The 110,589-nt window shown below is 41.3% G+C and overlaps 9 protein-coding genes across 10 annotated transcripts; 4 read left to right on the forward strand and 5 right to left on the reverse strand.

Moving 5' to 3' along the window:
• Window positions 1–22,078: 22,078 nt before the first annotated feature.
• LOC145398596 (kynurenine/alpha-aminoadipate aminotransferase, mitochondrial-like) lies at window positions 22,079–35,062 on the reverse strand. The gene is made up of 10 exons (XM_080271403.1): window positions 34,996–35,062; window positions 33,065–33,233; window positions 30,616–30,805; window positions 29,426–29,545; window positions 27,677–27,823; window positions 26,151–26,333; window positions 25,243–25,369; window positions 24,271–24,320; window positions 23,263–23,421; window positions 22,079–22,272 (listed from the first exon to the last, which is right to left on the reverse strand). Exons 1-10 carry the CDS (start codon window positions 35,060–35,062, stop codon window positions 22,210–22,212), a joined length of 1,275 nt encoding a protein of 424 aa, XP_080127529.1. The 3' UTR covers window positions 22,079–22,209.
• Window positions 35,063–42,514: 7,452 nt separating this feature from the next.
• On the reverse strand, window positions 42,515–46,208 carry LOC145398597 (ATPase inhibitor mai-2, mitochondrial-like). Its single transcript, XM_080271404.1, has 4 exons — window positions 46,109–46,208; window positions 44,412–44,550; window positions 43,361–43,509; window positions 42,515–42,809 (listed from the first exon to the last, which is right to left on the reverse strand). The coding sequence occupies exons 1-4, from the start codon at window positions 46,165–46,167 to the stop codon at window positions 42,773–42,775; spliced, it is 384 nt and encodes a 127-aa protein (XP_080127530.1). The 5' UTR covers window positions 46,168–46,208; the 3' UTR covers window positions 42,515–42,772.
• A 4,422-nt stretch (window positions 46,209–50,630) lies between these two features.
• Window positions 50,631–60,549, reverse strand: LOC145398598 (kynurenine/alpha-aminoadipate aminotransferase, mitochondrial-like). The gene is made up of 11 exons (XM_080271405.1): window positions 60,493–60,549; window positions 59,643–59,710; window positions 58,393–58,561; window positions 57,803–57,992; window positions 56,690–56,821; window positions 55,389–55,538; window positions 53,996–54,175; window positions 52,883–53,009; window positions 52,411–52,460; window positions 52,022–52,180; window positions 50,631–50,811 (listed from the first exon to the last, which is right to left on the reverse strand). The coding sequence occupies exons 2-11, from the start codon at window positions 59,707–59,709 to the stop codon at window positions 50,764–50,766; spliced, it is 1,272 nt and encodes a 423-aa protein (XP_080127531.1). The 5' UTR covers window position 59,710; window positions 60,493–60,549; the 3' UTR covers window positions 50,631–50,763.
• Window positions 60,550–61,157: 608 nt separating this feature from the next.
• Blos2 (biogenesis of lysosome-related organelles complex 1 subunit 2) lies at window positions 61,158–63,356 on the forward strand. Its single transcript, XM_080271406.1, has 3 exons — window positions 61,158–61,238; window positions 61,680–61,931; window positions 63,087–63,356. The coding sequence occupies exons 2-3, from the start codon at window positions 61,695–61,697 to the stop codon at window positions 63,354–63,356; spliced, it is 507 nt and encodes a 168-aa protein (XP_080127532.1). The 5' UTR covers window positions 61,158–61,238; window positions 61,680–61,694.
• A 7,773-nt stretch (window positions 63,357–71,129) lies between these two features.
• Window positions 71,130–75,094, forward strand: LOC145398601 (ATPase inhibitor mai-2, mitochondrial-like). 2 transcript variants are annotated; one of them, XM_080271408.1, is made up of 4 exons: window positions 71,130–71,192; window positions 71,830–71,968; window positions 73,800–73,892; window positions 74,768–74,900. In XM_080271408.1, exons 1-3 carry the CDS (start codon window positions 71,143–71,145, stop codon window positions 73,872–73,874), a joined length of 264 nt encoding a protein of 87 aa, XP_080127534.1. In that variant the 5' UTR covers window positions 71,130–71,142; the 3' UTR covers window positions 73,875–73,892; window positions 74,768–74,900. The 2 variants fall into 2 exon arrangements, with proteins under 2 accessions (XP_080127534.1, XP_080127533.1); XM_080271407.1 differs by lacking the exon at window positions 73,800–73,892 and having other exon boundaries at window positions 74,768–75,094.
• Window positions 75,095–77,618: 2,524 nt separating this feature from the next.
• LOC145398602 (large ribosomal subunit protein eL34-like) lies at window positions 77,619–81,530 on the reverse strand. The gene is made up of 4 exons (XM_080271409.1): window positions 81,473–81,530; window positions 81,089–81,156; window positions 79,538–79,735; window positions 77,619–77,713 (listed from the first exon to the last, which is right to left on the reverse strand). The coding sequence occupies exons 2-4, from the start codon at window positions 81,148–81,150 to the stop codon at window positions 77,632–77,634; spliced, it is 342 nt and encodes a 113-aa protein (XP_080127535.1). The 5' UTR covers window positions 81,151–81,156; window positions 81,473–81,530; the 3' UTR covers window positions 77,619–77,631.
• A 189-nt stretch (window positions 81,531–81,719) lies between these two features.
• Window positions 81,720–87,732, forward strand: LOC145398603 (alpha-ketoglutarate-dependent dioxygenase alkB homolog 4). Its single transcript, XM_080271411.1, has 5 exons — window positions 81,720–81,733; window positions 83,597–83,761; window positions 85,136–85,236; window positions 85,843–85,957; window positions 86,780–87,732. The coding sequence occupies exons 2-5, from the start codon at window positions 83,654–83,656 to the stop codon at window positions 87,545–87,547; spliced, it is 1,092 nt and encodes a 363-aa protein (XP_080127537.1). The 5' UTR covers window positions 81,720–81,733; window positions 83,597–83,653; the 3' UTR covers window positions 87,548–87,732.
• Window positions 87,733–88,371: 639 nt separating this feature from the next.
• LOC145398749 (transmembrane protein 256 homolog) lies at window positions 88,372–93,215 on the reverse strand. The gene is made up of 4 exons (XM_080271547.1): window positions 93,047–93,215; window positions 92,547–92,688; window positions 92,075–92,193; window positions 88,372–91,298 (listed from the first exon to the last, which is right to left on the reverse strand). Exons 1-4 carry the CDS (start codon window positions 93,143–93,145, stop codon window positions 91,155–91,157), a joined length of 504 nt encoding a protein of 167 aa, XP_080127673.1. The 5' UTR covers window positions 93,146–93,215; the 3' UTR covers window positions 88,372–91,154.
• A 568-nt stretch (window positions 93,216–93,783) lies between these two features.
• On the forward strand, window positions 93,784–110,370 carry LOC145398748 (leucine-rich repeat-containing protein 40-like). The gene is made up of 14 exons (XM_080271546.1): window positions 93,784–93,824; window positions 97,616–97,737; window positions 98,429–98,597; window positions 99,188–99,414; window positions 99,941–100,137; window positions 100,554–100,757; window positions 101,344–101,467; window positions 101,773–101,945; window positions 102,688–102,830; window positions 103,694–103,851; window positions 108,043–108,244; window positions 108,646–108,834; window positions 109,234–109,419; window positions 110,217–110,370. Exons 2-14 carry the CDS (start codon window positions 97,662–97,664, stop codon window positions 110,323–110,325), a joined length of 2,157 nt encoding a protein of 718 aa, XP_080127672.1. The 5' UTR covers window positions 93,784–93,824; window positions 97,616–97,661; the 3' UTR covers window positions 110,326–110,370.
• The last annotated feature ends 219 nt before the right edge of the window (window positions 110,371–110,589 follow it).

Consider the following 110,589-nt stretch of genomic DNA (forward strand, 5'->3'; position numbering starts at 1 on the left):
TAATTACAGGTTCTTAGAAACAATCGAAGTAAATGAAGTCAATTGCGTATACTCTCTTCACTTAAACTTGACCTAAAATTGCCATCTCTCCAACTTGAATTCTGCGTTGCAGGAACATACTGGCACTAGAATATGATGCTAGTCACAAAGAAGTGCTATGGAAGGAGGCCCAGTTATGGTATTATCTTTTTCTGCCCTCAGCTACATGAAGTAAGCTGCACAAGGACGAAAATCTGGGCCAAGTTAAGGTGAAAAGAGTACAGCATCCTCCATCACAAAAGGACAAAAACATGAGCCAAGTTAAAATGAAATGCGTATTACGGTACCCTCCATCACTTCTACTCCAGTAACAATGAATCTAAAGCAATAAAAAATGACGCTAAAATATACCAAAGGACGAAAATTTAGGCCAAGTTATGATGATGATTTCTGTTTGAAGTATGAATCTCTATCACATCCACAACAGTAACGATAAAATGTATGCTGTACAAGGACGAAAATCTGGGCCAAGTTAAGGTGAAAGGTGTAAACAGTTCTCCATCACATCCACTAAAATAACAGTAACACTAAAATACAATGTACCAAATGACGAAAATCTGGGTGAGGTTGAGGTGAAAAGAGTATTGCATTCTCGATCACATCCATCACAGTAACAAAAGAATACCTTGTCAAATTTACTACCGCACCAAAAACAATGAAATAATGCTCTTATCTAATCCACTGCAATAATTAACGAAATAATGGGGCATAATTCATTATTTATTATTACAGATTGCAATACCTATTACTAACGAGGGTTGTGTAAGGATGCAATGTTGACAACAGAGGTGATACAGTAAATTTATTATCAGTCACCATCAATAAAATCATCATCATAATCATTAGTATTGTATTATTATTTTCAACAACCTCATCATCACCATCATCATAACCTTATTTCTCAACAGTACTAAACTGAGGGTAATCCAAATGCACTGCTGAAAGAGAATTGAGAGAAATACATCACTATTATCGTCATCATCATCATCACCACCATCATAACCCTAGATGAATGAGTATGAGTGTGAATGTGCTTGTGTCAATATGTATGCACGTATGTATGTATGTACTGCATCTATGTCGAGTTTCCACAATTAAACAAACAAATCAGTAACACACTCACTCGCATCTCATTTCCTTTTACAACCACATTCAAAACTCTCCTTCCCTCCACCCCTTTCTTCCCTCCATGTCACTCCTCCTCCGTCCCTCCCTCTCTCCATCAAGATTCCTCCTTCTCTCTACCTCCTTGTCACATTTGATCCTTTCCTTTAATATATTTTCCTCTCTCCTTTCCTTCACTTTATCCTCTCTCTCTCTCTCTCTCTCTCTCTCCATACCCCACCACACACCTTCCCTCCCTTCTCCAGCAGTCAGGCAATCTCCCTCCATCTATCTGCACCATATCTCCTCCATCTCTCCCCCCCTCGATGAGGTGAGAGTGGGTGAGTGACATCACCAGCAGTACACCATGACGACATAACACGCACACCACATACATACATACATACACATACATACATACACACATACATACATACATACAAACCCAGACATAGCACATACAATTATACAGTACACCGCACACACTCACACAGTACACTGCAGTAAGAATGAGGAGAGAGAGAGAGAGAGAGAGAGAGAGAGAGAGAGAGAGAATGAGCTTAAAGAGAGGGAAAGTAGTACTGTGATATGAAACAGAACGATTACCAGGGCTATGAAAGAGGGGTTAAGAGGGGAGTGAGAGTGAGTGGGGCAGGCCAGGGAGAATATGGGGTGAGGAGGGGGAGAGGAAGAGGGGAAAAAAGAGGGGAAAAAAGTGTAAGAAGAGGAAGGGGGAAATACACTAAGATATTAACCCCCCCTTTCCACACACACACACACACACACACACACACACACACACACACACACACACTGAGGCATTGATAAAGCTGACTGAGCCGACCCCTCAACACACGAAATGTCGCCAGGCAGAGTGGAAAAGGAGTGTGTGTGTGTGTGTGTGTGTGTGTGTGTGTGTGTGTGTGTGTGTGTGTGTGTGTGTGTGTGTGTGTGTGTGTGTGTGTGTGTGTGTGTGTGTGTGTGTGTGTGTGTGTGTGTGTGTGTGTGTGTGTGTCCCTCCCCTTCTCTCTCTCTCTCTCTCTCTCTCTCTCTCTCTCTCTCCACACACACAATTTCCACTCCAACATGCACTGATAAACTACAAAACAAGCCTGGGTGAATTGCTACTCTGCCACAACTCCTTCACTACAGCCACAAATAATACTTTCCCACCCCAGCCCCGGGACATCGACTTTCTTCCTATTATAAAAAAATGCTGGGGAGCAGTATTTTACCAACAAAGAGGCTCTCTCTATATATATATTGGGAATGTAAGTAGTACGATACAGTGTACAGTACAGTGGTCCTTGTAACAGACATCAACCAAGGTCTTGCTACACCCTTGTTATGATCACCCAGCCACATCACATTACACCACCTGTTGGTCTATTAAACAAACCATCTACTAACCACGCATCAGTACCATCCTATGAATATAAACGTTAAATAATGGTAATAACAAAATAAGTCAATAACATGTCCCCTACTGGAGCAGGAATCGACATAAAACCCCGAAGTCCCAAGTTTATTCACGTCTCCACCTCCCTCAACTAAACGTGAACCCGGTGGACTGCGTCACTGCAGGCCAAAGCTGACCCTTAACCGCTCCACACCATCCTCATCTCGGGGGAGGGAATGAGGAATGAGGGACATTTATATAACCAAACAGTTCCAACGACCGTTTTACATGTGCCACCACGCGAAGGCGTCCCTCTCCAGCAACCCTTCCCCCTAAATACACACACACACACACACACACACACATACACACACACACACACACACAAAATCGCAAGTTAAACAAACTAAAAGGCAATTTGTGTGTGTGTGTGTGTGTGTGTGTGTGTGTGTGTGTGTGTGTGTGTGTGTGTGTGTGAGAGAGAGAGAGAGAGAGAGAGAGAATGGGCGAGGCGGCTTGAAGGGCGGATGACAGTGAGGGTTGCAAGAGGGCTGGAGCAACACATCAACCAGCGCACCATAACTCCTGTTGCAGACCCAAAAATGAAGGGGGGGTTGCAACAGTAGCGGGGGGGAGGGGAGAGAGGAGTGGTTGTTGTTGTTGTTGGTGGTGGTGGTGGTGGTGGTGGTGGTGGTGGTGATGATGATGATGATGTACAGAAAATAATAATAATAATAATAATAATAATTTCCTGGGAACCATTACCACCTGGCAGCCAAGGTGTTATAAGCTGAACAAAATCAACTGGAAACCCCCCTCCCCCCAAAAAAGGCGCACTCGTGCTGAAGGGGTTGATGGCGAGAGAGAAAGGGTGGTGGTGAGCGAGAAGTGGGGGGGATGGAGGAGGGGGCGGGAGGGAAAATAGGGGATGAGAAGGGGAGGGAGATGAAGAGGGGGGAAGGAGTAAAGGGGAAGGGGAGCGGGAAAGGTAAGGGGGAGGGACGAAGGGATGGGAAAGGATAGGAGGGGAAAGGAGGATGGCATGGGATGGAACCGAAGGAAGAGGAAAGGGAGAATAAGGGGATGGGAAGGGGGATGGGGATGGGTAGGGGGAAGGGGAGGGGGAGAGGGAAGGGGAGGGGAGGGTGGGGGAGTTGGTTGACATTTCATAATTCAGTGTCCGTGAAGCATCTTGCGAGATTAACAACTTCCCCCCCCCTCCTCTCTCTCTCTCTCTCGCTAAGATACCCGGTACGTCAAATAAGCGGCAAAAGGACGAATATCTGGGCCAAGTTAAGGTGAAAGCACTACAGAAATGCTCTCTACTCCCCATCCCATCATCCTACCCATCTCCACCTCACTTCTTATATTTCCCCTCACTCCACTACTCTTCCCCTCACTCTCCCCATCTCCACTCACTTCCAATCCAACCCTCTTCACCCTAACATCTGCCTCTCTCTCTCTCTACCACTACTACTACTACTCTACTACTACTACTACTAATTCCTACTGCAGCCTCCCCCCTCACCCTCCCTCCATCTCATATTGCACCACCCCCTCCCTCCCCCCAACTCTCATGAACCACCTCAACCGAACACAATTATCTCAAATCTCTCCAAACCTTCTCTCCTCCCTCCCTACCTACGTCCCCCTCCCTCCCTCCCTCCCTCCCTCCCTCCCTCCCTACGTCCCCCCCCCTCCATCTCCGCAAACTTTTTCCTGATTCCTTCCTTTCTCCCTTCCTACCTCTTTCTCCACCTCTCCAAACTTTCCTCCCTCCTCCCCGTCTTTCTTCCCAGTCCCCCTCCAAATCTTTTCTCATCCCTTTTCTCCCTCCCCACCTTCTCCCCTCCCTCCCTCCAAACCTTTTCTCCTCCCTCCAAACCTTCTCTCCTCCCGCCCTCCAAACCTCTTCTCCCACCCCTCCAACCAAATCTTATCTCTTCCCTCCAAACCTTCTCTCCTTCCTCCCTCTCTCCCTCCAGAACTCCTCCTCCCTCTAAACCTTCTTTCCTTTTCATCCTCCCTCCCTCCAAACCTTACCTCCTTCCTCCTTCCCTCCCTCCAACACTCCTCTCCTGCCTCCCTCCAAACCTTACCTCCTTCCTCCCTCCCTCCAAACCTTACCTCCTTCCTCCCTCCCTCCAAACCTTACCTCCTTCCTCCCTCCCTCCAAACCTTACCTCCTTCCTCCCTCCCTCGAAACCTTACCTCCTTCCTCCCTCCCTCCCTGCACGTCATTCCAGCATTTAGGTCAAGACTGCCCCAGCCTGTCACGTTTGGTCTGAAAACATGCATACGTGAGCTATAAGAGGTTCTCACTGAGGGGGAACGTATGACTTGGAAAATGAAATAGTCTGTTCACTTTAACTTGGAATAAAACTAACATCTCCCCTTCAATGCTCAGGTACAGATTAATACTAGAACACTGCGCTAGTCACGAAGAAGTGCTATGGAAAGGATGGTGAACCGCGGTATTGTTTTTCTTTTGTCACTGAGATGGAACAAGAGATTAACAGCACTAAATATAAATCTAGTCACGAAGAAGTGCGCTGGAGAGAGAGAGAGAGAGAGAGAGAGAGAGAGAGAGAGAGAGAGAGAGAGAGAGAGAGAGGGTTGTGGTGAAAGAGTATGTCACGGCTCTACAGTGGACACGCTCTCCCTCCGCGCGCGCACGCACACACACACACACACACACACACACACACACACACACACACACACACAAGATCAATCATAAACGACCTCCAACCACTCCCACGACGATGCTTCTACTGGATTAGTCATGTGTGTGTGTGTGTGTGTGTGTGTGTGTGTGTGTGTGTGTGTGTGTGTGTGTGTGTGTGTGTGTGTGTGTGAGAAATAGTATACACAAGGTAGAAGTAATATCCAGTAATATCCTTCTCTGTCGCACTGAGATACAGAGGGAATATGAGGTGAGTCACTGTGCTCCCTTTGGACTGTGAATATGTCAGACTTGCAAAAATTACTGTAATTTTTTTTCCCCTGTGATCTATGTCTATCGATCTATTTATACAGGTGTAAGGTGTGAATGCGACTATATTATTTCTATCTATCTATATAAGCATGTATGTATGTATGTATGTATGTGTGTATGTATGTATGTATGTATGTATGTGTGTATGTATGTATGTATGTATGTGTGTATGTATGTATCACCTACACACTATGCCTCCATCACACAAGCCTGACATGACCCACCTGCAATTAATGTACTTTCTATCGACATATTGTGAAATCAGAGTACCTCACACACACAAACACACACACACACAACATCCACGCAGCCTACCTGTACAGTACTATACTTCCTGATGCCCCTCTCTCTCTCTCTCTCTCTCTCTCTCTCAGCTTAAAAAGAGAGACGGGGAGGGGGAGAAAGTGTGTAATTGAGTAAGTAGCCATGCAAGCAAGTGGATGAGTGTGAGAAAGTGAGCGAGGAAGTGCGTTCAAGAATACATGTGCACACGGAAGAAATAACATGGCCTTAGGATAGAGCTGTTGTTGCAGTGTGTTGAGGGAAAGGATGTTGGAGGCTAGCATACTAATCACAGACATATAGCCAGGTTGAGTATGCCGGAAATAAGGTAGATATATTGTAGATAAAGTAGATATAATGTTGATATGATTTAGTATACAAGTAGATAAGGGAATGGATGTTACACTAGCATACTAAACACTAACAGAGAAAAAATTAACAACAAGCATATACTCTTTTTTTACTATAATTTGGCCTAAAATTGCCATCTCTCCGTTTTGAAATCAGAGTTGTAATAATAGAGTAGCAATAGAATATGGTGCTAGTCACGAAGCAGTGCTATGGAGAGGATGCAGAGCCGCACTTTTGTCCTATTCTACCCCTGAGCCACGTGAAATAAGATGAATAAGGACGAAAATCTGATCCAAGCTAAGGTAATAGTAGTATCTGGTAGCAGTAGTAGTAGTAATAGTAGTGGAAGTAGTAGTAGTAGTAGTAGTTTTAATCCCAGCCTCATCTGAATGTGAACCCAGTGGACTGCAGGCTAGAGTTGTCCTCCTCCTGCAGCCCCCCATCCTCCTCTAGGGGAACAGGAAGGTAGCTGAGGGACGCTTGAACAACCAGGCAGTGGAGCTGCCCAGTTATATCAGCGCCACCATATAAAGGCGTCCCTCTCCATCACGTCAAAGCTAAGGTGATAAGAGAATAGTGAAATGTGTGTGTGTGTGTGTGTGTGTGTGTGTGTGTGTGTGTGTGTGTGTGTGTGTGTGTGTGTGTGTGTGTGTGTGTAGTTTATAACGTGTAATGAAGCTGAAAGTGATGTGTGTAGACAGAAGAAAATATGGTACCTTATTAGAGGTGAAGAGATGGGTGTTTGTGTGACTGAGGGTGATGATGTATGGACGGGAAATGAGGGGCGGATAAATACACTGGTAGACAGACAGACATAGATATACAGACTAATAGATACATGGATACAGAGATGTGGATAATCAGATACCAGTAAACAAAGATTTACATAGATCCAGAGAGAGAGAGAGAGAGAGAGAGAGAGAGAATCAGCGATTGCTCATGATGCAAACGGTGGGGAATGAGAAAGGAAAATACACGAGTGGCGTGTGTGTATGTGTGTGTGTGTGTGTGTGTGTGTGTGTGTGTGTGTGTGTGTGTGTGTGTGTGTGTACCGTGTCCAAGAATATAAAAAACTACGATATCTGGTGCAGAACGTACACAAACAACCTACAAACACACAAAACCAAACACCCTACGTAAAAAAACACAAGCAAACAGCATCTCAAAACACTTCTCGTAAATAACCGTGTCCAACAATAACAGAAAATGATAACCACACACACACACACACACACACACACACACACACACACACACACACACACACACACAGCTTAAGTACGAAAAAACACATCCAAGAGGCTCTCCAAACACCACATGCAACTTACCGCACGCAACACCACACCAGCAATCAGTGTGTGGCGTGGTGTGGGAACGAGGAGCAGTGAGAGAGAGCGATGCAGGGTAACACAAGGATGCGGGGAGCTTGTAACGCTAGGGATCGAGTTGTGGGCATGACGGGTGGGTGTGGGTATGGACGGGCGAACACACAGACACACGCAGAGTACACAATGGGCGGGAAACAGCGAGAACGGGCGGGATATGGTGAAATGAGGCGAGTATTTGCACCTGTATCAGTCCACTGGGCGGGAAACAGCGAGAACGGGCGAGAAATGCAGAAAAATTGCTAGTTTCTGTATCTGTATCAGACCTATGGGCGGAAATGGAAAGACAAGGTTAGTACAATTATCTATCGGTCTAAAGGACGGGAAACAGGAAGATAAGGATAATATTTATACCTCAGTCCACTGGGCGCGAAACGGAGAGGTGAGGCTACTATCTATCAGTCTACTGGGCGCGAAACAGGGCGACAGGGCTAGTACTTGTGTGTGTATGAATCCACTGGACGGGAAACGTAACGAATGGACGGAAAGAGAAGAGATAAGGCAAGTTTCTTATATGTATCACACTACTGGGCGGAAACAGCAAGATCAAAATACTTGAGACAGGAGCGAGGCAGTGGGATAAGTATGAGGAGATAAAAAAACTAAACAGATATAGACAGGAAAATAAACGAGACGACAGGTAATGAGGGAGATAAAAACTGAACAGACAGATAAGTAATAAACGGGGAGATAACGAATAATGAGGAAATACAAAGCCAGAGAGAGGTTGACAAGAGCGAGACAAGGTTAGATATGGAGATACACAGCTGGATACAAGTAGAGAGGAGATTAATAGGTAGACAGCCGGTAATGAGAAGATAAAAAAGCGGGACAGTAAAAGACAGAAGCGATAAACAATGAGATAAGTAGAGAAAATACAAAGCAAGATAGTAAGTAATGTGAGGAGATAAAACGCTGGATACAGATAAGCACGATAAACTCAGAGATAAGACAGAAGATGCGAGAGCAAGTACTGAGCACACACACACACACACACACACACACACACACACACACACACACACACACAGGGGTAGACAGACGCGAAATACGGAGGCAACAAGCAATGGGAAGCGATAAAAAGATATAAACGGATAAGTAGAAAGAAAGCAAGACAAATATAGGAGAGATAAACAGTGAGATGAAAAGAAAGGAGACGGGATAAAAGGCCGGAGAGAGATTGAAGAGATAGAGAGGCGAGACACGGCGAGATAACGAGCAACGAGACGGAACACTTCTCTGTAGGACGGAGGGAGCACAAAGACAGAACACCTTTCACAACGCGCACCTGCACCACACTGAGACGCAGAGCAACAATCACCCCGACACACACACGCACACACACACACACACACACACACACACGTTTGCCCTCTAAGCACGTATGCTATGGTAAATTTGTGCATGTCTGTGATGGCAAAAGATGTTTATAAATGAACCACACACACACACACACACACACACACACACACACACACACACACACACACACACACACATACATTCACACACACACACAAAATAACCACATCAGCACACACACACACACACACACACACACACACACACACACACACACACACACACAAAATAACCACATCAGCACACACACGCACACGTTTAGCCGTCTCAGCATGGATGTTATCTTTGTGTACATGAACAAAGGCACTGCGCAAAACAGCTCGCGCACACACACACACACACACACACACACACACGACTGACATTCTTTTATCTTCTGAGGTATACTATAGTTCGTTATGTTTCATCTGGCAAAGATCCGTAACTACTTTCAGCTCAGTTGATGGTCAGATGTAGTCAGACGGGTGTAAATTTTGATAGTAACCAAGGGGACTCATCTCCACCCCATATCTAGTACGGTACTCAAGGAATTACACGCAACCAAGACTTAGCAATCGAGTTGTGGGAGAGGCCCAATTTTGTCATATGAAGAAAATAAAGACTAAAATACTAATACTAAGGCGCCCGTCTAAGCAGCGGCACGGCAGCTGCAGAACACCACTCCCTTAATTAAAACCTCAAAGGGGTTAACACCCTGGCCTCGTTAACTACACAGGATGCCAAGACCTTGAACACAGGAAAGGGGGAAACTGTTGTATGCAGCACCACTGTCCTCTCAGCCTGGCCTTCATGCACCACGAACTCTTTTAAAGCCTTCAACGTGTCCATTTATTTTTACAGCAAAGCACAACAAAGCAAACTGATAAATTGTAAGAGTTCAAACTGAGGAGTCTGAAAACTGTAGAAAAATACTAACTGTAAGACTGGGATTTGTAGGAGATTGGACACTGTAGGGCTGGAAATTGGCGTGTGTGTGTGTGTGTGTGTGTGTGTGTGTGTGTGTGTGTGTGTGTGTGTGTGTGTGTGTGTGTGTGTGTGTGTGTGTGTGTGTGTGTGTGTGTGTGTCCATAATCATCACCCCAAACACCTGTATCCTCCCCCTGATTCATACACGTAAACACACCTGTGAAATACCAAGGTGTTCTGGATTAAACTTATAAATTAATAAAACTGGATAATGACATTACAGTATGTGAAGGTAATTACACTAAATTGAGTGGCGGTAATAATGTGTGTGTGTGTGTGTGTGTGTGTGTGTGTGTGTGTGTGTGTGAGAGAGAGAGAGAGAGAGAGAGAGAGAGAGATTTTCGTCCTGAGAGAGAGAGAGAGAGAGAGAGAGAGAGAGAGAGATTTTCGTCCTGAGAGAGAGAGAGAGAGAGAGAGAGAGAGAGAGAGAGAGAGAGAGAGAGAGAGAGAGAGAGAGAGAGAGAGATTTTCGTCCTTTTGCAGCCTTTCTCGTAAACTAGTGGTAGAAGAGAGCAATACTATGGCTGTACATCCTTTTCATAGCACTTCTTCGTGACTAGCACCACATTCCTGTGATAATCTCTTAAGATAGCTCAGAATTCATGATGGACAAACGGCAAATTTAGATCTAGGTACAGCAAACATAGTTATACCTGACAATTAATAATTTACGTGAGGTGAAGGATACTGGCAGATTTAATAATGAGAATTTTCCCTTGAATAAAATAAAAAATGGAATATACGAAAAAAATGTTTCTCCACATATCTTTTAGAATTTCATGCTGCTTTGCACTGCCTTCATGCCTTTAATACATCCAACTCATGCCTCCCTACAGTTTGAGTATTGTGGTTTAAAACTGGCAGCCACCATGACAAAAATCGAAAGCTGTTTAGAACACTGACAGAGTTGATGTTAGTGTGATGGCTGACAAATGTGAAAGTGATGGAGTGGGAAATATAGGAGTGATGAGGTAGGGAATGTTAAAGAAATGCAGCAACGTCACCAACCTCCAAAAGTAACTGAGTAACGTAATTAACCTCCCAAAAGTAATGGAGTAACGTAATCAACCTTCAAAAGTAATGGAGTCACGTAATCAACGTCCAAAATTAACGAAAGCCTCCAAAAGTAATGGAGTAATTAAACTCCAAAAGTGATATGTAACGTAATCAACCTCCAAACGTAATGAAGTAATATAATCAACCTCCAAGAGTAATCGAAGAATACCGTAACCCGATTTCCGCTGAAGGCCGAATATATTACCATGGTAACCGGAAGTCTACAGTTACCCGAATTCAATCACCAGTGAAGTATTACGAAGACGGACGGAACAATCTGAGATACTTCGTTCTCCGTCAATCATTTTCTTAGATCTGAACATTGAGAAGGAGGGAACCTGAGGGGAGAGGGATGGGGAGTGAATGAGAGGAAGAAAGGAGAGAGTGATGAAGTAATGTGAGGAGGAAAGGAGAGGAAGAAGAGAGGTAGGTGTGGAGAAAGGGAAGAGAGGAAGCAGGAGGAAGGTAAAGAGGAAGAGTGGAAGGAAGGAAGGTATAAGAAAGAAATTAAGTAGGGAAGAGAGGGAGGAGGAGGAAGAGGGGAGAGGAAAGAGGGATGCGAGAGAACAAGGAAAGGAAAACTTGGACAAGTGGATGAAGGAAGGAAAGAATGAGTGAATGGCGGGGAACAAGGGAAGGAAGGGATAAAAGCAAGGCAGGGAAAAGGGAAAAAAAGACTGGCAATAAAAAGAACAAGGCTTGATATAATCAATAAATCGCTTGGGAAGACGTGCTACGGAGCTTCTGTACCACCTACAACACGGGCCTACCTTAAAGGAATACCGGTACTTGTATCATTATTGCAAACTAACACCCTCCCCCCCACCCACAACCAATCACATAAGGACCTTGTTACGGTTGTGTGTGTGTGTGTGTGTGTGTGGCTTTGCAAGCAATAAATATCTTCTGATACGGTACAAAGAAAAAAAAATCCTGACCTCAGCTCATCAACAGCAATTTAAATCAACAGAAAAAGGCGCAGTAATATATATATATATATATATATATATATATATAATATATATATATATATATATATATATATATATAATAGTGGGCAATAACAAAGGTACCGTAAAAAAAGAAAAAAAGAAAAGCACTAAACTAGGTGATGATAAATAAAATATATACGGTAAAAATACACACTTTTAATAGTAAGGAAATACCAATAAAAAATAAACAATAAATAAAAAAGGCTACCAGTAACCAACCATCCATCCATCTATCAGCCAATCCTACGTTGCCCCATGAGGAGCGTAGGAGCCCGGGGCTAGGCAAGTTGGTCCTGACATTTAAGATGAGAATGACCAGCCTCACTCATCCCTGAGCGGCATTACATGAGCAATAACCCCAACCATCCCTTGAATAAAAACCTTCACTGGCTCAATCCGATTGGAGCGCCGTAATTACCCACTAAACCACCAGGCACCATAATCTGGTTATATGGTTACCACCCAGCGTAGTAAATGGTTTCCTGGTGTACAGGAAACCATTTGGCTTGTCACTCTGTGTAGAGTCACCCATAGGCAGAAGGAAGAGGAAAGAATGAGGGAAAGAAAGACAAAAGAGGGAGTGTATGGTCACCCGAAGGCAGAACGACGAGGAAAGACTGAAGGAAAGAAAGACAGAAGAGGAAGGAATCAAGTAACAATACCGAGAAATTTGATTTAAAAAAAAAAAAAAAGTGAAATATGAGAGAGAGAGAGAGACAGAGAGAAAGAGAGAGAGAAGCTATCCCACTAAAATACTAAATCATCTTAAAGCAACAGCCCCAATGTCTTAGCCTATCCTTATAAGAGCTATTGACAGTACAGTAAGACATACAACCTTCACCTACCCTGACCTTACCACCACAACTACCACCGCCACCAGTACTACCACAACTACAACTTCTGTAATTTCTAAAGTAACAGCCACAATCACAAACCACTGCTACATTCTCAAATACACTTCACAATCACAACTACCAATCACCACACCCACTACTACCACAATTACAACCACCACACAACTACAGCTACAACAATAATGACAAATACTTTCAAGCAGAAAATGTTTCTGACTGTTTCAGAATGCACGGTCTCATTAAGCTGAATTTATGGGTGACACTATCCCATTATCTTGTGGGATGATGATGATGGTGATGATGGTAAACATAACATGAATAACAATAATAATAAACATAACATGAATAACAATAATGATAATAAACATAACATCAATAATATTTTCATAAAATAATAATAATAATGGTATTAAATACAAAGGACACAGGAGAAACATACTTCCTTGTATAACTTTTCCTATCTTCCCTTTCTCCCCATGTCTCCTATATAATGTAACCCCCCCCACCCCCCACCCATCCCAAAAAAAAGCAAAAGTCAAGGTTACTTTAGTTTAAATGTGTGTGTGTGTGTGTGTGTGTGTGTGTGTGTGTGTGTGTGTGTGTGTGTGTGTGTGTGATGGGAGTGAAGGTCATTGGAAGGATGAAGAATGGACTAAAAACAATGTTCTAAAGTTGACTCCTTGTAAATAACGGACCTACACCAAAGACAGCAACAATGTCCCCACCATCCCCTTAGTGAAAGGGTTAGGAAGAAACATGCAGGCAGAGTTAAGAGGACTAGTATTGTTTAGTATAGTGATAAGCCTAACACCTGGGTCAATTAAAAGGGTGCCCTAGCAACTCTTTCTTTCCACTGTATTTCTTTCTCTGGTAGGTTAATATATTCTTGAATTCTGTACTAAATAAAATCTATGGTGATGAAATGGAGGAGAATATGCTGTAAACATCATACAAAAGAGTAACAAGCTGTGAAATGCAAAATACTGTAAATCACTAAGGAAGAGTTCTAGAAAGCCTCCGAAGTTGATGAGAATACATCAATAACTATAGTCGTGGCGTGCATCTGAAAGTGTCATTATCGTTCCCAGGCAACCTACCAGTCAACAGTGCGTCCGATTTTGTATTATATTATACACGAATACCGGTATATTATACACAAGTATTAATATACAGAAATCACATGCGTATCATATACAAATTGGAGGCACTGTTGACAGGTAGGTTGCCAGGGCATGATAATGACACCTTCAGACTTGCACTCTGCCCCTCCCCCCCTTTTTTTTATAGGGAAACAGCTGATAATTTGAAGGATCCGTGACCTAAACAGTACAGAGATCACAGCTTTTCAGCTTTACTGCACCATCAGATTAATGTGTCTACTTGGCCTGATGGATGGGGGTTAAGCAACAACTTTAGTTTTGCTGGGTAAAGATTTAAGAGTCCAACCATCGATACACTGATCAAACTTGCATGATCCTCTTACTAGACTCCGTGTTTACTTATTAGGCATTTTAATTAGCAACAGACAAGTAGTGGATGGATGGTTAACATCAACCCTAGGAGGTACTGCATACTGAAGTCTATAAGAGTGAAGTGTGGCTACATGCTTGCACACTAGCCATCAATCATCACATATATGCAGGAACATTTCCAAATGTTTCCCCTAATGCTGGGAAGCACTGAGTTAGTTTATGCACCAGGTTTACTTTATCAGTAACAGAAGCATTAGATGTACCATGGCCAACCCCCAAAAGGGAGTTCCTAAAAAGGATGTACTGTATGGGATCATTTTTATGTACAATATGTATGGTATGTATGTACAGTAAAATAATTAGCAATAAGATACAAGTAAATCATTTTATAAAATTCTATAAAAGAAATGTAATTTGGTTTTGTTGGTTTTGTTTTTATCAATATAGCAGATACCGTACTCATTTTGGCAAAAATCTGACTTTATTACAATAATGTATTTCTTCCTTTATAAGATACAATCTACAGTACCGGTACTTATCACGGTAAAAAGACCTGAAAGTTGTAGAAATCAGTAATTCAGATGTTAATTATAGAACTGCATCAAATTTACACACAAACAAAGTATAATGGGACCTAATCTATTCGTGAAGGCAACATTTACTAGTCCAAAGACAGGATCAATTTGGCAGTAATTTTCATAGAATTCTGATATCAATAAGGAATTACACTGGTGAGACTTAACCCTAGTCATTAGATTTTCTGATGCAATATTACTTATTAAGTGGCAATCATGTGTTTGATACTTTCAGGGCTACGTAATTCTTCTGAAGAAATGGTAGGACTATTTATTACAAACAATTATTATTGTTACTCAATTGCCCAGGGCTAGGCTACTCAGTCCCAACACTTAAGGCCAGTGTGGCCAATTGCACTTACCCAAGAGTGACCATGAAACCCCAACCATTCCTTGGATGCGAACCCCTAAAAGCCCCATCTGATTGGACTGCCATAACACACTAGGCCATCAGGCATGTCCATACCCAGCTCACAGCTAACATACCACACCACACCAAACCTCACAATAAACTCACTACCAGCTATATATATAGAATTCATGCCACAGTTTTCAAAGTTATTACCATTTCAACAGGCTTAGCACTACGTTAACTAAACAGAAATTACCTACAAATAACAATCGTTCTAATGATCAATGCTAAAGGAGGCATTGGTAAGTCATGAGCATAAAATATAAAGGAAAATGGGGGCTTTTAATCAACAGCACTTAACAGACGTTCATTATAGGCAACACGGTAATTTAACATTTAAATCAAAAGGTTGTGGGTGTATTTATTAGAGGGCACTTAAATTAACAAAGCGTTAAGGGTAGAGCATTGGGGAATAATAGCTAAAAGAAGCAATGAAATCTGAAAGCTGAGGGGGGAATTGTAATATCGTTAAAAATCTCACGGGGCAATGTCACTTAATGCATACTTACAACCCAGATGATGATGCTCAAATTACCCGATGAGTTACATATATTCTTATTTTCTCTCTTCAGCTTCGGTGAATGTCAGTCAATACGTGCCTTTGCGAAATTTTTTACGTATCCAGCAACACACATCACCGGTAGCAACTGATAAACAACTTCTAAACTTTAACCAAGCGACTTGGCTCTTCAAAATTTCGGTAAAGAAGGGACTCCAGCCACAAATTTGTGCAGCATTACATTATTTTAGTATCCAAATAATTTGTTAAATACAGGTGAATGAACTAATAATCACATCAAACGAAATGAAACAAGGTAAGAAAGCCGTCCTATATTTATCCGAGTTTGAGAAGTACCGACAGTGCAAGCTTCTTTGACAACTCTCAATAATCAACTGCTTTGTACATTCTTCATATTCGGCTTGTCTACAATCAAGACGTTGGTAAAAAAATAAATAAATACTACAACAAAAGAGATCATAAAGCATAAATCAGTAACTCGTTTTATAATATGCCCTAAACACCAACGACGCATTAATAATGATAACGGACACGTGCCACTTATTCGGTAACTGAACTTATATTACAATGGCATGGTATTGATTGTTGAATGGGTATGCAGAGTACGTATACAACAAAAGAAGGTGGTGGGTCTTGCCACACACCTTCTTCAGCAAATACAATCATTAGTTACAAATTCGTAGGTCTTATTACTGGCGACCATCATCCACTCACTTCATTTAGTGCTGCCTACTTCTTCCTTCACTATTATCATGCATTTTCTGTCTGCCCTCCTCTCTCCACATTTCTCCCAACTTTCCTGTTACTTTTTATTACTCATCTTTCCTTTTCACGTGTACTTACAGTGAGTAACAAGCCAAATGGTTTCCTCTAGCCAGAAAGCCATTTACAATGTTGGGTGGTAACCACATATCCAGCCCATACATGTTCCATACGTGTCAGGAAGTGGGTTGGTGCCCCTTCCCATAAAACAGTTATCTCAAAGAACAACAGCCACCCCTTACAGGATTATGGAGTCTGGCTATACACAGATAACTTACCCATATGAGTACTGATTAGCTACATTCTGCCCTGACCGTTTTACTTCATCCAGACCCAAATACTATCACCAAAATCAATCAATCTTTCTCTCATACACATTAGAGACCGTCTTTTTCTATATGGTGTCTAATGCATACAATTATCACCCTATTCTCTCTCATACACAACACTTTTTCCTCTACAGTTTCTAATACTTCATAATCTCTCTCTCTTATTCCCATTACACATTTCCAAAGTTTTCTTTTTACAAAATCTATGACCATCATCATGGTAGGGAGCATAGTGACCTTGGTGAGGTGCTGTTTACCACAAGGGAGCATCAGATCCCCACACACTGTATGCAGTGTAATGTACAGCTGCCTCAAGGAGTTCCTATCCCTCCTGTCAAAATGTGGCAATGTTGCAGTAGTTGCATAAATATCTATGAATGTATGGGCATTCATACTATACTGAAAGTCATGAGTGGTGGTTATGTATGCCAGACATCACAATGACTGGCAACAGGGGAGTAATTAAAACATCATAAGCATTTATATATTTTTATTTTGGCCCTCATTTATAAGTTTATTGGTATTCTGTATTAACATACACATACTAAATGTTTCTGGTGATATTTTAATCACTCCCCTATCTACATATTGCCAGCCATTATGACGTCTGGCATACATACTCACCACTCACACCCATCGTTACAGTACAAATGCCCGTTCATTCACAGATATTTACCCTAATACTGTGATGCTGCCACATCTTGACAGTAAGTAACACAGGGGATATAGGAACTCCTTGAGGCAACTGTACCTGTAGGAAGATGCAGTTGTTTACCAGTGGTCACCAACCTTGCCTGGCCAGACTGGAGTTAAGCAATAACAACACAGACATCTCTACATGCTTTGCAACCTCCAAATCCTTAGCTTTACATGCAGTAGACAAGAATAAGGAAAGTTGAATGTTTAACCTTTTCAATCCAATGATGTATTTCTCATTGTGTTCCTGCTATCTCCAGACAGTCTTATTCAGCTTTGGAGAAACTTACTGAACTGATGAGGATGGATACATCCAAAAATTGTCCCATCATTATAAGAAGTCTTCCTAAAACTCAGTAAGATCATCTGGAAGTGGCATGAATAAATAAACACATAATACATGTTGCCAGCCTGAACAGCTTAATCCCTATCTGAAGGGGTCTCTCATGAGTTAATAAAAGTCTCTGGCATTAAAAAGAATAAAATTTCAAAATATGCCCAAAGGTTGAAGGTACAAAATTGCTTAAACACTGCTATGCCCTAATCTAGAGCAGGAGATGGTCACGTAAGTGTGCTGGCACTGTCATACAAAAGTCCCTCAACTACCTCTCAATCCCCCAATAGCAAGATGGTGAAATGCAGAAGGACAACCAAAGTCTACTGTTCACCAGATTTGTGTCCAGATGAGTCTGGGGCTACAGTAACACCAATGTCCTCTTCAAATTGTCTACAAGATAATATGAAGATGGCTGATGAATGGTATGAACTACAAGCACAGCTATGTACTCAAATGTAGTTCACCTACTATGATGCAACTGGCATAGTGATAGCTTGTCATTTTCTACCTATGTGCATAATGTACATCACAGATCTGTGCATATTTGGCCTCTGGTATTTGTGAATTTCAACATACAATCATTTCAAGTTACAACACAGATATCTCAAGTTCAACTGTGAGATAATGCTGATTTCATGGGTCAGGGTGAGCATGTGGATATTGCCAGGCATGAAAAGATTGAACTTGCTGGTGAGTCTCTTGAGTGTGTGGAATAGTTTTGTTGTTTGGGAGACAAGTTATGTGTTGGAGGTTGGGCTTTCTGTGGCTAGAAAGAGTGAGGAGTAGTTGGAAGAAGTTCAGGGAGCTGTTGCCTCTCGTGACACTGACAGGGTTCTCCCTCCATACTGTGGGATCTTTGTATGCAGCATGTGTAAGGAGTATAATGATGTATGGAAGTGAGACCTGAGCAGTAAAGGAAGAGGATATTTGCAGGCTCAAATGTACAGAAATGGCAATGATTAGGTGGATATGCAATGCGTCCATGAGTGCAAGGCCTGGGAGGGGGGGGGGAGGCCTAGGTTTACGATGGACGAGTTGAGAGGAAGGATGGAACTGGAGTGTATTGGTGTTGTGATGACAAGAGGTACAATGAGATGGTTTGGGTATGTGGAGATGATGGGGAATTATAATTTGGTGCAGAAAGTGAGAAGTGTTAATGTTGGGGGTAGGGTAGGGTAGTGAGAGGTAGACCGAAAAAGACCTGGGAAGAGGTCACTGAGTGTGACCTCAGGGTTAAGGAACTAAACAGGGAAGCTGCCAGAGACTGAGCAGCATGGACAGCCATTATTAGGTACAAAGACTGACGCGTGCAAGCATGTTGGAGCCTACAAAAACGAAATAATTTCAAGTTACAAACTCTTGGTCTCAGTAAAGTTCATGAGTAAGGAAGCAGCTGCACCTGTGATGTCTATTGCAGCAGGATTGTTTCGATGGTGATCATTTATTGTAAAAGTAAAAATATATTACCAATGCAAACATACCAGTAAAAGAATAATAAACATAAACTCACTCGATGTAGTGCTGCTCTTGGGTGTCTGCCCTTTCCTCTCCATCCTTCTTTCCTTCCATTCTCTTCTGTCTTTCTTTCCTTCATTCTTTCCTTGTCCTTTTCCCTATGGGTGACTTTACACTCCCTCTTCTGTCTTTCTTTCCTTCATTCTTTCCACTTCCTTCAGCCTGTGGGTGACTCTGCACTGAGTGACACGACAAATGGTTTCCTGTGCACCAGGAAACCATTTACTATGCTGGGTGGTAACCATATAACCAAATTTTGGCGTCTTGTGGTTTAGTGGGTAATTATTGCGCTGCAATCGGATTGAGCTGGTGAAGGTTTATATCCAAGGAGTGGTTGGGGTTGATTGCTCATGTAATGCCACTCAGGGATGAGTGAGGCTGGTCACTCTCATCTTAAATGTCGGGACCAACTGCCTAGCCCTGGGATCCTACGCTCCTCAAGGGGCAATGTAGGATTGGATGATGGATGGATGGATGGAAAAATAACATACCAAAAAATAAATCAATACATATGAAAACATTCCCCCCTAAAAAAAATATTTGTACAGTACTGTACTGATTTCAAACAAACTACTACAATAAAATTCAATACATCTGTCTACCTATAAAAAATATCACACACATTTATCATCATAGGCAGATCCAGGGGAAGTTCCCATACTGCTCAGGCAACATCCCCAATCTATGACACTGAAGATTAGTACTGTAGACAGTACTCAACATACTCTGACTGCATCTCTTACTTACTACTATGTTTATTTTTCCCACACAAATGTGATACAGACCATATTTGGTTAATAAACATTACTTTGTTGGCTAAGAGAAAGGACATGTCAAACCCTCATTACTCTAGAGTGATATAGGCAACACCTCATATATATTCCTGAACCTGTCCCTGATCACAGCAAATCACAATATCACCATCAGTCATCACCATCCTCTTACAATTTTATGCCACACACTCACTTCTTGGTGAAGCTACATCATTTCCATGGCTACTTCCTTGGACTCAATGATGCATTTTTGAAGTTTATTCCAGCTGCTTCCTGGCAGATTTATTAAGTTACTGAAGGGGTTAATGATGACTATATCTAACCCTTCTGGTTCATCATTTCGAAAAGCCTATCCTTAGGTAAACAAAATCATCTGAGAAAAAAAAAAATTACTGTGATGAAAATTAAAAACATACTCACTACACTCCTTTTACTCTAATTTGGCTTAAAATTGCTCTCTCTCCATCCTGAACGCTGATCTGTAACAATACTTTAACACAACAGTATGATGCTGGTCAAGAAGAAGTGTTATGGAGAGAATGTTGAGCCACAGCAGTGCTTTTTTATGCCACTGAGCTACATGAAATGAATACAAAAGGACAAAAATCTGAACCAAGTTTATGTAGAAGAACTGTAACATGATGCTAGTAAAGAAGAAATGTTACTCAAAGGATGTAGGCCATAGAAAGTCTTCTTATACCACTGAGGTACATCAAATGAACACAAAATGATAAGAATCTTGGCTAAGTTAAAGTGAACGAACTGTAGTGCATGTAGGCCTTGGCGATTTCACTACGGTACAAGTATAAGCGAGAGAGAATGTGTCTATGGTGAATGTGCTCTTCTTAGAAAAATAAAAAAATAAGAAAATATATCTTTAAAAATTCAACAACAGTATATTAGATTTAACTCCTGTAACCAAGTGAGGTACAAGGTCATCCATAAATAGCTCTTCACAACAAACTCACTTTGTGGTACCGCATGTGCATTAACTTCCTCACCTCCAGTTGCATAGGTACTCATACACCTTTCACTTGCATTATCAAAGTTGCATATAACTTGGAAGGTGTTTGGCATCATATAACTCTGCATCATCATCATCTCCACCTGGCTGGGTTAAGTATTCATGCTGGGAAGTGTGACCTTATGACTCCTTATTGGCTGGAAGGAATCTTTCTGGTATTCTGGGGAAGAACAGCCCATGACTCCAGTCGCATATCTCTGATAAACCTTGTACTTATGCCATTCAGTTTTTTTCTGAAGGGTATCACCAGCTGGTTTTATTAGGAGAATTCAGCATGATCCACACCCCCTTCAATAATACACAAACTTTATCTGGTCTTTGATGACTCTGAGGCCAGTGCCAGCACCTCACCACACTGTGGCTATTCTCTGCCATGCCTTCCATACACCCTGTTTGACAACAAAGGCAGTATAATCATTGGTGGTGTGACCTCGCGGAGCAAAGAATTCTGCATCATAGGCACCAGGCGAGCTCCTGTCAGAACACTTACCCACCCAATACTGTCTATAAGCACAGTAGGGGTGGTATAGTCCAGGCATATGACATGTGAGGGTAGTTGTGCATTGGTAATCCTTGCCACATGGTCTTCCACCAACTTTCCCAGATCCTTGTATGTATATGTCCAGCTGCAAAGTGTACCTGGAGAGTGTGTCCACCAGACCCGAGACATTTACCAAAAACCGCCTAGATTGTATATCCACTATTATTCCATTAAAATACAATCTCTTTTTTGCTGACATCAGAGATATGAGTCAATGTCTTTGAATTACAGATGAAACAGTTGTAATCTGCTGTTCACTCAATATTCAAGTCCCCAGAATCCTGGCTCCACCCGATAGGTGAAAAAAAAAAAAAAATCCACATGAAGCTTCACATTCAACTATCTATATAATCCCCTTTAAGTTACGGGAATAACAAAATAATAATCTGTATTATCCCCTTTAAGTTATAAGAATAACAAAATAATTATCATAGCAATTAACTATCTCTTAATGTACAGTACTTTCTAGTCCTGATTATTTTGCAAGTCAATTTCCTTCCTTATAAGTCCTGCTAAATTCTCCATTCCCTGAAAAAAAGAAGGAGACAAGTTAATAATGCATCATCCTTTCCATGAAAGCATTACACAGGTACAACATTTTTACAATTTTAGTGACAGTTTCTCTCATCATCATCATCATCATCCGGACCTCCTTTCCCACCCTAGGGCAAGGTGAGGACTAATACCATCCAGACAGCCCAAATTTGCCCAATCCAATGGGCCACACTTCCATTCACTCACCATTCAAGCCCCCAGAATCCTGACTCTATCTGATATGCCAAAACATTCACCACATTTTGTAGCTTTACATAAACGTATCCAATAGAGCCAATCAGGACGCTGTCACATTAGAAAGGGGTGCCAAATCCCTGCTCATGCACTTCTCACAATACTCATCCAGCCAGCTCAAACTCTTGTCAGTCCCCTAGCCTCATAGACTTCCAAACCTCTCTTCCTCAAACACTCATTCACCATATCCCTCCACCTTCTCCTTGGTCTACCTCGCCTCCTCCCTCCTTCAAATTCGCTCAGATATACCTTTTTCACCACCCTTCTCTCAACTGAACAATATCACTAGGTGTCAGCCTAAGTAAAATTCCTGGGTGCATGAATACCTGAGCAAGAGTTGCTTGAGATTTCTGAAGACTATGACTGCCAGGATTTCTCTCAGGTAAACACTGTCTTCAAGTATTTCCAAAGTAAAATACCAGAGAACAGCACCATAACTACAAGGGCCTGAAGGGGCCATGGTGCCACCAGTCAGACCCTTGACCTCCCTCACTTAAAAATTAGCAAATGTGTACACACTGTGCAGCACTGTGCCTTACGTTCGTCTGGACTCTTTTTCAGGATTCCATTTCTCATCAGCATGGAGAAGAAGTTGATATCAGCAACAAATTAATTTAACATAATAGAGGGATTAGTGTCCCCCACCCCAAATATGGAGACCTGGCTGCACTACTGCTTAAGTGCACCAAGCATAATGTTAAAAGGCAATATTCCATCCTTCCAGCTTACCCTCATCATCTGCTCTGGTGTGACACAGGAGAATGCTGCCCTCATGTACTGGTTGGGTTTGCTTGAGTCCACTGAGAACTCTCGCCCAGGAATGAGTAAAATATTGTGAGTTACCCCCCGTTCCATTAACATGTCAGTCGTGTCTTTAACACCAATCACCTGTAGGTAAAACACACACGTAAGTTGTCATCATCTCATGCAATCCTCTTCTGCCCCATCTGGAACATACAGGGCCAGGGTTTGCTACAGTACTCCATCCTGACAATATATCATTGAATTGGAGTGACATTATGTTTTAGTTTATTCCTCTGCTAAGTCAACCTCTCCAGTTCAGAATTCTAACCTAAGAAAATAAACTGTCAAGAGATGGCAAGAATTTAATGAGAAAGGTATTTTTAGACTCAAAGGATTAAAGTGAGGATATCAGCTGCTCATCCCTGAGTGGCATAATGTGAGCAATAAACCCCAATCACCTTTGGGATGTAAACCCTTATGGACCATATATTGTTGGAATGCCTTGAACCACTACACCACCATGTATTCCAGAAAGTATAGGTAAAGATAACACCAAAACAATCTGTGTCATTAAAACATCTCATACAGCATACATGAAGATAACACTAAAACTCTGTCCAATAACATCTCATAGCGCATCAGTAAACAATAATACTCTATCTGCCAACAATACATCCAATGTAATCATATTAAAGCAATCATGCATCTTCATAAGGAATTCCCATACTGAAACTGGCCATGATACAGCTGATGCTTTTTATGAACTGGGAGCTAAACCAAGTGCAAAACCAGCTAATTACTTCAAAGCAATTGCTGGAAACTGTTGAGAAAAAAAATCTAAGATGTGTAATAAGGCTTGGAACAATATGTTAAGTCTCCAGCTTAGACTTGGATTTTGTTTACTTGTGGCTGAATTTCCTTCCTATGAGTGACGATTAACAAAAAACCTGAATTCTAAAAACAGGGTGAAGCTGATGAAAGTCTGTACTGTACCTTCAGCCACAAGAAAATCCCCCCTTTGGGTATGGCCCATTCACACAGACCTGAAAAGTAACATACATATGAGTAAAGGTATATCTAAAAGCCAACAGTAGTAAATACTGTAACAATGAATCATCATCATCATCATCCAGACCTCCTTTCCCACTCTAGGGCAGGGTGAGGAGTAGCAATGTCCAGACAGGCCAAATCTGCCCAGTCCAATGGGCCACACTTCCATTCGCTTTACATTCAAGTCCTAGAATCCTGGGTCTATCTGAAATGTCAAAAACATTCACCACCATTCAATACTGAATACCATTAGGTAAAGTAACTGACAATCAGTGTTTGTTTTGTGCATGAAACAATGTTATGTGGAGAGAAAGAAGAATGGGAGATTGACTAGAAAAGTGTATATCACTGAGGTGGTGAGGGAAAATGGGTGGGGGGAGAGAGGGAAATAAAGACTGAGAGGAAGAGGGAGGAATGCAGTGGAGAAATATATGGATGAGAGTGGTGTCAAGGAAAGGCAGCCTGATGGCAGAGGAAGGTGAAAGAGGTAATCTATTTGAGGCCAACCCATGTGAGAATAAGGTCACATCCACACAAAACGTCTGCTGGCATGGACAGAAGTTCTACATCACTGCATCCTATAGAAGTTCTTGATTGCACCTGCCTCTGTCAAGTAGGACTAATTGTTTGGGTTAAAGTGATGCAGAACTCCTGCTCAAACCAGCAAGCACTTAGTGTGAACAAAACTCCTGCTCAAACCAGCAAGCACTTAGTGTGAACAAAACTCCTGCTCAAACCAGCAAGCACTTAGTGTGAACAAAACTCCTGCTCAAACCAGCAAGCACTTAGTGTGAACAAAACTCCTGCTCAAACCAGCAAGCACTTAGTGTGAACACAGTCAAAGGCATCTGGTATGAAACAGTCAGTAAAAGAAAGTGCCAGAGGCTGAAATCCCACAAAGAGATAGCAATATACCAGTAAGGTGCGTGGAGGCGGCCAAGACCATAGCGTCCCTCTGGCTCCTATAGAATTTGCGCAGCTTGGCCGTGTGTCGCTTCAACCCCTCCTCACCCCACTCCTTTAACAGCTCACTCACCAGCACCTGCAGTGTTTACCCAGTCTTTATCAATCTGTGGCATTCCTTCAAAACATCACGCTCTTGGCAATACCTCATGCTTGTCATCATAACTACAAAATGATACTGAGACGTAGCATGCAGAATAAGCTGCTGGTGAAGAGGTGTTGGGGAATCTCCAAAGTCACTCATTACACCTTAACATTATATTTTATTTATACTGTAGTAATACTGGTTTAGTCTGCATTAATAACATGCAAGAAGATACTGAGGTATAGTGTATAGAATAAATTGCTAAAAAAAGAGGAGTTATAAAATTTAGTCACTTAGAATATGACCTTAGGAGACAAGTAACAATGTAGCCTGTGAAAGCTTTGGCCTGCTAAGGAAGGACATTTGTAGACTGGAGCTAACTGGGAGGACTCCAACTGTACCACTGGTTGTTGATGATGATGATGATGATGATTTTAATGATAATGATAATAATGATAATGATAATAATACTAATGATAATAATACTAATGATGATGATAATGATAATAAGGATAATGATAATGATATTACTGATAATGATGATTAATGATGATGATGATGGATGATTTATGATGATGATGATGAAAATGCTGCTGCTAATGATGATGATTAAAATGCTGTTGCTAATGATAATGATGAAAATGCTGCTGTTGCTGATGAAAGTGCTGATGCTAATCATGATGATGAAAGTGCTGATGATAAAAATGCTGTCCCTAATGATGAATGATGATAATGACAATGTAACTTATATTTATGCTGATGATGATAAACTGACCTGGGAGAGCATGGGTCCACAAATGATGCTGGAATGCATCTGGGTAAGTATGGCATCAGTGAGAGGCTTGGGTCCAGTGACATACGCCACTCGCAGGCCAGCGCTGATGATCTTGGAAAAGGAGTCGAACCTCAAAACACGCCCATCAACATCAAGACTCAGGAAGGATGGTGGTAGATTATCCTGGAATTGGAGTCAGGATTCCAGTGGCTTGAATGAAGAGTGAATGAATATTTATATGTGCCCCATATCACTGGACATACTAGTAATCCATTACCAGATGCTTTAAAGCCATAAGGGGTGGATACAAACAAATTGCCTCCATGTTATGAAGTCCTCTGCCATTTATCTGCCCTCCCTGCAACTCTCACTCCCCTCTCTTGTATATATCTCCACTCAGTCCCTTTATCTCATCCATGGCCTCCCTCTCCTTCTCTCTCTCTCCACCTCCCTCACATACACTCTTCAAGTCAGTCTCTCATTCTCCATCATCTCTTCACGGCCATGCTATAGGATTTAACGAATGCTAAATCTAACCCTTCCAGTACTGAAATCTATCCCAAGCTGAAGAAAATCATCTGGATATTAAAAATGTGTCTGAGTGGTTCAGGTAACTTGAAGGAGATGAACCAAAGTATTCAACTACCAACATCCAGGCACACAATAAATGATGGTGGATCATCTTGGAATAATGATTTAGTACCAGCAGTTCATTTCCTGATTATATGACTGACTGTGTATCCTGACAGTATTCATACATTTGGTCTCTTACTAACTCATGTATGTGAAAAGAAATGGCCGAACACATCTATTATTAACCCTCACAATACTACTTGAAACAATACACATCCAACTGCAGCAGAGGACTGAGTGACTCCCCCCCCCCCCCACATGTCTCTCACACAGCAAGAGCCCCTTTCCCATTCCACCCACCCAACCACATCCCCATCTCCCATCACATAACCATACCCCCAACCACCATTCTCCACCCCCCATCTCCCCAGCCTGGCTCATCTCTCTCTCAAACAAGGGCTATATAACTGGATGAGTAATGCATTGAATGGTAGCCAGCAGGTGAGATGCAAATTGCAGGTCTGATTCTTAAAGGGTAAACATGACCTCCTTGTCATTTGAAAAACACTGATTCAACACACTTTCTGATCATCATACTGCAAGTCATCCTCAAAGATTAAATGTGCAATAGCATACATCTCTCTCTCTCTGTCCCTCTCTTGTATTCTATATATATCTTCATCATATGCTTACCCACAGATTTATAGCAAGATGCTATAAACAAACAGCCTCCACGTCACCCTGTCCTTGCCATCAGGTTGCCCTCCTTCCAACTCACACCACATCCATCCCATCACTCTGCCTCATTCTCAGTCCCTCCTACCTTCTCTCCTTCCTTCACATGCACACACACTCTCCTACTCAATCTCTCATCATTCATTCTTTCCATATGGACAAACTAGCTACCTCACAGTACTTCTGACTTTCTCTCATCACACCATATCCTACATTACCTCATCATCATACTGTAAATGATAATAAGCATCGTCCTCAAGTACGATGATGTCAAACTCATGTGCGATGGCGTAGATTTGAGAGCGGCGTTTGTGGCTCATGGTGGTGCCAGTGGGGTTACATGCACTGGGCACAACATACATCGCCTGCAGTAACAGATACATGTCAATAAGTTTACATCCTTAAGTCAATAATACTAATCCAGTCTCACCAAAAACATTATGCCAAATTAAGACAATAAAAGAAGATAACGGAAGAATAAATTAGAAATAAGGAAAGAAGAGGACAAGGAGTGTTTCACAGTGCACGACATCATCATCATCTAATCCTATGCTGCCCCATGAAGAGTGTAGGAGCCTGGGGCTAGGCAATTTGGTCCTGACATTTAAGATGAGAGTGACCAACCTCACTCATCCCTGAGTGACATTACGTGAGCAATAAACCCCAACCACCCCTTGGATATAAACCTGGACTGGCTCAATCTGACTGGAGTGCCTTAATTGCCCATTACACCACCAGGTGCCGTGAATCTGGTTATACGGTTACCGCCCAGCATAGCAAATGGTTTCCTGGTATACAGGACACCATTTGGCTCGTCATTCAAGTGTAGAGTCACCCATAGGCAGAAGAAGAGGAAAGAACGAAGGAAAGAAATACAGAAGAGAGAGTGTAAAGTCACCCATACGCAGGAGGAGGAGGAGGAGAAAAGAATGAAGTAAGTAAAGACAAAAGCGGAAGGAAGAAAGAGAGGAAAGGGCTGTCACCCCAGGTCAGCACTACAGCAAGTCAGAGGATGGTGAAGGACATATATGGGCATAATGTAGCATGATGGCAATTCTGTCATAACTATCCCCTGTCTAGGGATTCCTAAAGGAAGCAAAGTATCAGATACTCATGAAGACAATGGCAATAATTATAAAGACAGGATTTTTTTCATGCAAAAAGAAAGACCCCAAAGGTGACAGTCTGCAAACCCTGTTCTTTCTAATGAATCATGAATGGTTTAATGAAACATATATTTTCAGGGACCAACAAAGAATGCAAATGGGAGAACACCCTAACACAAAATATTATGCATTCAAACAACCAAGGTGATGTAAAGAAATGTGTTGCACAGAGTCAATAATGAATGCCAGTATCTTAATGCAGGCTAAAGCATATATACTCCTTACACTGGATAGAAGCAATGTTAATATGAACTTTAAAATAAAGCTACTGAATTTTTATCAGATATCAGACACTCATTACGCTTTCTTTCAAAAGCTCAAAATATGAAACACAACTTCTCATGACAAGTATTTCAATATCATTACAGTCTAGTAAAACAAATAACTATACAACCATCACCCTTATAAGTGCTCCTGGGAAGCTTTATATGATTCATGATGATACTAATCTGCACTGAAGATCCCAGTATAATAATGATTCATTGTTTTATGATGCTTTTTTTACAGTCTTTTTTCCTGTATGACCATGGCAAATTATACAAACTTACCCACAGCATTAACAACTAATATCAGAGTGATATCCATTTTAGTTCATTCTTGCCAATGTCAGACAAATTTATTCTGCTCAGAAGGGCCCATAGTACTGCAGGGGCTAATGAAGGTTACATTTAACCCTTCCAGTCAAAATAAGTCTATCTTAAAAGTAAGAAAATTGTCAGGAGGTGGCATGAATAAAAAAGAAAAAAGATATCCTAAGCTTCAAAGGATTAGTTTCCCCGCCACTACTACTACTATTACCACCTTCGGCACTCCCCCCTGGCCAGAGGTGATGGCTCTGTTGAGTGTGGCCCTGAGGTGGTCTGGACACATGCCCTCCTCATCATTCTCTATTGCCAGGTATTGCAGGTCCATCCCACTCAGCTGCAAACACAGATTATGAAGTATAACTCACTGGGAAAAAAGATACGTGGAATACTGAGCTGTTGTCTATTGTTTCAAGACATCTTCAGCGTAGTATATGCGTGAGGGAAAAAAAGAAGCTTATATAGTCTGTTCATTTTTTATCTGACAAGACTGGGCCACTTCAATATTAACTAATTCATTTGAATGACGTAACTGTGTAGACATTTTGTTACAGCTACCATCAGACAATTTTACCATCTTAAAATCTGGAAAGACTTCAACTGGAGGAATAAGAACTGAAACAAGGGATTAGAATGCAGTGCCAGTCACAAAGAAGTGCTGTGGAGAGGATGCAGAGCAATTATACTATCATTAGCTACACTAAATGAAATAAGTTACTAAAGGATGAAAATCTGGGCCAAGTAAAAGTGAAAGAACAATAGTTTGCAACACTCCTAACACCCACTGCCTGTGTTCAAAGCAGCCTTGTACAGGTACTGTACAGCCATAACTTTGTATACACTTCTCAGTTGACTGTGGCAATAGAAGGTGTTAAACTAGTCATTAAAAAGTAGAAGACAGGAACTCTCAGTCATCTGAGAAGGAATGAGAAATATGAAGGGCATGACAATACAGGGAGAGAAGTGTCGAAGTTTTAATCATGGCTGTACCTATGGCACAGTGGGAGGTGAGCCTGAAGCAAAAACTTTATTTCTTCTCTAATTTACATTCTGAAAGAGTTAAAAGTGTCTTGCCCTTGATACTCCCACTTATCTTTATTTGAGCAACTGGGTTTCACTGATGATGATGATGACTTAAAATCTGTGACAAATATAATGTTGTATTTTGTGACAAATGATTAATCTTTAAAGCCTGTCCATATTTTACACTGTATTATACTGTATTCTGGCTGATGCCACACTGTTATTATTGCTAAGTACAATATCCTTGGAAGTGGAGGGAATATTTTATCAGGAATACAGTACAGTAGCTTGGCCTTGCGTCCTTGTAAATTTAATGGGATTTATGAACCTAGGAGTAACACCTTATCATTACTGGAAGTAGTTAGTGACGAGACAAGGTCTCACCATACAAAGTACATCGGAGTAGCAAGGTTCTGGCAGCACCACATAATCTCCTGGGTTGAGCAGCACGTGTAGCGCTGAACACACACCATGCTGCGCCCCCACAGTCACTACCAAGTCACATTCTGACCAGCGGGGTGGGGCATGATCCCTCTCTACCATGGTCTTCAGCTGGCTCACAAGGGGCAGGTAACTGATGATAATACGGGTATATGGAATCAAACACAAAATATTTTCATCATCATCATTACTCTCTGACCAGTATGGTTGGGGTGGGGGGTTTCAATCTCTCTCTATCATGGCCTTCAGTTGTCTCACAGGGGTCTGCTAACTTAAGACAAAATTTGGACTCAAACAGGGTACAGTATAACGTGTTTTGTGTTTCATTAAAAAGCAGTTCTCATTATACTGTATATCAATAATGTACAATACTGCCATGTTTAAGATATTTACACCTCAGAAGAAGGGGAGACCAAGGATGAGATGGAGGGATGGAATGAAGAGACATATGAGAAAGGGAAGTGCAAGTTGGAGGGATGGAAGCCAAATGGTGGAGGACAGGGTGATGAGAAGGCAATATGTTTCTGGTCACTCCTTAAGGGATTAAGGCATCTGGCAATAAATAGAGAGATAATAAAGCTGCTGACACTCTCAGGCTCCAATGCATTATGCCTGGATGAATAATATAATTTGTCATTAGATGGAATAGAGTAAAAAAAGCTGTCCCATTCATGAGGAGGTTAATCAACACAAACACTTTTTATATAACAAGTCACTGTTTATTATTTTGTAATTAGGACGTGCCACAAAGGATCAAGGTTGATAGAACTCACAAAACTATTTACCGGTATCTAAATATATCAGTTATTTAACAGTTTATGGGCTTCAGATTTATAAACAAGCACATACATTGACAGTTAACTGCTGCCTAGAATATGGTTTTTAAATAGGAGGGAAAAATGTTTCCTCCAGCAACACAACCCTCATTTACATAAATCTTTGCTTAACATGATATAAACAGTATGTAGTTTTTGGGAATAGTCACAAAAACAGCATAACTTCTTCCACATATAATTCACACATATATAAATGGGAGTATGGATTGGATATAGGCTATGTGCAGGAGTAGGTGAGAATGAGAGGGCAAAAGATGGAGTGTGTACAGTTGTGAGTAAAAGATGGAAGAAGAACATAAGAGAGTATGGATCAGTTGGGTCAAGGATTGTGTGGGTAAGATTGAAAGTTGGAATACAAATGTGGGCGATTGTGTGCATGTATGCGCCAACGCAAGATCGTGCAAGCAGAGTGAGAGAAGAGTTCTGGACAAATGTGGAAGTGTGCATGGAAAAGTTTGGAAGGAATGAGAGAGTGTTTTTGATCGGTGAAATGAATGGTAAAGTAGGGAATGTGAAGGTGCATGGAATAGTTGGTGAGTGGGGTGTGCCTGCTGAGATAGATGAGAATGGTAGTGTGTTAGTGGACATTTGTGCTGGGAGAGGGTTGGTGATAGTCAATACCCTCTTCAGGTATAAAATGATCCACATGTATACATGTACAGCGAGGTTGGATGGTGAGGAATTAGAAAATGTGAGTACGTTTAAGTACCTGGGTAGTGTGATGAGTAAGGATGGAAGTTTGGAGGGTGAAGTGCTTGACAGGGTACAGCAGGAAGAAAGGTTGCTGGTTCCTTGAAAGCAATGATAAGAAACAGAGAAGTGAACATGGAAGTGAAAAAGTTACTTCATGACAGTATTGTGATACCAACTCTAACGTATGGAAGTGAAGCTTGGACGTTGTTGGAAGGGCACAAGTCAAGAGTGAGAGCAGTGGAAATGAGTTATTTAAGAGGAGCCTGTGGAGTCACATGGAGAGACAGGCTGACAAAGGAGGATATAACGGAATGTTGTGGTGTGGATATGGATGTGATAGGAAGTGTTAGGAGGAATACACTGAGGTGGATTGGCCATGTGGAGAGGATGGAGGGTGAAAAACTGACAAAGAGAGTGTATGTGAGTGGGTGGAGGGGGAAAGAGGGAGGGGGAGGCCGAGGATAAGGTGGAGGGATGGGGTGGAGAGGTATATGAGAGAGGGGGGTGTGAGATGGGAGCAGGGCAGTGAAATGGCGGGGGACAGGGCGACGTGGAGGCGAATTGTTTGTGGCCACCTCGAACGGGATTGAGGCGTCTGGCAAAAGGTAGATATATAGATAACTTCCTCCATATACAACTTCTTCAATACAATTGGTGGGGCAATGTTGGGAAAACTGGCGATTCACCTTTTTACTGGCAGGAAAGGGATCGAATTATTTCAAAGGAGCATGTGGAGAGAGACAGAAATAAGGAAGTGAAGGAGCACTGTGGCACTGATGTCGATGTAACAAAGTATTATGAGAAATAATCTGAAATGGACAATCACTGGCTTGTGCATGTGTGTGTGTGATCAGATCACTAACCCTGGTGAAGGTCCGTACTGAAGGGCAGCTTTAAGGGGGTCCTCCGTGATGTGAAGGGTGGCACCATCATCAAGCTCTACCTTCACATCCTTGAATGGGAATCTGTCTGGGTTGGGCATCCCTGATGCCAGCCACACAAGGGATGGGGATGAGTTGACCAAGAATTTTCCTGGTGAAAAATGTATTTTGTTAATGTGAAAGTATCTTATTCTAAAATAATACTTAATAACAATAATAATAATAATAAAAAGAAAAAATAATAATAATACTATATTAATAATTTGGTGGAAGGTGGGGGCACTCATCATCCACTCACTTGAAGTAGAGCTGCTTTGGGTATCTGCCCTTTCCTCTCTTCCTTCTTTCCACATCTGTCTTTCTTTCCCTCATTCTTTTCTCGTTCTTCTGGCAATGGGTGACTTTACACTCCCTCTTCTGTCTTTCCTTCATTCTTTCCTCTTCCTTCTGCCTATGGGTGACTCTACATTAAGTGACAAGCCAAAAGGCCATTTACTAAGCTGGGTGGTAACCATATAACCAAATTATGGCACCTTGCAATTTAGTGAGTAATTAAGGCGCTCCAATCAGATTGAGCTGGTGCAGGTTTCTATCCAGGAGGTGGTTGGGCTTTAGTGCTCACATAGTGCCACTCAGGTTTGAGTGAGGGTGGTCACTCTTATATTTAATGTCAGGGCCAACTTGCCTAACACCGAGCTCATATGCTCCTCATGGGGCAACATAGGATTGGATGATGAATAGATGGATGGATAATAATTCATTCTTTCATTCATTCATTCATCATCTAATCCACTATTGCCCCATGAAGAGCATAGAAGCCCGGGGTTTGGCAAACTGGTCCTGACATTTAAGATGAGAGTGACCAGCCTCACTCATCCTTGAGTGGCATTATGTGAGCAATAAACCCTAGCCACCCCTTGGATATAATCCTGCACCGGCTCAATCTGACTGAAGCGCCTTAACTGCCCACTAAACCATCAGATGCCATAAATAATAATAATAATAGTCTATCTATCTATCTATCTATTGCCAGACACCTCAATCCCGTACGGGGTGGCCACAAATAAATTGCCTCCACGTCGCCCTGTCCCCCGCCATTTCACTGCCCTGCTCCCAACTCACACCCCCCTCTCTCATAATACATAAAAATATCACCATTATTAGAGATGGGATCTCTCTTAAGTTTACAAACTACTGCATAACAAGTAGATACCAGTAAAAATACCGGTAGAGTACAAACAAATCCCAAAATTACATAAAATATATATATATATATATATATATATATATATATATATATCCCTAATCCAATCCAACTGCCACACCTACATCCACATCAGCAGACTGAGCCTCCCTGCAACACAAGATACTGCACTGTGAGTTTTTTCTGGAGCACTCACTGTAGCACCCTGTACTCTTATTCACTGCTTTTAATCTAACTTGGCCTACATTTTCATCCTTTTGCAACTTATTTCGTATAACTCAATGGCAGAAAATGACAATGTTACACCTCTATATATTTTCCATATCAATTCTTTGTGACTAGCATATTATTTTAGTGAATCTGTTGTAACAACAGAAAAATTCACCATCATATTCTTGTAGTAGTAACAGTAGTAGTACTGTATTGGAATTAGATGTAGTAGTAGTATAGTTCAGGATTAGTATTGGCAAATGAAGTGGTAGTAGTAGTCACAGATTCATCTGAAATAAAAACCCAGTGGATTGCAGATTGAAGTTATGCTCCTTCTGCAGTCCACTATCCTCATTTTGGGAGATAAGCAGCAAGTTGAGAGACATTTGTATAACCAGGTAGAGACATCCAGTTATATAAGTGCCAACACATGAAGGAGTCTCTCTCCAGCACCATCATGATATTAAAGTTGCTGACAAGGATGAGGATACTGGCTTACTCATTTCGCTGATTCCTGATGGCTTCTTTTTGGCTGCTGTTGCCGATATGAACTTTGAATAATCCATCCTGAAAAAGGAAAGAGGAGTATGGAAGATTGCAAGACCCACAGATGGATTAGTTTACTAAGTATACCAGGTGCAAGGCAGGGTACTTATAGACAGGGTGTGAAACATAAATGAAGACAATATAGGTGAGGAACAGGGTGGATGCAGAAAGAGTAGGAGATGTAGACCAGATGTTTACCATAAGGTTCTTCATAAAGAAGTACACTGCCAAGTATAACAAGATGTATGTTGCATTTATTGACTTTGAGAAGGCTTACAACAAGGTAGATTGGAAAGGATAATGGAATGTGTCATGCATATATGGCATAATAGTGTACAGAGTTGGTCTAGGTCAACAAAATCCTTTTATGGGGGCTGTATCACATGCATGAAGTTGGTGAAAAAGCTGTCATCCAATTAGCATTAATGAAGATGAAATACAGGGATGTGTTATGTCATCTTACATGGTCAATGAATATATGGATGGGGCAGTCGATGAGATGAAAATGATGACAGCAGGTATAGCAGCAAAACTGAAGTTAAATGGCAATGCATGATTCTTATAACATGCTTGTATGCTGATGATGCTGTTCTGATGCCAGCAAGTGAGTGACTTGCAAAAGGTAGTGAATGAGTTAGGAGTCTACACAAGAAAATTACAACTGTCAAGAAAATGGTAAAGTATGTGAAATTAAAGAGCATGACAACTGACTACAGACAGAGCAAATGGTGCAGATTACGGTAATTCATTAATGATACCCAACTTCTGTGGATGTATCAAGGGTTTGGATCAAAGGACGTTGCTTACGGTTCAGTTTGATCTTGCTTGAGATTATCATGCAAAACCTGCTTAGCCAATGTACTATCAATTAATTTTTACCATCAAAACCACATAGTTCTACACTTCGTAAACAATATTCTAATAATCCAACCTACATTCTTAAGGAAATATACAATACTGTACTGTCAATCCAAACAGTCTAAGCTTAAGGAAAAAAAAAAAAAAAAAAAAAACGCGAAAACATTTCACTTTGTGGGGTCCAAAAGAACTTCGGCGATGCTTAACTTCTACGTATTCAGAAGTGGAAACTATTTTTGCCTCGAATTATGTACAGCATTATGTAGGAGCTTTAGTTTTTTCCCTGAAAGAAGTTGGTGTTGGTAAAATTTTACCAACAAGATTAATAGTTACCCAAATAACTATCCGTGTGCGATAACCGTAGCCTATGAACACCATCGCTTCACTGCCAGAGTGCCAGTCGCTGACTGCTTCAAGTGCCACATGTGCCCGATCATCCATTTACGTTACAATGGACAAAATATAATAGGCGATTTTTCTGTCCCTTATACTTTTGCAGATTTCACAATACTAAAATCTAGTTTGTCTAAAAATTATCTTTTTGACATTTTGCAAGAGTTTTCATGCACAAAATTATTTTGGCCATATGTACTACTACTTCTTCTGGGCCACGGTCGAGAACACGATTTTAGGCCAATATGAAATATTTATTAGGGGAGAGGAGAGATGGTTCGGACAGTGGAACAGTTCCGACAGTGCATTTCCTGAGAAACGTATGGGACCTTGGGCCGTGTGATCTTGCATAAAAGTGGGAGAGTTTGTTTACTTCGGCCTCACGGAACCTCCAAGCTAGAAACCCCTCACTTTTTGCTGCAGGTCAGATTTTGTTTCTTTGCATCTCTTATGTAATAATTTGGGTGTATATCTTAAGCTCTACGTTTATGAATATGCCAATCATTGAACTGTGCATTATCAGGATGAATCTGTGTTGCATGTATAACATATTGCTGTGAAAAACGAATGTTAAACTTTCTCGTGTGAAACTTGAGAGTACCTGTCAATTAATTACATAGATTCTGAATGATTCGGACAGTTAAGGAGGGGGATGGTTGGAACAGTCTGAACTAACCCTCCACTACTACCAAGTCATGACCTTATCAAATGATAACGCTACTTTCGATCATTTATATTTGAATACATAGTGAAACCCTTCTTCATAGTTATCAGGGAATATATATTTATAGCTTTGTTTATTTAACCTGTTTCTCAAAGTGTAAGAAGATGGAAGGGGTATCAGCTTCTATTTCAGTTTTGCAGGCTGCAATATGCGCTAAAAGTGTTAAGTTAGTTTAAAATAAGGCACAAAGTGAAAAGTGAAGTCAAATATTCCAGAGAGAGGGGGGGGGGGCTAATTATGCATTATTTTGAAGCAGAAAGTAAGAGGTTCAGTCAGTTATTAGTAAATCTGGTGAAGGTTATTTCAGTTATAAAGTATTAGTTTTTTAAAACAAATATAAAGTGGTTCATTTAGATTCTTTAGTTTAATATTGTACTTTAGGAAAATGAAATGTCTGAATTAATAAATGTTTGGTTTTATCCAATCCAACTCACAATTTTAAGACTATGCTGAGTAATACCTATGGCCGAACCAACATATAAGAAACATTAGTATATGGAGTTACACGAAAAGGTGCTGTGGGACGAGTACAACCGTAGTATTCTTTATGCCATTAACCTACGTTAGATGCAAAAGGATTACAGACTTCTCCCAGACTCTCCCCGCCCCCCAAGCCCCTCAAACCTGCAGCCAGGCCAAGGCCGCCTCCTCTCAGCTCGCTACTGATAAACATAAGGACTGGCCGGACTTTGCATTAAGATTGGTGTCCTTTAAATCCTTTTGCACTCAACAATGCAATGAACACCCGAAATACACTGACTAGCAACAATATTAACCCATTAACTCTCAGGGTACCTGCGCGAGGGGCTGTATTGAAAGGGTACTAACGTGCACTGCCCTCCGCCTGTCGGCTCATAGTCAGGAAATTCATAAGTCCCTGGCCCGGGGTTCCTTTCTTTGCCATCCATCCATCCATCATCCAATCCTACATTGCCCCATGAGGAGCGCAGGAGCCCGGGGCTAGGCAGTTGGTCCAGACATTTAAAATGAGTGACCAGCCTCACTTATCCCTGAGTGGCATTACATGAGCAATCAACCCCAACCACCCCTTTGAGATAAATCTTCACCGGCTTGATCCGACTAGAACACAATAATTACCCACGAAACCACCAGGCGCCAAAATTTGGTTATATGGTTACCACCCAACTTAGTAAATGGTTTCCTGGTGTACAGGAAACCATTTGGCTTGTCACTCAGTGCAGAGTCACCCACAGGCAGAAGGGAGAGGAAAGAATGAAGGAAATAAAGAAGAGGGGGTGTTAAGTCACCCGTAGGCAGAAGGACAAGGAAAGAATCTATCTATCTATCTATATACCTAGGCTGCTTCCCCCAAGGAAAGGGAAAGAATGAAGGAAAGAAAGAAGAGGATTGAAGGAAAGAAGGAAGGAGGGGAAATGGCAGACACCCGACAGGAGCACTTCATCGAGTGGATGATGAACGTCCCCACCTACCATTATAACTTCGGAAAATGCCCAGTTCAGTCCTATACTGAGGACACTGGACGCAAATGGGTTAAGTTACAGGGACAAAAAAAAAAGAAAAAAAAAGTAAAGCATCAATCGTCTATTTGGTGCTGGAGAGATTCCTTCACGTGGTGGAAGCAGTGTGACCAAGCGGCTCCACTGCCAAATGTTCAATTCCCTTCCCATCACCCTCAAAGGTGGTACTGCAAGATAAATGGTGCAGCAATTTAAGCCTTCAGTCCACTGGGTTCATGTTTATACAATAAAAAAATAAAAATCTGGGCAAAGTTGAGGAGAAAGTATTACCTCTCATCTCACCTTGTAAAAGGAAAAAAAAAGTTACTAAACTCCAAACTCGAGAGTTTTAAGTTAGTTTCGATCCAAGTAACAATATTCAACAACGTCCGATAGCCTCTCCGTTAGTATCTATTCTAGACTTCAAGATCCGTTGAATTTAAGGAAAATTTGAGTGAAAATCTAACCAGTACTTAAGGTGAAGTTGAAGTTAATTTTAGGTAATGGAAAGAAGTAAAGAATTCACAGGAATTTATTCAAAGCTGTGGCATATTACTTTGATACTAGTGTTATGTCGAGCCCAAGGCAGGGAAAGTTCTGCATTTGTTGTCCTACGGGTTCTGTGCTGAACCTTCTAGTCTTGCTGGTGCCGAGAGACTCCTTCACACGTTGGCCCCAACACTACCGAACTGCTTCACTGCTCCGGTTACAAGACTTTCCTTAGAAGACTTCCGCCTGCTTTCCACTAGGTTCACGTCCGTATGAGGCTGGGACCACAGGCAACCTTTAGTTCTGCAATGTAAAGTATTCCTGGTCAGTTCGAGACTGGTGGGTGCTTAGAGGAGGTAGACTAGTAGGTGCTGGGGGGGACGGGGTAGGAGGGTGAGGGTAAGAGTTTCAAGTTTACCTTCCGTGACTGAGGAGGGATACCTGTGTACTATGTACTAATATTACGCTAACACTGGTGTACAGATACCGGTATAGTTTTTGGGTTTTTTATTTTGTTACATTTTTTTGGTGCTTACGCTTTTACTTTTATTTTTACCTTTTTTTTGCTTATTTTTTGTTCCTGTTACTGTTATTCCACCGGACCACCAGTACACTTTAAGTTACTTTCACTACATCTCAGGTATTCCATACTTTTACTCTCCTGACTATCATGCACAAACACAAGGAGCCAGATCGAGTGATTCAGCCTCCTGGAGTAATATTTACAGGAAAGGCTCGATATGGGAAGCTACTATACTTTTATTCCTACAGATACGCTCGTCAGTTTATCTGCCAAGTCACTTATTTGTAATATTTGCAGGAATAGCTGTATAGGAAGCTTACTACACTTTCATTTGCGCAAATATAGTGAAGAGTTATCGCATCTGATTTTTCTCCAACCTTCATTACCACAACTAGTAACGAGGCGAGCAAGATAACATTCTACAACCTTCACTACCACTAAACTAGTCGAGAGATGAGTATGCAAGCATTTTCCGACCTTCACTAAACGTAAACTATTAGCGAGGAGAGTATGCAACTATCCTAATCTACACTAAATGTGAACTAGTAGTGATGAGAGTAGGCAAACAAGCTCGTGCCCACCTTCATCGCTACTCTATCCTTAATCTATTCACTCGAGGAATGTTCTTATAATCATCTCAAGCCAACCTCAAAGTAGCTCTCGAGTCATTACACGACTGCCCGGTGCCAGGGTGCGTCCACACTGATTAACTGAACTGAATAAATATCACCAGCAACAAACATGGATAGATACTGGACTTACCTAGGTTCAAATTCTGGACCTTCAGCTACTGCTTTCTTTCAAATTTGTGAGTAGTTGACCAGAAAGTGAATCCTTCAGCCTTTCAAACCATTTTAAACAAACCTGCACATCGGACTAACTTTTAGTCTCAGTTCAGACGTCAGTGCATACCTACCCTGACAAAGGTGTGACCGGTCTCAAGCAGTCATTAAGCACTAACTTAAATGCTATTCAAGGCACTAACCATTGGCCGGACCGCACCAGACTTGTCAAAATGGTCTAACTACCGGGGATCAACGGCAAACAACCGGACCGCACCCAAATAGACAGTACCTCGACTTACCTGCACCAGTCTAGACAAAACCAATGGCCGCGCAAACCGAGTCATATATTGCCGACACCTACTACCTAGACGGGTTCGGTGATACTAAAACTACGAGACCTTATAGGAAAAATAAAACCTAAATAGATAAAGACTTGTTACCGAGCAGTTATTAAGCACCAACTTACGAGCTAAGTAAGGCCCTAACCACTGGCCAGACCGCACCTGACATGCCAAAATGGTTCAGCTTTCGGAGATGAACGGCTAACAACCGCACAACACCCGACTAACATGCACCACCTCGACTAGCAGCGCCTGTCTATACAAAACCAGTGGCCAGACTCATCAGTGTGAACATCCATCAGCACCTACTACCTAATCGGGTTCGGTGGCACTAAAACTAAGTACTAAAAATAAAAGGACTAGATTAAACCTAAGACTAAATCACCGTGTAAACAAGTTGTCATTAAGTAGTAAATTACAAGCTAAATAATGGCCCTAACCATTGGCCGTACCGCACCAGACCTGTCAAAGTGGTCCAGGTATCGGGGATCAACGGCAAGAGACCGGATCGCACCCAAATAACAAGCACCACCTCGACTACCTGCACCGGTCTAGACAAATCCAATGGCCGGACTTTATCACCAGGGGTCCACCTTGGCACCTACTACCTAGACGGGCTCGGTGAGACTAAAGCTACAAGAAGTAATAAGACAACTATATACAATACAAAATGAATTGCACGTAAAGCTGAATTGCACGTAAAGCTGAATTGCACGTAAAGCTGAATTGCACGTAAAGCTGAATTGCACGTAAAGCTGAATTGCACGTAAAGCTGAATTGCACGTAAAGCTGAATTGCACCCCTCCAGAGCAACAGGAAAGCAATCTTGAATTTCTAGCAAAGTGAAGAATATAGAAAACTATTGTAGATATACGAAAACCATCACAACGAGTTACTAAAAAGATTAAATTACTACATAAACTTAACATTTGAGAAAGTCTAAATCCAATTTTTGAAAAGCCTATACTTGACCCCATCAGCACCCACCATACATCCAAAACGCTAAATGGCCCACACAACCAAAAAACAGCCACTTCCAATCTCAGAGAAGGCTGGACTTGCACTGCCTCCTTTCTCTCCTTCACCCTTCACCTCACCTCAGTTCCGAGCTTCGAAACTCACGTAACCGAAGCCTTACAAGATTTTGTTATTTTTTTGTCAGATTGTTTTCATCTGCCGGGACTGGACCTCTGAGCTACGGACAATGGGTTGGAAATGGAAAAAAAAAAAATCTCCGCCAGGTTAAAATGAATGAAGTGTTGATTCTTCTTCCTTCCTTTCATCACTGTTTAATGGTTTTTATTGCGCGCGCGCGCGTGCGTGTGTGTGTGTGTGTGTGTGTAATATTATTTGCTACAGTAACAGAAAATACAAAGATGTAATATGCTAAACAAGTCTGTAAGGAGCTATGGAGCTTCTAACACCTATAGGGCGTTTATTCCAACCTGACAAAGATCCCTTGATCCTTTTAGTTCAATTGATGGCCAGATGAGCTCAAACTGGAGGGACGATTTGACTAGTAACCAAGGAGACTCAGTCCTGCATCATACATAACTAAGGCTCATTGAATTTCATGCAACCACGACTGAGTATTGAAGTTCTGCTGGCCCAGGCCCCTCAGATGAAAACAGACCAGTCTCTCTCTCTCTCACACACACACACACACACACACACAAAAGAAGAAAAGACTGACCAGAGAGAGAAAGAGAGAGAGAGAGAGACTTGTACTGTTCTAGGAAAGGGACATATTGGAGTGCCAATCTGACGAGTAACCAAGGAGATTCACTCCTACCTCATATGAGAACAGCCTAATACTACGAGAAGGGGAACAAACACCATATATTTATAGATTTTTTTATTTTATTAGGCATCAAAGAAAAATATCCATAAATTATACTAAAAAATAGAAAAATCAGATCCATATACTGTACCGAAACTGCTACAAAGATACAACAACATTCTCGGTCACACTTGGCCATATTACAGTTTTACATATATTCTCCTTTTACACAATGCTGGCAAAGGACTGTGGGCGAACTTTTGCTCATGCCAGTACAAGAGGGTAAAAAAAGGGCGTCGTGTGCAGACCAGACCGCCCAGGAAGAGGTGCTGAGGAACGTTCTGGCATGTCTCACTCACTCAGTCCGAATCGCTATAATTGCCAGTCATCTTATCCCTGTGAAACAAAAGGATAAACATCATAAATATACATGTACACGCAGCGCCAGTCAAGAGGAAGTGCAAATAAAGGATGATAAGTACTGTACACTCGATTCACCTTAACTTGGCTTAAAATTGACGTATCTCCATCGCTAGTTAAGAAGAAGTGGAAGTAAAGCTATGGAGCTTCTTAACTTGGCCTAAAATTGACGTATGTCCATTGCTGGCCACGAAGAAGTGGAAATAAAGGACCTTAACTATAATCTCTCCACTTTAAAGTGTCCTAAAATTTACGTATCTCAAGCCTGAATTCTAAGCTAAACATGACATTGACACAGGTACAGACTAAATCGCCAAGAAAGAGGTGCTAAGAGGAAGAAATTGAACCTAAGATTAAAGAAATTTAGAAGATACAAACAAGAGAATGCTTAAGATGTAACTTGCAAAATAAATAGCTAAGGAAGGTGCTAAAAAGCAAAAGATGCAAAGGTGAAACTTGCGAAATAAATTCCTAAGGAAAAGTGCTAAGGAGAAAAAGAACCTAAGACGGGGGAAAACTGACAGCACCTGGCTTCGACGTTTCGGATGTTCATTTCGAGGTCGTCAAGAATTCGGTGGTGTCGCTTGATCGCCTCCCGGTGGGCCTCCAGCTGAGCCTTGTGGAACTCGACCTCCTCCTCTATCCCTGCCCTCATCTTCTCCAGCTGACGGTGTTGCTGGAATAGGTGGTGATGATGATGATGATGATGATAACAGCATTGATGATGATGATGATAACAATAACTAATAATAATAATAATAATAATGTAAAACTAACGGGAGGCAAGGGAGAGGGGGAGGTAAGGAAATGGGCGTAGTGAGCAGAGGAGTGGGTGGGATGGGCTGGAATCATTGTGGGGGATGGGGAGGGGCCACGAGATTATACCTAGAGAAAAGTATTGTTGTAGAATACTCTTTTTACTCCAACTTGGCCTACAGTTACCATCCCCTCATCTTGAAGGCTGAGCTGAAGCAATAGATTAACACGAACATGATGCTAGTCACGAAAAATTGCAATGGAGTGTACGTAGAGCCACAAGTTTTCATTTCTGTCGCTAAGCCGTGTGAAATAAACTACAAAAGGACCAAAATCTAGGCCAAGTTAGTGTAAAAGGACTATAGAACATGGTGCATGTCACGAAGAAGTGGCATGGAAGGGATGTAAAGCCATAATACTGTCTTTTTCTGCCACTGAAATACGTGAAATAAGCTGCAAAAGACAAAAATCCCGACCAAGTCAAGGTAAAAGAAATCTAGAACTGTTCCGAGCACAAGTCAGTTGCAGTCACATCTGTGTAGGAAACTCCCTTAATCCAAGTGTTCAGTAAAGACCATATGAACACCACCTTTCCTATAAATTAACTCTTACTTTTAATGATATATAGGATTTAATTACATAGAAGAAGGGGAATTATTGGTTTGATTCTGTGTATGTTATGGTTAGGTTTCACACACACACACACACACACACACACACACACACACACACACACACACCTCTCGAAGAAACGACTGTCCAGAGAGAGAGAGAGAGAAAGAGAGAGAGTCTGTTCCATTAGGCGAAAACAAGGGGACTCACCAGTTTCCTAAAGTACTGCTCCTCCAAGGCGGCCTCCCTCTTGCCCAGCGATCCCCCAGCATCTCTTACTGCGCCCCCAGTACCCCCGCCCTGACCTGACCCCGACCCTGCTTCTCCCGTACTCATCACACGGCACAACCTGGAGAGAGAGAGGGAGAGAGAGAGAGAGAGAGAGAGAGAGAGAGAGAGAGAGAGAGAGAGATTTAGCCTTATTTATCTCTCCTAGTGACTCCTCACCACCACTACCTCCACCCTGACCCGACCCCGACCCTGCATCTCCCGTACTAAACATACGACACTACCTGCAGGCCCTGCAGGTAGTGTCGTATGCCTACAGTGTAGGCAGTAGAGCTTAAAGACTATAAACACTTATCCTTGGTAGGGCTAACTTTATCTCTCTACCTCTATCTCTTTCTCTTGCCCAGTAACCCCCCCCCCCCCAAGCATATCTAATAACGCCCTCAGTACCCTCAACCTGACCACGCCCACTTTTTTTTTTTTTTTTTTTATCTCTTGTACTCATCACACGACACAACTTGTAGTAAGAACGCAGAGTTGGCTTTATCTCTCTTTTATCCTGCATCACAACCTGCAAAAATGGGAAAAAGCGAGCTATTTTAATTTCTTTCTTCACTGACATCCAGCCTGCCCCTACTCAGACCCTGCATCTCATCACACGGCATAACCTGCACACACACACACACACACGCACACACACAGTCTGCTTGGGATGTAGTGTTTGTCTGTATATATTTTGAGCGTGTGTTTGCAAAGTGGTGCGTCTGCGTATGCATGCATGTTGTATGTATTCATGTATCATGTCTGTATGTACACAGACCCAAGTGTGTGTGGATGCACTGTGTGTGTGTGGGTGTGTGTGGACCGGTTCCCAAGGTCACTCATGTTACCACCACAGTCACGTCTCACCACAAGTCATACAGATGCCACTTCAGCAAAATGGAAACATCTGTCTACAGAAAAATTAATAGTGTCATTCCACCTCTTAAGTTAGTTATGACCTGGCTATCTTTGAGATCATAGACAATACTTCTATGGTACTGTGATTCTTAAGATTTTCCATTTCTCACAAGTCTCTGGACCTGTGTTGGCAAAGCGTTTTCATCTGACATCTAGGCACTCGACTCACCAAAACACTCATTATCCACGCAAAATAAACACACAACGCTTTTACGTGCTTGCTCATGCACCTGATACGACAACCAAACGGTAAAAAAGTCAAAACTGAGAGTTGTGTCTATGATTTTAAGAAATCAGCTTTATCTGCGGAAACAGCATATCACAATCAGGGTCCAGAGGTATTCTCTGGACCATGATCATAATATTATTTCATTTTTTGTGTACCTGATCCTAACTAGAAGTGGGAATGCGTTACTTTTTCTATAATATCAATTTAAAAGCCAGCTGCGTAACACTCACGGATAGCAGGCTCCGTAGCATCCTATCTTCTACTCCTTATTTTGCATATAGCACCTTAATTTGCATGCTATTTAATTGGTTTTAATATCAACACACTGTGGCTCAGTAACGTAAAGGGGTGAAAAAAAAAAAAAAAAGAGGTACAAAGCAAAACAGCTGACAGGAGCACTACCCAAGTCTAGACCGGACATCAATCAAATATACGTGCTGAATCATAGTCCACAGTATTAAAGAGTATAACGAACACAGTTAATAATTACGTGGCCATGGCGGGGCGAAGTGGCAGCCGTGACGTGGAATAAAATGCCATAATAACCATATGTGTCTAGTCACATTGATATCACACCACCACGCCACCTCTACGTCTCTCGATGAACTGCATGACCTCTCTCTCTCTCTCCCGCTCAAGTCACCAATTTATAGTCGTCATTTTTGTTTTCCTTAATCCCTTCAGTCCAAGGTCTATTTCTATTTATGAATTTATTATTATTATTATTTTTAATCGTAGGCGGGGGCATCCATCTTCCACTCTCTGTGTAGTGCTGACTACAGTTGTGACAAACCAAATAGTTTCTGTCTTTTAGGAATCAGTTTACTATAACCATAAAAACACATGACGCCTGTTGATCTACTGGAGAAAGGTGCTCCAACCAGATGGGGTCCTAAAAGGTGTCCCTACATTCGAGGAGTAGTTGGGGTCTTTTGATGACATAATGCCACTCAGGAAATCAAGACTGGTCACCCTCGCCTTAAATGTCGCAAATGTGTTGCCAAGCCCCGGGTTCCTATACTTCTCCTGGGGCACTGCAGGATTAATATATTCTTGCCAACCTCAGAACCAGATACCCTTTCAAAATCACTGCCTCAAGAAACACTAGTTCTCTCTCCCTCTCTCCTTTGACTTGACAGCTTATCAGCCAAGCCAAGCACCCATCTTCACCAGGTATACTTGGCCTTGTTTGCCCCGACCACCACCATTATACAACAGTATTCTCCTACCAGTACCATTCACTAGTGATGGAGAAGAGATGCCTTCAAGTGGTGACACTAATGTAACTGGGTGGCTCCACTGCCTGGTTATATAAACATTACTCATCTTAATCCCCATCCCCCATAAGGGGGAGGGTGGGCCACAGAAGGGCTGCTTTAAGCCTGCAGTCCATTGGGTTCACATTAAGATGAGCTGCCTAAACCACTAGCCAATCTACAATACCAATATTTGGAAGGCATATTTCACAAGGCAGACAAATGAGGAAGTTTGGGAAGGTTGTGGTGTTGGTGTGGGTGTGCTGGAAAGTGTTAGAAGTACCATGAGTCGGTTTGGCCATGTTAAGAGTGAATGCAGATTGAGACTGACTATGAGAGTGTATGTGAAGCAGAGGGGGGAAGAAAGGAAAGGGGAAATCAAGGATGAGATGAAGAGGTGTGAAGGTGATGTGAGTTGGAGGGAGAAGACAGTCTTGTGCTTGAATAGGCAAAACGGAGGTGATTTGTTATGTAGCCACCCCTTTGTATTTAAGACATCAGTTTATAGATAGATATTCTCCCTGTCATACCCCACATTCAGATTCATCCCATCCCATCCCATTCAATCCAATCCAGTCCCTTCTGCCTAGCCTACAAGATAGATAGATAGATAGATGGATGGATGGATGAATGAATGGATGGATGGATGGTTTGACAGATGGATGGATAGATGGGTGGATGGATGGATGGATAAATGAATAGATGAATGGATAGTTGAGTGGAAGGATGGATAGACAGACTGACAGATATATGGATGGATGAATGGATGGATGGATGGGTGGATGAATGGATGGATGGATGGGTGGATGAATGGATGGATGGATGGGTGGATGAATGGATGGGTGGGTGGATGGATGGATGGATGGGCGGGTGGGTGGATGGATGGGTGGATAGATGGATGGATGGATGGATGGGTCGATGGATGGATGGAGATAGGTACAGAGACAGATTGATGGATGGAAGGATCTGAATATGAATAAATGGCAAAATTACTATGCTCCACACCATCTGACCTGTCTCTAGAGCCACACCCTCTCAGCTATCATCCAAGACCCATGGAATGTCAGTTTGAAAATTGCAAATAAGTATAAACATACTGGTTAACATGAATCATCTTATCAATTGGAAGAACTGTGCATGGCCAAGAGATGGCTGTTGGGAGAAGGGTGTGAACCTACAGACAAGTTGGCTAGCAAGGTGTATAGAAGAGAATCTTAGTAAACCTGAATGGTAAACCTGAAATTGCTTGAATGGATAGAAACAGACCTGAATTAACCTGACTGGCTTAATGAGACTACTGATGTCCGTATCATAATCGTTCATGTGATGAACAGGGTTAGACTGAGATTGTTTGGGCAAGTGGAGAAGATGGAGGATGACAATTGGGTGCAGAAGTTGAAAGGTGTGGACACTGATAGTAAGGTTGCAAGAGGCAGTCCGAAAAAGATTTGGGACGAGATCATACACTGCGACCTCAGGGACATGGGACTGAACAGAGAGGCTGCTAGAAATTGAACAGTGTGGAAAGCCACCATTAAGTGACCAAGGTCAATGCATATAAGCATACTGGAGCCTTTATAAATAAAACAAAAATGATACAATGTATCACCTCAAGTGAATAAACAAAACTCAATTATAACTCCCAACTCAATATCCTTTATAACCCTTTCATACAGAATATCATAACAAAATATACAAGGCACATTCTATCACAATAATTTAAAAATCATACCTATGGCATCATACCTTGAACTATGCCTAGCAAGAAGACATTGGTAACTGTTACTTATGGCATCTATGCCATCAACTGTGACACAAAATTAAATTATTTATTTTCCAAGTAACTATGGAGGTTTACTTACCTCATAATTAAGTCATCAACATCATCATCATCATCCGGACCTCCTTTCCCACCCTAGGGCAGGGTGAGGAGTAACAATGTCCAGACAGCCCAAATTTGCCAAATCCAATCGGCCATGCTTCCATTCACTCATCATTCAAGCCCCTGGAATCCAGGCTCTGTCGGATATGCCAAAGACATTCACCACATTCTGTAGCTTCACATAAATGTATCCGAGAGACTCCAGGAATTTCATGCAACCACAACATAATAAACGTGTTGTGTGTGGCCCAGTTCCATTAGATGAAAATAAACTGGATATAGAAAGTCACACTGCTTCAAATGGATGTGATCCATAAGCACCGAGTCCAGGGATTTGTTGGGGTATAGTGCTCACGGTATACTAAGCTACTTTCAACGTAGCTTGGGCCAGGTTTTTGTCCTGTTGGGCCTTATTTCACATATCTCAGTGACACAGAAAAGACAGTGCAATGACTACATTCTTTCCATAATGTTTCTTCATGACTTACATCATATTCTAGTGTTAATCTACTGTTACAGCATTCAAGATGGCATCATGGCAATTTCAGCCCAGGTTACAATGAAAAGAGTATAATCAGGAACAGATGACTGATTACTCCTGTCTTAAACACCTGGACAACAGTGGCTTAGCTCCAAGTCCTTATACTCCTTATTTTGGGGGACATGCAACATTGGATGATGGATGGCAAGGGCAACAGTCAATCCTATTTTACCCCTCTTGAGGTGTAGGGACCCAATGCAAGGCTTCCAGTCCAGTGTAGTCAGGGGTTGATGACCAGTGTACTTCGCTTGAAGGCATTACATGATCAAAATACTTCCAGTCACCGAATACATGTGTCCTTGATGTTTTATATGGATTTTAATGTTATGTGACCATTATTATCTGTTTTAATTATAATACTGTTAAGTAGTATGTATATGTATGTACATATTTTAACTCTGTTCTGTTATTACTCCAGTTGTATGCTGGCAATGACCTCTGCTGTTACTCTCCCTTGATTTTTTTAATATAATAAATTAATCAACCTACTAGGGATCAAACCTATACAAGGCCATCACTCTAACTGATGCATGCTAATCACTAGACTACCAGGCACCCTAAGTAGCTCACATCAGTAATATATACACCTAAACTTAGACTATAATGGTTCTTCCAGGCAAGGAGAAGTACTGACATATTCCCTGACCTTTTGGCAGTTCAAAATACAACACAGTGCTCTTGTTCCCTCATCATATTAACTTACTATAAAAGACTCCCAGCAACAAGGGAGTAAATAAGTACCAATAACACACAACACAACCAACTGGGGGCGCTCTCACCATCCACTCACTCGATGCAGAGCTGCTTTGGGTGTCTGCCCTTTCCTCCCTTCCCTCCTCTTCTGTCTTTCTTTCCTTCATTCTTTCCACTTCCTTCTGCCCATGGGTGACTCTACACTGAGTGACAAGCCAAATGGCTTCCTGTACACCAGGAAACCATTTACTATGCTAGGTGGTAACCATAACACCAAATTATGGCACCTGGTGTTTTAGTAGATAAGTAAAGCTCTCTAATTGGATTCTGTGCAGGTTTACATCCAAGATGTGGTTGGGGTTTACTGCTCACATAATGCCACTCAGGGATGAGTGAGGCTGGTCACTTTCATCTTAAATGTCAGGACCAACTTGCTAACCATGCTCCTATGCTCCTCATGGGGTAATGTAGGATTGGGTGATGGATGGATGGATTGGACAGCTGGTCTACTGGCTAAAACATTACTTATCATCCTTCCACCCTCTTTCCCACCCGAGGAAGGAGTGAGGTAGGGTCCAGAAAGCAAGGAAAGTGTTTAAAAAAAAAAAAAAAAAAAAAAAAAAAAAAAAAAATGAATCAACAGCATGCCTAGTGAAGTGGGCCACACACTCATTCACCCATCATTCAAGCCTCATTCTCTCTTAGTATCTCTCAGTAATTCCCATCAAAGCTGCCAGCTCTTGCATCTAGGAGGTAAAGTTGGAATTTGTTGGCTAACGTTGCATCTCTTCATGAATCAGCTCAGCCAGATTTTTGAATCCCTGAAACAAATGAAAACCTGTTATCCTCTTTTCTCTCCAACACTGGCCTAAAATTGCCATCTCCCCATCTTCACTGCTCAGCTGCACCAACAAATAAACATTAGAATATGGTAATAGTCATGATGAGTGCCATGGAATGGATGTAGAGCTGTCGCACTGTCTTATTCTGCCACTGACCTAAGTGAAATAAGCTCCAAAGGGATGATAATCTGGGCCCAATTAATGTAAAGGAAGTATAGTGGAAGTCATCTGTTATTTTTACATAAAGTCACGAATAATTTAAAAATTACAAGAGGTTAATACACTGGGCCCTCCATAGTCACAAGTGATGCTTTAGAAATCTGGTCATGAATGGTGAAAATCCACAAATAACTGGCAACCCTTAAAACCCCCCGTGAAGTCATATTTCAACTATGTCTATCTGTCTATTGCCAGATGCCTTAATCCCATAAGGGGTGGCCTCCACATCCCCATGTCCTCTGTCACTTGGCTATCCTCTCTCCAACTCACCCCCCCTTCATATCTCTGCTCTATCCCTCCATCTCATCCTTGATCTCCTCTTCCCTTCCACCTCACTCACATACAATCTTCTAGTCAGTCTCTCATTTTCCATCCTCCTCACATGTGACTGCCGAAAAATTCTTTCCCGTGTCCCAAAACATCATCAGTCATTAGAATATACTGTACTGTATTTACTCTAAATGTATTGTGAGATGGGGTGGAGAGGTATATGAGAGAGGGGGGTGTGAGTTGGAAGCAGGGTAGTGAAATGGCGGGGGACAGGGCGACTTGGAGGCGATTTGTTTGTGGCCACCCCAAACGGGATTGAGGCGTCTGGCAATAGATAGATAAATAGTATTGTGAGATGGTTTAATAATGGCTGCTAAACCATTTTAAATGCAATTAATAGTAAACATGTGCATTCTGAAATGGATTTTTGATTTTGATAATGGAACTCTATGTTTCTAGCTGAGAGTGTGTCGGGTTTACTGCTCACATAATGCCGCTATGGAGCTAGCAAAGTTGGCCACTCTTGCCTTAAATGTCGGGACTGAGTAGCCTAGCCCCAGGCCCATACGCTACTGTTTATATGGGGCAAAGTGAGACTGGATGATGGATGGATGATTAACTGAGGCTGCAAAAAGTCAACTCGTGAATATGGAGGGTCAACTAATTCCTTAACACCTGCCATTACAAAACAGGAACTTACCGTGTCCATCTGGTCTGGTGTGACGATGGAAAAGGCAGCTCTCATGTAGTTGCAAGGCTTACTGCTGTCACACATGAATGCCCTGCCAGGGACCAAAACGATGTTCTTTTTCAACGCTCGTTTAAGAATCATATCCCACGTATCGGGCACATTGGGCAGCTAGAAATAAAAAAATAAGAGAAATGCCTTAGTTGTTGTTGTGGCACCATAAGCAAATAAATGAAGTGCTGTAATTGTTATTGTGGTCCCAGATTCATCTGAGGCCCTAGGCAGACATGTAGGAGGACTGCTGGGCCTCAGGGAATGAAGTATCAAGTCAATGGCCAAAGTTGGAAACATAAAAATAAAGATAAATAGGGTGGTGACGAGAGATCAGGACACAAACTCACCTTTAGCCACAAAAACATTCCTCCGGTGGGAACTGCCCACTCACACAGACCTGGACAGGCAAATAATACTGTATTAGTAACCATAATAATACTGAACAATCTTTTCCTATACATTCCACACAGCTACGGTAAAGCAATATGGTATCAGTCTTGGCTAGTAAATAAATACTTGTACTGAATAGGTGCACATCATCATCATCACCATTCCAATACCAAGTACAACTTATATTACACTATAGCACATTTGTTTCAACCTGATAAAGATCCCTAATCATTTTCAACTCCTCAGCATTTTTGGGGGGGAGACAGTGTGGGCACTGGAGATGTCTGCACAACCAATCAGTAAAGCTGCCCAATTATAATGGTGCCACCACAAGGAGGTGTCCCCTTTCAGTAGTAATGAAGAAGTTAAATTTCTAAATGGAGCTATAAGTGAAGCCAAGTCTCTAATAATATCACGTGTGGCACTAACCTGTAAGGTGTTTCTCTGCTGCAGCCACCATGGCATTTCTCTGCTTCAGGTAGAACTCCTGCACAGAGTGAGTGTGATTGAAGAACCCCTCCTCTCCCCAAGTCTTTAGCAGCTCGCTTACCAACACCTACAAGCATGCACAAAATATCTTACTATCACACTCACTATTTCTACCACATTTATCACATTATTTCTACCATAACTCCCACACTACTGTATTTCCACCACAACTACCACAAGTATCATCATTCTAATTTAATCTAAAAATGACACCATGTTTCCTCTTCTGGAATCCCTTTATTGGGGGGTTGGTGATGATACACCTGATGTTTTCTAAGGACTGGAAACTAACCCAAGTGACAAAACAAGCTAATTATTTCCCAACTGTTGCTGGAAGCTGCAGGGAGAAAAAATATTTGAGATGTGTAATAAGATCTGTAGCAATATAATCCTCAGCTTGGACTCTGACTCTACATATCATCATCAACAAAATATTCATGCAGCTACAGTTATGACAGAGCAACACAAACATCTTGTTACCACTGCCATTACCACAGCTACCATACTACTGCACCACACCCACAACTACCAAGTTATTTCTACCACACTGTTTTTTCTACCATCACTACTACATTATTTCTAACAATTTCTACCATCACTACTACATTATTTCTATGACACTTTCTACCATCACTACTCCATTATTTCTACCACAATTACCACATAATTTCTATTATAATACCACCCTATTAGTATCACACCCAAGAAACCAGTTACAATGCTTGGTGGTAACCATATAACAGTAACGAGATAATTGGGTGATATGGGTGGAGTTGCAAACATGGTGTCCATCCAGGAGCCAAACATCCACACACTTCCCTGAGCCTCGCCGTGGTGAGGCACCGTCCACTGCACAGGACACACCACAGGGACGGTTGCTTGCCTGCAGTTGATGAGTCTGCCCAGCCAGACAGACTGGAGTTACGCAACAACAACAAACAACTATCATACGTATCATACTATTTCTACCACAACTGCCATACCCTACACTACCACTACCCTTGAGATGTTGTATAGTAGCAGTAGTCACAGAATACATGCACAGCCACTCACCTGTGAGACTGATGGTGCATGAAGGATGGATACTTGCATGTGCAGCAGGACCCTCTGGATGAGTGGTTTGGGGCCTGTCACATAGCCAACCCTTATGCCAGAACTCAGCACTTTGGAGAATGAGTCAAACCTTAATACTCGCCCTTCAATATCCATACTCAGAAAGCTTGGTGGGAAGTCCTGGAAATCAAAGGAACTTAATTTAAACTGACTAATCTAACCTAACCTAATCTAACATACCCTAAACTACCCTCACCTCAGCACTTGCCCTTCAGCTTCCAATCTCATGAACCTTGGTTGGAAGTTCTGGAAAACCAGAACTTAATTTAAACTCTAACCTAATGTAAACTCACCTAACCTCAGCATTCACCCTTCAGTGTCTATAATGAGGAAGCTTAGTGATATGTCCTACAATATACCAGTATGGTAACTTCTCATTTGAAGCTGCTTCATAAGTTCCTCTTTGCTATTAAGTCAACAGTAATCTAAACTGTCTTTTGATATTGCTTTTAGGTATTAAGGATGCAGTAAATTACTATCTATCTATCTATGGCAAGATGCAATAATCCCATGAGGAGTGATGATTTGTATTTGAGTTGGCTGTTTTACAGGGAAGGGCACTATTGTAACCTTCCACCAACATGCCTGTTGACAGGTAGGGAACACATATGGGTTGGTTACCATATATGGTTGCCACCCAGCACTGTAAATGGTTTCCTGGCTAACATGAAACCAGTAGGCTTGTCATTCAATGTAAAGCCACCTGAAAGAAGAGTAATAAAAAGTGCCGAGAAAGATAGGAGAAATAGGCAGAAAAGTGGGCTGACACAGAAAAAGAGTGATAAAGGTGAAGGAAGACGTAGGCAGCACTACATCAAGTGTGTGTATGATGGTCGCCACCCTCTACCATCACAGTAAATTATTGTCTCAACATATATAATTTTTATGTTGCCTTCTCACATTTATTTTTGCTATTAAGTTTACAGTAATTTACTGTCGCACAATATACCATTTCAAGGTGCCTACTGATGCTTCTTTTCCTCGTAAAACCCAGTAAATTTCAACAACTGTACCTAACAATTTTTGTCCCAGTGTAGAGCCACAGTCAGATGATATATGAAGCAAGAACTGAAGTAAGGAGAGTAGAGCATTTCTCATAAAGATTACTTGGTAGACTGCAGGTTGAAGTTACCCTTCTCTGGCAGTCAACTATCCTCCTCTCTGGGGATAGAGAAGGAGATGAGGGATGTTTGTAAACCTGGGCAGCTCTACCACCACATATGACATCCCTTTCCAGCACCACACTGGATGGGCTGGGTTGAGTTAGGTTAGGTTAGGTTTGGTTAGATTAGATTAGGTTAGGTTCTCTTCAATTCAGTCATATCATGTTTACCTTCATATCTCCAAACTGCACAAAGTAATATGGATCATCTTCTAATATGATGAGGTTGTAATCTGATGCAATTCTGTAAATCTCTCGCCGCCTTTCCTCCGTCAGGGACACACCAGTGGGGTTGCATGCATTGGGGTTGATATATAAGACCTGCAATAAGAGAATATACAATGTAAATATCAGTTTGTATACATCAGGGATACACCAGTATCTGGAATAATAATTTCATTCACTTTGTTTATAAGGCTTCAACATATGCACGCATCGACCTGGATCATGTAATGGTGGCTCTCTATGCTGCTTGATTTCAAGTGGTCTCTCTATTCAGTCCCTTAACTACTCTATGATCTCATCCCAAGTCTCTTCTGGTCTACCTCTAGCAATTTTATTCTTAACATTCATATCTCTCACTCTCTGCACCCAGCTGTCATCTTCCATCTTCTCCACATGCCCAAACCAACTCAATTTACCCTCTGCTTCACCTCTTTAACATACTCAGTACTAATACAAAGTATAAACTAAATATCAGTATTTATATTTCACTATCATCCTGGCCTGTAAATCTATCTATCTATCTATTACCAGACACCTTAATCCCGTTTGGGGTGGCCACAAACAAATCGCCTCCAAGTCGTCCTGTCCCCCGCCATTTCACTCCCCTGCTCCCAACTCACACCCCCCTCTCCCATATACCTCTCCACCCCATCCCTCCATCTCATCCTCAGCCTCCCCCTCCTGTAAACACTGTCAAAATTTTTCTCCTGTGTCCAAATACAATTTAAATATGAGTTCCCTCATCCTAAACCCTTTCAAATCAATTAAATTTTTTATTTCATTGTTCCTGTCTGTACATGATTCTGTTCAAGTTAGGAAGGGCTTGCAGTAAGGGAGGGGTCCACTGAGGCTGTTCCTTACCCCTCCAGTTATGGATCATCTACTAAGATCTGAATATAATCATCTTAAGGATGAAACAACAATCATGTCACTGCAGTGACGGGGTTCATGAGTAAGTAATCCATACCTTAGGTACATTATCAGTAGTGTCTTTCATATCCTAGGAGGTAGGTATTTAAGTAAGTAGGTAAGTAAGAAAGTATGTAAGTAGGTAAGTATGAAAGCAGTAAATAAGCGATCCGTACCTTTACCACATCACCATAAGGGTCCATCGTATCTTGGCAGGTATGTATGCATGCAGGTAGGCAGGGAAGTAGGCAGGTAAGTAGGTAGGTACATAAGCAAACAGGCAGGTAGGCAAGCAGCTTAGGTAGGTAGGAAAGCAGTAGGTAATAAGTGATTCATACCTTAGGCACATTACCATCAGAGTCCTTCACATCTTCTGGTCTCCACTGAGCCAGAGCCTCACGCAGCGCCTCTGGACGCATACCCTCATGGTCACTGCTCACTGTCAGGTAGCATGGCTTGTATGGGTTCAACTGAAAACATCATCATTTATCATCATCATCACCAGCACTGTAGGTATCATCATTACCATCACCACCATCATCATCATCATCATTATCACCATCATTATCATTGTCATTATCAACATCATCACCAATGCCACCATCATAAAAGTTCATTGTTTTTTCTACAGTCTCTACTTCACACTTATGGTATGTCTGTTGCTTTCCTCCCTGATGCATTAGGCTATATCAAAGGGAATCATCTGTGGGCACAGGAACACATCAAGCAACTCTCAGCTTTGTAACACTAGTCAGCAGAGGAAAGCGAGGAACAGAAGCGGTGATATATTAGGTCTATATTTGTCACTGGGCGTACAAAAAGAAGCCATTCCGACAAAAATATCCAAATACACTTCTCATTCAACACCAGGGCAAATAAAACTGCTGTATAAAGTAGGCTTAGCACACCTAATCCCTCGGAGGGAGAACTTGCAAGAGAGGTAATATGATCTTTTCGTGATAAATCCCAAGTGAATGAAAGGCTGAGCATCATACCATAACATATTCTGTATTTCTTTCCTGCAGTTTCTGAGAGTTTTATGCAGTTTTGGAGAGACTTTCTGGGATTGAAGGGGAAAGATATATTCCTATGTTGGGAGATTCATTTGGAAGTAGCAAGAATAAATTACAAAGAATAAATTATTGTGTAATATGGAGTTGATTTGTTTGTGGCCACCCCTCTGGGATTAAAGTGTTTGTAGATAACTGCATATAAACTGACAAGAGAGACAGGTAGATAGCTCAACACACAGACGGACAGTTCGACAGAAAGAGATACAGTAGATAGATACTGTATATGCTGTACAAACAGACGAAAATAGGTAGACAGACTGACAGACAAACAGATCAATAAACAGACAGACAGCCATACAGATAACCAGACAGACAGACACAGAACTATATTGACTTCTGTCACAGCTGATGGCATCTGAAAATAAATGAGAATCTTACAATAGAAAGAGTGCCAGTGTAGCATGGTTCTTGGGTCACGAAATAGTCCCCAGGGTTGATCATCATCTCTATGGCTTTACACAAACCATCCTGGCTGCCAGCGGTCACTATAAGCTCAGTGTCAGACCAGCAGGGGGGTGAGTGGAGCTTCTGCGTCAGGTCCTTCAGCTGCTTCACTAATGGTGGGTATCTGTGGTAATAAGGATGCACTGTTAGGCTGTTTATCCTTTCTGCTGGTCTGTCCATTAATTCTTAGTCAATCTGCCAATCTACCAATTATATCCATTTATCTTTTATCTATCTACTCACTCACCTATCTACCAGGTATTTAATGTATCTACTTGTAGGAATAGAAACACATCTAGAGTTATAACATGTGGAAACATTAGTACAGTACTCCCTTTATTGACTTTTTTTTTTTTTTTTTTTTTTTTTTTTTTAAATGGTCAACAGTATATTATAGAAACATTATCTAATACAATTTTACTGGTACCTATAATGCAGATAATGATGGTAGTGAAAACTGACAATAAAATGATGAAGATGATTATAATGACTGTACGGTACTCTTACACAATTCAGTTACCCACCCTGGTGTTGGTCCATATTGTAAGCAGTCTGTCATTAGCTTGGGGTGTAAGGTTAGTGCTCGGCCGTCCTTTAAAGTGACAGATGCGGCCTGGAATGGGAACATGTGTGGGTTGGGCAGACCCCCGGCCATAAAAACCAACTCAGGTGATGCATTTGTTAGCAGACTAGCTGGAATATTGGAATAAAATTATAGTATTAATGAGGTAGTCATTCTTGTACTGGAAAGAATATGGAATAACATTCTTGGATGAATTAGAACCATACAGCAAACTGGAACTGTTTATTGTGAGCAGGCAATAGTTTAAGTCATCTTGGATCTTCCTCAAGTATGAACTGAGGCAATATCATACTACAATGGGTCTAGGTCAAGCCAAAACTGTTTTATCTTCACAATAAACACATTTTCAGTATAATGGCATAATTCACCCATATTTAAATATTGTACTGTATGACAGGAAACAAACTGCATTTCTGTTTTTGTCACTAACAGCAATATACAGGTGATAGGTGTGGGCAACAATCATCCACTCACTTGATGCACTGCTTCCTACGTCTTTCTTCCCCTTTCTCATTTTCTCTCTGTGTCTGTCCTTTTCTCTTCCTACTTCTCATTTTCCTTCCTGTCACATTTTATTACTTTTCTTTCTACTTCAGGTGGTTCTACACTGAGTGACAAGCGTAATGGTTCCCTGTAACCTGGGAAACCATTTACAAAACTGGGGGGGGGTAACCATGTAACCAAATTACAGGGTGAAGTGGAGCTAGCTACAGTGCTCCAGCTGAGTGGGTAGAAAGACACAAATGTGGCTTCCATCTGGGAACCAAACCCTCAAACTCTTCCCCATGTCTTGCTCTGGCAAGGTGCTGTCAGCCACAAGGGGACATCAGATCACTGCTCCTGTAGGGGTGGTTGCTTCCCTGTGGCTGATGGGTCTGCTAAGCCAGGCAGACATGGGGGTTGATAAACAACAACAGTAATATACAGTTGCAGCGCTATCCTGTATTCTAAGTTTCAGGTAAAACTACATGTAATACTGCATAGTGAAGCATTATCTGGAACCTGATTATTATGCTGTACCCTACTCAAATACTGCACATCCAGCATGAAAAGCCAAGTGCTGCATGATACAAAAACAATATACAAAACACTGAAATGTACTACATAATAACTGCATAAATATATTTGCTATACCGCAGTATAAATGCACACACCAGTATAAAAACAAAAGAGCAAAATACAGGTACTTACTCATCTCTCGGATAAGTGAGCCCTGACGGTTCTGTGAGAGAGTTGTTACATATCTTGAGTAGTTCATGCTGAAACATAAACTGTACTTCAGAAACTTGTCAGTATTATATATATATATATATATATATACACAGTATATCCATCCATCTATCCATCATCCAATCCTACATTGCCCCATGAGGAGCATGACGCCTGGGAAATTACTGAACAAAAGAGTGTTCGGCTTTAGTGTCAAAGGTCTGGTGCCAATTAATTTGTTATATCAAGGGTGTACAGTATATCTTGCTATAACTGGAAGGCAATACTATGCTCCCCTTCCTACTCTGACTGCATATATTTATTTTTAAAAAAGAAAAAAAAAAAAAAAGGCTCAGTTATAATCATTAGTATACAGTACTTAATTATGCCACATGGAAATATGTGGTTATATTCAGAAAAGATCCTAATATATCATCTGATGATATAATACTGACATACTTATTCTACAGCTACCTATACAGCACTAGCTAGCTATATGAAATGATGCTGAAAATAAATATGGAATCTATACTGTTGTCCTACCCACTCCAAACCTACCATCTATGAGAAAGGATGTTAAACATAATTAAACTGTAATATTATTGTTATTGTAGCTTGCCATGATGTAGGCTACTACAGGCCTACCCCGTCTAGAGTTACCATCACAGCTGCTGTCAAGTTGCCAAGTCAGAAAAACTGGCTGTTAAACCGTTTTCAGTAACCTCAGCTAACTTAAAACCACTAATATAACATCAATAACACATCAACTCCTGACGTATGCATATGTACACATGACGACATAAACAATAACACTAAGCATGAAATACATCACCTGTAATGACTGATTCAGTGGTGTGCTGGGACGGCTTGATATAACTTGCCCCTGCACGACTGCTGCACACTGACCTTGAGCGTCCAAGTTCCAATCCCTGCCAATCACCACATCCTGGCAGGATGATAACTGACTGCTCATGATGAATGCTAAAATTTGACAATGGTTTTCAACCCTGGTTTCCTTCGTTAACGAATTGCGTCGACCTTGATCCGTGATGATTAACCAGCTTAGATCACATGTAGGTCGAGGAAAATAACCCTTTGCAACGACTTCACCCTACGTTCACTCGATTTAATTCTTTATTTTTCCCTTTCTCTACGCCTCTAAAACTTATACACGACTTCTTTTACGACATATCATTTTGAAAAAAAATTGGTAAGTCATCGCACCATTTCTCATTTTCTTCAGAGTTGTACAATCGATTGTTTACAAACACATCACTAAAGGAGGAAACGTGATTTCGGATACGACAATTTTTGGCTTATCGGGTGATTGGAACTCTGTTACATCTTACCCTGAACATCATATATATTTTTAAAACCCAATAGGACAAGTGTGTAATGCTAGTAGCAATATAAGTAACCAAAATGTCGAAATTCATCTTTGGAGATCCATTAGATCGAATGAGTGTTGATGCCGAGATATCAGTGAATAGTGTTATTATTCATGTCTAGGAGGGTATCCTTTTTGTGTCTATTTTATTAAGCACTCGCCAGTTAACTTTTCCTTCGTGGGTTCATAAGGTACCGTTGTCTGATTTCATATACACTGCATTATGGATATGTTACTTGGTATAAGAAATACAGACTGTCATAATCAGGGTGGGAAAACTACTTGTCATGTGACTGGATGGTTTCATGATACACAACAAATGTTAATGTTTGTGTTTTAACTAGATTACTGATGATGATGTCGATGATGATTATGGTACTGACACTTTTAGGTTATCTTAAAGGTAGTGTGACTACTGTATTATCCTTAGGAATTGATGATGGTGATGATGAGACTGCCTCAGTTATTCTCGGTAGCTGGTGATGATGATGAAGCTTATAATATTAATGGAATGAGACTACATGTATTATCTTTAGCAGCTGATTATACTGAGTAAATATGATAAAGAAATGTGACTGCAAGTTTTCATCACTTAGTAAAAGAGATGATGATAATGAAAGATTGACTGACAGGTGTTGTGGTGAGCAATGGAAACGGACAACAAGGAAGGAGAAGCGACTGCCCCAACCACAAACAACCAACATCCGGATATCCTAGCAAGGGGATCAGCGGATGAAGAAGATCGGCTGAGTGGGTTTGGATCCCCAAAACATGGACCCACTCTCTCTACCAGCACCAGCAGTTTTGAGGCACTCGACCCTCATGACCCCAACCTTAGTCATCTTGCATCTCTTATGTTCTCCCATACTTCTAATTATCTTCAGGTGTGTGGGGGGGGGGAAAGGAACTTTTGGAAATACTGTAAGACCTTTTTTTTTTTTTTTTTTTTTTTTTTTTTTTTTTGACATATATCAAAGGCTTATGAAAACTGATAAAACACTAGACTTCAAGCAGTTGGTGCAATATGGTAAGTGTATTTCAGTTTCTACTTGTACTTATTTTCACCAATACTGTGCTCATATTTGGCCTCAGATTTTAGTGAACTTTGACGTACGAACTTTGGGGATTAGGTAGCAGCTGTCAGAAAGGGTTAAGCCTATAAATAAGGAGACTGTTGTCGCTGTTTGCTTGTATCAGCTTCATTCACCTGACAGTAGGTTTCCATGGTACCCAATCTCAGGCAGTATCCATCTTCATTCCCGTAACTCTGAGCTCATTTATGTTAGACCTTATCCCAGGTTTTCTTTGTTGTCTCTTAGCAGTCTGTCCTTCACATTCACACTCCCAGATTTTTTCACTTAATATTCATCCTTCATTTTTCCATAAGTCCAATCCTCCTCAGTATCCCCCTTTTCACCAAATGATTGAGATCCAGTAGCTGTATCTCAGAATGGATTAATGTGACTTGAACATTTACCTGGTAGTACCTGCCAGCTTATTTAATGATCAGGTGTAGTCATATAGTGGTAGGTGGTGGCGACGCTCATCCACTCACTTGATGTAGTGCTGCCTACTTCTTCCTTAGCCTTTATCATTCTTTTTCTGTGCCTGCCCTCCTCTCTTCCTATTTCTCCCATCTTTCATGTCACTACTTAATGCTTTTCTTTCTGTTACAGGTGGCTTTACATTTAGTGACAAGCCAAATGGTTTCCTGTAAGCCAAGAAACCATTTACAACGCTGGGTGGTAACCATATAACCAAACCATACGTGCTCCCTACGTGTCAAGTGGGGTGGTGGAGGGTTAGTGCCCCTCCCTGTAAAACAAATAACTCAGAGTCAAATGGCCACCCCGTACGGGATTATGGCGTCTGGCAATAGATAGATGGATAGTGTAGTCATACTGGATGGTCAGTTTGACTGGTAACAAAGACTCATTTCTGTCACATAAATATCATGAAATTTCATGCAAATGTGGCAGAATTCAAGTTGTGGGAGTGACCCAGTTTCATCAGGTGAAAACCAACTGACTATGTTTCAGGGTGAGTTGTCAGCAGTGCTGGAGGATTACACACTACTTGAGCAGATGAACAAGGCCACCATCACCAAGTATGCGGATATGCGGCAGATCGGGGGCAGTGTGAGCCGAGCCCTAAAGGACCTTAATGACAAGTACCTGGCACTCCAACCCTACCTCGAACAAATTGACCAGATTGAGGACAGTGTGACCAAACTGGAGGCAGCATCCTACAAACTGGATGCTTATTCAAGGAGACTGGAGGCTAAATTTAAAAGTTTGGAGAAAAAATAAGTGGATTATGGACTGAATTTGATTGTAGGAGACTGGAGACCAGGTTTAAAAGTTTGGGGAAAAAATAGGTGGCGTATAGACTTTTTTTTCTTTTTTTAAGGAGAAATGAGTGAAATGTCAAACAAACTAGATGCTTATTCTAGGGGACTGGAGGCTAACTGTAAAGGTCAGGAGAAAAATGAGCAAGTTATACACTGAGATGTAATACTAATGTTTGAAATATTAGTGTTTATGCCTAAGTATCTGTAGATGGAATATTTTTGTTTTATTTGGCAGTTTTGGCAAATTTACAGTGATATTGGGTATATTACAGAGTTTAATATAATTCTCTTACTCGTGACATGCACCTGTCACATAAGATTCAGTATGCTGTGTTGTATTATGTGTGCTTTAACTTTACCAAAAACACCTACTTTCCAGCTTGAATGTTGAAGTGTAGCAAAAGATGAATATTAGAAAATGGCGCTAGTCACAAAAATGTTGTGGAAAGGATGCAGACCCATTCTTTTATCTCATTCTGCTACTTAGTTGTAGGAAATCATCATATCCCCCCCCTTTCCCCCCCCCCTTCAGGTGGGCTAAGATAGATTACTGAAAGTCAGAGAAAGAAAAAGCTATATACAGTAGTGGGAGAACAAATCAACAGTATACCCAGTGAGATGGGCCACACACCCATTCATTCACCATTGATAGACACATCTGTCAATATGTAGCTTCATAATTACCTATCAGAGACAACCTGACAAGTCTCTGGTTAGAAAAGGGGCGACAAACCAGTGTTCTGCACTCCATACAAAATTCATCCATGCAGCTCAGTTCTTTGTCAGTTACCTAGTCTTGTCAGCTTCTATAACTGTTTCATGCACTCATTCATCATACCCATCCACCTTCTTCGTGGCCCACCAAACGTCACACCTTCAAACTCACCACCATATTCATACTCATTCTCTCACTAATACTATACCATCAAGGAATACACTTTTTAGCCATGTTGTCCATGGACTTCCTTACTCCACATCTTTCATGAATCAGTTATTTCTTATCCTATACATTCACTGCAGTCTGCAGACATTTCACTATAACCCCAGTGCCACTGCTGTAACTCTTGACTCTTTATTTTCATGCCACACCTAATTCTTACACTCATGTCAGTGTGGGAACTAAAACTCCTTCATACATTCCTCATGCAGCTGCCAATGCCTCCACAAACCCACAACATCTACTGCAGTACATGGCAGCACATCCACCCACACCGAGGAACATCAAAACAACACCCAACACACGATACCATACACAAGTATTGTCATCTCTCCCCCCTCGCCCACCTCAGACCAGCTTCCAGAAGCATATCCACACTCAGATCACTTGCCGCTCCATTCAGTCACTTAAAGACAACACACAGCTGCATGCACGGCCTCCTGACATCCACCCTTTGAATCCTATCTTCCTTGTGAGGACAGGGTCCACCCGGCCAGGCTCAGATGTGGGCACCATCCAGCCCTCTTAAGCTGCCAGAAGAGGCTGGATGACTCCGTCTCTGATGCCTGTCCAGGATGCAACACAGCACCCCATACTATTAAGTACATTATGGAAGACTGCATTGCACACAATCACCTACGCCAACAACACAACATACAGTACACTCTTTGAGAGCTCTGTGGGAAAACCCGGTCTCGGCCATGGCCTTCCTGAGGGACTCGGGGCTGTTCGGCCAGACTGCCTAGGGAACAACTATTACTACTACTACTACTGTCTCATATCAGGGCCTTCATGGCATTAGACACTTTCCTTCCCGGTGCCACAAGTGTTAGTGAAGACCAAGAGTTGTTCAGCTTATCAGTATGGGTTAATGATAATGAGATGTGAGATGACTGTGATGGATGGAAACTGATTTGGCAAGATGTGTGCTGGACACAAGTGTTAGGGTAAACCAAGAGTTGTCAGAGATACTTGTATGGGGTAAGGCTGAGATTATAAACAAGTGGCATTATATTGGATGAGGGTGAAGTGCTTGAAAGGGTACAGCAGGGAAGAAAGGTTGCTGGTTCTTTGAAAGCAGTGATAAGAAACAGGGAAGTGAGCATGGAAGTGAAAAAGTTATTGCATGACAGTATTGTGATACCAACTCTAACGTATGGAAGTGAAGCTTGGACGTTGTTGGAAGGACACAAGTCAAGAGTGAGAGCAGTGGAAATGAGTTATTTAAGAGGAGCCTGTGGAGTCACATGGAAAGACAGGCTGACGAATGAGGATATAAAGGAGCGTTGTGATGTGGATGTGGATGTGATAGGAAGCGTTATGAGGAGCACACTGAGATGGTTTGGCCATGTGGAGAGGGTGGAGGGTGAGAGACTGATGAAGAGAGTGTATGTGAGTGAGGTGGAGGGGGGAAGAGGGAGGGGGAGGCCGAGGATGAGATGGAGGGATGGGATGGAGAGGTATATGAGAGAGTGGGGTGTGAGTTGGGAGCAGGGCAGTGAAATGGCGGGGGACAGAGCGACATAGAGGCGATTTATTTGTGGCCACCCCAGACAGGATTGAGGTGTCTGGCAATAGATAGATAGATAGAACTGTACAGGATATACACAAAGAATATACTGTGCTGGAAATATGTAAAGAAGAGTGTACTACACCAAGTTTCTCAAGAGAATTTTTGTAGAAGTTCTTTGTTATAGTGAGAAAAAGTAGCAACACTGTTAATAACTGAGTGTTTTATGTTAACCATAAATAACTGTATCTCTCTCCATCCTTAGGTGGGAAAAAAAATCTGAATGATCTGTAAAAATTATTTAATTATTCATTAATATTTTGCCATGATTAAGTGATTTTAGATAAAGGAATCTGGGGGACACTCGACCCTGCCAAAAACCCTGGTTATATGGTTACCACCTAGCATAGTACAGTAAATGGTTTCCTGGGTTCAGGAAACCAGTTGGCTTGTCACTCAGTGTAGAGACCATAAGGTATCCCTACACTGAGTGAGTGGATGATAGGTGTCCCCATCTACCACAATAACACTTAGGTGCCGAGGGTGCGAGGTGTGAGCCTCGAGGGTAGGGTTGCGAGAGGCAGACCAAAGAAGACCAGGGAGAAGGGAACAGAGTGTGACCTCAGGGGTAAGGGACCGTATAGGAAGGCTGCTAGAGACAGAACAGCATGGAAAGCCACGATTAGGTGACCAAGGCTGATGCATGCAAGCATGTTGGAGCCTATATAAATGACATGATTATGTGCCAGGATGTGAATTGTGACTGCTTCATTTCTGGCTGTTGCAAGAGGAATGCAAAAATATATGAGTGTTTACTCTTGATTGTAAGTTTTCTAATTTCCTCTAACTCCTTCACTATAAGCAGTCCTCCCTAAGCTTAATATAATCAATTGGTGGCAACAAAATTATATATAAAAGGACTTCAGCATAATGACAGACTTAACTCCTTCAGTCCAAAAGTATATTTCACTATTGTATTCTTGCTTACTTTCAGATGACTATTCAGTTTTGGGGAGATCTTTTGAAGTGATGAGGTTATTGAAGGCTGTATCTGACTCCTTTAGTTCAAAATGTTTCTTGTAAGCTGAATAAAATCATCTGTAATTAAGAAAAATAAAGTGGAAAAAGCTTCATCGTATTAAGGGGGTTAAAGAAGCATGTGTCTATGCTATTCACAGTAAGAGATCTCTCCCTAAGCTGAATAAAATCATGTTAAGTAAAAATATAATTGAAGATCTTACCTCACTGAATGGATTAATGGGTAATGAAGGAGTTAACAGGAAAATACATTGATTAAAAATGACCTGTAATGTGGACTTTAAAGTATTTTATGGAATGCTCACCAAAGATTAGGCAGTACAGTACAGTACCTTTAACTGTATTTCATTATTCCCTTTCTGCCATCTTGGGTTACAGCTTCAGGAAGTGTTTGGAGGGTTTTCAGTTCTGCAGTGCCACATTGTGTGTTGGCTGGTCAGCTACCCAGAAATTTCCAGGACAATGGTTGCCTTGTACTGTATTGGGTCCCTACATCTTGAAGAGGGTAATGTGCACTGGCTATATGGATTTCCTCCCCTCCCCCAGAACATCCACTGCATTTCAGTAAACTATTTAACTGTACTACTGGCACTGACGAGGAACCTCTGCATGGCAGTGCTGTGCATCCTGGTTATCTGCGGCATTCATCTGAGAGCCAAACTTCTTCATATTTTCCTGCACCATGCCATGGGGAAGGACCCTGGCTGAATGCTTGTGAGGCACTGTCTACCACAAGGAGATGCTGGTTCCTCATATGATGTATGTAATGTGCTGTACTTGTATGAGAGCCCCACAGAAACAGTTGCTAACCTGTGGTTGATAGGTTTGCTTGGCCTGGTTGTATAGCTGGTTAAGGTGTTCCAGCTGGATATGGCCCAAGAAGGGTTTCAGTCCAAGGAATGGATTGGCTTCATTGCTCACATAAAGCCATTCAGCAGGAAGCAAATACCAGTATAGTGCATTTTTCTCAAACTAGGCAAAGATCGCTATTCCCCTTTAGCTCACTTGATGTCCAAGTGTAATCAGACTGAAGGATTGATATGACTGATAACCAAGGAGATACAATCCTACCTCATAACAAAGGCTCTTCGAATGTTATGCAATCATGACTTGGTATTCAAGTAGTGGGAGTGGCCCATCTTTGTCAGATGAAAACAAAAGTATATAGTAATTATCTCCACATTTACCTAATGATGGACTTTTTAAACAGGAGTCAGGTGTAGCCTCAATTAACTCCTAAAGATGACAAAGATTAAAAGTGCCAAGTTAAGATGGCTGAATTATAAAAAGATAAAAATAACCATCCATCCCTCATCTAATCCTATGTCGTCCCATGAGGAATGTAGGAGCCCGGGGCAAGGCAAGTGGGTCCTGACATTTAAGATGAGAGTGACCTGCCTCACTCATCCCTGAGTGGCATTACGTGAGCAATAAACCCCAACCATCCCTTGGATATAAACCTACACAGGCTCAATCCAACTGGAGCGCCTTAATTATCCACTAAACCACAAGGTGCCATAATTTGGTGATATGGTTACTACCTAGTGCAGTAAATGGTTTCCTGGTGTACTGGAAACCATTTGGCTTGTTACTCAGTGTTAAGTCACCCATAGGCAGAAGGAAAAGGTGTAATGCTAGGTGTTTTAGGGTCGGCTTCCCGTCCCTGTAACGCCTAGTGTGTAGCTGGGTTCTCTTTCTAGACTGGAGCTTAGACAAATAGGAGAGAGGCAGGACACAAAAACTCAAGGCAACAACCTAACACGTGTATTACTAAATTCTACAGTGGAACGAGTAGATGTCACGAATACAGATACACTAGACAATTATAATTCTTAGGCCTAGATATGGGTTATTAGTATTGCGCAGGATACTACTTAGGTCAAGGTCAGGTAGAGTGAATAGCACTTAGGGCAGAGGTTTATATATTATTATTGCAGGAAGTTCAGGTTAGATATTTGTGGAGTGGGTGGCACTGTTTCACTGTTGGTAACTATTACCTTAACACTGGGGTCTGGGTATGATCTTAGGATGATGCGGCGTTACTAGATGGTAGCGTATTCACTGTAATCGACCCGTATTTCACTGTTTGGCTGTGTTCACGGTTTCACTGTTGTTTTTATATACTCCACCACTTTTATATTGTCACTGGTGTTTTCTTGCACTGACTACCTTTATATGATTAATTCACTGTGCTGCCTTCATGTCACTATGCCACGGACACAGTGCTTTCACTGTCACTCCTTTCGGGTCTGGGCGTCATGGCGGTCAGGTACAAGGGCGGCGGAAGTGCCCCAGTCTCCCTACTGGTGGGGCTGGGTACCGCCGGGGACCTGTGTGTTCAGGGGCCACGGGATCATGTGTAGGGTCATCCTCTCTCATCCGGGGCTGCGGATGACGAAGGGCCCTGCGCTTTCGGGGCTTGGGGTGGGAGTATGGCCCTTGGGGCTGGGGCCGAATAACTGCCTGATCTTCTTGCTGAGGCGCATGACGGAGGACGAAGATCTCCGGCGTCTGGGTGTAGGGAGGTCCCACCCGAGGGTCCTGGGGACGGTCTGGAGGTCCCGAGGGCTACAGTCCCCGGTGTTCGGAGACGCCATCAGGAGGGGGCTGTGGCGTCGGCCTATGTTGGGGTCCGTCAGGTGGGTCCTCTCTGGATCCAGCTGCAGGGAGAAGAGCCCGGTGGAAGTCACGGAGCCTCTCCAGTACTCCTCCAGGCTGGGAGCTCCCTCTGGGTTGTAGGTTGATGAGCAAAAGTCAGCATCTGATGGAGGAGTGGCTACCGGCCATCTCCTGCCGTAGGGCCTGGCTACTGGCTGTGGCCTTCTGGGGGTGCAGCTGCAGGCTGTCGCTAAGGCCCGGCTACTGGCCGTGACCTGGGGAGAGGAGTGGCTACAGGCCGACTCAGGGGCACGTTCAGAGCGGCTACCAGCCGTCTCCTGATTCCCTCTGGAGCAGCTACAGGCTGTCTAGGTCATCTCTCGAGGGGCACCTTCAGAGCGGATACAGGCCGTCTCTCAAGGGGCACCTTCAGAGCGGCTACAGGCCGTCTCTCGAGGGGCACCTTCAGAGCGGCTACAGGCCGCCTGGTTAGGGGCACCACAGCAGTTACAGGCCATCTCCTGATGAAGGTGGGAGCAGCTACAGGTCGTCTCCTGAGGAAAGCAGAAGCGGCTACAGGCCGTCGCCTGACGAAGGTGGGAGTGGCTGCAGGCTGTCTCCTGTAGGAGGGTTGAGCGGCTACCGGCCGTCTCAGGGGTACTGACTGGAGCTGGAGTAACAGCTCCACCCCAATGTTGGTTGGGGACAGTTCGCCCGGAAGGTAGTCTTGTATTCCTGCTATGGTGGCGGCGGGTGAGCCCTGGGTCATAGGGGCACGCGGCCCGGACAGACTTATGTCGTTGTCGCCCTGAGTCCCGGCGCGCCGTCGGTGCTCCTCTGTGGGCTCCCTCTGGGGCTGTTAGGTGGCCCTCTGTGGCACTATACTGCATTTTAAAAGGAAAGATAGACAGAAGAGGGAATGTAAAGTCACCCGTAGGCAGAAGGGAGTGGAAAAAATGACGGAAAGTCAGAGGAGGAAGGAAGGACGAGATGGAATGGCAGATACCCAAAGCAGCACTACATCGAGTGAGTGGATAGTGAGCATCCCCTCCTACCACCATGACAAAATAACAAGATTGAAAAATGACATCTGAAGCCCTACTGCTTCCAGATATCGACCTTCTGGAACAGAGTACAATGCAAGAGTTTAATTCATCACACACACACACATACACACACACAAAATGGAGCCTTATTATAGTCAGCAGCTACATTTTCCAATAATATTGTACCAAACTATCCCTGTCCATGGTTGGTATAGACTACTGTAGCTTTCTGGTCATAATGAAGCCCCATGGTAGTAAAACCGAAAACAACAGACAGGAAAGGGAGGCTGCCAGTAATGGAGAAATAAGAAAAGCTTGTGGGGATGGGAAGCAATATATGGTATGATTATAAAAGTCCCTATTTATTTCACCGAATCAAAGGTTTTTGTTTATTTTTGTTGCAGAAACCTATGATAACGAATGTGCTAGAAGGTGTGGTGGTGCTGGTAACACTACAAATGAAATGAAAGAAATGCCACAAAGGATGAACGAAATATTTGTGGTATTAGCCTGAATTAAAGGGCCAAATATACGAAACATGATTTTTTTTTTCAGTTCATAAAACCCGCCTGGAGACTCAAGTTTTATTACTAGTGCAGACTACAGCACAGACAACATGGCGCTCAGGGCAAGCACAGTCTTCAAGCTTCGTTCTCCTTTAGCTTTGTAATTATCTGTTTTGTTTTGTAGCCTGAATTACATAACGGGATTTCAGTTATACACTTCCGGCTCTTATTTACAGTTGTGATTTAATGTGTGTCAGGCTGTTTGTATTTAATAACAGCATGACTGGCAGTTCACCGGTGTTATCGTTAGAAGTTGGAAATATCAAAGCATTTTAAAAATATAAGGTTATGGATGTCGCTTCTGTTAATTTAAATGTTTTTCTAGTACTAAGGGTAATATTAAGTCGATATATACCTTAATGGAAGGCTAAAAAGTTATGTTGCTTAATTTTTAGTGAAGTGACTAGGCTTATTTTGCATTGCGAGTAGACCCAGACTCTGCAGATAGCTTATTCTTGTTTGACCATCTTAAAGGTGTTAGGTATCTGTGTCAGGGTAATGCACCAGAGCTCTAATAAATATGTTTAGCAGTACGCAGCATTGACATGTTTGCAGATATGTGTAGGACATGAGTCAGTGTGAGCCAGGGTTTGGGGCATGTGAAGCGATGACACTGGATATACATTTAAATGAGCTTGGGGCCACAACAACAACAATAACAGTAAAACTGTTGTAGGTGTGTGTAGGAATTGGTTAGGTGGGGTACAACAAGGACAATAACAATGGTGTGTTTTTAGGTGTGTTCGGGCCATGAGTAAGGGTGAGCCAGGATCTGGGTCTGGTGAGGGTGGTGGCACCGGGGGCACCATTAGGGACGCTGGTGGTTCCTTTGGCAAGAGGGAACAGGCACAGGAAGAGCAGTACTTCCGCAAATTGGTAAGTTACAACACGAAGCAGAATTACGAGGAGGATCGTACTGTATCTTTATTAACCTTCTAAATTACATCCCACCTCCTCCATCAACTTTGTACTCAACACATACGTAAACACAGAGCCACCATGGCCATCCAGAGCTTCCAGCCAAGCAGCATCCTTCATGAATCCGCACTAGACATCCACTCTTCTGAAACCATCCAGTCCAGATGGACACGAGTACACCTAGCTACTCAGATTCTTCCTTGTTAGTGTACCAGCACAAAATTCAACGTGCAAGCAGTTCACTAGGCCCACGCTGCATTTCAACCCCCTCCCCCCCCCACACCACAGCTCGCCACACGTCACAACGCAGACAGTCCATTGATGTAACCTCAGACAAAATTTTCATGGAGCACCCAGCTAAAGGGGCCAGTTTCCAGCAGTGAATTGGGCTCACAACCATGGGGAGCCAAAGCAACAATAATGCAGACTTTTGAATTTGATTTTTCTGTCCATCTACCCATTGCCAGATGCTCCAATCCCGTAAGGGGTGGCCACAAACAAATCGCCTCCATGTCGGCCTGTCCAATGCTACTTCACTGCCTTGCTTCCACCTCACATCCTCCTCCCTTCCACCTCACATCCCCCTCCCTTCCACCTCACCTGCATACACTCTTCTTGTTAGTCTCGTGCTCTCCATCCTCTCCACATGGTCAAACCACCTCAGTGTATTTCTCCTAATGCTTTGATTGTTGCTTTTGATATATCCAAACAAATTTATTTGGCATAGTTTAAAGGAGTTCTGTTATTTGTTAAAGTTGTAGTGGTAGGTGGTGGCGACCATCATCCACTCACTTGATGTAGTGCTGCCTACTTCTTCCTTAGCCTTTATCATTCTTTTTCTGTGCCTGCCCTCCTCTCTTCCTATTTCTGCCATCTTTCCTGTCACTTATTGCTTCTCTTTCCGTTACAGGTGGCTTTACATTGAGTGACAAGCCAAATGGTTTCCTGTAAGCCAAGAAGCCATTTATTACGCTGGGTGTTAACCATATAACCAAACCGTACGTGCTCCCTTCGTGTCAAGTGGGTTGGTGGAGGGTTAGTGTCCCTTCCTGTAAAATAAATAACTCAGAGTCAAATGGCCACCCCGTACGGGATTATGGCGTCTGGCAGTAGATAGATAGATAGATAGTTTGTTAAAGGGTTAGTTAAGGCTTTGTAACCCCTTCATATTCAAAATCCCCCTAAACTGTATATAAGCCCTATTAGTGTCAAGAATATCCCAATTGTCATTGTGTTAAAACTTAGTAGCCTAAATTTGCTGATGGACAGTATTTTAAGAATAATAATTAATAGATGATGGATGGATGGATCGATATTAATAATAATATAGTACTGAAATAATAACATTGTTCTGTCCACAGTGGATGGGTAATACGGAAGTTACAGTTTGATGTCATTTTTCAGGATAATGTAAATATTTTGTTTATTCATAAATGATCAAATGACATTGCAATCTGTTCATTGTTTATACATTACTGTACCATGCATGCTGCTGTGTTCATTGAAGTTTGGCTTTTTTTCTTGTTAATATTGTACCAAAAATTCTTTAAATCTTTTCTGTCCACTAGTTTTTGTTAATATTGCCCTGTACCATAGAGTAGAATACAATAGAATCACAATTTGCTCGGCTTACTTTTCAGTAAATGCCATAAAAATCAGAACTGCTGCTGCTGTAGTTTTCAGTTAATACCATAGAATCAGAATCTATTTGGCTTATTTTTCATTTAGTACCATAAAATCACTCTTTGCTGCTGTTAATACACTTCAGCTTTGCATTGTTTGTGGCCAGGAAAAAGAGCAGTTGAAGGAGCTAAAGGAGAAGAAGGATGAAAAAAGCAAGGACACATCAAAATCTAAAGAATAACATTGCAACTTAAAAAGAGTAGGTGTCATGCAAGCTGTGTAAGATCTAGCATTCCTAACTTTTTGTATTAAATGTGGAATTAGTGTTAATGCTATTAGTCTAGTAGTTGTTGTGGTCCCTGATTTATCAGGACATGTACCTGTTGGACTGCAGGATGAATTTGCCCTCTCCTGCATTCCACCATCCTTTTTTCTGGGGATAGGGAAGGACTAGAGGGATGTTTGTGTGGATATATTGGTATCATTGTATGAAGACATTCCTCTTCAGCATCTGGTTTGTACTGTAATACGTACAATTCATTTAGCTTTATGATTTTAACATATGCTTTACTGTACTAAAATATTTCTTCTATGTATCAGGATAATTACTTGGCAGTTAAACGTGGTTTTGGAGACTTGGCATGTGTTTAGTACATGTTTCTTAGAGTATAGCAAGTGGGTTGGCTTTGTTTGTCATTTTGAAAATTGATGATTGACACTAGGATTTATGCTGTACTATACAGTATAATGTTTGTGTTTGTCAGGTTCATTTGTCGTTTTTAGTGTGTTAATGCCTGACGTGTTTTCATTTGATTGGTCATGTATTCATTCAGGAACAAAGGTTTGCCTATTGTTTCATTGTACCTACTTCACACATAGGGCATATGTCACTTTTCTCCTTGATGCACCATCTCAAAGAATAATCTGTGGCTTGAGAAACTTACCAGGCTTGTCTCGGCATAGAAGTGTACCTGTATTAGCCAATGGAGGAGAGTCTGAAATGGAAGAGGTGAAAACTAGGCACAGTTTTGTTCCCTGCTAGACATTGATGCAAAGTTTAATGTGCCATTTTGTTTTGAAGTATGACATATCTTTCCCATTATTGTGACTCCGTTTGTGTTTATTTCCTAACAGCAAAAACAGCAGCTGGAAAAAATGAGGTCTGGGCTCAAACAGGAAGTAGAGTTCCATAAGAAGCAGATCAAAGCACATGAGGAGGCTGTAAAGAGGCACGAGGAGCGTCTCAAAGACCTCAAATAAAGACTGATAGCATTATGCAACTGTGCAAGAGTACTTCATATCAAGCATGGAATTTTTATTGTTAAGGATTGGATTTAACATTATTTTTTTTTGTTCCCCTGTCAGGAATGTGTATATATAGCTTTTCAGTTTAAAAATATGAGACATGGAATATACTGCACTGTAAATACATAAACTACAACAGAAGGATTTTAATTTATCATCAGCACCAAGTGGAAGAATATGACACACATTATGATGCAAGTTCTGGTTCTAGAGGTTAGATATGTAGGATGTTTACTGAGCATACAATATACAGGTTACTTGTCAACTGAAATATATATGTGTAGTGCTTTCTTGAATGGTAAGACTGCAAATGAGCAGCTGAGAAATTGACTGTGAATTGAAGACACCAAGAGTTGGACCCAACTTTGGGACAAGGCCTTACAAAGTGCCCTCCAGGTTAAGGGACTGGAGTGGGATTGTGCCAAAATTCATGCGGGATGGAGATCCACTATCAGTGAATGACATGCAAGATGTACAAGGCTTTTCAAAATGAAACATATAGTTATAGTCGAGAATATTTGTAAATTCTGCATGGAGACCTTGGGGGTAGGAAACTCAGCAGGGATGTAGACTCAAGACTGTGATACAGTATTTGAACAGCAATAAGGTGACTAGACTTGTACATGCTAGCATTGTTCGTAGTCATAATCGCATAAGTGCAAGTTATTCATCAGGATTCTGCCCACAAATTCCTTCACTGTTACTGCCCAGGTTATGGAGGTACAAGGTTGCCCTTTAGAAACTGAAAGCAAATGCAAAAAGTAAAAATGAGTGAAAGTATCAGTTTGATAGGTAACAGTAGTACAAGAGTTTTAAGTAGGATAAGCCAGAATTCGGCTGACTAAATGAATTTCTGTGATAAGTAATTGATGTGTTGGGTAGTGTCAATAAGGAAGAAGAGCCTTTGGCAAGACAAAGGATCCTGCATGAATGTATGGATGCTGATAGCACTTAAATATATACACAAGCCATACCTCCTCTTAAAGAATCCTCATATTAAGGTTGGCTGTGGAAAAGCTGATATTTTCTGTTAAATGGAAGTTAAATCGTGGCAAATCCAGCTAATTACGTCCCAACAGTTCTGCCAGTTGAGAAAAGAGAAATTTAACATAACATTTGTAAAACAGTCTCAGCTTGGACTTAGTGCTCTGTTTATTTGTGGCTGAATGCTTCCTGCCCAAAAGTAATGATTGTGTGGATAGTTACTAAACCTGTAACCACACCTCACTCTCATAGTAGTACTGTGCCTCCCAGGGTTAATGCTAGTCAACACTAGTTCACAACCTCTACTGTATAAAATGAAATTATACAGCTACAGACTGTAGAAATTATCTTCATAACAGCTGCAAGAGTAAGCAGTAGAAAATGATGTAATCTGTATATGAAAATTCACATGGAAGAAAAAAAAAAAAATATACAGTACAGTAGAAGACAGGTGCACCGTAGCAAGTGGAATGGACTGGAGAAACCTTACAATATGGTATAGTCAGGATGCTGGTCTTGAGAAGGGTTGAGGTTATTACTGACACCTATGTAAATTAAATGCATATTTCACCCTTTGACCGCTAGAGGACCTCCACTGTCCTAAATAACTTACTATAAACCTGGATAAATTTCCAGGAATACCTATAGCAGTGAATACCGGGTATGTTTCAAGTTAGTGAACACTAGAATCTGTCAGATGAACACAACCTGTTCAGTTATTAAACTAATGAAGTGAACCAATCACAGTGAAGAGACTAAATGATTAATGTCACCACTGAGATACTGTAGTTGTTCATCCGACTCTATCTGGCCAAGCAGACTTGCCAGCCACAGGTAAACTGCTGTGGAGCCATCCTATAGATACACTACAGTACATACACCAGGCAAGATATGGGGCCCTCATGTGGTATACACTGCCTTGCCATGGCATGATAGAGAAACATGGGGAGGTCTGGCCCGCAAGTAGACACCACAGCTGTCTCACCCAGGGTGCACAGCACCACATGTAGACTCCCTTTCAGCATCTTCAAAGTAAATATGGCATATGCAGATCCCACTTTATCTTCTTTGAGTGTAGGGGTTTGAGTCCAGCCTGCTTCCCTTGATGGGAGGGGGGGGGGGAATGGATCTCCTGTCCCCACCCTACGGCAGGGTGACAAGTAGCAACATCCAGACCAATCCAATGGGTCAAAAAAAAAAAAAAAAAAAGCCCTGAGGAGTGTGGGGGGAAAAAAAAAAAAAAATATCCAACTGTCATTGTATTGATTTAATAATTATTGCAGATATACCTAAAGGTATAGCTGTCACTGTAGGGATTTAATGATTACTGCAGATATACCTAGTGGTGTACAGTAGCTGTCACTGTAGGGATTTATCAAAGCTATATCTAGTGGTGTACACAAACCTACCACTGAAGTATTCTAGCACAACAGTAATGCTGGAAAGGGATGTGTTCAGAGGGTGGTACCTACTGGATATACTGTACACTAACAACTGATGCCCACTATACATCCCGTAACACTATCCCCTGAAAGGAGGATGGTTGACTGTAGAAGGGCTATAGTACTTTAACCTGCAGTCCAGTAAGTTCGTTTCCCAATGAGCCTGGGACCACTACAGCAACAGCTTCTGCCTTATGCATTAAATAAATCTATTGCTAAACATGGGTTATCAAAGAACATTTTTTTTTTTCCCATTTATTTGCTACTTCATTTCTTGGTTGCTGCTTTCTGGGCCTTTAGTACCTTCACAACAATCTTCTGTTCTTCGATGAGGAAGGCTCGGATAACCCTGTGGAAATAAGTACCAATTGAATATTTGGCTACAGCATATGTAATTACCATTATCTAATCTTGTCTTGCCCCACGAGGAGCATACGAGCCTGGGGCTAGGCAAGTTGGTCCTGATATTAAGATGAGAGTGACCAGCCTCACTCATCACTGAGTGGCATTGCATGAACAATATACCCCCTTGGATATAAACCAGCACAGGCTCAATCCGATTAGAGTGCTTTAATTACCTACCAAAACCAGGCACCATAATCTGGTTATATGGCTGCCACCCAGTGCAATAAATGGTTTCCTGGTGTACAGGACACCATTTGGCTGGTCACTCAGTGTAAAGTCACCCATTGGCAGAAGGAAGAGGTAAAAATGAAGGAAACAAAGACAGAAAAGGGAGTATAGAGTCAACTGTAGGCATAAGGAAGAGGAATGAATGAAGGAAAATATGACAGAAGAGGACGTAAGGAAAAGAAGGAAAGGGCAGTCATCCAAGAGCAGCACTACGGTACATCAAATGTGGATGGTGAGTGCCTGCACCTACCACTATCCACTGGTTGAGCTGAAAGGGGTGAGATATTTTTGTCAGGTTAAATATGCTAGTGGTAGTAGCTTTAACCTGACAAAAATATCTCACTCCTTTCAGCTCAACTGATGGATATGGGTAGTTTGACTGGACGGTCAATTCAACTACTAACCAAGATGAGTCATCCTATGTCACAACTACAAACTCACAGAATTTCATACAACGAAGACACAGTATTCAAGTAACAGGTGTGGCTTAGTTACCTCAGATGAAAACAAACTGCAACAGCCATCTTGCACCCACTTAACAATGACTGGTAGCTCTACTATATGATATTGCTCATGCCATGTTTTACTTATCATGTAGGGCAAGTATTGATACAAATGACTGAAGAACACCACTCAACAGCAATCCTACACAATGCTTTATGCATGGGTATACGTGTGGAATGTTTTTGTGTGCAGTGAGAGTACAGGTGGATATTACATTGCTGTGCCATGTTTGTGAATGAGTCAAAAGGATTTTCTAACCATAAGACTACCAGCAAATAAAGCACCTAAAATTTTACTGGAATATGAATGAAAGTCACAGAGGAAGAGTGATCAAACATATGAATGGTGTTCCTGTACGAGGGTCAAATGGTTTGGAAATTAAGGCAATGTGGGATAGTTTACTTTTACTATTTCTTTCACATGTGGATGATATTAGATCACAATGAGGGAAAAATGTTTCAGATTTGAGAAGGTGAGATGGGCTGAGAGCACCAACTGCAGGAAAAACTATACATGGAATAGGCTGTGGTAGAATACTGCATATGAAATACATATTTGGTATGGGTGAAGAAGCAGAGAGCATTCAGTGCTGTGCTGTGGATGGCTGAAGATACTGTAAGGTGCTTTAGACTTTGCTTCTCGGTGTACTATGGTTGGCTTTATGGATATGTATTTGGTCCGTTTGAATTTTTAAACTGAAAACCTGGCACCTCTGACAGTATCACATCGATCAATGAAATAACCTGTACTTATTTTATATATGACTATAGTTGCGGCATGCGACTGAGGTTGTCATTATCATGCCCTGGCAACCTACCCATCAACATTTCGTCCAATTCTGTGTATAATATGATACGTGTGTGATTCGAGTACAATATGTTCGTGTTTCATAATCGTGTATAATAACACAATTCATGTATAATATGAAACGAAATTGGACGCACTGTTGGAAGGTAGGTTGCCAGAGTACAATAATGACAACCTCAAAGTCATGTGCTGCAACTATAGTCAATAAAATCAACACAGCTGTACCAACCTTTCCCGCACACACTTATGGCACAGGTTTCCGCCATATGCACGTGTGACTCGCTTTACCCGCTTGGACAGACGGTGCAGCTTCTCTGGCCGACACACCACAATGCCAGGCAGCCTCACCTTGCAGTTGCCACATGCTGGGGCCTTGCCAGGCTTCTTAGGGTACTGGTAAACCAAGCGGCCACCAGGAGTTTTTACACTGCAGAGAAAATACATGTTCTAGTTGGTTCATTTTCCCCTGATGGACCTCACAATCTGAATAGGCATTTGCTATGTGTTAGAGAACAATAACTGCATTCACACTTAAAATAGACTGATATTTCTAAATAATACTAGTACGAGGTCAGAATACAGTATACCCTGTACCATCATTTGCATCTGCAGAAGCCCCCCCCCCCCCAAGGGGAAACATTCACAAGTGATTAAAAAAATAAATCTAAAAAATTACAACTCACTCAACCTAGCCTCATTTACTGTAATGCAAACTTACTTATACAGTTCAAAGGCTATATCTAAACCAAAATCAGTAGAGGACTATAACCCAAAGCAGCCCAACCAACATACTGTAACTGGAAAATTTATATGACAGTACATTTTATTACATTTTTATAGTGAGCAGTCTGAGGGAAAAAAAAAAAAAAAAAAAAAAAAAAAAAAAAATTACATAACTTCACCTAGAAGGTATGATTAGAGAAAGAGTGGATATCAATGAGATGCAGTTTGCATTTATGCCAGGCAAAGGGACCAATGATGCCATATTCACTGTTCGACAGCTCCAGGAAAATATGAGAGAATAGGGAACTGTACTTTTTGTTGATTTCAAGAAGGCCTATGACAGAGTCCCTAGAGAGGTGGTGAAGTGGGCAATGAGAAAGCTTGGAATCAAGGGGTGGGTGGTTAGGGTCGTTATGGCTATGTATGCCGGTGCTTGCACCCAGGTAAGGGTGAATGGAGATTTGTGTGATGAGTTGTCTGTCTTGATTAAAAGTCCCATTTTAGTGGTTATTTACGTATCAGCTGCTATAAATTGTGAAATACATGAAGTGTACTGTCCTAAAACTTTACCATTCTATTAAGCCTATCAGTACAAAATACGTAAAATGCTTGTACACGTATTCCATAACAGTACCCTAGTGAAAATGGACAGGATGACAAACTTGATATTTACAACTTTCCTTTTTCATTGACTAACATCATCAATTTGAGAATGAGCAAAGACGATAATGTCTTCTCCCTTGTTGAATATTACCCTTTGGCAGCATGAAGTATGCAGAATGACAATATTCCAAAATCACAATTACAATGAAAAATAATGCTAGCCTAACTTCAGCCACACAGGGGAATACTGATATGGGTTATTTAGGAACACATGATGTAAAATTAACACTACCGTAATACACTGCCAAAAGTATAAATAATACGAAGGTTAAAACTCATTAAACTTTGAAACTACTATGCATAGAAAAATGCACAGATGGTGTTACTGTGATTAACGAAGCTTGCACTCTAGCCACGTAATCAAATAAAAATATAGTACGTGAACTGGACTTACATCCTTCTCCTATTACTGGCTGTGTTGTAGGACAGCCTCCTACGGTAGGTCAGTCTCACCATTTTGAACTGAAAAAATAAGAAATACGTCATTAAACACAGCTATCTTAACGAGTGATTCTTATAGCTACTGAGAATTGTTTTGAAAGCTTACAAGAGGCTAAATTAACCAACGAATTGATACATACACTGATCTACCACTCATCTACGGAAGGTCAGGTTCAATTTTGAGCTGAAAGTATATAAAACACCATAATTAAACCTATTACCACATACTAATTACTATGAAAACCATTCACCCACTAAAATGTAAAGTTTTTAGAGTTACAAAATGTCTGAAATATCGGATGACTTAGGATAAATATAGGTGATCAGCTACACTCACCTCTTGTTTAGATGGTGGCTGAGGAAGGGAGTCAGAGCTGCAAACCTTCAACTATCAACAACAAATTTATTCAACGGAGTAACATTTCAAAATTGTTTATTGTTTTCATTTTGATATTTTCTTACTACATTGATTAACAAAGTATTACATCTTATTAGAAATTATTCCTTTGCTTGATATTTTTACTGATACGTTTTTAAAAAATGGCTGAGGAAGGGACAGAGCTGCCAACTCTTCATACCATCAACAACATTTTGCGGGGTAAGAAAATCGTTGTACATTTCTATAATAATTTCTTTGTTGGAGCATCAACTTTTAAGCCCTAGTCACTAAATATACAAAACATCCACTCTCATGATCAGAAAGTATGTAACTTATTTTTAAATTAAAAGGGAAATATGCATAGTTTCTTACCAGTGGTTTCTGATGACATCTGGAAAAAAAAATACCATAAACAGCGTTCTGAGATATGTGTAGTGGCTTTACTGCATAAAGTCTGTGATGTTATGATGGCTGTGTATGGCTAGCATCTAGGTTAAGTAACAGTTTGATTTAAGCACCAGTCTTACAGACTCATCAGCTTCTTACCGTTTCATTCATTCATTCATTCATTCAATCATCATCAAATCTGGGATTGCCCCATGAGGAGCTTAGGAGCCCAGGGCTAGGCAAGTTGGTTCTGACATTTAAGATGAAAGTTACTAGCCCCACTCATCCCAGAGTGGCATTACATGAGCATTAAACCCCATCCCCCCGTTGGATATTAACCTATACGGCTCAGGCTCAATCCGAATGAGTGCCTTGATTACCTGCTAAACCACCAGGGGCCATAATTTGGTAATATGGTTACCACCCACTATAGTAAATAGTTTCCTGGTGTACAAGAAACCATTTGGCCTGTCACTCAGTGTAGAGTCACCAATAGACAGAAGAAAAAAAAAAATGAAGGAAAGGCAGAAGAGGACAGAAGGAAAGAAGAGAGGAAAGGGCAGGCACCCAAGAGTAGTGGATGGTGAGTGCCTCCACCTACCACCTTATACATTTCTAATGATTTCATTGGTGTAAGGGAGTTGTTTTCTGTTGATTTTGTTTCCCTGATGTTTTGTCCCAGTTGAATGAATCCTACCTTATCTCTTATCTAGGGTCATGTCTCAGTATCCATTTTTTCTCTCTCTCTCTCTCTCTCTCTCTCATCAGGAGCATAGAGGTCCAGGGCTGGACTAGGCTACTTAGTCCTGACATATAAGGTGTGGGTGACCAGCCATTCTCAACCCTGAGTGCCATTATGTGAGCATTAATCCTCAACCAACCCTCAGATATAAATCTGTATGGGCCCTATCAGGTCTAACCTACTAGATCATCAGACATGAAAGGTGAAAAACCATGTTGTAACTCATCCATTTACTGCAGTGGTGTGGATGCATTTGAATGTTTGTGTATTGTATGTGTTTATTTTTTTCTCACAGTGGTATCGGGAGAAAGCTGACATGTCATTACAGCTTGTAGATTTTTATTAACTATTTTTTATCCATATGGTATCAGTGGAGAAACTTAACACCTAATTATTATAGCCTGTTTTTTATTACCTAAAGATGGTATTTGCATATGATTTACTGGAGTGGAGAGGTATATGAGAGAGGGGGGTGTGAGTTGGGAGCAGGGCAGTGAAATGGTGGGGGACAGGGTGACTTGGAGGTGATTTGTTTGTGGCCACCCCAAACCAGATTGAGGCGTCTGGCAATAGATAGATAGATATTTCTGTATTTTGAATGAACTTAGTAATATCTGCCCTGTTCCAGTCCTGAATCTCATCATTGGTGGCCAAGGATTTTTCTGTCCCTGCCATTGAATCCTGCTTGGCTTCATAAGGTCTAACATAATTTATCCATTGCAGTTTTAGTGCCAGGCTCATATGAATATGAACCAAGTGAGGTGCAGGCTGAAGTTGCCCTCCAGCATTTAACTGCAGTACTGTATCCTCCTTTTTAGACATATGGAGGGAGTTAAAGGATGTTTGTATAATCAGGCAGTGGAGCTGGCTAGTTATGTCAGTGCCACAATGTAAAGGCATCCAAATCCAGTACCATATGTGGTTAGGGCCTTAGTTAGATTTTTTGCCCGCAGGTATTGAGTGAGGTGAAGTGAGGTGTAGTGAGGTGAGGTAAAGAGAGAGGCACAGTGATGTTCTGCCCTCGTCCATGTGGGTGCAAGGGACAGCGGACGTGCCTGCTGTGTGAGGGACAACAGGGGGTACCACAGCCTGACACGTGGGTCACAGGACAGGAGAAGGTATCCAAAAACTAGTACATTACCTAAATTATCATCAGATTAGGAGGTTTCACCTTATCAAAGGGGTTAAGGCTTTGGGATGGGCTGGATGAAGCAGTGGGAGAAATGCCCAGGAACTATAAAGTAATCCTAATGGACGATAAGAATGGAAGAGTAGGCACCGCTCCTGAGGATGACATAATGGGTGGCAATGGAGTACAGTACCAGGAGAAAATGATAATGGGAAGTGACTGAAAGATATGTGTCAGGAAAGGAAGTTGTGCATTTGTAACTCATCTTTCAAACACAAAGATGCACATAAATATACTTGGTGTAGGGGGAACGGTGATTGTGTTGAAAGGAGCTTGATTAATTACGTGGTTATAGAGGGGTCGATGCTAGGAATGGTTGCTGAAATGGGGACCGTGAGAGGACGATGTGGGGGTCTGTCAGGTCATGTGATTGTGGTATGCAAGATCAAGCTGAGAGGAGTAAGGTGGACCAGGAGAGAGAGGAGCAGCCAGGGGGATAGACTAAAAGTCAAGAAGCTGAGGATTAAAGAAATGGCAGATGAATACAGAACCAATGTAGGGGAAGAGTTGGAATCAGTGAAATGGATCTGGACAGCCTGTGGAATGCATATAGGGATTGTTTGAAGGAGTGTAAGTGCCAGCAACATATGGATGTGAGACTATGGTGTGACATGAAAATGGAAAGTCAAAAGTGAGAGCAATGGAGATGAGACTGCTGAGGAATGTATGTGGAGTACAGAGAATGGATAGAATACTACATAATGTGGTTCGTGAAAGATGCGGAGTGAGGAAGTCTGTGGACACCAGAATCGAAGAGAGTTTACTGAGATGGTATGGCCATGTGGAGAGAGTGGATAACAGTAAAGTGGTGAAAAAGGTATATCTGAGTGAATTTGAAGGAGGGAGGAGGCGAGGTAGGCCAAGGAGAAGGTGAGGGGAAATGGTGGATGAGTATGTGAGGAAGAGAGGTTTAGAAGTCTGTGAGGCTAGTGGACTGACAAGAGATCGAGCTGGCTGAATGAATATTGTGAGGAGAAGCGCATGATCAGGTATTTGGCACCCATTTTTAATGTATTAGCGTCTGGATTGACTCTGTTGGATATATTTATGTAAAGCTACTGAACGTGGTGCATGTTTTTTGATGTATCAGATAAAGTCAGGATTCCGGGGGCTTGAATGGTGAGTGAATGGAAGCATGGCCTATTGGACTGGGCAAGTTTGGGCTGCCTGGACATTGCTGCTCTTCACCCTGCTCTAGGATGGGAAAGGAGGTCTGGATGATGATGATTATGGATGAAAAGAATAAATAATAAATATCTCATCTGATAGAAGGGGTTAAGACTAATATCATTGTTCTTTGCAGGAAGGTTCATATGTGTACTGTCCAGCATGCAACCTGGCATGGCCAGGATGGGATTCACAGTCATGGCTCAGTCACCCCAATCACAGAGGGGAACCAGTTATGTGAGTACAGTATCAGGATGTGTGGGGAGAGGGAGATTGGAAGGTGGAGAAGAGAGAAAATTGAAATGAGAGCAGAAGGGGAGAAATAGGGAGCAAAGACATGAAGGCAGGAGGAGGAAAAGAGACAAGGAAGGGGATTAGGATAGGGGGATGTGGAAAGAGAGGAAGGAGATTGCTGGACAAAAAGACAAGAAGAGAGGAGGGTGTGTGAGGAGAGTGGGAGAGGAAGCAGAGGGACAAGAGAGGCAGGAGGAGAGAAGGAGACAAGGAAGAAGGAGAAGAGAGGTTGGAGAGACAAGGCTGCAGATGAGAGTGACAAAAGGAAGAGGAACATGGATATATAGGAGAAAGAGATGAAGAAGTAAGAATGATAGGAGGAAGTGGAAAGTGAGGCAAGAGTAAAAGTAGAGAGAGATAAGGTGTAAGGAGAGGAGTGGGGGAAGATAGAAGAAAGTGAAGATGCAGGAAGAGGGAGAGATGAGGAAGAGGAGTTAAATTACAGAATGTACTACATTTTTTGCTGCCCCTATTTGCTTGACCTCAGAAAATAACAAAGTTTTGCATTTTATGTCAGCTGTCCTTTCCATTTCTTTTTTTTTTTTTCAGATTTCCTGGGGTAAAAATCATGCTTGGTTTTTTGTCAGAAGAGGAAGAAGAGAATCTTCTGGTGGCCATAGATGAGGTCCCTTGGGATTTGTCACAGAGTGGAAGAAGGAAACAGGTAAGAAAATGATATTTGTATTTCACAGATCCTGTTACTGTAATTTACACTACAGTAACCATTTCAGTCCAGTAACATACTTTGTACTTTATTCTTCCCAGCATCAGATGATTTATACCCGAATTAGAAAGCTGACCCAATAGTTGGGAAGTTATTGGCTGGTTTTGGCACTTAGTTTTGATGCCAGTGTAGAATAAAATTAGCTGTACAGTAGGCTACCATGGCCAGCCCCAGTACAGGAAGGGGATTCCTTAAGAAGCATGGCATCATCTAGCTATCTATCTGCGTATTGCCAGGTGCCTTAATCCTGCAAGGGGTGGCCACAAACAAATCACCTCCTTGTTGCCCTGTACAGTACTCTGCCATTTCATTGCCCTGCTCCCAGCTCACACCCTTCTGTCTCATATACCTCTCAACTCCATCCTTGGCCACCCTCTTACTCCCTCCCCCCCTTCATCATTAATGTGATTATTTAGCTATGAGGTTTGGAAGTTGGTGAGGCTAGGGGACTGACAAGAGATCAAGCTGAATATTATGAGAAGCACATAATCAGGGATTTGGCACCCCTTTTTTAACATGACGGCATCTGGATTGACTCTGTTGGACACGTTTATGTGAAGCTACAGAACATGGTGAATGTTTTTGGCATATCAGATAGAGCCAGGATTCCTGGGGCTTGAATGGTGAGTGAATGGAAGCATGGCCCATTGGATTGGGCAAATTTGGGCTTTCTGGACATTGCTACTCCTCACCCTGCCCTAGGGTGGGAAAGGAGGTCCGGATGATGATGATTTAGCTCTTTACTTTTTTTTTTTTCCCCAGAACTATGGGCCAAAATGTAACTTCAAGAAGCGGCGCATCAGGTGTGAGAACTTTACTGGCTATCCAGCATTTACAAAGTTCATCCAAGACCGTTTCTCCACAGTAGACATCTTAAAGGGTTTCCAGACAGTTGAACAGTGCTCTCTTGAGTATACGGTTGAGAGAGGTGCATCGATTGACCCACACATTGATGATTGTTGGATATGGGGTGAAAGGATACCAACTCTTAGCTTATTGACCGATTCCACACTCACACTGAGAAAGTTCAGCGGTCCTGTTAGTAAATATAACTTGATTGACACTCAGTCCTACCCACCAGTAGTAAGAAGTGATGGTACGGTTAAAAGTGATGAAGAAATAGAAAGAGAAATTAATGAACTTACCCAACAAGTAGAAAACCAAGAGTCAGGAGAAAAGAATGGAGAAAAAATTAACTGTACTCACACTCCACAGTCAGAAGACACCAGAAACAAAATTGGTGAAATAAGTAACTCTGCATCTTCTCCACAGTCACAAGAAATCAAGATCCGCATACTTCGAATACCCATGCCCAGACGATCTTTGTTGATTCTTTACGGTCCGGCAAGATATGATTGGGAACACAGCATACTGAGAGAGGACATAGCGACACGGAGAGTGTGCATAACGTACAGAGAACTCACTCCAACTTACCTGAGTTTTGGGCCAAAAGCGGAAGTAGGAGAACCTGTGTTAGAAGCTGGTAAGAATTTCTGGGATCACCGCAGTCATTATGTGCTAGATGCTTGATGCCTAGCATGTGTCAAGGCAGGTCATTAACCCCATTGAATCTAGGTGACATACCGGTAATTTTTATCCTGTTGGTAACCCCATGAATCCTGTAGTCTTTTTTTTTTACTCTGACTTTGAACTACCATTTCTCCATCTTCAGTGCTGAACTGTAGCAGCACATTAGCTCTAGAATATGATGCCAGTCATGAAGGGGTACTGTGGAAAGGATCTAGAACCATAATGGTCTCTTTCTGCTACTGAACTACATGGAAAAAGCTACAAAAGGATGAAAATCTGGTGTGAGTTTGAGCAAAATGAGCAAGTAACATCCTTAATAATTTACTCTTGCTGCTAACAGATGACTTTATTCAACTTAGGAAAGGTTTCAAGTACTGAAGGGACTTAGTAAGGCTGTGCTTAGCCCCTCCAGTTTGATGATTCTATCATCATCATCATCCAGACTTCTGTTTCTCCACCTAAGGATGGGTTGAGGTAGGGTTCAGGGAGCAAAGGAAAAAAAAACTGATAGAAGGAGAAACTAAAAGTCTGCTCAGATAACTGGGGCATTAGGCTGCTCTCAGTCACTCACCATTTTATCCCAAGTTGAATAAAATCATCAGATGACAAGAATAAACTTTAAAAGACATCTCTGGGCCCAAGGAGGAAAGCTTGTTCAGTACCTAACATTTCCAGTTTGAAGTGTATCCTAAGCTGATTTATTTTGTCCGATGGAGGGGAGGAGAAAAAGAAAAAAAAGGGACTGACTGAATTAAGACATCCCTGGGCTCAAGGAGGCAAAGCCTATATCAAACATTTCCAGTTTGAAGTGTATCCTGATTTATATTGTCCAATGAGGAAGGGGGGGGGGGACTGACTGAAGGGATTAATAGTGTACAATTTGCTTTTCATGTATGGTACATTGGAGTTCAGAATTTTGTGTTAGATATATTTACACAACGGGCACTCCAGTTGCATTGAGCCAGTGCAGGTTCATATCCAAGGAGTAGTTGGGGTTTATTGCTCACATCATGCCACTCAGGGATGAGTGAGGCTGGTCACTCATATCTTAAATGTCAGGACTAACTTGCCTCCAGGCTTCTGTGCTGCTTATGGAGCAACACAGGATTAGATGATGAATAATGATGATACATATAATATGCATGACAGTAAAATAAAGCTTTTGTGTATCAGGTACTGTTATTGTTTTCTTCAATTAAATTTTTGTATGGTATTGAATCAGCCTGTCAGTGGTGTTGATGCACTCTTAAAATGATCCTCTTCAAGAACAAGGACTATGGTGTCAAAAGAGGCTGGTATTCATGCATCATATCTGGGGTAATGGAAGGACACCCTTGAGTGGTGACAAAAAAGTTGGGGAGTTTTTACCATGGCAACTTTGGATGAACTCTGCAACTGGGTTTTAAAAACTGATAGATGGCAGAGTCATGTGCCTGTAGTAGGTGTGTCAGTGCTAAAGTACAATTTAACACATTACATATTAAACATGAAATAATAAGGAAGAAGTAAAAATTCAAAGATTTAGTTTGAAATGTATTATGGTAAATCCTACTTTGTTATAAAATATAGAGATAGCTTGGCACTAACACTAATCAAATGAATCACATTGTACCTTCACTAATCTAACAGTTATTATTATATATACAGTTTTTGTTGGAGGCACTCCTCTATTCAGCCTACCTTGTATCCATTTTTATTGCATCTTTCTGCAAGAAAACTACAGTATCTAAATAAAAGTTTCGTAAAGTATGGCCAAATTCTACCTAATAAAAATTAAATTGAAATGAAATTTATTATAACTGCCATAATAATAATAATCTTTGTGCCAATTCAGAACCAAAATTGTTTGTTCCAGAATACAAATGCTTGATAATTACTTATCATTAGAGATGTACAGTATTACACACATGTACAATTATTATATTATTTACAACCTTGGCTTGGTGCTTCACATGGTGGCTTACTTATAACTGGGTGGCTCCACTACCATTTTCACAAACATCCCTCAACTCTCTACTTATCCCCACTCAGGAGGCTAATGGACTGCAGGAGAAAGGCAACTTTGGCCTGCAGTCCATGGGATTCACTTCCAGATGAGCCTGGGGCCAAAAAATTAACAACAAAAACCATTATAAGACTACCAAAAATAAAAGTGAAAACTTTGATCAATCATACAGTACCTGTAACGACAAATTTTACTTTCTGTGGAATCATGCCACACCCCTAACCTGTTTCCTTGCGTTGATCCTCTCAATCCAATGATGTATTTTTTCACTTTATTCTTGAGGGTGGCAAAACCCACACTGCCAGATAGATTGAAATATGGTAATCTTTTTGTCTGCTAGTGAAGGTTTTTATATCCTCTTCCATGTTTATGATAGTGTAACTCTTCAGCTTTATTCTTACAACATATGGATGACTCTCTTATCAATTTTGGGATGATGTCTGGTTGTCAAGGGTACTCTAACTCCTCTCGTCCAAAAATTCTTTACTAAGCTGAGGAAACAGCCTGGGAGTAGCAAAAAAAAATAAGACATGCAGATGTCACCACACTGAAGGATCCTATGGCACATAAGTTTTGGTTTATTCAATGAAATTCTAAATGAGTTTGTCAGATCAGGAGAGACTTTTCGATTGGGGAGGGAATGGTGTAACCTTAATAAATTCCTTCACAACTACTGAATCTTCCCACATTAAATAAAATCACCTGGATACAAAAAATGAAACAAAACATACTATTCTGGATTACAGAGAAACAGTAGTAGCCTAAAAATAATAAAACAAATTATATACTTAGATTTAAGGGGTTAATGAAGGTTATACACACTTCCTGCTGTTTGAAAAGGCTCTCCTAAGCCAAATAAAATTGTCTGGTATGAGCAGGAATGAGATGCAAATTAAGTTACCACATTGGAAGGGTTGACCTCTTCATATCCATGACAAATTTTATATTCTGTAATTCCTGCAACCAGATGATTTAATTCAGATTCTGATATTTTTTAATTTAAAGCTTGATTTAATTCAGATTCAAACACTTTTTGAACAGGAAGAGTTAGACATGGCTTTAAGTAACTCCTTCATTATTAGAGGTCTCATATGATGACTTATACCATCTCAAGAGAGCATGAATAAAATGAGAAAATATGTCATCGGATTATGGGGATTAATGGGGCAAGTACTATGTGACTTAGGAGGCTTTATTGCATCATTACATATGAGCATACTTTTTTTTGGTTCATTTGTTTATAAAGGCTCCAACATGTTTGTATGCACTGGACTTGGTTACATCATGGCAGCTGTTCATACTACTTAATTTATAGCAGTCTCACTGTTCAGTCCCTGAACCATGAGGTCATACTATGACTTCATTCCAAGTCTTTTTCAGTCTACTTCTTGCAGCTCCTCCCCAATGTTCAAACCTCTCATCCTTTGCACCCACTTCCCATCCTCTCTACATATAACATGGCATACCTGCATCAGTTACATACAAGAGGATATTGAGGTGTAATGTGCAGCATAAATCACTAAGAAACAGATGTTAAGCTTAAGATGCTGTATCTCCAAATCACTTAGATCATGACCCACAGACATAGTATGAAGTAAGTTTTTAAAGTGCCATTGCAAGCCAGCCAATAATAAGCATCATGCCCCCATAAGGAGTGTATTGCCTAACATTCTTGGATCCAGTCAGTGCGTAGAAGTAGCAGGTCCCACAGAAAATTGCTGTACCAGTTATCATAAGTGCTCCAGCCTGAAATAAGTACCATAACAAAATAAATACAGGTAATAAATAATTAATAGACTGGTAGAATGAGAGACTGTTGGCAAGACAAGTGAAGATACAGAAGACAAATGAAATGGAGGTCGAGAGGAATATGAATATGGGTGGTGTGGCTCAGAGGATGATCAGCCTGATGGCTAAGGGCAGGGTGACACGGAGGTAATTTGTTAGCGACCAATCCCTATGAGATCAAGATATCTTGCTACATACAGACAAAACAGAATATGAAATACCAGTTATGATATGCTGCAAAATATATGCTACAAGAGTTTAAGTTACTTTACAAAGTTATCATAAAAACTCCAGTTTGCATATAAATATGCACAAAAACAGAATAGCAAAATGAGATACCCCTGAGGTTGTGTTAATGTTATACGCTGTTACATTACTGTACTTTATGTTACACAGGCATGTATGAGCTCCAATCCACACACACACGCACACAAAATATTATCTATCTATCTATCTATATACCTAGGCTGCTTCCCCCAAGGAAAGAAATTAAATAAATATGATGTCCCTGGTCTGAGGGGGTTATGAAACCTTCATAATGTGAGTAATGAAATCTAAAGTGTGGGACAGTGAGAGAGTTCTGTCTGAAGTACACAGCTATGAAATATCGGCACACATTTATTGATTATTTATCTACTTTTTTATATTTTTCAAAGGGGTATGAATTATCAGCACACACACACACACACACACACACACATGGCAGGGCATTCACTGAGAGCAACTGAACTTACTAGTTTTGGCCGCTTGCACAGAGGTACCCCAAGGAGGGCCAGGGTGTGAAGGAAGTGGAATCTGTTGGCAGTCTCATACACTTGCTTCAGCTCCTCAGGGTATTCACGCCGGTAGAACACTGTAACAGGAGACAAGAAACTGTTTAAATTATCATTATCATTACAGCATCATCAACATCCTAGCTTCTTATCCCAACTAAGGATGAAAAAAAAAAAAAAAAGTGCCCAGTACAATGAGCCATTTATCCAAATTGCTCTGTGGATTATGTCTACAAAAGGAAAGCTGCTTAGAATTAAAAGCTCTATAATTTAGGCCTACTGTTTTTTCTCTGCATGAGCTTGGTTAAAAAAAAAAAAAAAAAAAAAAAACTTGCGGTAACCAGAGCACAACAGAAATTTTTTGGAAGTAGTACAGCAATAATAAAACATGAAAGCAGTCATCACATTGAAATGGATCATCTCTGCCACTTACCATGGGCTCCATAAGCACTGAGGGCAACGGCTGCTGCCCCTGAGATTCCCGCCACACGCACAAACCACCGGGCATAGGAGGGGATGTTAAGCATATCTGTGGGAATCACCTCCACCACCTTCTCTACCACCTGATGTCCTCGCTGAAGCAAGAGGGAAGGAATAACAAAACTAACGACTTAGAAAATGGACTATCAATATGAAAAGAAAACAAGGCTCAACATTAATCTTTAACTTGGCCATATGTAACAGGAGTTAAATTTCTGCTACTCTAACTTTTGATATGATACTAGCTGTCAAGTTTATATTTCCTAAAAAAAGAAAAAAAAAATGTAAAGGTCGGCTTAGACCACACCAATTTATGCAATAGATACTTTCACTTGAAACACGACCGCTAATTAAAACGAATCATTACTAAAGGCAGATATAGTGCATGTGCAAAAAGGTACTCTCAGGACACAATGACACTACATATCTGACAAGTTATTGTGAATACTGTACCTTGTCTGACCAAATTAGGTCCCCAACCCTCTTAGGACACCGTGCTACCTCACGAGTCAGTGGGTTATTCCAGAGCCAACTGTAATTGTCGCCCACCATCACCCAACACTGCTGTCGTCCTCTTCGTAATCGTAATTAACAGATATACACACCACAGCTGCTTTTCTTGAACCTGATCCTCCGATGAATAAGTACAGAACCCAAATACTTACTAAGATTAATCTGTAATAAAAGAGCTTCGCAATGTACGATCGAACTCTACTTTAGACATTTGAAAAGCAGTATTAAGCTCCTCTTCTTGAATTCATTATATAAACTGATGCAACATTCTCATATCTCTATTTGTATTTCAGCAAAAAAAAAAAAAAATAATAAAAATAATTACTAAGATAACCCTCAGCATTAAACCTCCATTTGTACCAGACCAGCAAATTTTACATTTATTCTTTTCATTGGCATTTTTTCTTTTTTTTTTTGGTATAAAGCAAAGAAAATGTAATCTAACCTAGCTGTCTGTAGCCAAGGTTACTGTGCACATGATTCTGCATGAGATATTTTTATACACTTTTAGCGTTATTGTAGATATTTCAGCATTATTTTTTCTTTTATGGCGACTTTCGACAGAGTTTTATAATTTGGTGACAATCTAGCACTTTTCAGGAAGTTTAGCGATATTTGTGAATTTGTGCTTGGCAACTCTGCTCTCAGGCCCTACAAGGCGACAACAACACGAGTGACACACTTGCGGGGAGGGGCGCCTTGTCACCACATATCAAAGGTAGTTAAGGTGCAGATTCTGGCTGACATGTGCAATACTATACCTCTGTGCTTTAGATGAAGATTAGGGATAAGTGTAATGGGTGGAAAAGTTGTGAAGCGTCGTATTAATGTCAATGACCGTAATTAGTTCCGAGTAATTCATCGAAGTGGCATGTTAAATAAGCAGGAAAAAAAAGTAGGCGTTACTTCTAGTTTTTATTTTGCTATAGCTCAGGTGAGTCAGTCATTCAAATTATTGTAATAATAAATAGGAAAATTCATTGATATTCTTGATGCCCCTTGAGATTAGTACTGGTATATACACTTTTATTTTGGAATTCATAGAGCTGTTTAAATGTCAATAAACTTCATTGTGACACTGCTTTTACTCTAACTGCTGATAAATATACATGTACAGAATAAAGTGGTAAAATTAGGTGCTGCAGAGGGTTATCTTCATGTGGTGGCATTGATAGGAATAGGCATATTCACTGCCTGGTTATACAAACTGCTCTCAGCTCCTTCCCTATCCCCCAGAAGAAGAATAGTGGCCACACAGTAAGGGCAGCTTCAGCACGTAGTCCACTGGGTTCACTGTTTAGATGAGCCTGGAGCCACAACAACAATAATTGGTAAATGCTACCCGTTCAGTCAGCTGACATTGTTTTATTCTTGCTGCTGTTAGATTATTTTGCAGGATATGAAGTAACTTTTGAGTAAAGGAGTTAATGAAGGCATTACCAAACCCTCTTGTTCAAAAGTCACCCATAGCCAATAAAATAATCTCAGAATAGTGAGAGTAAGATGAACAATACTTCCCCTGGCTGATAATTGGATTATAAGGCTTGAGTCTCCTCCGGCCTTCAGCTGAATCTGGGAAACACTCCACTTTGATCAGAATTATATTTGATCTTATGGAAGCTGCCATTAGAGTTAAGAAGGCATCTATCAGCCTCTTGAATCAGGGTGATGTTCTTTTTAGTTTGTTTCTCTTGCTACCAGACAATTTTATTCATCTTCTGGAAAGACCTTTCATAACGAAGGAGTTTATTCGGGCAGGAAAGGGACACTTCGTGTGGTGGCACATATAACCGAGTGACTCATATGCTTAGTGAAACAAATGTCCCTTAACCCCCTCCATATTCCCTGAAAGAAGGATGGTGGACTGCTGGAGGATGGCAAGTTCATCCTGTAGACCACCAGGTTTTGCATACAGGTAAGCCTAGGGTTGCTTCAACAATATTACCACTACTGCTGTACACTACTACCACCCCTTCAGTATAGTGATGACTTTATCACTTTTATGTAACTACTTCCAGAAGTATCACTTTTTGTTATATTTCAGATACTAAATTCTGTATCTGTAATTGATACCAGTCATGCTCAACGATGGAGCTAAGACAGACGGAGGTAGAAGAAGCAGGTTACCAGCACCCACCAGCAGGTATAGCGTGTTTGTTCTAACCTGATGAAGCTCCTGAACTACTTTCATCTGAAGTGATGGTCATTTTAGTCAGAGTGAGGGGCTCATTTGGCTATAACATTTGACCATAACTTGACAAAGATCTCTCGCCCCTTTCATCTCTGTTGATGGCCATGTTGTTTCTGCATTGGAAGTTTGATTTGACTAGTAACCAAGAAAACACATTCATATCTCATGACTTTGGCTTATTGAGTTTCATGCCACCACAATTTAATACAGTATTTAAATTATGGGAGTGGCCCAGTTCCATTAAATAAAAGCAAACAGGCTATAGTAAAAAAAAAAAAAAAAAAAAAAAAAAAAATTCCAGCCTAATAACTAAGGCTAATTAAATTTTATACAACCAAGGCTTAGTATTCTAGTTATGGGAGTGGCCCAGTTTCATTAGGTAAAAACAAACCGACTATAGTTTTAATCATTATCTGTGTTGTGTGGTGTTGCAACTTGTAGCTCAGAACTTCAGGCATGTTGCTGACCACTTTGTCTTCTTTTCTGTGAATATTTTTTCTTTCTTTGTTGATTTTTCTTCATTACTACAAGCAGTCCTTATTATAAGTCAGGATTGTGTTTTGAATACTGTAATACAGAATTTCCTTTTTCATGCAACTGGAACTGTTAAATTATGAGAAATGGGCAAACCAGGTTGTTATTGTTATGGCCCTGGGTTCATCTGGACAGGAACCCAGTGGACTGCCAGCTGAAAATACCCTTCTGCAGTCCACCATCCCTGTCAGGAGATGGGAAGAGAGTTGAGGGATGTTTGTATAACAAAGCAGCAGAGCTCTGCTTCTGTTGGTGCCATGCCATGAAGGCATCCCTCTCCAGCACCTGGCAAATGAGCTTTATAGGTAACAGTGGAAGTATTATAGGCAGTTTTTTGTCATAAAAAAAAAAAAAAATAAATAAAAAAAAAGACTTGTAATAAGGACTAATTGTGTTATTAAAAGCTGGTGAAATATTTTTGATGTGGCAGTTTGACAGGCATGCGAGGTGGTGCTGCTGCAGTTGTGCATGCTGTCACTGCCACACCTGCTTTCAGCCTCATTCTCATGCTCATCACTCCATAATGCAGAATTTACTCACTTTGTATCATATTATTGTTAGGTGGCTGTCTAGTGCCTCATCCTTATCATTTTAATTTTTTATTCATGATAATCTTAACGTTCTCTTGGTAGTTGCTCTGAGAAGGATGCATTCACATGGTGGCACCAATATAACCAGGTTGTACAGACATCCGAAAGAAGAAGGGTGGAATGCAGGCAAGGGCAGCTTCAGCCTGCAGTACACTGGGTTCACATCCAGATGAAATTGAGGCAACAATAACAAGAACAACACGATTCTCTCATATGTTGTTTGCCATTTTAATTTTCAGCCTAATTACCTACATACAGTACAGTAATTTGCATCAGTATCATGGTTGAAATTACAGTATGAACATATGAAATGCTGCAGACATTAACTGCAAAGGAAGAGGTGCTAGAACCACCTAAATTGATGAGAAAATGAGCCTTGTTTTCTGATGCAGTAAAACCCAGATTTCTCACATCTGTGCATATTACTGTGTCTGGGACTCCCAGTTCCTTGTAATATTGTAGGTGTACTTCACTAATATCCCACGTATGATCAGGACAAATTCATCCAAGGTTGGGCTCCAGAAATGTGTAAAATTCTTTTGAACAGATTCCATGATGTGCTAGACTTAGTTTTGTTTGCTTACTGTTGGAAAAATTTGTAGTATTGGTGATGTTCAGTTCATTAGCACCTTTTTTTGTTTGCTGCATTTATTGTGTACTGCATCAAGAATTATTTGCATTAGATGTGTGTGAAATTCATTTAACTTTTTGCTTCCTGTATTTTTTTTGCATACCATACTTATAAATTTCATCCACATTAACTGGTTGGAAATTTCTGTCCTTTTTTCAGCCAATTTCCCATCACTCAGTGGCAGAATAAGACAGTACTATGGCTGTATATCTTTTCCATAGCACATATTCATGGGTAGCACCATGTTCTAGTGTTAATCTCTTACCACAGCTTAGCATTCAAAATGGAGAGTTGGCTGTTTTAAAGTGGGTGGAGCATAGATTCAGCAAAATTTTCTTTTGCCCCAAAGTTAAAAATAAAGTGAAGTTGTATACCACTTGAGAAAATCTTAATAGAGAGAGAACAGATCAACAGCATGACGAGTGAAAATGGACCACACACTTGTTTCCGGGTCATTCAAGTCCATGGAATGCTAGCGCCACCTCATAGGCATATATGGGGGTATTTTTTTTATATCATGGTATATTTCTTGAGGCACTTAGCTGTACATTGTTTCTCCTCAGATTGCTAGTGGCTCCAGTGCGTAAAACGGATGTGCCGCCTGAACATATGTCGCAGCAGCCACCTTCCAGAAAATTAGCTCCTCTCAAAGTGCCTTCATCCCAAACCATCACCCAGATGGCTGGTAAGAACTAATAGCTATTTTAATCCCCTTCAGTTTGATGACACTTTTTTTTTTTTTTTTTTTTTTTAAATCCCTATCTGCAGTATAAACACCTACTTATGATGGCACCAATATAACCATTCAACTCCTTCTACAAACATCCCGACTCTCCCTCCCTCTCCCAGAAACGAGAATGGCAAATTGCAGGAGGAAGGCATCTTCAGCGTGCAGTATGCAGGGTCCACATTTTAGATGAACCTGGGGCATCAGCTACTACTGTTACTAACCCCTTTAGTCCAGTGATGCTTTTTTTTCTATAATATGCAGATGATTTCAATGAGCTGGAAAGGATCTATAGTAGTGAAGGGTTAATTATGCTGTAGCAAACTCCGCCAATTTGAAAAGTCTTTCTTAAATTTGATGAAAACATCTCATTCTTAGGTGGTGATAGTACAGTAGTAGTTGCATCCCCACACTTATCTGAACATGAACCCAGTGGACTGCAGGCTGCTGCCCTCCTCGTGCAATCCACTGTCATCTTCCTGCAGTCCACCATCCTATTGGGGAATAGGGAGAAAGTTGGGGGATATCTGTAAAATCAGACAGGGAAGACAACTGGTTATGTTACTCATATTGTGAGAAGGCATCCCTCTCTAGCACCCTTAGGTGGGAAAAGGTCATAATGATGGTGATGTTGATTTGATTTTCCCAGATACGCAGGCGACTGACAAACCGGTGAAGCCTACTGAGGGGAATAGGGGTCGAGTGAGGCGTGGTGTGGGTCGAGGTATCTCCCGAGCCTCACCAACAGGCCGGGTTGGGTCGGGAGGATCTGGTACCAGTAGAAGAGGCTCGGATTCACTCGATGGGAATGGCCAAGAGTAAGTCTTTGATGTAATGTTGTTGTTGATGTATAATACTTATCAGTCCGGTTAGGCAATTAGAATAAGGAATGGTAGCTGTCAGTTCCATATTATCCTTTATTATATTTTGGCAGTCTGTCTGTCTGTCTATATCTATCAATATATCTGTATCATTTTGTCAACCTTTCTGTCTGTCGTTTTATTGGGGGCCAGTAGAAAATGCTTGGATGCACCCTTTGGTGATACCGAGGAATGAGTCTTTGCTATAGCTATACAGTAAAAATAGTATAGCACTGTAAGAGATATCATCATGAACATTATCGTCTCTGTTGCCTTGCTCCCTCTTGGGAACCCCTGGACTAGGGATGACTTTGACTGAACTATCTTCAGGTTACCTTTTCCTCATATACCGGTACTTATTAAGTCATGATGATGATGGTGATGATGTTGATGACCTATTTTGACCCATCCTTTGGAAAGCAGGATGAAGTTTGAGTTCCACTTGCAGGCCAGCCTCACAAGCCTACAGTCTTGTGCATGTGAGGATGCACGTGTGAGGGGAATGTTGATGATGCTGATGGTGACACTTTATTTTTATCCCTCCACAGAAAAGCTGCACCAAAGTTGAGTCCCCCCCGCAAGCCAGCTTCAAGGGCATACAGTTCAGTGCGTGCCAGGATAAGAGTGCGAGGAGGAAGGCCAGTGATGCAGCAAGGGTTTGCTAACATTGGGGCTGTGTTTGGGGAGAGCAAGACTGAGCCTCTGCACCCACAGATCATCAGGATGGCCAGGAAATCAGGACAACTTAATCTCTCCAACAAGGGGTTAGCTGAAAGTAAGGATTGTTGATGATGAGATTGATCCAGTTGTAGTTTTTGATTGTTCGGTATTATACTCTACTTTATGATGAAGATATGGTTGTTGTGTTTAATTGCACATTATAAGAGTGTTCCATTTACAGTACCATTATTTATTTATGTTTTGCAATTAAAGATGAGACGTTTCTAGCTTGGATAGATCTTTTCCCCTGATGGCATCTCTCCATATATAGCAGTTTTGAGCCATTTCTCTCACCAATCCCATAGCCTTGAATTCTTCACACAGAACTTCACCCCACTTCTGCTTCTGGACACTCCTTCCTCCACACTTATACAGTACATGTGACTCTCCTCAACCAGTTCCCCTTCTTCTCCTCTCTGTATGTCCAGATCATCTCATCTGACCATTTAGCAGCAGTTAGTTCTAGGAACAAAGAATTGGTGTGGTGTAGCTAGTAATTAGTTGGGTTCTGGTGAATCTCATTGATTTTGTATCAAGTTTTGATTTTACATCAAGCTTGGTGTAATCATTTCCATCCACAGTTCCAGATAAAGTGTTCCACATCCACGAAATTGATAGCGAGGAGGCCAAGAAGTTGACAATGACAATGAGTATGGACGGGAGTGATGAGGATCGCTGGTGGGAGCAGACCGACCTCACCCGCCTCTATCTTGCCTCAAACCAGATCTCTACAGTCTCACCTAAGATCAACAACCTCCTCTCACTGCAGATATTAGATGTAAGTTTTGGTGATGTTGCCCCGTTAACACCCAGGGATTAGCCTGGGAGGGCCCGAAGCTTAATGTTTTTGCAGCTGCTCAAGATTTCTTGAAGCTGTTAAATGTTTGTATTGCTTTTTACATCGTTCCAAAATAATGTTTGTGCAACTGTGTAAAAGGTTCAGAAACTGCTAAATGTTTGTGCAGCAGCCTAGGATGGCCTGAAGCTTAAGTGTTTGTTCAGCTGCCTAAGATGTTGTGAAACTACTAAATGTCATGTGCAACTGCCCACGATATCCTGATACTGTTGTATGTTTGTACAACTATTTAAAATGTTCTGAAATAATGTTTGTGCAACTGTAAGAAAGGCCCCTGAAACCATTACTTGTGTGTGTAGCTGTTCATAAAGTCCTGAATTTGTTGTATATCCATGCAGCTGTCAGACAACTGCCTGGTGAGCCTGCCATCAACCCTGGGTGAACTGACTTGCCTCCAGCGCCTCAACCTTAGCCACAACAAGCTGGAGGAGTTGCCGGCGGGGTTGTACCTCCTCCCTGACCTGCGCTCCCTTCAGCTTGACCACAACAACCTCAAGGAACTTTCTGATGACATTGGCAATCTGTCTGTACTAGAGTATCTGGTAATTACAGTACAGTTAATACCGCACAGCCAAATTGCACTTGATATAACAACAGAAGATAACAAGAACTGACTTGACCTGACCTAAGCTAACTTGAACTAATCTCTGAAACAACTGCCATGATTAAGTGATTTTGGATAGGGGAATCTGGGGGACACTTAACCCTGCCAGAAACCCCGGTTATATGGTTACCACCCAGCGTAGTAAATGGTTTCCTGGGTACAGGAGGGAGGGAGGGAGGGCAGTCAAATGGCAAAGGACAGGGCAGTGTGGAGGTGATTTGTTTTTGGCCAACCCTTATATGATTAAGGTGTCTGGCAATAGATGGACAGTTATCATGAAATAGCTGTAAACATTTTAGAAAAGCAAAATCCAGAGATATGACAGTTTTGTTTATGTTGCCTACTCTGTGCATGTCCAGATCACTTAGCACGTTATAATCACAGTGATCACTCATTGTTGTATACTTTAAACGCTCGTCGTTTGCTTGAATGGCTGCAACAATTTTTCTTTAGTTGTATAATCTGCTGAAGCCAGTATTTTACCATCTTAAACATACATAGTTACATATTATTTGCTTTTTCAGGATGTGTCACACAATTCACTAACCAGTCTCCCATATGGTATTGGCTACCTGCAGAGGCTGGTCAAACTTAATGCCTCAGAAAACCAGATTAAAGAACTGCCAGTTGAGCTGGGTGATTGCTTTGGTGAGTAGTACTGTATTATATTATTTGGTGAATGTCTGGTGGTAGTGTAGTGAGTTAGGTGCTCCTACTGGATGTGGCTAGTAGAGGTTAAATCTTAGGCATTGTTGGTGTGTATTGCTCAAATACAGTTGCCTGGGGGGAGTATCTAATTGATCATTTGCCCCAAATGTCTGAGCTAAGTACGCATAGCATAGCCCCGGGCCCTTACATTTCTCATGGGACAGTAAAGTACTGGATGATAGAATTGATAGAATATTATGTACCTTAAATATGTATTATAAGACTAAATTTAATGTGTATTACAGGACTGGGGCAACTAGACCTGAACCACAACCAGCTGGGCAGTGTACCAAATTCCCTGGGAAACCTGAGAAAGTTGGAACAGTTGTACCTCCGACACAATGCCATTCAGGTCGTCCCGCCACTACACAACTGTGCCGCTCTCAAAGAACTCTACCTCGGCAACAATTTTATCAAGGTACAGTCATCTTTGGCATTATCATCATCATGCTGGCAATAAATTGATACATCAAATGGACATTCTCCTGGTTCATAATGTGAGTTAAAAGCACAGAAAAATGTATCTCTAGCATCAGAGCAGCTTTATAATTGCATTGCTGTATTGCTTGTATGTCTAGTGGTTGAAAAAAGCTGAGAGAGTTGCTACCCATCCTTACATCTCAGGAGTTCTCATATTCCTTAGAGGAGGAAGTACAGTATTTGGTAGCCCTTGGGACTGTTATATTGTTTGGCAGTGATTCATAGGGTTTAAATGAGGAGTGACTGAGACTGGGTCAGAATGACCTGAGAAATGATCTGATATAATGTGATGTAGGAATAGGAAACTGATATCTTCGAGAGAGTTGTGAAGGCATCTGGGAGTGAAAAACATTGGAAGAGAAGAGAGTTTGAGAAGACTGGGTTGGCATTGACATGTCTAGAGTATAAATAAAGGTAGTTGGGTGAGGAGGTGTAGAAATATAGAGGTGTTGGGCCACCAATGGAGAGGTAGAATGAGGAAGACTTGGGACAATTGGTACGTGCTGACTTCAGACCTCCAGGTGTTACTAGAGAGCTGGCGCAGAATGTAGTAAGGTAGATGAGTGCTATCAGATGAACCTGTCTGAACCATGCTACATGGAAAACAAATGTAAAACAAAATGTGACAGTGATGGATAACTTTAATAGAATGTAACTGTATCCATCTTGCATGCCTACAGGAGTTGGATGATGAGCATTTGGAATACCTGAGTGGGTTGAGTGTGCTTGACCTTCGAGATAATCAGTTGGACACCCTCCCTGATCAGATCACCAGGCTCCAGGCACTAGAGAGACTTGACCTTACCAATAACAGTCTCACCACGTACGTACCATTGTATTGTACCATGTGAAAGTTTAACCTGTATGTTAGATGGATTGCCTTTGACCCTAGAAAGTGCTGTATTTCGATGAGAGTGAAAATTGACCATAGGCATGAAAACTAACCACAGAATCATCACTCTTAGACAAGAAACTTAGCCAAAAGTAAATTAAGTCAGTCCAAACTGAGATTTAAAGTTTTACAAATCTTGTTACAGCGCTTTCATTTTTTCCTAACACCTTCCAGCATCTGGAGAGAAGTAATCAGCTGCTTTTGGCATTTGCTGTAGCTTCCAGTCCATATAAAACATCAATTGTATCACAGTCAACCCAATACCGTATGAGGAATGTAATGAATTTATGTATGTAAATATCTTTGTCTGTCATTTTGCAGTATATATCTATCTATTTCTTAGTAAGTTACTTTCCATGCCACACTTTAACATTCCCTCGTGTGTTATTTAGCCCATATAATTTTAATAGCATCATGTTTTGGATCAATAATATGCAAGAGGATGTTGAGATGTAATGTGCTGAATAAATCACAAGGGAAGAGGTACTGTGAAGCCTCCTATTCCATGTGTCCTGTATTTGTGTCAGCATAGGAGGACATCAACACTTCCATCTTACCAGTATATTTCTGAAACTTGTGCAAATTTTCCCTTCCAGGATATTTTTGCAAGCTATGTGAATGTTAGAAGAGTACAGTAACATACAAAGAACTAGTAAAGTGTAATATGCAGAATAAATCAGTAAGGAAGAGTTGCTAACATGCATTGTAAATCAATGACAGTGCATTTCCTAGGATATGGGCTAACATAACAGTGAATCATTGTAATATTGGTGTGCCTTTAATGTCCTACTCAGACTGCCGTACCACCTGGGTTTGCTGCCACACTTGAAGTCGATGCCACTGGAGGGTAACCCCATGAGGCTCATCCGGCGTGATATAATTCAGCGTGGCACTGTCCAGCTCCTAAAATACCTACGTTCTCGAGTTTCAGCACCCATCAACACTTTCCCTGGTAAATATGACTGATTCTTATTGGTGTGGGTAAGATGGGTGAGGGAAAAGGTGCAGGAAGAGCTCAACCCCTTCATTACAGTGATGTCTGAACATGAACCTGGTGGACTTCAGTTTGGAGTTAATCTCTTGCAGTCTGTCATCCTCCATTTTGAAGATAGAGAGAGGGAGTTGAGTGATGTTTCTGTAGCAGCTCCACTACCCAGTTATACCAGTGCTTCCACATGGAGGCATCATTCCCCAATACACCAGCCAGTACTAAATATAATATGTTCCAAAATTATAGCCTCACAGTGCCATGAATTGTTCAGATGATAAAAATTATACCCATGTAATGAAATTGTGTGTATTGCAAAGAAAGAGCAGCTTTGGGCTAGCTTGGGAGGCCCTCATGTACTAGTAACATACATATATACATACATCATCTAATTCTGTGTTGCCCTATGAAGAGCGTAGGAGCCTAGGGCTAGGCAAGTTGGTCCTGACATTTAAGGTGAGAGTGACCAGCCTTACTCATCCGTGAGTGTCATTGTGTGAGCAATAAACCCCAGCCGCCCCTTAGATATAAACCAGCACAGTCTCAATCTTGTTGGAGCAGCTTAGTTACCCACTAAACCACCAGGTGCCATAGTTTAGTTATATGGTTACCACCCAGTTTAGTAAATGGTTTCCTGGTGTACAGGAAACCATTTGGCTTGTCACTCAGTGTAGAGTCACCCATAGACAAAAGAGGAAAGAAAAATTGAAAGAAAAACATAAGAAGAAGGAAGGAAGAGAGGAAAGGGCAGCCACCTGAGAGCAGCACTACGCTGAGTGAGTGGATGGTGAGCATTCCTTTGATAATAGATTCAGGAAATGGATATAATTGTCTGCAAAATTATTGTAACCATGCAGTTTTGTGGAGCAGTAAAATAACGGGCATAAGACTCCTGGCTCATAATATTGTGGCATGAATGCGGTAACAAAAAGTAGGGTTGCCCTCCATCATGTGCAGTCAGGGACAGAGTCGACCTGCTGTTCCACTTTGTCTACTTCTTACATAGGGTTCCCTCCTGATGCATCACAGGGAGAATTACCTATGGGTTGAGAAACATACCAAGTCTCTCTCAGGTTAAGAATATTACATGGCAGAGAAAACTGAGAAGTACAAGAGGTGAAATATTGGTGAAATTTTGTCCCAAACTTTTACCTTCTCATCATTTTTTTCTATACAGTATTGAAAGTATTTAATCATCATCATCTTTACTATAACCCTAGTTCCTATCCAAAGATGGGGTAAGGTAAGAGAAAGAAGTACCATAAAGAAAGTAGAAGCACAAAACTAGGAGAGTATCAAACAATGCAGTGAGTGAAATGGGCCACACAGTGAGACATCATCATTCAAGTCATCAGAATCTTGGCTTTACAACAACAAAAAATAAAAAAAAATAAAATAAAAATAAATAAATAAATAAAATCTTGGCTCCATTAAAAAAAAAAAAAAAAAAAAAAAAAAAAGCACAGTAAAACAATTTACTATAGTCAGTTTATCATCTGACAAAGCTGGGTCACTCCCACATCTTGAATACTGACTCTTTGTTACATGAAGTTCAGTGAGCCTTAGCTGTGAGATAGGAAGGTACTCCAATCAGTCCACCAGTTTGACATTACTTATCACCTGAGGTGAAAGGAATTAGGGATCTGTGTTAGGTTAGAAAAAAATGTCCACTAGGCACTTTTAAACTTTATCTTTGTTTCTGAATCGTACTTCACTCCATCTCTTCACTGAAAAATGAGGTTGGTATAATGATGGTGATGATTTTGCACCATCTCTTAAGTGGGAAAAGAGGCTATGATGATGATGATGGTGATGACAAAGTTGACCTCAGAATTTTGCTATTGAAGATTTTGCATGTTTTGTGTAATTATGTGTTTCCTCTTGTTTTTTGTATCCACACATCAACCACTGAGACTTCTACTGTAGCCCTACATCCAGATTGGCTGCAACAATACACCTCCATGAAACCTTATCCTGACCTGGTAAAAAGCCCTTTATCCCTGTCGTAACCATCCTCTGACCTGTACTCACCCACTCATCCGTGCCTTGTAGGGTCTGTTTGTAGGTGGTATTGGAGGCGTCATAGCACCTCATTCTTAGCAATTTATTTTGTATATTACACTTTAGAATTCTCATATGTTACTTATATGATTTTAATATGGACAGTGTTTGTATCAGTGACATACAAGAGGATATAAGATTCATTGGGTAAAATAAATCATTTACGATCTTTCTGATATTTTCTTGCATGTCATTGGTGCCGTTGTAATATTAACATACAGTATATTGTATAAAGAATATACGAATGACTATTTACATCCCATGTGCAGGAGATTATAATTGGTAAGGAAGGGGCGCTAGGAAGCCTTCTGAGTAGTGGCTTAAATCCTTGCCTGCCATTTGTAGCCTGCCTCACATCATACTATGTATCTGTATAGCCCACTGCTGTACATAATTAATCCAGCTTTTTTGTTTCTTTTAACTCCTTCAAACTGAGGATGTTTTAGTTTTAGTTTTGGCAAAGTGATCCATAGATTCCACTTGCTTTCATGCTGCATAGGAGAGACCTTTTCAGTTTCAAGGGATTAGAGAGAATGTTTCTAAATCAAAGCATTTTGCTTCTTCACATTAATTATTACCAGTAGATAGAGTATATTAAAGTATGATGCCTGGTAGTTTAGTGGATTAAGGTGCTCCAACTGGATACAGTAGGGCCCATAAGGATTTGCATCTGAGGGACAGTTGGGGTTTATTGCCCATATAATGCCACTCAGGCAAGCAAGACTGGCCACCATCACCTTCAGTGTCATAGCCTTGGGCCCCTATGCCCTGTCTACCATCTCTGGTTGAAAAAATGTTCTCATAAGTAGGGGAAAAAAAAAATCTGGAGTTAGCAAGAATAGTTTAGTGATTCTTTTTGTTGTGGCATGATGCTTATCTGGATGTAAACCTGGTGGACTGCAGGCTGAAGTTGCCCCTCTTCTTCAGTCCATTATCCTCATTTCAGAGGATAGGGAGGGACTAAAGAAATGTTTGAATAACTGGGCAGTGGAGCCATTCGGCCATCTCAGTGCCACCACATTGAAGACACCCCTCTCCAACACCATCCCAGGATTTAGTGGGCTATTTATTTACTCTGTTTTTTTAATGCATTGTAGAAGAAACCAAGTCTAGAATTCATGCTTGGTTATCTTCATCCTCTTTAGTAGATTCCAAAGATAGTGCCTATTGCGGTCCTTTTTGTGCCTTAATCATACACCTTTTGTATATCAGTATTTTTATTTATTTATTTTTTGTAACAGTTGTCAGTTCTTATTGAGGGAAAGCCATCCTTCCTCCATAATAAAACCATTTCTTTACAAGCGTGACGTATATATATATATATATATATATATACACACAGTAATACCTCGATGTAATGGACTTCAATAGACCGGAATTCGCTTTTATCAGACTAGAGGAGCTACCGGACTAAATTCCTATATCTCGGAAAAAGTCCGATAAAGCCAGAAGCAGTTTGGACTGCCTGACCACTTCAGGTATGTTCACCACAGTAAGGTAAATGAAAGACATTATTTATCAGTGTACAGAACAGTATTATTATATATATTATACCATTTGATTAATGTAGTGAAGTTATAACAAAGTACAGTGCCGCAGTGGTTGTCAAAACAGTTTAAAAACTGTTCATGTGATCCGGACTAATGTCTGATACAACAGAAAAATCCGGATTAGCAGGGGAAAGTCCGGATGTTGCTTTAATTGGAATTTCGCATTTTTCGGAATGGCTTGGGCCCCAATTAGTCTGTTATAGTGAGGACTTACTGTATATATTTTAAATCATGTACAGTATATTATAAACTGATTATCCTTCTCATCTACTGTATGATGGTGCTGTTATTATTATTATTTTATTCTTTTTATCGCCTGAGAAAATCATGCATCATGGGAAGGATATCTTATAGTGAGGGGATTAAAGAAGATGGCTTCTGCCCTCACAATCATCATAACCTCAACAAAAGATCCCCAGGAGCACATGGTTGAAACTGCAGTCCCAGTTACAGGCTGAATAAAATTGTATGGCGGTAGTAAGAATAAAATATTAGTTATCCTAATGCAGAAAGGGATTATCTTATTTCTTGTTTTTTCTCTCAGGGTTTGAGAACACACCAGCAGACACAAACTTACTTTTGGAGAACCGTTCGATACCAGATAAATACCAGATGCGCAACACCCAGACCATGGCATACAATGAGAAGGCCACGGACATCCCTGACCAGCTATTTGAGAATGCCTATGAAGCCAAAGTCAGAACAGTTGACCTCAGTAAGAATCAGCTGACTGCGGTGCCAGAAAAGTAAGGTTTTTGGTTTGATTTTTTAGACAAGTGATAGATCTCCGTTTCTTTGTTCATCTATTTATGAATCATAATATGCTGTGAAGTGCTGAAGAGGGATGCATTTACATGGTGACACTGATATAATCAGGCCTTGCAAGGTATATAAACATTCCTTAACTCCCTCCTCTTCCCTGTAAGGGAGATGATGCACTGCAGAAGAAAGACACCTTCAGCCTGCAGTTTACTGGGTTCACATCCAAGTAAGCCTGGGGCCACAGAATAACAAATACCTTATGTTGCCTAATCATATTAATAGAAAGATGTAAGCCACAAATGAGAAAGCTTAATGTACTTTAATAACTGTATATGTAAGGATTTTATTTGTTTATTTATTACTGGATTATTATTATTTTATACAGACTAGAAATGCTGTCCCCACATGCCTCAGAGGTTATGGTGGGAATGAACAAGCTACTCACAATACCGTCATGGATGGGCAAATTCCACCGCCTGCAATTTCTCGACCTACAAGCAAATCAGCTCTCAGACTTACCCACTGATCTGGCATCCCTGCTGTACCTCCGGGAAATAAATATCACAGGAAATAGGTGAGGGAATGTGAGGCAGTATTCAAGATAGAATAGCAGACTTCATAGATGTTTATTTATTCATAGATAGTTCGCATAATGGAACTTAACATTGTCTAGTATGTTAATAATAAAATTTTAATGGTGCTGGAGAGGGATGCCTTCATGTACTGGCCCTGATACAACTACACATTTTTAGAGTTCCAGTATACATACATCCCTCAGCTGCTTCTTTATCCCCGTAAAGGGGGATGGTGGACAATATGAGAAAGGCATTTTCAGTTGGCATTCCTCTAGTTAATATTCAGTTATGGCTTGGGCCACTACAACAAAACAGCTTAACTGATGATGATTCTGTTGATGATAATGATTGGTGATAATGACAGTGAAGAGAATATTAATGAAAATTAATTGGCACAGGTTTGAGCAGCTACCTGCATGTGTATACGAGATGTCTCAGCTTGAGATTCTGTGTGCAGCCGACAACCAAATAAAACTACTCTATGTGGAAGGCCTTTGTAAGTTGGAGCGCTTGGCCACTCTCGACCTCCACAACAACAACATTGACTTTGTTCCACCTCCGCTTGGGAACATGACCCAGCTCAGGTTAGTTAACCATAATTGATTTTCTTTCACCTGTTGGGCCTGGGCTGCTGCCTCATCTTGCATAATAAGTTGTGAATGCATGATACTGGATGAACCTGAGTATGAGATAGGATTGAGCCTTCCCAGTTACCAGTCAGATCAACCTTCCAGTCTTGTTATTATTATTATTATAATTATTATTGTTAGATGATAATGATGATAATTATTATTGTGGTATGTGGGGGCACTCACCATCCACTCACTTGATATAGTGCTACTTTGGGTGTCTGCCCTTTCCGCTCTTCCTTCCTTCCTATTCTGTCTTTATTTCCTTCATTCTTTCCTTTTCTTCTGCGTACGGGTGACTTTACACTCCTCTTGTGTCTTTTTTCCTTCATTCTTTCCTCCTTTTTCTGCCTGTGGGTGACTCTACACTGAGTAATAAGCCGAATGGTTTCCTGTACACCAGGAAACCACTTGCTGTGCTGGGTGGTAACCATATAACCAAATTATGGCACCTGATGGTTTAATGGGTAATTAAGGTGCTCTAATCAGATTGAGCCTGTGTAGGTTTATGTCCAAGGGGTGGTTGGGATTTATTGCTCACATAATGCCACTCAGAGATGAGTGAGGCTGGTCACTGTCATCTTAAATGTTAGGACCAACTTGCATAGCCCCAGGCTCCTATACTCCTCATGGGGCAACTCTGGAGTAGATGATGAATGGATGGATGGATGGATCATTATTATTATTTTCATTATCATTATTATTACTATAATTATTATTATTATGGCACTATTATTACTATTGTTTTACAGGAGCCTTCAGCTACATGGCAACCCATTCCGAGTTCCACGGAGAGCAATACTTGATAAAGGAACACGAGAGATTCTGGATTACTTGCGCACAAGGATAATTGATGAATAACGCACGGCTTAGTTGTAAGGCTAGTGGCATATACAGTAATTCTATAGTTTTAATCCCATCTGTCACATGATGTAATTTTGTGTTTTATTTATGCTACTTCCAGGTGACTTTATTAAGCTTTGCACTGAATTCTTGTTGTGAATGTATTATTATTATTATTATTATTATTATTAGTAGTAGTAGTAGATTCATCTGAAACATGAACCAGGTGGATTGCAGTCTGAAGTTGCCCTTTTCAAGCAGTTCATGATTCACCTTTCGAGG

Source organism: Coenobita brevimanus, chromosome 46, assembly GCF_032717465.1.
Source record: "Coenobita brevimanus isolate Jiangsu-jjx chromosome 46, ASM3271746v2, whole genome shotgun sequence".
In the NCBI taxonomy this organism is placed as follows: domain Eukaryota; kingdom Metazoa; phylum Arthropoda; class Malacostraca; order Decapoda; family Coenobitidae; genus Coenobita; species Coenobita brevimanus.

Excerpts from the sequence above, each read along its gene's own strand:
- LOC145398596 (XM_080271403.1), bottom strand. The coding sequence starts at position 35,062 with ATGGATTATTCAAAGTTCATATCGGCAACAGCAGCCAAAAAGAAGCCA. Across the intron at positions 29,546-30,615 it reads ACTCCGATGTACTTTGTATG|CTGAGTGGGATGGACCTGCA; the intron begins GTGAGACCTTGT and ends CTGTGTTTGCAG. Across the intron at positions 27,824-29,425 it reads GCCAGGGGGGAGTGCCGAAG|GCGATGTATGTTGTGCCCAG; the intron begins GTGGTAATAGTA and ends CTGTTACTGCAG.
- LOC145398597 (XM_080271404.1), bottom strand. The coding sequence starts at position 46,167 with ATGGTTATTATGGCATTTTATTCCACGTCACGGCTGCCACTTCGCCCC. Across the intron at positions 44,551-46,108 it reads CTTCGCCCCGCCATGGCCAC|GTTGTGCCGTGTGATGAGTA; the intron begins GTAATTATTAAC and ends CTCTCTCTCCAG. Across the intron at positions 42,810-43,360 it reads ATCCGAAACGTCGAAGCCAG|GGATAAGATGACTGGCAATT; the intron begins GTGCTGTCAGTT and ends TTTGTTTCACAG.
- LOC145398598 (XM_080271405.1), bottom strand. The coding sequence starts at position 59,709 with ATGAACTACTCAAGATATGTAACAACTCTCTCACAGAACCGTCAGGGC. Across the intron at positions 57,993-58,392 it reads CAATATGGACCAACACCAGG|ATACCCACCATTAGTGAAGC; the intron begins GTGGGTAACTGA and ends TTATTACCACAG. Across the intron at positions 53,010-53,995 it reads ATGCACCATCAGTCTCACAG|GTGTTGGTAAGCGAGCTGCT; the intron begins GTGAGTGGCTGT and ends GCATGCTTGTAG.
- Blos2 (XM_080271406.1), top strand. The coding sequence starts at position 61,695 with ATGGAAACGGACAACAAGGAAGGAGAAGCGACTGCCCCAACCACAAAC. Across the intron at positions 61,932-63,086 it reads ATACTTCTAATTATCTTCAG|GGTGAGTTGTCAGCAGTGCT; the intron begins GTGTGTGGGGGG and ends ACTATGTTTCAG.
- LOC145398601 (XM_080271407.1), top strand. The coding sequence starts at position 71,143 with ATGGCGCTCAGGGCAAGCACAGTCTTCAAGCTTCGTTCTCCTTTAGCT. Across the intron at positions 71,193-71,829 it reads CTTCGTTCTCCTTTAGCTTT|GTGTGTTCGGGCCATGAGTA; the intron begins GTAATTATCTGT and ends GTGTGTTTTTAG. Across the intron at positions 71,969-74,767 it reads AGCAGTACTTCCGCAAATTG|CAAAAACAGCAGCTGGAAAA; the intron begins GTAAGTTACAAC and ends ATTTCCTAACAG.
- LOC145398602 (XM_080271409.1), bottom strand. The coding sequence starts at position 81,150 with ATGGTGAGACTGACCTACCGTAGGAGGCTGTCCTACAACACAGCCAGT. Across the intron at positions 79,736-81,088 it reads GCCAGTAATAGGAGAAGGAT|TGTAAAAACTCCTGGTGGCC; the intron begins GTAAGTCCAGTT and ends TTTTCTCTGCAG. Across the intron at positions 77,714-79,537 it reads CATAAGTGTGTGCGGGAAAG|GGTTATCCGAGCCTTCCTCA; the intron begins GTTGGTACAGCT and ends TTATTTCCACAG.
- LOC145398603 (XM_080271411.1), top strand. The coding sequence starts at position 83,654 with ATGTTCTGCCCTCGTCCATGTGGGTGCAAGGGACAGCGGACGTGCCTG. Across the intron at positions 85,237-85,842 it reads CACAGAGGGGAACCAGTTAT|ATTTCCTGGGGTAAAAATCA; the intron begins GTGAGTACAGTA and ends TTTTTTTTTCAG. Across the intron at positions 85,958-86,779 it reads AGAGTGGAAGAAGGAAACAG|AACTATGGGCCAAAATGTAA; the intron begins GTAAGAAAATGA and ends TTTTTTCCCCAG.
- LOC145398749 (XM_080271547.1), bottom strand. The coding sequence starts at position 93,145 with ATGGTGGGCGACAATTACAGTTGGCTCTGGAATAACCCACTGACTCGT. Across the intron at positions 92,194-92,546 it reads CAGTGCTTATGGAGCCCATG|TGTTCTACCGGCGTGAATAC; the intron begins GTAAGTGGCAGA and ends CTCCTGTTACAG. Across the intron at positions 91,299-92,074 it reads TGTGCAAGCGGCCAAAACTA|GCTGGAGCACTTATGATAAC; the intron begins GTAAGTTCAGTT and ends TACTTATTTCAG.
- LOC145398748 (XM_080271546.1), top strand. The coding sequence starts at position 97,662 with ATGTCGCAGCAGCCACCTTCCAGAAAATTAGCTCCTCTCAAAGTGCCT. Across the intron at positions 101,468-101,772 it reads TGAGCTGGGTGATTGCTTTG|GACTGGGGCAACTAGACCTG; the intron begins GTGAGTAGTACT and ends TGTGTATTACAG. Across the intron at positions 108,245-108,645 it reads CTGACTGCGGTGCCAGAAAA|ACTAGAAATGCTGTCCCCAC; the intron begins GTAAGGTTTTTG and ends TATTTTATACAG.